Source organism: Mastigoproctus giganteus, chromosome 6 (assembly GCF_048544385.1).
Source record: "Mastigoproctus giganteus isolate SK-2022 chromosome 6, ASM4854438v1, whole genome shotgun sequence".
In the NCBI taxonomy this organism is placed as follows: Eukaryota; Metazoa; Arthropoda; class Arachnida; order Uropygi; family Thelyphonidae; genus Mastigoproctus; species Mastigoproctus giganteus.
Genome location: NC_143580.1, coordinates 18994019 through 19108231, shown reverse-complemented (window position 1 = coordinate 19108231; position 114213 = coordinate 18994019). Strand labels below are relative to the sequence as shown.

The following is a 114213-nucleotide window of genomic DNA, read 5'->3' as shown; positions in this document are numbered from 1 at the left end:
CTTCTTGAGAAGCAGTCAGGGTTGTTCTAATTAAACGCAGCTCGTGTAGAAGGTGGCCCCAGACTGACCGCCCGGAAATCCTAGGGTTCTCAGAGGAACTGGTGTCAAAACCAAGAACAACAGGAAGCTTGATAAAATTGTCTACCACCTTCTCCAACACGGCGATTCACGATCGGAACTCTTCGTTCATTGCTTTCAACTTTTTGTTGGCATTTAGAAAACTCGGTAATGATTTCCAGGATCGACCAAAGCTTCTGGACAAAATTCTATCTCGGTGAAACGGTTGGCTCCATTGTTCAGGAAAGAGACTAAGTTCTGGTGGAGTTCGGAGATGTGCCAGTTCAAGGCGGTTGGATCACAAGTGGCTTCAGGTTCGGAAAAACTACTGAGTGTACGAATTCCCAAGCCCTGGAGAAATTTGAGGATTGAGGCAATGATATGGCCAGTGCAGGTTGAATTCTCACCCGTGTAGGAGTTTTGGTTGCGGTTGAGCTGGATGACAAAGCAGAGCAATGTGGGTCGTCAGGTCTCTGGTCAGAAGCAACGAACAGTGGATGATCCTCACCTTAGACGGGATATTCGGCACGAAAGAGGGCGGATCTTGGCTCTTTGGTCTTCTTTTTGCTCTTCTTCTTCAGCTTCTTCTTCTGCACTGCAATGTAGGCACTCTTTAATGGGCTTTAGGTGGAGTACTGGATTGAGGTGGACTACTCGGGTCAGGTTCTTCTTCACTGACGGAACTGGAGTCTCGCGCGCACCCATGATAATGAATTCAATCATAGTTCAGAATAAAAAGTATGCACTGAACTATGGGTATAGAATTGGAGAGGAACAGTGATAAAATAGAGGGTAACAGAAGATTGGCCTGGTACTGGGCTGTCCAAGTGGTTTCAGTTAATAATTAAAGTATTAGTTCACAGCGCGTCCACTAGAGGATCTGCCAATTCGGTGAGGAAATCAAAGTCACAGTTAATAGCTAATTTGATACTGTAAGTAGTAAATTTTTTAAGCAGTAAATAAAACGTTTGGGTTTCTGGAGACTGTTCAGGACTAAGATATCGACGAGGAACTTTCTGAAAGTGATAAAGCCCAAGAAACATATAGGTAAAAAGAAATCCAAAGAAGAAAAAATTAGTCAAGAAACTTGACCAAGGACTTCCTAATTCATTTCACAAATATACGTGGTCCCAATTCTAATCTCAATGACGTCCATTTCCAATTGCAGTCTGCCAAACCCCATGTACTTTTTCTGACAGAATCTCAGTTATCGGTTGATTCAACTACTGCTCACCTCAGATGCCCAAATTATTCGCTGTATGATTCCTTTCGCCTCAAAGGTGGTACTTGTGCATATGTCCGTTCTGATATTCCCTGTCAGAGACTTGGCAATTTGGAATTTCCTCTTTCGATCTTCTCTGGCTTAAAATCTCTCTACCTCACTGTGTCAGATTCATCTGTTGTCTCTACCGTTCTCGAAAGTCCACTAATCACTTGGAGCTCTTTGACTTCCTCTCTTTGCAACTTGCTTTCTCCAGTCCAACTTTCCTAGCAGTGAGTTAATTTTCCTTGGTGATTTTAATGTTCACAACTCCAGCTGGCTTCCATTTTCAAGTCACACCGACCCAGCAGGTCGAGATGCTGAGGCTTTTGCAATTACTAATGACCTAGCACAGATTGTTCATTTACCTACAAGAATACTGGACAATCGTAATCATACAGCCAATACGCTTGATCTTTTTCTCACAAACAACCCTTCTAAGTACACGGTCGAAGTGAGAGGTCCTTTAGGCCCTTCAGATCACAACTTGGTGATTGTCTCTTCTCCAATGGGACCTTTATCTTATGGCTATTCCCAAACTCGTGTTGGTTGGCAATACAAGAATGCAAAATGGGATGACCTGCGAGACTTTTTTTCTTCTTTTCCTTGGTCGGATTACTGTTTCAAAACTTCTGATGTCAACGTTTGCTCAGATCGTTTCAGTGAAATTATTCTTGCAGGAATGGAATCCTTTATCCCACACTCGAATTTAAAATCACATCCTTTATCTAAACTTGGTTTTCCAATAAATGTGCTAAAGCTGTCTAAGAGAAGAATGTTGCATATCGTAATTGGCTTAATTCTAATTCTTCAGTTTCATTTTCTGCCTTCACCAAAGCTCGCAACAATTGCAAAGCAGTTATTAATCAGTCCAAACTAGAGTTTGAAAGGCTAAGAGAAGAAAACTTGCTTCTTGCCCTAATGGTAGCCGAACATTCTGGTCTCTTGCCAAAGCTATTGGCCGCAACTTTTGCCCATCTCTGCTCCCACCTCTGTCCAAACCAGATGGTTCTGTTGTCACTTCAGCCAAAGATAAAGCTGACCTGCTAGAATCCCATTTTTCTTCCAGCTCATGCATTAATGATCTTGGTAAAACACCTCCCACCATTCCCAACACGCTCCATTCAATGCCTCCTGTGGTCTTCTGTCAAAAGGATATCAGAAGGATTTTGATGAATCTTGATGCTAAGAAAGCTCCAGGTCCTGATGGTATTTCTGGACTTATTCTGAAAACCTGTGCTCCTGAACTTACTCGTATTCTTTGCCGCCTTTTTTCACTTTCTTATTCCAAAGGTGTTTTTCCTTCTGTTTGGAAATTTGCTCATATCCAACCAGTTCCTAAAAAGGGTGAAATCCCTCCCATCCAATTACGTCCCATTACTCTTACTTCTACTCTTTCTAAAGTAATGGAGAAATCAATTAACTGCCAACCCTTAAACTACGTAGAAACCTTCCGTCTGATCACCGATCGCCAGTATGGATTCCGTCAGTGTCGATCCACTGGTGATATTGTGGCTTATGTTACCCATTTATGGACTCATTCAGTGGAAAGGTTCGGTGAAACACAAGTAGTTGCTCTTGACGTCTCAAAGGCTTTTGATCGTGTTTGGCATAAAGGTCTTCTAAACACGCTTCCATCTTATCGTTTGCCAACTGTTTTTAGTAATTGATTATCCAGTTTTCTCTCTGATCGCTCACTTAGGATGATGGTAGATGGCTCTGTGTCTTCTAACTTCTCCACTAATGCCGGTGTCCCCCAAGGTTCAGTTCTTTCCCCCACTCTTTTCCTCTTGTATATCAATGACCTTCTTCCAATGACTGGAAATCCTATCCATAGTTTTGCCGATGATAGCACATTGCATTCAAGTTTCCATTTTGATAAAACTTGTCCTGCTCAATCAACTACAACTTCTCGAAAATCTGATACCATTTCCTTAAATGCCGATCTTCAAGTAATTCTCCAGTGGGGCAAAGAAAACTTAGTTGTCTTTTCCCCACTGGAGAATTACCTGAAGCTGATTGATTAGTTGATTAGTTAGTTGATTTCAACCCTTCTATAACTCAGTCTTGTGTTATATCTCGCAAAAAGGATTCTTCTGCTCCTATGCTTATCTTTAGTGACACTTCGATTTCTAGGCAAAATCTCTTTTGGGGATTACCCTGTCTTCTAATCTCTCTTGGCACAAGCACATTACAAATATTGCTTCCTCTGCATCTAAAAAACTTGGTTTTCTCTTTCGCTCTCGGCGTTACTTTTGTTCCAAACAGCTGCTCACTCTGTATAAATCGCAAATCCGCCCTGCCATGGAATATTGTTCCCACATCTGGGGTGGTGCCCCCAAAACCTCTCTCAGGCTTCTTGATTCCTTCAGAAGAGGGCAGTTAGGTTAATTAATGATTCATCTCTAACAGAGTCTGTCCACTCGCTTTCTCATAGACGTACTGTTTCTGCTGCATGCCTCTTCTACAGATACTTCCATGGGCACTGTTCTTCTGAATTGGCTTCTATAATTCCCGCTCTCTCTTTCAAAACAGTCCGAACACGTGCCGCCACCAGCCAACATCCATTTACTGTCGAACTTCAAACCCACAGAACCAACTTTTCATCTTCCTCGTTTATTCATTCAACTGCCGTTTTATGGAACAACCTTCGTTCATACGTATTTCCTGAAAATTACAATCTACAGAAGTTCAAGTCCAATGTCAACAAATATCTTCTTTCTTCTTCTCAACCTCCAACCCAAGCACGGTAGTAAGTACTATAGGTTCTAATACCTCTCGTGTTTGCGGTGTACATAAAAAAAAAAAGTCAAGAAACGCTTGTCATGATGAACCGAAGACGACAAATAAAGAGCAAGATAAAAACTGACAGGAACAAAATTGAGTATTTATACTTAATTATGCAAAGCGATTAGAAAGAGGCTCAGTGAGATCATAAGAAGGTTTAACACAAGAAAATTAGAAGTATTAAGGGAAAACAAAGGACTTAAATTAGCAGCCACGAACAGTAAACAAATGATACTGAAACTGAAGAATAGAAATGGTGTACTTATAAATAACAGAGAAAGCATAATTCAAATAGCATAATTCGAGGGAATGATGCCAGCAGTGAGGAAGAGGGATCGCAAATTAGTAACACATATGAGAAACAGGATATCCGTCCAGATGGTGTAGAACATGCGTTGAAGAATATGAAGAATCGGAAATCCTCCGGGGAAGATGAAGTTACTGTAGAGTTGATAAAATTGGGAAGAAGAGCCATGACACAGAAACTGGCCAGACTCTTCACAAAATGCATTAGAAAAGGTGTGACGCCTAAGGGGTAGAATAATGCAGTCATAGTTTTGCTGCATAAGAAAGGAAATAAGTCAGAAATTAAAAATTATAGACCAATTAGGTTGTAATTCGACATCTACAAGTTGTTCACAAGGGTCATTACTAACAGATTGGAAAGAACAATTGATGAGAATCAACCGAAAGAGCAAGCTGGCTTTAGGGCAGGATTCTCAACTATGGATCACCTTCACGTATTGTCACGGCTAATGGAGAAAGCAAATGAATATAAAACACCATTATGCCTGGAATTTGTGGATTATGAAAAGGAATTTGACTCCATACAGCATAAGGCAATGTTTCAGACACTGGAAAGACCCCACATAATATGATTTGGGAGAAAATATATGAGAACGCTACCTCTTTTATTAGACTGGACAAAGACAGTAGCAAATTTAAAATTGAAAAAGGAGTTCGACAAGGAGACGCAATATCTCCGACGTTGCTTACTGTTGCCCTTGAGGAAGCTTTCAGAGATTAGACTGGTCTCAGAATGGAGTCAATGTGAACTGAGAGTACCTAAACCATTTACGATTTGCAGATGACATTGTGGTCATAAGCCACGATCCCAAAGAATTAGAGGAAAATCTTAATCAGTTATGCACAGTTAGTAAGGATTTTGGACTAAAGATGAATATGGCTGAAACAAAAGTAACGATGAACAAGTATGCCACAGAAAGGGTAATAATCATTGAAGCAGCAATAATTGAAAAGTTGGAGTCATATACTTATCTGGGACAAGTTATTAGCTGTAATAATGATAAATGACTAGAACTCAAGAGAAGAATACATTTTGGATGGAAAGCATTCAGGAAATATAGTCACATACTGAAGAGCAATATCCCAATTTGTCTGAAACGTAAAATAATGAACCAATGTATTCTCCCCACCATGACTCATGGAAGTGAAACTTGGGCACTCACCAAAAGAATGGAAGAGAAGCTGAGAACTACACAGCGAAGAATGGAACGAATTATATTGGAAATCAGAGAGTTAGATTAGAAGAGAAACACATGGATTAGGCAGCAAACTCAAGTGAAGGACATTCTTATCAAAACTAAAGAACTAAAGTGGTCTTGGGCAGGACACATAGCTCGACGACATGATGACAGATGAACTAAGAAAATAGCAGAATGCTACCCAAGAATAGCTAAAATAAAATCTGGAAGACAACGACGGAGATGGACAGATGAAATTCATGAGTTCGTGGGTAATAAATGGATGGTCATTGCACAAAACAGAAGGAACTGGAAAGTTGCTGGAGAAGCCTTCAATCTGCAGTGGATCGAAAACAGCTGATGATGTTGATGATGATGAAGCAGTAAATAAAGTAACTGTAGGGGTTCCACCACTCGAGGTTCACCAATCTCCAAGCAATATGAATATTAATAGGGTGATTGTTAATCATATGTATTTCCATAATTGATGTAAGTACGAAAACCATTCACCAGCCATAAACGGGTACTAGAGCAGACCACATTTTGGAATTATCACGTCACTTTTGGTCTGTGAACAAATGCCTTTGTTTCCAGGAAGGAAGAAGCAATGGCCGCCTTCCAGCTTCGAAATTTATCGCTTGCACTAGTGCACGTACTACTAATTATTCTTAATAATATGCAAATAATAAGTCGGTAAGATTAATCTTCCGAGTGTTGTAAAATGCGAGTAAATAGTTAGCAATCAATAAATACTAATAATTCCAAGCAAAATAAACAAAGATCAGTTTGTCAATAAACAACAGCCAGAATAGTGTGAGAGTGGTCACGTTACGTAGAGACAAAGTGGTAGCTGACAAAGCAAAATTTTATAAATCGTTAATAACATTACTGTCCCTTAAAAGTCGGAAAAAAAAAGGAATGAACGAACTCACAAACTCAAGGGGAATCCAGGACACCAATCTATATCCCATAATGCATAAAAAATACCACAAATTAAAAGAACGTTTGCGGAGAAATAAAATATTCGACCAAACATGGACGAGTCCACTAGTAGTCGCATTTCAAAGGTAGGCATTCCCATACCGCGGTTAATTAACGGTGATCAGATCCCAGGGATGCCGAAGAAAACAGTCCTCAAACCATAACATCACTGCCTCCAGAATACCAACTCTGCATCCAGGTGTCATGGCCTCGTGTTGCTTTCTCAAAATTCGGATACGCCCATCACAGGATCGAATATAGGGTATAGAGTATTTACAGGTCTAACGGCACCAGGGATTTGCCCCATCTCCGCGTGTGTTCTTTGTATCGAGGACTACTCTGTCAAAGCCATAGATTTAAAGTGTGTGGATCATGTGTTGTGTAATATGCTGTGCCCATTGTTCTTCTGGCTTGTTGGCCGCCAGGCCCCTAATGGAACCCGACGTTACCATACTCTGCCACCGGGAGGCCAGCCAGGTGTATCCATTTATTCATTTGTTTCTCTGGCAGATGCTACCACCTACTTTCCAGAGATTTGGATGGCTAGGGCCTTAAAAAAAATGTTTACACGGTATATCGCGTTTCGGTTTTGCTTAATTAATTCGTTTTAATCACGCAAGTTGGGTTTATACGCCTACAGGATAATATTAGCGCCTGAAAAGTCGGCGGGCTAAATTTTTGATGTTTAAAAATTTTGACGTGTGGGACTGCGTGCTGTGAAAGATAAAAGGGGGAGGGGAGACTGAAGACTGGGGGTATAAATAGAAATAAGGGGTCATTAGGGAGAATGGCCCTTTGTAATCAGTGGGACAAGCCCATGCCCCACTAGAAAAAAAGAGGGGCGGCGAGAGGGAGAGGAGACAGGCAAAGCCACCTTCCCCCTGTGAAATGGATGTAAAGCTCCATTCAAGGGAGCATGGAGGATGGGGGTGGCCATGTGACTACCCCATTCATAAATATCATGATAGTTGCTCCAGATTAAGTCACGTCCAGGAAGAGAGCCATCAGGAATTCGGAAAGAGTCCAGACCAGTGTCTCGCTGTTGTGATAATATCATCCTAGGGACAGATGGAAAACTGTGGCTTAGCCTTCGCAGTTGGGGTTTTCTTCAGCGATTCAAGTGTAGATGAGGATCCAACGTCTTGGTAGTTCCAGGACACGTTCCCAGCTGCTTCGTTCAATTGTTGCCTGGTTGGGTTTCAGGGTTATCATTATCGGGTCCATCTTGGACCTGTGGAGATGCTGGTGGTGGCGGTGGCCGGGTTTTCCTCCTTCTGAACAAATCTTGGGTGAAGCTTGAGAGCAGGGTGTAGGTGTCAGTATCCTCAAGTAGGTTTTGCTCCTGCCCCTTTGGAGTGAAATACAGCTGGGTTATGTCTAGATCTTAGATCCTCGTATATCAGGCAGTCATGCGTCACCTGGTCTCAGGTCTCCAGGGCACCACAGGCACATAGTGGGCTGTCACAGATCCCAAGCAAATTCAGCTTGCTGCGGAAAGGGCCATGGTCGGTGAGGAGGTAGGCCATTAGAAGGCCTGGGAATAACCAAGGGAGCGATCTGGGGTATGTCTTAGCAATGTTTGGGATAAATATCTGGGTGATAGCTCCCTTTGTGGATTTAGACCACCTTGTCTGCCATATTTGTTCGAGATAGTTATTGAGCCTAGCTTTTTCCAGGGATTGTGCGTTGGCTGGGTCCGAGGGGAAGCCACGGAAGGTGGTAGTACGTCCTCTTCCAAGCAGATATAGAATTCCAGCTCAAGCGACCTCGAGGTCTAGGGGCAAGAACCCAGTAAGTACCTGCAGGGCATGGGTACTGGTGGTGGTGGTGCAGCACGCCCTGGAGACCATTAGAACGTTGGCCGCTGAATAATGTTCAGTTTACTGCTGCCCACCACTGTGGCAGCTCTGTGAAACCAGAGACAGGAGCCATACGTGATCGCAGGTACAAACACTGCTTTATAGTACAAAGCCAGGGTACGCTTCTTTAATCCCCACTCTTGACAAGTTACTCTAACACCATGGCCGTGTAGTTTTTTATCTTTTTCTGTAGATAATTTAGATGTGGGATGAAGGAGAGCTTTGTGTCTATGACAACCCCAAGGACCTTCAGTTTAGATACAAGTTTGATTGTTGTGCCATTAATTTTGATTTGTGGTGGCCTCCGGGGATCCAGGTGCCCCCTGATCAGGATGGACTGTGTCTTTGTGCCTGAGATTTTGAGATGATGTTTCTGTACCCAGCTTTGCAGGGTAGTGAGTGCCCTCATGCCTAATCGCTCCAGCTCTTCTCGGGAGTCAGCAGTAAAGATAAGAGAAAGGTCATCCGCGTAGGCTAAGGTCTGTACTCCGGCTAGGTCTGTGTTGAGGAATTCATCTAAGACGCAATTCCAGAGTATGGGTCCGAGGATGGAGCCCTGCGGGCAGCCCCTATAGACTTGTCGTTCGACTTTGTCTATTTGTAAGGCTATGCATCTGTACAATTTTCCTGGCAGCCTTGCCGCCCTCGGCCACCAAAGGGTGTCGAATTCCCCGGAAAAGTCGATTGAGATGACAAGGAGATATTTGCCCTTGCAGTTGTTGGCAGAATTTGTAATTACTTCCAATGCGTCAACCGTGGACATACCCAACCGGAAACCAAACTGATTTGGTGTTAATTAGGTTTGCTGTTCTATAGTGATCATCCAGAATCTGCCTGAGCAGCTGCTCCAGCACTTTATTCAGCACAGTGAGAAGAGCAATGGGTCGATAGGATGCAGAGAAATCCTGAGGCTTGGTGGGTTCTTGGGGTACTACAATTTGTATAATTGCCGTCCTTAGTGTGTTCAAAAGGGGGTGTTACTAATGCAAAGCCAACTCATGTATAATTGCAGATAAACAATTTATCTGGGAAGCCTATTTCCTTAAACTAAAATGATCTAGAAAGCGTTTATTGTAATTCGAATATCAACAATATTACGTCTGTGAGAGAAAAAAACAATATTTCAAATACTCACCTCAAATGTTTAAATTTTATATCCTATTAGTGGAATGCAGTTTTTCTAAATATATTAAACAGAACTTATGTGTAAATGATACACATTAACCATTCATATTAATAATTAATGAGATCCAAAAAAATTTTTTTGCTTTTTAATTTAAAGCTGGTAAAGTTGTTTTGGTTGCATATACACCAAGGGACTTTTTATTAGATACACGTACCATTTTCATAAAATAGAGAGCTCCTTCAATAACGGATGTTTTTGTTCCTAATAAAGTAGACGAGGAGTGTGTGTATTTTTTTTTATTTCTTAAGTTAGGGCAGTCCCAAACTAGACTATGGCAAAACCTTCAGGTGTTTATGTACGCAGTAAGGCCATTCCATGTTACGTAGACATCTATATTCTGATCCATAGCAGACTACTATAATATATGTCACCACACATTAGTTGGTTCCAGGCCCATATTCATTATACAGCTCAGGAATCAATGATTAGAATTTTATCCACCATGGTGCAGCTCATCAGCTGATTCGTTGAATGACAGACCGGTGCATAAGATTTCGCTGGATGCGACAATTGGATCCATGATAGTAGAGGGGTGGTTGTTCTAGACATCAAAAGTAGAGATCATGAATGGATGCAGGATGAGTGATTCACATCTTCTGAAGTTCCATTTGGAACCCACGCTATAGTTTTCATTGAAAGAAGTTAGTAGTAGTTCAGTAGTACTATGGATAAGTAAACTGGATGACCACGTTATTGGGTACACCTGCCGAATAAATTGTCGCTCATATACCAAATTGTCGCTCATATACCAAATTGTCGTACTCATCAAATTGACAGTCTTACCAATTGTCTTTCACCAAATTGTCTCGAACAGCGAACACTCATGCACCAAATTGTTGTGCAGCGAATTTTTTTGCAATGAGTTGACGTGGCTCGCTCAGCAAGGTGTCGAGGATGGTTGCAGATCCTTGTATAACTCCTTGTCTGTATGCAGATCTCTGGAGTTGGAGTATGGTGGTTCGAACACATGACGCTCTTAATAAAGGGGCTTTTCATTTAAAGAAAATGGTAGGCGTGCTTCATAAAATCACCACTCTGTGCACAACACACCTTCACAATTCTCACTTGGTTGTTATCAGTGGTGATGTGCATTGCATAAGAGAACCATTTGATAAATGTCATATCATGTTATGGTCTTTTCATATTTATTATTCTGCTATATGGCCTTTGTGTGTCTTTAAGATTCCCAGCTGATAAAATGCGATTTCTTTTGGCTTCTCCACCGCTTTTTCCTGGTCTTTTGCTTTGTTTTCTATCGAGTTTCTTCCGAAGAAAACCTCTTCTGGCTTCTCTACAATTTTTATCTTCCCTTTTGTTATTTTTTCTATTGGGTTTCTTCCGAAGAAAGCCAGCCTCTCAAGGTTTGCAAATGGGGCTTCTACAAGAACGTGACAAATAAATGCTACCAAGAAGCTGATGACCGCATTACCAAAGAACTCGTAAATCTGAAAGGAAACAGAAATGTAATACAAATGTCATGGATTTCAGGAATCGATCAGTATCCTAATTAATTGATTGGCGTTACAGAACTTTTAAAATAACAAAAATATACTATATACAAATTTACGTCTTAAATGTAAAGAAGAAAGAAATGCTGTTCTTTTTAAAAAGTAAAGTTGAGAGTTAATATCTTATTAGTTAATGTTAGGCTAATATTTTAAACAATTTTTTGTTAGTTAATATTGAATAACATTAATTAGTTAATGTTATTTATTTCACTGATCACTGAAATATATTTTGTTTGGATTTCAACTAAACATATTTTAAGAATATATTTTAATTAAATGCATACCACGAAAAGGCTGATTTCCATCTGTATATGATAATTTCTGAAAGTAAATATGCAGAGATTTAGAAGTGTCTTATTGTACTAAAAGCTTCCACTCCAAACAATCACTACACGTATTAGTAGTAGTACACTGACTGGTGTGCAAAACTTAAGGACAACACTATTTCTAAAGGTTACAATCACAAAATCTTTACTTAAGGTACGCTTTACTGATGAGAGTACATTCAGTCTCAGCAGCGCCTCTGGACGTCAGATAATCTGGCGTCATGGTGGTCGAGGTGTTCTGGGCTGGGGAGGAGTTATCTTGGATGGACGTACACAACTCCAGATACTGGAAGGCGGTACTGTAACCGGACAATCTTTCTTCTCTGCAGGCCTTTGTATTTGGCCCTTTATGCCCTGCGGAAGATGTATGCCAATGACAACGTAATCCAGACAAGAGATTCCACAGCCTGGTTTTCACTAGTGAAAGAAAGGCTAAATATCTTAGTTTTTTTTTGTTTATTTGCTCAATCTGTCATATTTATTTTGGACCCCGCGAACAGGTATGGCCTCATTTAATTTTTTTGTTTATCAGCAACACTAGCTTTTTTTATCCTCCATAACCAGCACCGACTAACTCGGACTCAAGTCTTTTCCACCTGGTGGAGCAAGGATGGCGATTGTACTAACTGTGCTACTCATTTTCAGGCTAATAATTTCGAATATTTATTGATCGAATTTTGTAAATTGCATTGAATTATATCCAATACCCTGTATTAAAGTATAAAATGAACTGTATAAATAACAACTGTTACTACCTACCAAATTATATTCGCTGACCACAGCCTTTTCTCTAAGAAGGCCATACCGCACCCATATAAGAGGCCCATGCACTAAATAGACGAAAAATGTAAGTCGGCTCAGCACAGCCATGATATAGCCGGACAGCATCTTTGTCACTACACCTGTCAGGAAAATGAAAGAGAAAGTACAATAAATTGCATCAAAATTCTCTTTTATTCACTTTTAAAATTAAATTAGTTTTGTTCTAAATGAGACCAAGATATATGTATTTGTTATTCCCACACAAATCCCAAACACAAAATGCTGGTCAGAACCTCAGTGACATCCTATCTGAGGTCCTATTTGTCTTCCAATCTGAGATCTTGTTCTTCTTCTTGTAGTAGGATTTGAGGAACATCAGAAAATAGGGCCATATTGCTTCGGGTATATGTTCTGTCAATTGCGTGTGTTCTGTGGTCAATTTCCCGTTTTATGTATGAAAAACCGAGTTCCGGGAGAAAAACCATGATACGCTTGCTTGAAACCAATGTCCTTCCACCCGGTGTGTGTAAGAAGGACTGCGATCCTGCCAAACTGCGTGTTCAATGAATTTTTATGGTCCTTTTACGCACCATGGCAGTGTTATGTATACAGAATATTAGGTGACTGTGAAGTCGAACATTGATGCATCTATTTCCCTAATAGATGCATCAATTTTGTAATATTATTTATGGAATGAAAATGAGCATTAGCATTAATAGAGGCATAGGATGCAAGAAAGCAAGCTTATGCAGTGTCAAAAAACCGCTCCCATTTCACCCCTCCATTCGTTCCAAATGCCTGTCCAGCTCAGGTTTATTAGCTGCCGCATTTAGGCTATTAGCTTCAACAACAAAAGATCGAAGCCTGTTCCACCAATCAACTACCCGATGGCTAAAGGCAAATTTCCGCATATCTATTCTACAACTATCTTTCCTCAATTTGAAACTGTGCCCCGTAGGATCTTAGTCTGAGCTAGAGGAATATTGCCATCAGCATTCAGCTTGCTCAACCCATTCAAGGCCTTATACACCTTAATCAGATCACTTCGTTGGTGCTTACTCTCCAGGAGCTGCAATTTGCAGAACTTAAGCCTTATTTGGTAAGAGCACCCATTGTTTCCCCACACCATTCTTGTTGCCCTTCTTTGTACTCATTCTAGCATCTCTACAACCTTCCTAAAATGAGGCCTCCAGACCTGTACACAATACTCTAGGTGTGGCCTGACCATTGCCTTGTATAACGGGATAATCACCTCCCTGTCCCTGTCCCTGCTAGCAAATTTTCTATATATCATTGGGAAAACCCCATTATTACCCCGGCAGCCCGTCTGCACTGCTCAGCGAACTTCATATTTGACTGCACAATTACCCCCAGGTCTTTTTCACTTTCCACTTCCCTGAGAGTAGTACCACAGAGTTGGTAATACGTTTCTCTTCGGCTATCGCTACCCATATGCAGTACTTTGCAGTTGTCGATGTTAAACTTCAGTTGCCACTTCTCAGCCCATTTGCCCAACTTATCTAGATCCAGTTGGAGTAGCATACTGCCTTTACTGCCGTTAACAACCCTGCCAACCTTTGTGTCATCTGCAAACTTGGACATTAAACCGGATATACCTTCATCAATATCATTGATAAATATACAAAACAATAATGGGCTCAACACCGAACCCTTGGGAACTCCACTATGAATATTTGTCCACGAAGAGCAGTGTCTATTGATTACTAGTCTCTCTCGTCTCCCACTCATCTATCCCTTTATCCATTATAGCAACTTACTCTTAGTGCCTTACGTCTCCAATTTGTATAGCAGTTTTCCATGTGCAACAGTATCAAAAGCTGTCCTGAAATCCAAGTATATGATATCAAAAATATTTTTGACATTCAGTTCCTTTGTGACCACATCATAATATCCAATCCAATTGGTTAGACAAGACCTCCCTTTAACAAACCCATGCCGTGTATTAACTATTACTGCAGTCTTGTCTAGATGATCCTGCAAAGCTTCTTTAACCAGTGACTCCATTATTTTCCCTGGAACACAAGTTAAACTAACAGGTCAATAGTTACCTGTGTCACCTTTTGAACCCCCTTGGTGAACTGGTGATACATTTGCACACCTCCATTCCATGCGGACCTCTCCTGAGTCCAAGGAAACTCTCATAATTATGGCTAAGGGTTTGCTTACTTCCTTTGCTGCCTCCTTTAATATAACTGGATCGATCCCGTCCACCCCAGGTGCTTTCCTTATGTTGAACTTCAACAGTTTCGTCCCTACTTTGTTCTCAATTATTACAAAATCACTTAGTTCCCTGTTAGCGTTTGATAAATTTCTGGCACTCCCCTCATTTAATGACTCATCATGGTGAATGTAAATGCAAACTACTCATTCAGTTTATCAGCTGCTACCTGAGCATGATCACCAATAGTCAACCCATCTATGTTAAGTGATCCAATCTGATTCATCCCATTCCTTCTAGAGTTTACATAAGTAAAGAACTCTTTGCTGTTTTTCTTTGCATCCTTTGCCAAATATTTCTCGTAATCTCCTTTCGCCTGACTACAGACTAGTTTATATCTGCCACAGGCTTCTCTTCACCTGATACTTTATATGCATCCCATACCTTCTTCTTCTCTGCCACGAGCCTCGGTAATTCATCTGACATCCATTTAGGTCTAAACCTTGAACAGAATTTCTTAGTTTGAATGAAAAGCCTAGTAGCTACCAAAATTAAGTCCCTGAGTGATTCCCATTTAGAATTGAACATTGGTAACATCATCAGTTGATCCCACTGTACAGAATTTAAAAACTACTGAGACCCCTGTAGTCACCTTTACGAAAGCAAAAGTCCTTCCCTTTAGCCTTGATGGTAGTTACATCTTTAAGTAATAGCTAAATCAGTATGTTGTGGTCACTGTCACCCAGTGGTTCTTTTTTATCTGCAAATTCTTAATGCATGTATAATCACTACTGATAATCACATCAAGAGTATTACTCACTCTAGTTGCCTCTCAAATCTGTTGCTGTAGAAAACAGTCATCCTACAAATCCACAAAAGTCTTGCTACTGTGTGAGTGACCAACCCACAAGTTCTCTGCGAAATTGCACATTATAGTCATTAGATTCATTAGGCCTATAACACACACCTACTCTCATTTCTTCTTTCCCAGTGCTTATTTCACACCAAACAGATTCAACACTGCATTGTCTGCCAATATCAATTTGATGCACTTCCTTAGATTTTATGTGTTTCTTAATAACAGCATAACTCCTCCTCCCTTCCTGTCCTGTTTGTCCTTTCTGTACACATTGAACTCCCCAAATTCCAGTTCTGCACTGCTTATATCTGTGTGACACCACGTCTCTGATATCTCGACAGTACCCACCTTTGATGTCTTGACTTTCAAGCTCATCATTTGTATTAACTACACTCCTAGCATTTTGTACATGCAAGTATACATGCACCTGTTCCTACTCTTATTTATCCTAACACAGCCCATGTATTTACTTGTTCCACTGTGACTCCTAGCAATCCTGGAAATCTCCATTGCCTTGCTTTCCAGGCCGCTGCTCATTTTAATAGAAGCAGTGCAAGAATCATTTTTGCCTCTGCCTGCGCTCAATGCTAACCTTTGAGTCTCTGTATCTCCCCAAACTAGCAGTTTTCCGATCCACCTAACACTGCCTCGATAGCATCAGCAAATATTCTTGCACCCCTTCTATTTAAGTGTAACCCATCCCTGTAGAAGCAGTCTCTCCTGTTAACAAGCATACAAGAGACTGAAAAAAAATCTATACCTAGAGCCTTGCACAATCTCTCCAGGGCCAAATTGATCGATAAGGCTCTCATCATGTACGCCCTCCTATCGTGTCTGCGCAGAATTGCAGACACTTTCACATTCAACCCTAACTCACGACATTTTTTTCAACATTGACCTGTACTTGTTAAGCAAATCTGGAGATGTCTTACTCTTAATATTATTGGTTCCAACGTGTACAACAACATCACCTTTTGTGCCTTAAAAGACGATATCTGCTTTAAAATGTCATCAACTTTTCCCCCTGGCAAACAAACCCTCGTCCTGTTCCACCTATCCTTCTTGCATAGTATATTACCCGTCTTCTGGATAATAGAGTCACCGAATAGGAAGGTTCTTCAGCAACCACATACCTGCCTGATTAGTAGAACAAAGCAACATCAGCCAAGACAGTCCTGCACACCACGCCAGTCGATGAACACTCGCATACAGTGCGTTCACTAGAGGAGGGAAAGGGTTACCTCTCACTTCTTCGTATGGCCCGTATATCACACAAAAGGCGAATGTCACAGCAAGACAGGAACCCAGAATGCGGGACACCTATGGGAGAAATAAAGAATTTTATCGGTTTTAATAAATTATATTACAGTAAAACCACAGTAATTTGGAGTAAGAGTGCGAAGAGAGAAGTCTGATGCTAGATTAGAAATGAGCACATTTATTCCCAATCCATCAACACTTGCTACTGAGTGTATATACATTGAATACGAGTATTAAGAAATACATTTTTAATTAAAGTGATAAAGGTCGTGTGATTAATCACGTTATTAACCCCTGATGTTCTTTTTTTATTCAGGTCGCCTCTGATACGCAGCCTTATCTTCATTACCCAACATTTTACATTCTCAATTACTAATGCTACATAAATAGAAAATGGAAGACAGACAGAGAATGAGATCGATCTCTTACTTCATGGAACTAAAAAACTCATTGAAAGTTCCTCAGAAGTTGTTTGTTCGTTGATCGATTTTTAAGATCATTCGACTCGGGCTATATTAGTTCTGTATATCATCATCATCGTCAGCCATTTTCAATCCACTGCAGGATGAAGGCCTCTCCAGCAACTTTCCAGTTCCTTCTGTTTTGAGCACTGGCCATTCATTTACTACCCTCAAACTCATGAATTTCATCTATCCATCTCCCCCTTTGTCTTCCAGGTTTTCTTCTAGCTCCTCTTGGATACCATTCTGTTATTTTCTTAGTCCATCTGTCATCATGTCTTCGAGCTATGTGTCCTGCCCAAGACCATTTTGTTCTTTAGTTTTGATAAGAATGTCCTTTATTTGAGTCTGCTGCCTAATCCACATGTTTCTCTTCTTATCTAACAGTCTGATTCCCAATATAATTCGTTCCATTCTTCGCCGTGTAGTTCTCAGCTTCTCTTCCATTCTTTTGGTGAGTGCCCAAGTTACACTTAAATAAGTCATGGTGGGGAGTATATATTGATTCATTATTTTACGTTTCAGACAAACTGGGATATTGCTCTTCAGTATGTGACTATATTTCCTGAATGCTATCCATCCAAAATTTATTCTTCTCTTGACTTCCAGCCATTTATCATTATTACGGCTAATAACTTGTCGCAGATAAGTATATGACTCCACCTTTTCAATTACTGCTCCTTCAATCATTATTTCCCTTTCCGTGGCATACTTGTTCATCATTACTTTTGTTTTAGTCATATTCATCTTTAGTCCAAAATCCTTACTAACTGTGCATAACTGATTAAGATTTTCCTCTAATTCTTTGGGATCGTGGCTTATGACTACAATGTCAACTGCAAATCGTAAATGGTTTAGGTACTCTCCATTCACATTCTAGTCTAATAAAGGAGGTAGTACTGTCATATATTTTCTTCAAAATCATAATATGTGGGGTATCTATGCCTTGTCTTTCCAGTGCCCGAAACATTGCCTTATGCTGTATGGAGTCAAATGCCTTTTCATAATCCACAACTGCCAGGCATAATGGTGTTTTATATTCATTTGCATATATAGTAAATCCATAAATTGCGTGTTTTTGGAGTCTGTTTGCCTCTTGTCCATATTAGTGAAATCATAATTAGATTTTTGGATGATACCATGGATTGGAGGAGCGCTGATGACTGTCTTCTGCAATTCACAAAGAAGGTTCGCAAGAATTGATGGACACATAAACATCTTGCACAGTTTGGCTTCCTGGTGAGTACGATTATGGGGTCAGTGGTGAAGTATACGATATAGTAACATATTGATAGGAATTGTATCAATAGGTTACTATCAGTATTTACCATTCCTATCAATATGTTACTATTGATAGGAATGGTATCCTTAATTGTTCACAGTATGGGTTCATGAAGTAGGGGACTTGCTTGATCAACTAGTAAATTACGAAGTATACAATTCGATGCAAGAACGACTTCGACATTATTTAACTTGACATCAGTAAAGCTTTTGATACGATTCCGCATGAAAGTGGTATATAAACTTGAGCAAATCTGGATTTGGTCAGTTGTTTCGTTGGTAATGGACTGGTTAAAAGACAGGATACGTATGGTTGTGTTAAACCGTATTGTATATTGTGTCTGAGAAGTTGCATGCATTCTGTGGTACCTTTGCCTGTTTGTTGGATGAAAACCGTACGGGTTCATGCGATTCAAACTTATCCTTTTCCAACTTGGGTGGAAGGATATTGAGTACAGCTACTGTGTTTTCCTCTTAGTTTTCTCACCATGTACTGATCGTTATTTTTGGGATCTATTTTTACAAGAGAAACTTAAATATTTAAAATGCTTACCAATTTTAATCTGATATCATTAATTTTCATGATGAAGTAGGAGAGTAACGTTCCTATATAATAAGGAGCCAGATGAAGGTAAGTTTTAAGATGCATGTCTTCAACCACTTTTTCGTAATACCTGCAAAAAACAACGAAGGGAACTCCTAAGAAAATATACTTTACTCAGAAGATTGCTGCTGAAAGTCAAAGAATCTTATGAAATATCCTACAATTGTCAATTATTGGTTTTTTCAAACAATTACATAATTCTAAAAGCATATTTCAATATTTCAAGATTTTTGTTCAAGAAAAAGGTAGATAACCTTGATATTTCTAAAGTAGAGCCGAACTATCATTGGAACACCATACGGCCACCCAAATAATCATTGCTGAATCCAGTGTTTATTAGCATTTTTCGTGATAGGCATAGGCTAGGATGTTGCAATTTCAATAACCATCAGCAGGGATTATGTTAATGGCTAATGTTGCGTTCATGTTTCTGATCTTTTTATTGCCATCAGCAGAGATTACCAGTCCGCCCTTCTGGATTTTGTTACGCAGGCACTGGTCAAAAAATATGAACTCAGGTCTTTTCCACCTGTTGTGGGTAGGACAGCAATTCGACCAATGCTACTCACGAGGGCATGTACATATGAATTGGGTATGTAAATTGTATATTTTTGTGGTCCTCGAAGTATTTTGCGGACTTTACCTTTAACAATCTTAATCTATAGTCCCATTGGCTCTGTTTAGACAAAATAGCTTTTGTAATTAATTATTTTAACATTAATTAGGTTGATGATAATGCAAGGTTACTATACATATTTAATGGCCTTTCCACGTTGTTTTGAGCTCATTTCCACTTGGCTTTTATTTTCTGGCCTTGTCAGATATCAGATTTTTGTTTTTGTTTTTTGATGGATTAAATTACAAAAAACAATAGTTTTAGGCAAATAACTTGTGTACCTAGAAATCCGTCAGATTTACGTTTGAAGTGGAGTGCTATAACACGCTGTAGAGGAAAGAACCTGAAAGATCGCAATTTCACACTTGAGGAGGTCAAAAAAGAAAAGATAAAGCCGCGTTTTTCTACGAAGCCTAAATCAAATAACTCAAGTGTGAATTGGATTCTTGAGGTCTCAAGAATGATTCGCAAGATTCTTTAATCTGTGCGCAGGGTATATCTCAGTTGGACCTCACATACAGTGAAATATTACACCATTGTTCCCAGGTGTCTTAAATGCCTGGGATAAGTCCACTCTGCAGCAGTTTGTACTCAGGAGCAGAAACCCTGTAGGCATTGTGGACTTATGGGTCATAATTTTCGTGACTACCCAAATAAAGTAAACCATCAGAATGTCCAAATTGTAAGAAGAAGAAAAGGAACTGTGCACATTCATTTAGGGATTCGAAAAGCTGTTGATATGATTAGGTCAAAGAACTCTTATGGACAGAACACCATCAACAGGTACAGCTTCAAGTTCAAATAAACCCAAACTTAAATTCTTACAACTGAATTGCCAGCGGTCAATTTCAGTTATGAGTGATCTAACTACTATTGCTCAAGAGCATTCCATTCAGGTTCTTGTTCTTCAAGAACCTAATTCAAATAAAGGTGTTGTTAAGGGTCTACCTATTCGTTATCGGATTATACAGTCCAACTCTATCCTGAAGAAATCAATACCTGTCACTTTGAATAATGTGCAACTCGACCTAGATGCTTCTTTAAAATCTGAGAAAATAGGACTTCATTCCATTTATATAGATAAATGGCAAAGAGACTGGTCAGCTTCGGAACTTGGCGCCGTGATCAGAGAGTTTTTACCACCGATGAAGGAGTTTAGAAAGAGAAAATCTTTGTGGTTTGCACCTGGCTTGCATGGTACATTTTTAGGACTATCTCCTACCCCGCTTTGTCTCTGTGGACAGGAAGAGAATGTTTACCACATTATTTTCGATTGTCAATATTATCAAGACTACAGGCGTGAATTGCAGCTTGATTCAGATACCTTCACAATGGGAAATAAACCTGTGCTTATCCGATCTCAAGCGGCATTTATAGCAATGAACACCTTTGCCTCACGTGCTTTTAAAAGAAGAGAGGAGCTTAGACTCGCTAATTTGGGATAATTTTATCAGAGGTTGATGATGATTGGACACTCATTGTAATCAAATATACCATACTGGACATTGAACGTGTTCCTGTATCTAGTGTGTGTAAATTCTTGTTCTTCTACTGAAGACGTGGAACCTGTTTATAGCGTGATTGGGATAAAAAAAATTATAATTGCTTGGAGCAATGTGTACAAGAGATTAGACATAATTATATTTCAAGAAATCTTGTTGATCGTAGTTTCTAGGATGGGATCCTTCATGGGATTATTTCCCATTGCATGTGAAGTCAGTCCATTTCTCCACCTCTGTCTCCTTTAGTCTTGCTTTATTTCTTTTACCTTGTAACTATTGGAAGGTTCCTCTGTTTGATTCTCCTCTCTTCTATTCTTTCCTACCTCTCCAGCTCCCAAAATCCTCCTTCTATAGCCTTTTCATTTCATCCTAATTTGGGCTCTCTCTCGGGTCTTTTGCCCTGGGTAAGTCTAGCAGGTGATTGTAGATCCTGGCCGCCTCCACGTGGCGGGGATGGGGGTTTGGATGTGGTGACCAGGTGTTGCTACTTCCCATCTGCTAAGAGTCAGGTACCGAACGAAAATATAACAACGCACCATATCATTACACTTACACATCCAACACACTACATAAAAATGGCCGATTTGGGCGTACGCTTCTACACAAGATGTACAACGGCGGCAGATGGGGGAAACTTTGGGATCCGCCTCAACAACACATGAACATCCCCTATCGCAAGGTATTGCGTCAAATAACGCTTCTATTGCATCAGACAGTAATTTCAAGGTATTGCATCAGCAGTTTCTATAAATACAGCGTTGGAAGGCTATACACGCTCATTAGTATCCAGTTTTGCGGAGGTGTAATTATGGCTCCATATGTTCAGTTGACACCAAGAAAAAAGTGTATCTGTTGCTCTCTCACAGGAAGGGCTTTCTACGCGTGCTATCGTTGATAAAATAGGCTACCACCAGTCAACAGTAACCCGGTTGCTGAAATTAAACCGTGAAACCGATTATGTGAAGAGAAGACCTGGATCAGGCAGTAAGAGAGTGACTACAACTTCCCAAGATCGATATTTGAAACAGCTATACCTTAGCAATCGCCATACTAGTGCTCCTGATATAAAACTGGGATTTGAGATGGTGTATAAACTCTGTCCAAAGACTGCTTTCGGAATGTGATATGCCGGCCCAAGAAGAATCCTCTGTTCACCCAACAAATGAGGAAGAAGTGACTTGCTTGGGCTAAAACCATTGTTTCATGGACAAAATAGGATACAGTCATCTTTTCTGACGAATCGAAATTCAACCTGCATGGCTCGGATGGAAGCGATATAACACAAGACGAAAATCGAAAGCATACCATCTGACTGTCACCGACTGTAAAGTTTCCCCGCCGGTCAGATGGTCTGGGGATGCATAACAAACAAAGGAGTAGGACGAATTAAGTTTATTAACGGAATGGTGAATGCAGAAACCTACACTGCTATCTTGGAGGAATGCCTGAAACCCGTCATTAGGGATCACCATAGAGACGTCGAAAACTGCTTTTTTCAAAAGGATTGAGCACCTTGCCACACAGCAAATTTGGTACGTTTTATGCTATTTAGATTTAATGATGAGTTTGTCTTCTTGTCTTACAAGGCTTATGAGTCGCATAGTGCTGATATTTACACCAATGTTTTACCTCTTTTTTCTGCCTTAAGGTGCAGAAATATAATACCTCAATAATGGCAGAAATTCTGCCATTACTGATGTATTACAAAAGTGTTGGACTGGCTCGGCAACAGTCGAGATTTGAACCCTATTGAAAACTGCTGATACATAATGTCATCTAAACTTTCTCATAAGAAGCCAACATGTAAGTTTCAACTGCTGGAGAGCATTGTAAGGGTGTGGTACCACGAAATTGGGCAACCGTACATCCAGAACTCTGTGCCAGATCGTTGCAAAACTGTAATTGCAGCTCGAGGAGGAGAAACAAAATATTAAGGACTTATATTGCTGATTTACAATACATAATACTATTAGGTTAACTTGACATTTCAGTTTGTACACGTAAATGTAATAACATGTATGTTTGGTTGTCATGATTGCCATTTGCATGATTTCTCATATTTCCATTAATTACTCATTTACCCTTTGGGAAGATATTTATGGCAGTTAGGTATATCAAGTGGAGTCTTTTTATTGGATTTCATTCACAGAGATATAATCCCATCTAAAAAATGGATTTCCAAAATTTTTACAACAACAATGCAGCGCAAAAAACGTTATTTGCAAAATTCACAAGTGATTAAGTTTTCTTGTTCGCCACTGTAGATGATGTGGCATCACTTGCACTGGAAAGTGAACTTCATTTGGCAACGTTGCCTTTCTTATCAGCGATGACTCTTCTGGCTGACTGCTATCGGTGTCAGTTGACATTCTGGTCATTCTCCCCAGTGCTTGTTTCCTTTAAAATTGAATCTTCAACAATCTGTGTATTTCATTTTTAATTTTTACTGGTAACCCGATTATGTCAAGAATTAAGAAAAGAGTATTAAAGGAAGAAAAAAAGATTATTCAATGAAGAATGGGAATTGCAGTATTATGTTGTTGCAGTGAACGAAAAAATTGTCTTTGCTCTGCGATGCCATATTGGCAACAGTGAAGAAATACAATGCATATCAGCACTATGCGACTGATAAGGACAACAAATATGCTAAACTAGAAGAACCTCGAAAGTTTGTACTGAAGAAAATTAAAGATGGAAAATAGCAGCAGCAGCAACAAGTATTCAAAATTACACCAGGACAACGGGCTGGCATCACAGGAGCGAAATATAATGTAGCATACCTGGAAGAAGAGGTAAGCCATTTAGTGATGAGGAAATCATAAAACAATGGATTGTCGAAGTTCTGGGATGCTTAGATTCAGCTAAAGTTAAGAAGTACAAACAACGACTTCTTTCGAAGAGGACCATAACTGATCGGCAACATGAATTAGCCCGTAATAGAACAGCTTCATGCGATATGCCAAAGGAAGACATTTATTATTCGATCGCCTTTGATGAATCCACTGACATTACTGACTCAGCGCAGGTGTTATTTTTTATTAGTGTTATTACTGCGGATTTTCATTGTCACGATGAGTTACTGGCTTTGGGTACCCTTACTGCCAGGAAACGTGGAATTAACGTCTTCTCCATCTTCAAAAAAAATGCCGTCAAGCGATGCTGAGTTTATGTAATTTAGTAATTGTAGGCACAGATGTCACACCTTCCATGAGAGGAAAACATGAAGAATTTTTTGTCTTACTACAGAAATAATTGCCAGATACAGATACTTTGATTTCCTTTCACTATATTCTTAATCATCAGAATGTGTGCCAAATCTACTGTTTTAAGTGACCAATTAAATGAAGTTGTAGGTATTGCAAACTAGATTCGAGCAAATTTGTCACGACATTGCAAATTTCGCAACATGCTTGTTGATGAAACATTCAACGTGGACATGCCATATCATTCTAAAGTGCGCTGGTTGTCCCAAGAACAAATACTTGTCAAACGTTTATCTTTGCAAAAACAAATCACAATCTTTTTTGAGAAACTGAATCAACAGTGTGAATTCTTGGAAATTTGGAAGATAGACATGTGAGTGTCGGAAGAAAATCGAGGGGAGTTAGGATCAAAGTTTGGGGATGTAGAAGACAATTTTGGGAAGGTTCTGATGAAAGTTTTGGAGTAGTGCCGACTGTGAAGAGGGATACAAGCCAGCGGTGGAAATAGAATAATGACCTAGAGAAGTGGAAAACGACACATTGCATGGAGTCAGTCTCATTGGGACGAGGATGATATCCGCAAGGTTCCGGATTCCTATAGAGGTGGAGGAAAGTTCATTTATTAATGATAATCATTAAAGATAGTGAAGGATTCAATCAGATGCCGAGTCTAAAAAAGATCGCAGTATGAAAACCTTCAGGAGCTGGAAAGTCCCGATAGGCAGCGGAGAAAAGGAAAAGGAGAGTAAAAGACAAATGTTGAAGGTTGGTAGAGGAGAAACCTTTAACGATATATGCGTGAAGAAATGAAAAAGGTTTAGTATTAATGAACATTGACCACAAAATTAATTTTGAAAGGACGAGTTGAAGGAAACTAAGACTGGGCTTCAGTACATGTACTCGTATACTAAGGCAGAGAATGCTGTTATCGTATATCCAGTTTTAGTATTTTTGTATGCAAATTTATGACTTATGTAAATATATAATACTGCATTAAATATGAGGTTATGAAGAGCCACTACAGGAAATAATTCTAACATATCCTGGATAAGGGAAAATAAGAATATCCTCATTACCCGAGAATCCTCTGAATAAAAGATCTTAATGTAGCCAGATGTAGTGGGACCTTGGGGAAAGTGAGAATCCAGTTGTTTATTTCTAAATATTTTAAAAACTGTCATACTGAGGTTCAAGGGTGAAAGAGTATAAAAATAAATAAATAAAAGAAATAAAATAGAAAACCTCCGCTCCAGCAACTTGAGCCTCCAGACTTTTCAGTGTCTCTTTTGGGTGTAGAGTTTTGTGTCTTTTGGGATGGTTTGGCTTTCTCCCCAGAGGAGGATCTTGCAATGTGGACATTCATGGGATGGTTAGGCTTTCTTCTCTAGAAGATTTTGCAGTGTGGATATGTGTGTATGTGTGCATTTTCGTTACCGGGTGGCTTCTAGGCTAAAAGCCCGGCTCCATCTTGTCCTTTGTTTTGGTACAGGAACTCTGTATAGCAGACCTGGAAAAGTGTAAACGTTTGAGTGTGAGACGTTAGTGTGTGTTCTGGTTTGCGTCAGGCCACTTTTCCACCAGGGAGCAGTCAACAGCTGGGCAGCTGCTGATTGGTGTCCAGCCCTGGCACTAGGATCCAGGCCTGGGTCTATTTTCACCTGTGAAGTGCGAATAAGCACTAAATCCCGCACCACGTTGCCCAAACCTGGGAGCCAGTCAAAAATAAATAAATAAAATAAAAATAGTTATAAAAAATGAATAATAAAAAATGGAGAGAGAAAAAGGGAGAAATAAGTTGAGGAGACCACTTAATTACATCCTCTGAGAGCCACGGATCTTAGTTGAAGACACTTCTTGAAAACATTTCTAGCAAAATCTTAAAGGGCTTTAAAGTTACTGGCGCAATCAACCAGAATACTGACGTGTTCTGTTCACTCCGGAACAAGACCAACTAAAGTCTGTCTAAATTGTTCATATTCCGAGAAAAATAAGAGAACATGAATCCAAGTTACCAGGTTATTATATGTACAGTATGGATCAGGTTCGAGTCCACATTCAAAGAGCTTAGCTCGTAAGGAGCCGTGCCCAGCGAGCAAATAGGAAGTGTAAATATTTGGTGTAAACCATGAGTTGATAGCAGGGGATGTTAAGTAGTCAGCCTTTTGTATATATTTCCAAGTGATGAGACCAAATTGGCTTTCATCCTATTTGCGTTGCCAAATTCCACTTAACTCCAAATTCTAGCTTTTCTTGCTATATTTACTTCTCCCAAAACTTGAAAGGCATTGTTGAAGTAGTTCTTGGAATTCTGTGTGTTGTTAGTAAGACGGATCTTTGCAAGGATATTAGCTTTGTTTTTATCTTGACTTTGGTAACATTTTGATGCCAAATTCTGGCGGCATAAGAAACTACAGGCAAAAAGATCGTCTTATAATACAATGATAATGTCTTCCTATTAAGGCCCCATTCTTTCCTAACCACCTAGAGATCCTAGCCACCGAGGCAGTAAAATTTCGAATTTTGTTCTTCAATTTTGAAACATGCGACTGAAAACTTAATCTATCATCTAATATAACTCCTAAATATTTAGTCTCAGAGACATATGGTATCTGTATGTTATTAAGAAGGATTGTAGGAGGTCTGTTATAGTTGAAACGATTGCCAAAAGTCATAAAAGTCAGTTTACTTGGTGAAATATTTTATTTGTTTGTATTCTCCCATGTTACCAAATCGTCAATAATTGGTTTCATACACTCCTGAAGCACCTTTCTGGATCTCCACTCGATGTACAACACTAAGTCATCAGCATATGCAATTTTAAGCACACCTTGATAAACTGTCAAAAGCCATTTGTCTAAAACTGCGTTCCAGAGGCGAGGCCCCAACACGGATCCTTGAGGGCATCCTCTGGATATAGTGGAACTATATGTCAGGTGCTTTTCAATTACCTTTACCATACGATCACTGAAATAAGATCTTAAGACCTTGTAGGTATATTCACAATTAGCAGCTCTTAAGGACTCGAGGGCACTCTCCCACCAAAGGGAGTCGAAAGCACCCTCAAAGTCCACATGCACAGCCAAAACATACTTTGAAGCAGAATTCCGAGCATAAGTAGTTAGAGCAGATATGGCCTCCTGCGTAGATTTCCCTGTTTTAAGCCAAATTGTAGGTTAGAACAAAGTTGTTTTTCACATAATATCTTATGGAGTCTCGGGCTAGAAATATTTAAAAGGGTTTACCGAGCTTCGCAAGCAATAAAATTGGTCTGTAAGCACGGGGATCGGATTTTGGTTTCCCTGGCTTTTGATGAATTTTCAGCAAAGCCACGTTCAATTGCCTTGGAAAAATACCCTGAAGGAGACATTTCTTCATAAGATTTAACAGAATTTTCGGAAACAGGTAAAAAAATTTAACAATAACACCATTCTCAATAAGGCCAATCCCAGGACATTTTTTACTGTTTAGTTTACTAACAGCAGCACCAAGATCTAAGAGGAGATGTCCTTCGGGCCACTATACATTTCATTACTGTGTCTTATCTCCTATTGGTCTGGTGGATCAAATTCAGTGGAGTCCAAAGGCAAAAGGTTAGAGACAATAGACCTTATTTTGAAATCCAGTGACTTGTTTCCTGCCCTTGCTCCATAACAGTATTATACACGTCTCCTGCAGTCATTTTATGTTTTGTAATGCGGCAAATTAACCCCCACGGTTCCGTTTTCCCTATTTCTTTAACTAAGTTTTGCCAACAACTGCTCGTGGAACTGGCAATCTCCCTATGGTATATTTTCCTGGGACTGCCATAAATTTCCTGGTAAGTCTGCACATTCACAGTTGACATGTGTCTGTTTCTCTGAAGGTTCCTCCTCGGTTGAAGGACTTGTGTTCGTAAGTGTGACAGTTCAGGCGTCCACCCTTCGACAAACGGATTCTTGGACTGTTTTCTTTTGCTGACGTGTTACATGGCAAGGAACAGATGAGTCTGGATAAAGTTGACATATTCGAATGCCGTCATTGAATTTAAGGCGTTTTGAATATCCCGTGTCATAGCGTTTAGGTTCTCCTTAAATTTGTTCCATTTTGTCGACTTCACAGAAAATCGTCGAAGATCTTTAGGTTGTTCATCAATGCAAGTGTGTCTAGATGAGACCCCGAAAATAGTAGCCTGGTGGTCACAATTAATAAGTCCTGGAATTACATCCCAGTCCACAATCAAACCATCCATTTTAGCAGATGTTAAGATTACGTCGATATTAGATTCTCCGTTGGATATGGAGAAGGTGGGTGGTTTGTCAGATACGTTTTCGACACAAAGTTTAAAAGATGGGATAAAGTGCTCTAAGGCCATTCCTCTAGGGTCAATAACTATGCTATGCCAAAATTGGATTTTGCGTTCATAGCAGCCACCATAATTCCAGCCATTAGTGTTTAGATTAGATGAAAATTTTGAACATATACTGTCAAGGAGATGAAGTGACAGTTGGAATTCCCCAGAAGGTGGACAATACACCGATGCTAGATAGAAGGTAGTTGATGTTGTAGAAATCATCACACAAATTACAGTGTAAGAACAATCTCCTGAAATCGTAGTAACAACTAAATCATTATTCAAGATAATAATAGCTGCCTTAGGAGGAGAATCCAATGAGTGTATTAATCTGACTGACATAGGAAAACCCATGACCTTATTAACTGCTCCACCAACCTGCCTAGAATAAAATGGTTCTTGCAAGCAGATGATATCAATTATTTTATGCTCTATTGCTGTAGCTCTGATGTCGTCCATCATAGCTCTAGAACTCTGTCCATTGATTTGCAGGATTTTGATTCCTTCAAAATTATTATTAGCTAGCAGAGGATTTGAGTAGCTCGTATTACTCATATTGGGTTACCTTGTTGACCATTTCAACATCCTTTATATATTCCGGACATTGACTCTCACGGATTGAGTGATGGAAATCTTAATTTCTCCTTTTACAATTGACGCATTTTGGATCATCATCTTTGTGCGGGCAGTCTGCATAGAAATGCCCGCCATTGGCACAATGGCCACAAGAAACTATTTTATGGGTATAATTTTGGGCCGAATACCCAAAGGTCAAACAACGAAAACAATTTCTGACCACCGTAAAATGGCGGAACCTGTGGGAAATGAAGCCCAAATAGATGTGGTCGTTTTGCAGAAGGTAATTCATCAATTTTGGGACAAATCCAATAACCCAGTTTACGGTCTTGTTACCAGAGCCAGAACTGAAACGGAAAGTAGTGCCCTGAGTTACTTCATCCCGGACAAAACCCTGATCTTGAAAATTCTTTATATATAGAACCACTAAGATGTCTTTCTTAGAATAATCCTTTGGTACACTGTATATTAGAACCGTGGGGTTTTGTAATCTCGGTTTGTCCATTGATAAACCGGCCTCAGTCAGAGTAGCTGATTTTCGAATCAATGGAATTGGTGGTATCTACCAATACACCCTTATTCCTAAGTATTGTGATGTTTTTAATCTTAATATTACGGTGTTCCTTCCTAATGTTTTCAGTAACTATATTACGAATATCTTGGCTGGAAGCGGCATTGCTCTCAGGCAATGGCTTCAATATGATTATATTATTGGGGTCGCTAACCCTTGCATTGTCCAATCTTGTATTACCAGATACAGGGATTTGCTCAGAAGGCTGGTTTTTATCTTCTTGAGGAGAAGTCTGAGCCCTGTAAGTTTTCGGAAGCTGATGCCCACGATCAGCACCAACAGTACCTCTTACAATATCTGCGAATGTGCCTCGTTTCGGCTGGGCTCGAATGTTGACGTGTATGTGTGTGTACTGTGTCGGGGTGGTTCCTAGGCATTCGCCCATCTCCACCTTATTTACCTTATTTGACAGATGAACTGTAAATATGGCCTGACAAGATAGAAATGAAATTAGACATTTCAAAACAAGAAACATTTTGACAAAAAAAAAAAAAAACATTTAAAATGATAATCATATTTTTTAATAGAAAAATATAAATAGGGGTTAAAGAAGTGTCTGTGAGCGTAGTGTGTTGTTATTGTCAGCTCACTTTGCCAGCAGGGAGCAGCTGACGCCAGGGCAGCTACCTGATGCTCGTCCCCGGCACGAGGAGCCGGACCTGTATGTACTTTAAAAAACTCTTGTGCAGAAGCACAAATCCAGCACCCACCAGAGAAAATGCAATACTGGGTGTGCTAGCAATCCTGCTTCCAGGTTGCCAATCCTGGAAGCAGGATTGAATTTTAAGGTCATTAGTGTCGAATGTGGACAGCACAACAGCGCAACACGACAAGCACAATTTACACAAACAACCCCACTCACACGCCTCACAAGGTAGAGTTGGAAGACTCGCCGTCCTCAGACACCGGATGGAAAAGACCTGAGTTCGAGTCCTTTCGATGATGTGAGGAATTTTTATGGGCATTTTTCACAACGTGGGTAAGTTAGTCGGTCTCAAGCGAAGGTGGCATGGTTTTTCTCCTGGAAACTTCGGTTTTTTTCTCCAGCAAAAGAGAAAATCGACCACGCACAACGCGCAATTTACAGACAATATACACAGAACAATATTGTCTTAGTCGTTGATGCGCCTAAAACACAACAACAACAGTCTTGTAGGATAAGAATAACTTCGATTGATGACAGAGAAAACACAAATCAGTATGTCCACTGTAATCAGGATCAATATGCTCAAAAAATTCTAATATAAAGTAACGTCCTACGAATGATTTCAAAATGTAATGGTACACTTTCTATGAACATAAGCGTTAAAATAGATAAAAAAAAAACATTAATGATGACACCTGGTGCACATTTTTAAAATATATTAGCATGAAAGTAATTCATGAATTATGAAACAAAGCATACTCACTCACGGCTAGGAATTGAAATCGTTGGGATCGATGGATATTTATTCAAGTAAGAAATTACTGCGGTGGCTACGCATCCACCCAAACTGAGGAGAATTGCAAATATAATTCCCACCAAGGGTTTCCTAAAAGGTAATTTTTGCTTATTATTATTCACTTTTACAAATTATTTGAAAAAATACACTGTTTTACAAAATTAAGCGACACACTGTAATATATTTTCCACATAAATGCAATGAACAAATCGTTATATTCAAAGGTTGGCTGTTATGTGGGACACTGGCGCAAATTAATGTGGTCACACTTTCTAATCGGGTGGAAAAGCTTGAGTTGGAATTCTGTTAATGGCGCGTGTTACTTTTATGAGCTTATTTGAAAACGTGGATGAGTTAATCGGTTTCTGGCAAGGGTCGCATGGTTCGTTCTGCCAAAAACTCCGGTTTTCTTCCAGAAAGCCAACAGAAGACCACATGCAATTATGGACATAATATACTGATTCCCCATAACCTTTTAGTTTTGGGGTACAGCAGAGACCAAGGGTTACGGCCACTGCACGTGGATAGATAAGCTACATCCTAAACCATTATGCTAGACCTTATGCTGCTGTAATAGGACAAATTTCGTCTTACAGACTGATTATACCCAATCATTTCGCTTCAGAATCGTTAACAGGAGTTCTAGAAATGACCAACATTATTTTGTAGGACGAGGGCAGAGCGGTGTTTTGATATTACCCCATAGAGCATTACACCAAAGATCGTAACGATTTTATGGTCTTATCAGGAGATGGTTTGTACTTGGGAGGTTCATCAGGGACTAAATTGTACCGTTCAACTGTCTAATCAAAATTTTTTGCAGGAGTTAAACGAGTCTCGCATAAGACTACCGTATAGTAAAGTCTTGATTCGAACCCTCTCAAGATGGAAGGAATGTTCATAAGTTGTTTTTTTTACTGCTTAGTCGAGTGGTCACACTGGTCAACAAAATACGAACCTTTGTATTCAGGCAGTCACATACAGAAGAAATGCAAATAAATGCGAATGAGGTATCAGACTTTGAAAAATGTCTTATCGAGGGTGCACATTTAGCAGGAATGAAGACTCAAGAAACGAAAAACATAACAGGTTTCTCAAAAACATATATCTCAAAGGTTTTTAATGACTGGAAAACAAGCGGTTGTTCCACAACTCAAAGTCTTATATGTGATAGAAAAACAATACTATTAATATCTTTATTGCATACATGAAGAACGAACCCGTTGTTCTCAAAGGGGTTCTGTACTAAAAATAGGACATCGATTGCGTTCAAATATCATCTGAATTCTGCTCTATTTGCATAGAGCAGAATTCAGATGATATTTTTTCTTCATGGTTTTTTTCTCACGGATGTTTCGTCTAGAAAACAACAGATCGACAATAGGACACTCGCAATTTACATAAATTATGTACTGTACGCGCAATATGGTCTTAGTTGCTGATACACCTAAATCCCTAGAGCAACAATAGCTGGTATAACGATCAAAATGCACTACTGGACTCACTGATAATGACCCCTTTGGATCTAATTTGTAAACTCGAATTGCCCGATGAATGCATTATTGTAAGGTGATAGGTCTTCCTACTCGACAGCAACTTTTTTAAACCGCGTCCAAGTGAATTTAGGATTTTTATCTAGCAGAACATATACACCAATTATGGAATGTTTCCCAATGTACAGAAACTACGGTGTGACTTCTAAAAATTACTATGTATGACCATAAAATTCATATATCCAGCAATTTCACAACCACGATCCCTACCATTCAAAAGGTGACTATTGACCAATAACAGAAACCGTTCACCCTTCCCAATACAGCCGTTTCGGTTTTTATTGATACTTCCTCAGTCATGAGCTACGTATAGACGAAAAGATATACGAATCAACTTTGACATTACCCAGAATATGAAACTGTGAAAATATTTTAGAACAGTGGTACATTAGTGCCTTTACTTATTGTTACATGAATTAAGACAAGAATTAATTAAAAATTAATTAATAAACATCTGTGTTGTGATTAATTCAAAATCAGAGAGATATTTATCTACTTCTGTACCTTACCTGTAGAGAGGGATCAGAACCACCAGGGCGAGAATGTGGAGCTGGAAATCTGCACTTAGGTACCAAGTGTGAATCATGCACTAGAATGAAAAATGAAACGAAGAATTAACGCATTAAAATGGCCTATCTGTTTTTCTTTGGATTCTTATTGAATGATATCAGTGACATGCATTAGAAAGACACAACGTGTTTCTGTCTACATTAGATAATGCAATTAAAACAACTGGTAACGTTGTTAAACCTAAAAACAGCAAATGCTGAAAAAAAAAAAATAATTTATAATGAAAAACTTTCAAAATATTCCTTCTGAGACCCTACGTACTTGTTATACCTATTTTTCAATCATTTAAATACTGTATTCTCAAAATTCATCCAAATCTCCTTGAGGACAGTGACATGCTTTTGGATGAACTGATATCGTTTTCGCTAGATTTTTATCTTCGATTACGAGCTAATCAGCCGGAGCTTAATGTAATCATTAATCTCAATGACTCCTCTTTTGGAAAGAAATCTTTGAACAATTAAAGCCAGAATAAGACTGGATAAGATTCGACTAGCTGTCGAATTCTTTGCAAAAGTCTAATTTAGAAGTGATGTAATTGTAGTTGCAAAGATTTCAATAGAGCAGACAAGACTTTCACGAAAAGAATATGTGGGTTTTGTTGGGTTACAATACACCTGCACATTCCGCGTTAATTTTTCGAACATTTATTTCGCAAAACGTAGTTAATGAGATCAACTCATTTGGTAGATGCGGCTGCCACTATCTCCTTTCCTTTCGAAAGTTAAAAATGAAGATAAAGGGACACTTTTTTCATCCACCCAAGATAACTGTAGACAACTTTCGATAATGCTTTAAACACTAACATCAGATTTGTAACAATAGTCCAGGTCCACATCAATTCATTGCAAGACAATTCGTTGTACAGGTTGGTGGATGACAATTCGCTGTATGCGACATTTCGGTGAAAGACAGCTGGTGGCACCCACGTGGGTAGCGCAGTTAGTAGAATCACCGTCCTCTCCCAAAACCGGGTAGGAAAGACCTGAGTTCGGGTCGCGTCGATGAGGGAGGAAATTTTATCGGCCCTTTTCACGACGTGGCTGAGTTAGTCGGTGTCAAGTGAAAAAAGCATGTTTGTTTTATTCCGCAAACTTGGGTTTTTCGTCCAGCAAACAGAAAAACTACCATAGAACACAAGCAATTTACAAATGTCATATCGGAGCAATATGGATTTAGTCACTAATGCACTTAAATCCCAACAACAACAACAACAACCAAATTGTCACATACAGCGAAATGTCATTCACCAAATTGTTGCATACACCAAATTGTCTTGCAAAGAACTGCCGTGATACTGTAGAGTCCCATGGGGTTATTTTGACTGATTTTCGTGAAAAATTCTTTTTTCAGGAACACTTGCTTTTTTAGAATTCTTGTGTCATTACGTTCATACAGTGAGTATCTCCTGTTGCGACAGCTGACAGAAAGAGTGTATTTGAAATTTTAACTTACGATATCGGATATCTTGAGCCAGTTGCTATAATACAGAAAGTTCGTCCACCAGTTCCTGTAACAGGCCTGCAAATCTTGGTCTACCACGGTATGCCAAAATGGCCCGCTCGACACCCACGGAACGAAGAACATCATTCCAGTTGTGAACATCAATGCTGGAGTCAGCCTGATGGATAGAAATCTATTTCAATACATTAAAAATTAAAAATTCCAAATTACAAGAATATTTATTAATATTAAGCGTCAGTGGGAGACTTCTTTCATGGATATTTGTTTCGTAATTACCGATGAGCATGGCACAGTCGTTCAATCCTGATAATTCCATATTCCTGGGTCGTAGTGATAGGAGTTGCTGCAGAGCCTAAGGTCACAGGGCCCTGGAGCAACTACACTCCAGGATTACTTTACATCAAGGGAGGAAGAGAATAGAAGGGCGAGCACAAGCGGTTGCCCGCTTGTGCAAAATGTATTTTTGTCCGATCCCCAGGAAATGAGAAAACGATGGTTATATCGATAGTTCATAACATAGCATAAAGAACAAAGAAAATGTTGAACGTTTAACGCTGTAAGGTTTTTGGTACATCATCGTGATCCTGAATAAACAAACTGAGTTTCCCGGATTAAAAAACAAGTTACAATTGTCAGTGACCGACTAATTCGGCCACATTGTGAAAAAGAACCATAAAAATTCCTCAGTTCATTAGTATCAGTAATAGTATTAGCCATATAGTGCAAGGAACCACAGGCTTTTGCTGCACTGGAAAAAAAAACTGAATCAAATAAATAAGAACACAGAAATTATATGTTTTCCTCCTCGCGCATATAAGTATCCAGTCTACCTTTGAATTTATTCAAACTGTAAGCCTCAGCTACCTGCAGGGCAACTTGTTCCAGCTATCAACGACTCGCTGGCTAAAAGGACACTTCCTACAATCTCATCTAAACCTCAAGCCCTGTAATTTTAATTTATGACCCCTAGTTCTGGAATTGTTTAGAACAGTGTTAGTTGTCTGACTCTGACGACACCAGGGTTTTCTTCCATCTCTAAAAATTGTTTATAATATTGAGAATTTCACCTTATACTCGTAAATCTCATCAGGTCATCTGTGAGGTGCCTAATAACCGAGTTCTGTATCCCACGTAATCGGATTCTTTCCTCCTACTGCCATCCTTCTGCCGATCTCACCATTCGGGTTGTCGGTCTTTGGACCCTTTCAAGAAGCTCGATGTCTTTTTCCAGATGAGGCCTCCATATTTGAACGCAGTATTTTCACGTGATTCATTTACGAAATTTGAACCTCTCTATTACTCAAATGAATTTAAAAATTAATTTAAATGTATTCTTACATCCGAAGAAAAATCGATGATCCAACATTTCAGTGGTTAAAGAGTTTCAAACGAGACCCCTCTAAACGGTAGTTAAACTCCACCGTGAAGTTATGAATTATACCAATGTGAAGGTGCAATTCATAACTCTGAAAAAATGGCCTTAGATGAGTGTAGTGCTACGTTTGTGCAACTTGTGTGTTGATGTTGTCGTTGTCTTTAGTTGTTTCTGGTCCCTTTGTTACAGGGAAGCCACGATTACCAGGAAGGCTGCTTCCCAATACCTGTGCACATCAAACCACAAGTATAGACGTACTGTTCTCACAATAATAAAACGATCCCGCCCTCTACGAGGGCAGGATCTCTTTATGATTGCGGATCTCTTTCGTACTGGGACTTTTCCTTCGTCCAAGTCAGTGTGCAGTTGTAATATAAAATTCTTCCACAATGTCGAAGTCCAGAGGATAATTATATTATGTTCAACAACGTTTTATAGCCTTTCCCCCCCTAGAATTCCTTCAATTCTGACGGTCACCCACTCTAGAGAAACAGAAGCAACCTGAGTTCATGATGGAACCACCAACATACTTGATTGTACGCACTAAACAATGTGGCACCATTTTCCTTCAGTTGATGGTCTCACATAAACTCCGCATTTGAAACTTTCAAATATAGATTCATTCTTCCACAGTACGTTTTTCTCCCCTTTTAATTGTCCAATGTTGACGGCTCCTAGCACAATCTTTCAATTTTCCGGTTTTAATAACCGTTTTCGGACTGCTACACCAACATCAAGACCTGCTTGTTTAAGACCAATTTTTTGAGTGGATGAGGAAAGTTTTACAGTGGAAGTTTCTCTATTAATATTGAACTCAGCCCGGATTTCAGGTGCAGTAAGTCCTGATCATGGTGTGTCCTTCAGTCCCCTTGAATCGTAAAATTGTAGTTTCCACTGCTTTCAATTAAACACCTAGTTTTTTTAGATTATGAATAAATTTCTTAACGCAGAATTATATTAGCACTTCTTTTATTTCCAACACTTGGTTCCTTATTTCTTGCCATGTTTATCACGAAACACTCTTTCCGAATGACGGGTCTTCGATGTAGAAGTTACAACTCTTACTCCTCCATTTATATTACAGTATTGCAAAACCCTCCAGAATAACCTACAATGTTCTAATAATATTGGCACAATACTCCAACTTGCTAGAGTAGTCTAGAATAATCTACAACGTTTTGCAACTTTCGGGGATTTTCTATACACTTAGGAGTCTTTAACACCTTTCTGGAATACCTGGTATCGATCCGATTATCGAATACGCTAGAAATTTCTTAAATATTTTCATAAAAATTGGTAAAAAAGTTGGTCTTATTTTAATAAAAAAAATTGAAAATTAAGAAAAATGAAACGTGATTCCAAACTTTTAGGCGGTAGTGTATATTATATGACTTCATTCACCCTGTTCACACCTTTTCCTTTATTCTGGAGTGTGATGGAGATGAACTCAGTGTTCATCTCCATCACACTTCAGTGTTTCAGGACTTGCATATGTGAGGGGGGGGTTTAACAAGTAGCATTATTGTGAAGGTACAAGCAGAGGATCCCGTTTCCACAGAACTACTTTCCTTCACTGAAATTCCTTCCCCATAACCCACAAGTGAGACGTAAAGATCAGTGGCATCGGCGTTTGAAACTCCCCGTCGTTCTGTGTGTGTTTTTGGAGTCGTGGAAACACTCGAGAAACTTAATTACTTTAAATGATCTCCCACAGATGTCCCACTGTGCTACTACGTGCCATGAATAATTTAAAAAAAGTTCCTACCTCAGATATCGCCTGGCAACAAACATAAAAATGTTTAGTCGACCATTCCTAAATGTCATATACTGCAGGGTGCTCCTTGTCGTCAGAAAACCACTGAAATAAAAAAAAAAATATGTTAACAGAAAGTTTAAACTGCATTGATATCACACATACACTGCCCTACAAACAGTCTGAAGCACATATGGGTACGAAAAACATGTACGAGAAGGTAACAAAAGGTTCGTACCCTTAACCAGAAATAATAGCCCTAGAAAGGTGAAACTTCACAGGAACTTTAATCCCCCTATGAACTCTCCATGTATAGTGACGCATTTCTCTCATCTATAGATCAGTTGTTTAATGCCTTGATCACAGGAGTCCGAACGTTTTGCCTGAAACTACTATTCCACTATATTGATGATTTCCTGAGACGACTTCCCTCCTCAGCATTGACAAGTCTTTAGTTTCCGGATCATACTGATACACCCAGCATTCGCCATTTGTCACCAACCGATCAAAAAGTTCTCAACATTTGCAGTACACAAATTCAACATTACATTCTACTTCTGCAAAGGCGTCAGCAATCTTGGAACCCATTGTGCGGAGACCTTAGACATGTGCAGATGGTCATGTAACTAATTCCCACTGCATTTGCAATGAAATGAAGTGTCACACGTCTGTCACTCAGCATCAGCTGCACAACCTTTGCAACCGTCTCACTATCTATGGATGTTGATGGCCTTCCTTCTCTTGGCTCGTCAAAGATACTTGTATTCCAGTGGAAATGGGATTTCCACTGGAAATCCCGTTTCCACTTTTTTTACAGTATCATAGGATGGACAATTCTGCTCATACACAGCTTTCATTTCTTCGTCAATTTCCTGAGCTTTCTTCCCCTGAAAATGGAGGACTTGATCACTGCTCGATACTATACTCCACGTTGTCAACCATAGCGTCCTTCCTCAGATTTCAGGCTCCACCTCCGGTGTATATTAAAAACGGCATCTTTCTACTGATGTTTTATCTAGATCAGGGTTCGAACCTTTTGATACCGCTCGTATTTATTAGAAGAACTTAATAGCATATCGCTCACATTTGACTCTAACCAAATGTGATCGATATGCTATAAAGTGCATCATAGAAGTCTTTCTACTATCGATATGCTATAAAGTGCATCATAGAAGTCTTTCTACTATCGATATGCTATAAAGTGCATCATAGAAGTCTTTCTACTAAACGCTGGTTGTGCTGTACTTCACGTCTCGTTTAAAGCATGTGCGTGTCCTAATAACACGGCTTGGTCTTGCTGTAATTCTGGATTTCATTTCAACCAAAGTTGTCCAATTGGGTTGAATCGACGCTTTCTGCTGCCACGTTCACAATTCCAGTTTTGTGACATAGACATTGTTGTGTTGGAAGGTGGAAAGGGCCACCTAAGGGAAAAATAAACTCAGCTATTGCATTAGGGTCAATTAGGGTCACTGAGAAAATAACTGTCGACTACCCATGAGTATTGTGTCTAAATTGTTCTGTTCTCTGCCTGCTTTGCTGGACGAAAACCCCCAGTTTTTCCGGGAGAAAAACCTTCCTATCAAAGCCTGAGACCGGCTAACTCAGCCAAGAAGCGAAACCAGCACATAAAATTTACTCTCGTCGTACCCTAGCCTTTTCCACCCGATGGGGAGGACAGGACAATACCGCTGTGCTACCCACACACAGAAAATTGCCACAATATTCGACACACAATTGTTAAAATAAATTTCTGAAAAAAGTTAACAGCACAAAATGTTTTTCATGATTATTTTATTGTGAACAATGTCACCGAAGGTGAATATTAGATGTAATAGGGATCGTGGTGTGCAAATTCCGAGTGTCCAATAGAAATCGATCCATCATTTTACGAAGTCGCCCAAGAGACAGAAACCATTACAAGCAGAGCTGACCAAGTTTGCCTGAGAGCTACGTAAACCACAACAGGCCACTATCTGGCTCTAACAGTAAGATGGAAGCCTACGATGTGTTTAATTCTTCCTTAAATTTATTCAGACTATCCACTCCCACAACACCACATTAAAGCTGATTCTAATAGTGAGTTAACCTCTACAAGAAAGGACATTTCCGCACATCTATCCATGAGCCAGCCTTCCTCAATTAAATACATGTCCCTTATGCGTATTGTCTGAAAAAGACTTGATCAGTTGAGCTAATACTCCTTATTCAAAGCCTTAAACACCTGAAAGCGATTTCCGTTCAGATGCCTAACTTCTGAACACTGCAATAACCTAAATGTTTCCTGGTAGGAATACCCTTTTCTTGCCCTTATCCATCTCGTTGCTCATCTCTTCTCCCATTCCTCTTCGATCCTGCTGGAAATATTCTTATATATCATTGACAAGGTCCCCATAAGAGAACGTTTTCGCATTAATCGAAAGAAATATGCGAATTTTACTAGATTTTCAATATTGTAAACATCTTGATCATAGGAATCCGCACTTTGATCATGGATGGACAGTCATAATGAAGAATAGGCACATAATCAAGCAATCCATGTGACTCTTCCAGGAACGAGAAGAGTAGCTTGAATTGTTTTTCACTCATTTTAAAGACATTTGCGCTCGATATGTCTCTCTAAAATAGCCAAATATAGAATTTCATCCATTGGGAGTCGCGTCATTCCATGAGGATGGTTAGATGGATTTCTATTGGTTAGATTTCTTGAAAATTGCAAACGCTCGACAATTCTTTCTGAAAGGTAGTGACGACACTATCAGAAATATCTATATTAAAGAACTGGAAAACATTGATTGATGTTAAACACAAATCTGTTTTTATAAAACCTTTACTTACGTAATAAAGAAGAATGTGTCTACGATGATGTATCCATTAAACAGGCTGTACTTGGAGATGTCATTAAACCATTTGTTCAATCTGAATGAGTTCTCTATCAAAGAAAAAAAAAATTAAAATTTACTGCTGCGTTTTCAGTTATCATTACGTATGAAATGAGGACTGAATTTTTTTAAAAAAATTCTAATTACTTAATGAAATAGTAATTCAGTAATATTATTATTATTAAAACGGCATGATGATGCAAGGAAGGAAGTGCTCATTCTGAATGTGTTAAAATAACTCCCTGACGAGTTCTCTTATCTTTCTTTAGATACAGCTTACAAAACCAAATAGTACGAAAATTCATCCAAATTGATCGACCATATGTGTAATCTTAGTACCAATTTAGAGCTGAAAGTAGTAGAAATAGAATTCAGGTTGAGATTCACAATTAACCTTAAGAACGACAGTGAGCTGCATATGGTTTTCCAAACGGCTGAAATTCTAGAGCTGATCCCTAAATCTAAAGCCAAGAGTTGTTGACAAATACAGAACTTTCAAAGGTGTGCACAATGCAAAATGGATACATAAAGGTAAAATTATGTTTCCCACAACAATGATAGGAGGGTTGTGTTTATAGGGCCTTCGATTTGTGATGTTCGCGAGTATAAAATTACTTATGGTAATTACAGTAGTGTCTCCGAAATCCTACAAACTATGAGAGAAATTTTTTCCGCTTACTTGGAATACAACACTGTGCAGGTGGAAGGAAGTCCCTACTTTTCAGAAGCGCCGATCCATAGAGGACAGGGACTAGGCTGTATATTCCATTCAGCTTTCACATTTCTTTCTCCTCTTCTGAAACCCACAGCTAAGTTCATTGGTCACCAAATGCTGTCAGAAGGTCGTAATATGCTGGATGATATTATTTCGGGAGCACCTGCGAAACAGTCATTTATAAATTGAGCTTCTGGAGTGGGACAAGCCATAAAGCAAAAAGTGCGCAGTCAGAACGTAGGTAAGTGCCGAAAATATCAGGATATTTTTAAATAATGCAGATGATGATATCAGAATTAGATTTGTGCGCCCAACTAGCTATCAATATCTGCATCGAGCGGTCTTCCTATGTCACATTCCTGCCTTTAGCATCAGTGAACACACCGGGGCCGATAGTTTTCCGTTCCGGGAACTTCAGAAAAAGATCTGGACCTGGGAAAAACTGATTTGCGACTCAAAGTACAGTTAACCCAAAGCAACGGTAAAGAACTGCAATCGAATTAGGGCATTGTCAATAACGTTTTCCACTCCCTGATTAGCCATGTCAACCTTTTCATTCAGAATAAACTCATAAACCCGAACAGTGACACCTACACCTGTAGAGCTTATTTAGAAACGCTTTTGAACTTTGACCAAAGAGCTAAAAACTCACAGCTCAGTACAGAACTGTTCGTAAAAGACAATGCTTTTGAAGTGTCACAGATGTTTTCTCAAACTGACAGTGGCATGCATCAGCATATGAAGTATTTTTCGGAAAACATGATGGTAGAGGTACTAGAACGGCTCAGACTAGATTCGTGCCACAAGGCCAAATATATTGTTAACAACCTAACACTCCATCTGAAAATGGTTCGTAGCTCTCCTGAGTTCTGCCTGTATCTCTTGGCTATACAGCAAAGATACAGATATGAGAAGCCTCCCTTTTGTGCGTAACATTAACCTTAATCCCAACATACATCTGGCCCACATGAGTGTACTTGAAAAGCATCCACTTGTTTACCCCATTAACAGAGTTAACGATACTTACTTCTTAGTTCTTAAAGCTATGTCCGATTCTACTAGAGACAATACATATCTAGGGCAGATCCCCGCCTGTCTGATTGTAGGTATTGTGTTCAGTGATAGTTTCAATGGCTCCTTTCAAAACCAGTCCATTTAATTTTGCCCACTACAACCTGTGCTATTTGCTTCTGAATACTGATGGCGTCCAGTATCTGATCATACCGCTTACACCCAATTATAAGAACAGACATTATACTAGGTAGGTCCTACCTGTCACTTTTAACAGCCCTAAAGAAGTGGAAACGACGTATCCCTCTTCGAGTATACAGAAGGCAACAAGCTTTTCACACCTTTGATTTAACACCAGATCAAAATGCAGTTGCTGAACACATCAGCTGAAAACGTCATGGAGCGTCTGTCTTGAAATGAAATTCGCGGAGCCACTTCCCAAAAACATAACAGTGATCTTGTATGCCGAATTCGAAAACATTCTTTCTGTGACTAAAGACAGAGCAGTTCTCATAGATATGAACACTGAGTAGATCCTGACAGTTTTAGAAGGCGACAGCAAATCGGGAAAACTTATGATTGGCATCTGTGCCTGAGACGAATTGCCATCAAGAATGCAGAGAAAACCAGCCTTACTCGTCATCAATACTGACTTTACGCATATGCCAGGCACGAACTGGGTGTGTATTTACCTGGGAAAAAACAAAAAAAGACAATATTTCGACAGCTTCCACACCACTGGACATTGCAGAGTTCCTTAGCAAGAAGAGCAAGAAATGGACTTATAACAAATTGTTAATTCAACATCCCAAATCTATAGCATGTGGACTCCACTGTATTTTTTCGTAACTCATAGATGTAGATGCATTTCTATGTTAAAGAATGTAAAAAAACTTGCATCACTTCTCCTCTATGGCCTCCAGCTTTTGTTCCTCATCAGAGGGAAAGTTGGGTAATGATACGGAGCGTGGTATCGACACAATGGCTTCGGTGTTGGGTGGTGTCGTAGAAGACATATGTTTTGCCGCATTGGCGTCCAGGCCCAAAATAAGACTGCAGAATCTGAAGATACATTTTAACTTTCTGGCTGCAAATCTTGCCTTTTTAAGATAGCTGACATCTGCTCATCTAAAGATAGCAGTTGTTTTTGTTTTGGTGGTGCAGTTACAAGCAGGAATTTGAGGAAAGATTTGCTCATCTTCTAATCAAACTTGTAATGAGTGGTTCGATGAGGATTGCTAACAGGGAGAACAACGCGCCTCCTTGCTGATGCATTAATTCCTGCCTTGTTTTAAAGGCCCTTGGCAGCACATGTATGTGCAGCCATTGTCTATCATCAGTATCCTGACAAAAGTCATACAGCAAATAGGAATGCGGATCACGTGTAGCGTCTTTATATCAACGAGAACACGTGACCTACCGGGGAACACTTGGGTTGCTAGATTTGTCGTAAGTCACGTGGATTTTTAAAAACAACCAAGTACTGGGAATTCAAACTCAAATTGCAGAACTGAGTGCTTTGAAAGAATAAGTTTTGTGTTAATAAATTATCATACTCAGATTTCTATGGTGCGATCCCTTTATAAATATTTCGGACACTATCTTTTGCCTGGCTAATGAGATCGTCTAAGCCGAGTAAATTGTTTACTCTTGGATCGAATTCGGGGATGATTACCACAGAGACAACACAAATGTTTTCTTCCCACTCTGTGTTGCTCCGCTGATCATAGCTGTAAACGGATGGTTCATCATTGTGTTGCGCGCGAGTCTGTACCCCATATTTATGTGTGTTCACGTGCCTGTGGAGGTGCAAGAGGGAGGGATAGCAATGATAAAAACAGAAGGTGATGTCTCCAGACAAAAAGATGTGTTGTTCCCATTTTGAAAAAAAAAAGGTTGTGAGAATTTCTCTCAGAAAAGATGTTTTGGAAGCATTGTTTTTTTGCTGACTTTTTAAAAAGAACCCTTCATAACAACGAAAGGGGTGTGTGACTTCCCCCAACTCTAAGCATGCCCATCACTTCGTGACGGGTGTGTAGAGTGGAGTGTAGAGTGTATTTAGTGTCAAGCGGCACCAGGGATTTCCCCCATCTCCGCGTTCCTTTCACTGTAGGTGTGCCAGTTCACTGGAAAGGCCAGAGATTTAAAAGTGTGTGAATATTGTATATGTATAGTGCTATGTACCGTTGTTCTTCTGGCCATTTAGCCGCTGGACCCCTGCTGAGGCCCAACGTTGTCCACACTCAGCCCCGTGGAGGCAGGCCAGGTATATCAGCATTATAATTAATTACTCTGGCAGGTCCTGCCACCTAATTTCCTGAGATTTCAGTGGCTAGGATCAAATAAAAAAAAAAAAAAAATTTTTGATCTTTCGCGTGGGGGGGGGGGGCGTTAAGAGCGCTAGGATTTGAAAGGCCGAAACTATTGGCAAACAGTAATTTGGACATGATTAAATTTGGACGTGTAGGGCAATCGCTTGTGTACAGATAGAGTAGGGGAGGGAGACTGAAGACTGGGGGGGAGAGACAGAAATATGGAGTCAATAGGGAAGGCGACTCCAATAGGTGTCAGTGGGGCATGCCCATGCTCCACCAGAAGGAAAAATGGGGGTGGCGAGGAAGGGAGGAGACAATAGGACAGGCACCTCCCCCCCTGCCAGGGAAGTGGAGTGGAAAGAAAGCCAGGAAAGAGTGCCCAGTTCGGTCGCCAGTTGGCGCACTGGCAGCAAATCTGCTGTTCAAGGTGGGGAAAAAGATATGGGTCCAACGAAGCAGTCGGAACCAGTTCCCCGATGTCATTCATTGGCTATGTGTCCATCCAGGTAAGTTGAGGTCAGTCACATTTATGGGTTATATACACGACCAGGGTAGTCTCGTGGAGTGTTTCTTTTGCATCCCGGATGGGTCTGGTCCATTGATCCTGTTTCCATCATCAGGAAGGGTGGTCTAGTGCTGCTTATAGTCCGGTGTTGTGGAAGTTTAATGTCTGCTACAAGGCATACTGTGCCCTTAGTTCCTGATCGCAGAACAGGTTCTTCTTCTGGCAAAGAGTTCCTGTGCAAATCTGGTGAGGTTCTTATATTCTTCGCTTGTGTCCAAGAGATGATGCTCCTGGCCTCGCGGCACGTAGGTCAATCTTGTTATTAGATTTCCACGTAGGTCCTCGTAGTTTGTACATTCGTGCATGAGGTGGGTCCAGCTTTCCGGTTCGCCACATGAACAGTTGGGGTCTTGGAGGAGGCCCAGAGATGTTAGTTTCTCGTTGAAGGGGCCGTGACCCGTCAATAAGTAGGTGGCATATAGGCCTGGGTGGAACCATACAGGTAGTTTTGGGAAAAACCTGTCTACATCAGGTATGAAGCGTCGTGTCACCTCTCCTTTGGTTGAGTCTGTCCACCTGTTTTGCCATTCCTGTTTTAAGTGTGCCAAGAGCCGAGCCTTTTCCATTTTTATATTGTGTGTGGGTTCAATCGTAAAGCCAGAGTAGGTCACAGAGATTCCTTTTGATATGTAGTATGCTAGTCCGCATCTGATCACTTCGAGATCCAGGGGTAAGGATCCAGTAAGAACCTGGAGCGCCTCCGTGCTCACAGTATTGCAGGCTCGGGTTGTTTTGAGCAATATTGTTCGTTGTGTTGAGTCCAGTATTCTTTTGTTGGTGGTCAGTCTGGTTCTATGGTACCATATTGGTGCACCGTATGTGATCGCTTGGAGAAAAGTAGTCTTGTAGTATAGCAACATGGTTTGTTTACTCAGTCCCCAGTCCTTGCGTGAGACTCGCGCAATCAGGCCTGAGTAGTTCCTAATCTTCGTCCTGAGTTGCCTGAGATGCGGTTGGAATGTGAGCTTGCTGTCAAAAATGATCCCGAGGTATTTCATTTGTTGGGCGAAGTTGATTGTAGCGCAATTTATTTTAATTTGCGGTGGCCTCCTTCTGTCCAATGTTCCCTTAAGCAAGATGGAAGTCGTTTTGGCAGGCGAGATCTGTAGAAAATTCTCCGTAGCCCACCGCTGTAGAGTATACAGAGCTTGATTTGCTCGAATCTCAAGTTGTGTCCTATTATCTGCCGTCACAGTGAGAATTAAATCATCCGCAAATGCTTGGGTTACCACCTCCCCAAGGCTGGTGTTCAGAAAATCATCAAATACTATATTCCACAGCAGTGGACCGAGCACGGAACCCTGGGGGCACCCCCTGTGGATGTTCCTGCTGATCTGTTGGTATGGTACTTTCACTTCTATTTTTCGGTGTGAGAGGTAGCTTTTGATATTATTATAAAGGTTGTTTGGGACCTGTGCCATTCTGAGCCTGCCCAGGACGCTCGGCCACCAAAGTGAGTCGAACGCCCCGGCAAAATCCACTGCAATAGCGAGAAAGTACTTCTGTTGGCAATCATTCACTGATATCAGTAGGTTTCTCATCGCATCGACAGTCGAGTGACCTGGCTTGAATCCGAATTGGTTTTTTGCCTCAAGGTTGGCAGTGGAGTATTAGTGTTGTATCCGTCTATGAAGGAGCCGTTCATATAGCTTAATTAAAACTGTTAGGAGCGCTATGGGTCGATATGATTCCGAGAGTGCCGGATTTTTGCTTGGGGCTTTGAGAATTAATTTGACATTTGCTGTTCTCCACTCCATAGGGAAGTAGCCAGCCTCCAGGCAGCAATTGTACAGCCTTAAGAGAAGTTGGGGTTCTAGGTCAGCAACCTTCTTTATGATTTCAGGAAAGTAAAGTGCAGCCATTATCAACCCACTGCAGGATGGAAGCCTCCTCAACAATTCATGTTGAGGGAAATGGACCATAATCTGCCACGCTGGTCCAGTGCGGGTTGGCAGATCAACCGTATTCAGCAGTCAGGGGCTTGAACCCCAGTCTACTCAAAGAGCGTGTGCTACTGCACTCCCGCTCCTGCCCACTCGGCTACGGACGGGTGGGAGGGTTCCACGATCCCCCCGTGCGCCGTCACGAACGTGATGATCGGGGGAGAGGATGCGAAGTTGCGTGCCCGGGTACCCTCGCCAACATCCGGAAAAAGGAGACGTCACCAGGGAAGCCACTGAAGTCTGCTTAGTGTCAAAAACATGGGAATTTCACTGGGATTTTCTAATGTTGATAGTTTGATGTTTAGGTGGTTAGCTTTCATTGGGTGTCTTGGAAATATCCATAACGGTAAGTGCGTGTATCGTGTCCAGCCATATGTTTGGCTAATGTAAATTCAAACATTTTTGTTACTGAGGACTCAAGTAAATGAGAAGTGCATTTGCTCTCCAGACGGAAACGATACTTCGACAGAAACATCGACATGTTCGCCTTTCGCTGCAGCTGTCATAATGTCCAGCTTCGCGTTTTTGGCATTGAGGGTCACCGTTTCATCCCTCTGGGTGCAGAAGGAGTAAGATATGGGAACCGTTGAAGCGAACTCGATAATATGATTGCCCCCTAGTTTGTCTGTGAGTTCTCCCAGCGAGTGACCGATGGTTGGACTTTTGGGTGTACACAATGCTGCCAGTATCACAATATGAAAAGGCGATGGCATAGAGAGGCCATAGCCTTGTAGAGCTTCATCCGGTCATAGGAAGCAATGAAGGAGCAAATGACTGCATTCCCCAACAGTAAGGTTGCTCTGTTCCCTCGATCAGTGTGAATGCAACTTGCATTATTTTCTACGACACTAACATGGACTCGTGTATGATTTTTAGTGTCATCCATTAAAAGCACCACAATGTTTTTGTTATTGTTACATACTTTTGTGCTCACCCGATTGGTTCTCATTGCGAGCCGTCCTCATAATGAATTCAAACAAATTTTAGTAAGGGCATACTTTGCAGGGTTCGCCTTTATTTCATGCCTGTCCATAGTGATACCTTCTTCACTTTTAAAACCGAAGACGTACCCGTCTGAGTCAAACCCCTTGTGCCATCCCGATGGCTGCTGTTTGATTTTCAAGGTGTCTATGTAGCCACCAAACATGATTTATGGCTCTCTTTGAAATGCCAAACTTCATAGATTTCATTAATTTTATAACCGCTCTCAACTGCCAGGTAAAACTCGGGCATGCACGCACCAGATCCCCAAAAAACTCCGATCCTCGTGGTTTCACGTGGGCGACATCTGCTCAGCACAAGCAACACATAGTGGGAACACTAGCTTGCCATTGGAGCTTTTTGGGAGGATGGGCAAGAATTGCTTCTCGGGCGTGGTCATCCTTGCATGGATGATACCAAAGTATGCATTGTGACTATATTCAAAGTCGCTAAAATGACTTTAGGGTGACCACGAGGAAATACGCCATATTTACAAACCCATGGTTACAACGAACATAAATCCACATAATGAAGCACCTCGTTATCCGCCACCTGGTGGTAAAGTTTAAAACAATCAACTCTACTGCCTCTGAGAGCACTACGTGGAGTAATCGATTCGCACATTGTGAAAGCTGTAACAAACTCTTTCATGGCTGGGTCATTTTTCTGTTGGCAGTCAAATTGGCATTCCCATACAGAAACCAATTCATAGCCTTGAGACTTAATGAAGGCCTTACAGTCCATGATTTCAGCATATAGGGATCTCATTGGTTTGTTTCTGTTTGTCTGTATAGTATTAGATCGAAAAAACGTCCTGCACCCTTGATAGTAGCAGCTGTAAAACTCGTAGGCAGTATTACCAAAAACCCCATGTAATATAAAAGGTTCTACCCTAAGTTCCCCACTCTGTGATCGAGGGTGTTGTTCGAGCCATGAAAGCCAAGCCAACGCATTCCTACTCAGTGTGTTATTTCCTATGTATCCGCCAGGTGGTAGGATCGCCATTGTGTTTGGTTCTAAAAGGTTTCTGGGAAAGATCCTGCTACCTGCACCAGCGATAGTAATGTCTTGACAGTATGTATCCACTTGCGACATCACTATAAAGAGAGAACGAAACTTATTGCAGGAATCTCGCAATAACCTAACGTCATCTATGGCATAAGCCAAAAGCTCCCTTCAGGTTGTAAGTCCCTCATGACTTCTCTTGGTACCATAATACGAATTCTGCTTGGGTTTCTTCACTCATGAATTCTGACTTAAAATATTTTTGATCGGTCATAAGCACCCACATAATCTAAAGTATCGATCTTGTGGAATTCGTGAGGGAAGAATTCCTTATTGACCCCAGGTATCTCTAACATTGATGGCAGTTTTCGGAGCGGAATGGCTAGAATTCAATAAGAGTCCAAGAAGACTATGTTTAACGTTGTCAAAAAATGCTCAAAATCTTCGACCCTTCATAGATAGTTTGTGGTACCATATGTTTTGAGAAAATATACGATAGCACGAAGTATCCCTCAAAACCACAAAGGTTGTGAGTGACTACGCATACATTCATATATTTTGGCTCAACGTGTCGAAGTTTTCAGCCATCCCTGCCTCGTTTCATGGTCTCTCGGACACCCAGAAGTTCATCCAAAAACTCAGCCATGCAATTTCAGCCCCAGTACATGCGTTCCAGGTTGCCAAAGGAAGCAACGTAGAGCATGGCCACGTGTCCACCATTTAGAAAGACTGTTTCTGTGTCAAAATAAACAATAGAAACATCGTCTTTGGATCATCAGGTTTTGTAAGAACTTTAAGGCAGAGGGGACAATAATAATCACTGCCAAATAGAGCTTTCAAAGATCGCACAAGATCATAATGGCCATCGTGATTTAGAAGAAATATCTGTTTATTTGCAATGGGCCCCCAATAAGCCACTTAAAATCCGCACTCAGCAGAAATGACAATTTGGAAATCGGGAATCGCTCACTGAAACAGCTCAACTTCAGCCAAACCACAACTTCCTAAAGCAACTCCTGCGATTTCATGTAAATAAGTAGCCCTGGTAATTTGCGTACTAGATGCATCCTCTCTCACCTGTCTGCACATTTTAGCATTGTCCTGTTGGCCCAAGTACCAACAGATAGCACTCTGGAAAGACACGAACTGTTGGTATTATTGATTTGAATAACAGCTCTTTTTAAAAAGTCATTCAAATTCAACATTGCCCATTTTTTTATGTTCTCAGAACGATTGCTGATATTAATAAGAATTACGTCCAGACTCAAGTCATTCGTAATCATAAATTCGCTGTTTGATTGATCGACTGCTATGAAGGCCGACATCACCCAATCAAATGTCAGGTTCGACAGTGGCACGAATGGTAAATTTATGGGTTTTTTAGACTACGAAGAGTATTCTCTAACATGGGAATACTCTTCATGATTGCTTAAACACTTATTATCTTTTGCAGCATCTGCGAAAAGTTCGAAATTAAAGATGTGTACAATTTGATTTCCGAATTAAAAGTATATTTTTTCATTTAAACTCAAAACTGAAAGGTCAACTGCTTTTGGTAACTTTGAAGTGATACTTTTCAATGCTGTGAGGATCAAAGATACTTGTTTGCTGTGATTCTAATTTTCATAATTCAAAAGGATCAAAATGAATTTAAGAAAATACTGTCTATAGTAAACGGAAATAAATTTTTTTTCTCTGTAGTATTTATTCGTAAGAAGAAAAATAACTTTCGGTACACCCCAAGTTCAACGAATTCTACGAGCACCTAACAGAAAGACCTAACCGATCTCTGTAACCTGATGCATTGTCAGATGTTGATGGTGCAGGTGCGATAGAAATGGTCCGAAGGAATATACATCCACCCAACGTGCCTGGACAGGAGAAATCACCATAGGTAGGAAGTCAAAGTGATCGGCTGTTGGAATGTGCTGTATGGGACATTCTAATTATCCCTTAGGTCTGCTAATTATCCCTTAATTAACGACAGTCTCAAGTAGGGAGCACAGAGAAACGTTTCTGAGCATGCCATTCTAGGAGTGTCTCTTAGAATGGTATGTCCATGTCCATGTACCCCATGTTGTTCGACCATTATTAACATTTCCCCGTGCAGTAGTGACATCAGCAGCATTCGTGGACATTGAACAATTGGAAAAGAGTCATCTGGTGAAAGGAATCAAGGTTTTAGCTCTATTATGACAATGGATGAGTGCATATTCAACGGTGAGCAGGTTCAAAGCTAGAGACACACTACATTGGATGAAAGCAGGCCGACGGCGGTAGTATCATGGTTTTAAGATTGTTTTTATGGACATCACTGGGTCTTCTCATCTCCATTGAACACATCCACACTACTACATCCTACCTCAGCATTGTTGGAAGGTGCTTATGCTGTTGCTCCTGTGCAAATGTAGCTTTTTCGGCTCCTCAGTGAAGTGAAAATATATCAGATATACTAACTTCTGATTTCTCCAACGACTAGACTGCTTATTGCAACTGAGTGGTATGGGATTCTTACTTGTCACTTTCATTTGACAGTACGCGTAATCTTGTGTCCTGTCCCCGCGTGGTGTGGACGGATAATAGGGAACAGCGATCACCATGATGGCTGTTTCTTAGTAGCTAAGTGGACCAAAAAAAAAAAGAAAAACAGAACAAGACATAGACTTTGCAGAAATAACACCCATATGTGGCCATTTTACAGAGTTCTGTATTCATCACAGTTTACATGGCTGAGTTGAACTAACTTCCAGTTGCCACCGTACATAAGACACAACACATGTTCATATGTTCTCGGAATTGTTTCATAACAAGTTTTACCCATCTTGGTGACCATGTGCCCAAATATCATTGATAGAATCCAGATATCTCTGGACTCTATCAACAATACAAAATCCCATGTTACAAATCCAGGAATGATTCGAGGATCATGTCTATGCTTTTCGTGCACTTTCCTGGTTGCCAAATTCCCCAGCCATCAATCCCTTGGAACATTTGTGGTATGAAGCAGAACTCAGCATTCGCCAGTCTACACCAGTGCTTAACTCCCTTGCTGTAATCGAGAATGTCCTTCTGTCCACCTGGTCCTTAATACCACACTAGTCCTTGATAATGCTGGAATACCTGAAACTATTTTGACACTCCTGAGTCATGGAGTGGCCGAATATTTTTGAGAACATTCTTTTATGGGGGAGCCTTTAATAACTCAATATACTATGGCAACTGGCCAAATAATGAAATACGAATAATGCCATGGTTCTTGCTACTTTCTTGGGACCTCAATTCCATCTGTGCGGATAATTGAAAACCAGTATTTTATTGAAATTCGAAAAAAAAATACAGTTTAATTAAAATTTGAAAAGCCTAATCTCTATCGTGAAGAGCAGAAAAAAAATTATCGTGTAAAAAATAATATTTATAAATTACTACCAAACGACTTACTTGTAGGATCTGCTCTTAAAAATACACCGGTGTGTGTATATATTATCCAGCATATGCTGATGAACCTCATTCCATGTAGGAAAGAGTATTTTTCTGAGGGCTCGCTCAATAATTTATCCACATTTTTGAAGATGGAGAAGGTTGATAAAATTAGACCAAGAGAGCCTAAAAATAAAGGAAGAAAAGATTTAGTGTAAGAAATATAATTGCGTTAAAAGAGAAGTTGATCTTCACAAGAAATGTAAAATATTGATGAGCTAAGAATTTGCAAAACATTAGAGTGCAGAATATGTATAAATTGTCTGACAGAAGATCAAGTGGTGTAGAGTAAAGTGAGTTGGAATGTGGAAAAGTATTAAGCGCCACATTATGGGAATTACTCTTTGATGAAATTCAGACGCTCTCAGCTTCACAGAGACCACTGTGTGAAACATGATTCAGATGCTTAAGAAGACAGTGAATGGTCAGAAGTGTTGTCACATCAGATTTCTCCTAAATTTGCAGCAGCACCACTCAGGAGGTTTAGCAGACAGCTTGATTATCGTGATCAGTGCAATTTTTTGAAATAGTTTTTCTCAATAGTCAGTGGTCAGACACATTTACAGCGGTGCTGTGTTTCCAGAACTTGGACATTTGAGGAATGGAAGTGCATTTTCGGGCCTGACGAGTATGGTATATCACCTCACCCTTGCCAAAAGTGATTACTTTCTGTGTGGTGGATTTTGGTTATGGAACTATCTATGATTATAATTCTGCGTATTGTAAGGCCAGATTGAGTTTCTGACAACCTTGAGTTGATGCCTAGAGAAACATTGAGCTGGGAGAATCGACAGATACTCAATTGTTTGATATCATGGCAACGCTCCCCAATTTCCAGCACGCGACTGGCGATTTCAATGCAGAATTCTCAGGTTCTACAGTATATTATCTTACTGGGTGATTGAGGACTAAGGGAAACCAAATATATTCTGAAATAAAGTCCGATGGACCAGAACCATAGCATGTCTCTTAGGTATAAAAATTGATGTGACTAACTAGCTCTCAGCTTTTATACTTTCATGACTTAAAACATAAATATATTTGTACAAATTATTTTAAAAATTATCGAATTGATCACTTGTTCCAGAAATACAAGATCATCATGGAAAAATATCGCAAGAAGGGAGAATTTCTTATGTCTGCAATTCTGTTGAGTCATGGTAGCAGGCAATGTATGAATCAGGCAATAAACCAGGGAGGACAAAAACAAACTTTTGGAGAGAAACAAAAGGCTGACTCATGAAGTCTACATTCTAGAAGGTTATATAGATAATTGGAATGAATTGCATGCCACAGTGGTAAAAGTGGGATTTCGGTAAAGTTGGACATTTTGGCAACGGATAAGGTATGAATACTGGAAAACTGGAAAACGTATACTTTTGTTTGGCAGACACTGAAAAATTCCGCTTCTTTGTATAATTTACCCATTATAATGTTAATACTCCACTGGTATGCTAAATTTAAGGACCAGTCAGGAACTCACTTGTTGTTCTCATAGAAGTGGCCTGGATATGGGAAAAGCATACCAAAGGATCCTCGTGAGGTATAAAAATGATGAAGGAAAGAACACAAACACAACACCGGAAACAAAACGGCACAGAGGGACTTTATTCAAAAATGGCAACATAGCACTGGCTGCCATGTTACAGATGCATCACTGCGAAAGATGAAACAAAGCGAAGAGGTGGTCCACAGTAGATGTTGCCACTCCTAATGTCGATTTAGGCTTTGCACCGCCTGTCCATACTTAGAACAGTGTTGTTCATAGGTTCTTTTGGAAACATCGTCCATTCCTCTGTGAGCGCCATCTTCAGCTGGTCAACATTTTCTGGTGGGTGCGTTCGTGCCGCTAGGCGTCTTCCTAGGGTGTCCCGTGTGTGTGGTCAATGGGATTTGGATCAGTGGAACGGGCGGGCCAATCCATAGGAACAATGTCCTCACTTTCCAAAAGCATATCAACAGCTGCAGTGTGATGAGGTGTGGCATTATCATCCATAAACACGAACTCGAGGCCAATGGCACCTCCGAGCAGACGCACACGGGGAAGGATTACCTCAGTACAGTAATGTGCACCGGTTACAGTACCATCTTCAAGTATCTGAGTTGTGTATTTCCATCTAAGATAACGCCTCTCCAGAAGAGAACATCTCGACCGCCATATCGATCCTTTTCAGTGATGTTTGCAGGGTGATACCGTGGGCCAAGCTTACGTCAAATTAGCTGACGTCCAGAATCGCTTCTGAGATTGAATATACTCTAATTAGTAAAGAGTACCTAAAGTAAAGATTTTGGGGTTGTAATCTATAGAAATAGTGTTGCTCCTTAAGTTCTGCACACCAGTATAATTCTTAACAGATACTCACTAATCACGCGAAACACCTATCATCTTTTTCAGAATGGTTGCTGTACATTGCTTGGCCACTTTATTGGGACCATCAGTTAATAGTGCTTTGGATCGCTACACCGACATTAACTGACATGGATTTAGCAAAGTGATGAAAAGTGGCACGAGAAGTATTAGTCAAATCACATAACAAACCTGTCCTACAAATTCTTCGAGTGACAAGGGAAGAGGAACGTGCTGACGAATACGCCTTTCCAGTCCATTCAACAGACACCCAGACGGATGAAATTCAGGGGTGAAGATACTTGAAGTCTATCTCATGTACCTCAAACAACTCTTCACGAAATTTTGGGACTCTGAATGTTTCCATCATAATCTCAAAAATACCGCTGTCCAAAGCTGCTATAAGTTTCTGATCTCAACAATATTCAATATGCTGTTTCATTCACAGCGCACACCAAATGGCATTAGAGAACGATTGAGGCAATGAAAGCTTGCTCCACACTGTTACACTTCCTTCAACAGCCTCTATTATTGGTACACAACTGGATAGTTTCGTTGCTTAATATGGTTTCTTCCAGACGTGCATTCTTACATCGACGATAAAAAGAGTAAATCGAGAGCTCCTCGGACCACATGACTTGCTTTCAGTCTTCATTCATCCCTCACCTTCCTGGCAGCAACGCAGCTGTATTTTTTGGGTGGGGTCCAAGATCAGTGGCTTCTGTAATATTGTCCTTCTCCCGTAGAATATTCCCTGTAGGATGCTTCACAGATCTGAGTTCCTCTTCCTGTATTGATGAACTGATTTGGGTGCTCTTCAGGTTGCACAACTTTATATAGCTTTTCTGCACACATCGCACATCATGTGATCCCTCTATTTATGTAATATTGACTGTTGCATAGCCCAAGACTTCAATTTCTAACGAGAACCAGGATTTTCTAGTTTATTATCATCACCAATATCCATAATAGGGTAATAAGTAATTATGGATGTTGATGATCCTACTTTTTATGCAGGACGATCCTGTAATATTTTGTAAATGAATGTGAAATAATTGTATTCCTTGAAAGGTTCAATGCAGAAATGAAGCCATGATGCGTATCAAAGGTGCTTGGCACACGCAATAATATTAGACAGATGCGTGCCATCTCAGTGTTCATAATCTAATGAAGTAACTACTTGTATTTTTCTTTAAGAATAACAATTAAAGATGGGTGGTGGTCATCAGTTTTTTATCCAAATACACAAGATGAAAGAAACAAACTCACCTTGATCTCCTGAATCCTTCTTGTTCTTACGTAGATCAACCACAGTTCCTACCATAGCCAAGGCAATGAGAATGCCTACTACAGATCTACGAAATGGAATAATCAATTACTATTATTGTTTAATTCAGATTAAACCATCTATGAAAATTCTAGGCATGCAATGGTTTCAAAACTTGAGTAAGAACTAATAAACATTTGGGCAAATACAAATGATCTAGAATAGAAGGAAACCCAAGCCTTCATATGTTGCATTTGAGGCTTAAAGATCTAAAGGTGGACCATTCTTTGAAACAAAGAATGCTATACTCATTTGCTTCATGTTTCTTGATATGACCAGAAGGAGATAATCTGGCGAACTGAGTTCAAGCGATAGCATGGAGGACAAAGTCACATACCACGATCTTGGAACTCTGAGGCATTTTAACAAGTGGGTATTTAGCTTCAAGTTTTATAGAAAGTCGGAGACTATTTTGAGGGAATGTAATCGACAGAAAGTTGTAGTTGAAATATGAGATCTTTTTCAATAAGAGCCATATATTCAACTAATTTCTAGACAGCATTCGGAACTTTCTAGATTCAAAACATGAAAGTGTCTGGTTATTGTTAATCTGGTATCACTACGCACAGACTACACAGGCGTATAAAAGTTCCAGATTATTACACTATGGAAAGATTCATGCAGCAGTCCATTTGGGAAGATATAAATCACTGTGACTTATATGACAGTATTTTACAACTTTCAAGGAAAGTTCCATGTGTCCTTCAAAGGATTTTCAGTGGTTCTCAAATTGAAAAGTGGTCAGTTTATTCTTCAAATATAGCCACACTTCAACCAAAAAAACCAATAATTTAATCGTTCGCATTCGTCCTCTGGTTCAGATTGATTGACGTTTAGTCATTCGCGAAGTAGGTAGTCAAAATTTTTATCCCTGGTTGAACAAATTATTCATTTGTTCAACCAGGGATGAAGATGTGAAATTGGCGTAAGCATTCATGGTATTGGCCATGTACACTTGACGCTTTCCATTTAAGGATTTTCTTGCGAATCAAATCATTCAATTACTGTGGTCCGCCGTCTTTGCGAGGTTTAAGGAAATTATTTAAAATGCGAAACTGAAACTTTTAGAATTGTAAAAGAAGCCAATCAGAACTGCTTTCGGAAGTTGCAGAAGCGTTGGAACTGCTGTACACAGTGTCAAGAAGACTACTTCGAAGGTGATCCATCATAATCTCCGTTAAGCTTCATCATTTTCCAAATTATAGTTCAGTCACCGTGTTTTTATGATCGCACCTAGTATTCTGGAATGAAGACAGTCGAAATTCCCCTTCTAGGTTTAGCAGAGACAATTTTTTTCATGATCTAGTTTTGAAAATTTCCAAATGACCGAAGTGTAACTTTCCATGTAAAAACAATGAAGCAAAATCATTGCCAATTTCAATGAATCTTTGTTGTTGATACATACGCTGGCCAAACAAAATACGAACCTTTATTCAGTAACAAGCGGGCAGCCTTTTTTTGAATAACAGCAAGTGAAACGCGGCATGGATTCTATCAAGTGTTAATTGTAACAATTCTTCCAACAAAATATCGCGTAACTACAACAAAATTTGAGGAAAAGGACTTCGTTCCCGAATAGCTTTGTCCAGTATATTCCACACATTCTCAATGGGATTGAGTCAGGTGAAGGTGGGGTCCAGGAAAGATGTCGGAAATCCGTGTCAAGTTATCCGAACCATTCTTGCACGATGTGCTGTTGCACTGTCATCCATAAAGTGGTCTTCGTCTTCGAGATAAAACTGAAACGTTTCAGGGTGCAGTGGATGACATAGAATTCAGGTACACCCTAGATGACAAACGACTTCCAACAAGTATCAACGGATACAGTCCGTGCCAACAAAACATTCCCATTTCTACCTACCATCAATGTATGTATGTATGTATTTAACTGTCGAAGAGTGGCACCTGGACATACATCCATCTCCACCAATTTAGAATATAATACCATGTTCTCATAATGACCCGATAGAGTAAGTGTGAGTAATGTGTTGTAAAGTGAAACAGGCTACTGTGCCACCAGGTGATAGTCCATTGGGCAATTACCACCTGGTGCCCATCCCTGGCACGAGGAGTTAAGCCTGGGTCTACCTGATGGTAGGCAGAGAGTGTGTAGAGGAGTGTCTGTCCATCAGTGGGAAGAACTCAGCGTTCGCCAGTCCACGCCAGTGCTTAACTCTCTTGCTGTAGTCCAGGATGTCCTTCTCTCCACCTGATCCTGAATGCCACACTGAGTTCAAGCTGTTATCAAGGCGAAAGGTTTTGCAACACGCCATTAGGTAGGGGATCATAATGTTTTGGCACATGAAGTTGTAACGTGTGGAGTGTCAGTCCATCAGTGCGTGGAATGTGTAGAGAGCGTGTGTGTCTTTCAGTGCAAAACACAAAACTTTCTTCCACTGTCGTATCACGACATTCTCGGCACCACTGCAAGTGGATTTTTTTGGTTTTCTCCGTTCTGTTTCCTATTCGAAAGTGGCTTTCGCAGCTTTTGCTAATACCGAATTTCTTCAATTCCCTGACCGGTTAAAAATAAGGTAGTTCTGGCCTTCGTTGAATTCAGATGTTATTTGCTGCACACTGGATGTTCTATTTTAACGTACAATTGTTAAAGTACGATGGCTTTGATGTTGTTGTATCGTTTTTCTGACACATTTATACCTTTCAAATGTGGAAGAACCCCTCTTTCCAGACATTAAACACCATCGAAATGGATGCTTTACAGAAGCCAGTTATGTATTTTGTCTCTTACAACGCTGCTCATATTAATCCTGCACCAACGATGAGTTTTATTCCAAAACGTTACACGTTTTCCCCATTCTGGCTTCAGATTGCTGCACTCCGCAGCCAGTGTAATCTTCCTTTGAAGCTATTTGCATTTATCGGCATTCATTTGCCAATAACGAAACTTTCGGTTTCTTCACATTTGAATGACTCCGTATTTCTAGCGAAATTACTTAATTCTTTGGGAAATCTACATATTGAAGAGTTCATCTTCTCTTTGGGAGTAATTGACATTTATGCCTACTCTCTGTCTCCCGTCCTTCATCCATCCAAATCCAACGATGGATCTTCCGTGTTATTTCGACCTGCTCTGATTTATACAGTAAGCTCTTATGAAGAACCTTATAAGGTGAAAGTAGTAGCAGTAAGGTTTAAAGAGAATCGGCACTAAGGCCATGTTGAACACACGCAATTTTCCGTAAATCGCGTGTGTTCTAAGGTCGATTTTCTGTTTGCTCTTCGACAAATCCGAGTTTCCAGGCGAAAAACCATGCTACCCTCGCCTGACACCAACTAACTCAGCTACGAAGTGAAAATCCCATAAATATTCCTCCCGTCATAGACAAGACTCGAACTCAGGTCATTTCCATCCTACCAACCGTGCTACCCACGAGGGATTGTTTGTTGTGTTCAACTGCTTTGTAATACCGTTAAAGAAATTAACTAAATTTGTCATGGAAAATTTTCCCTCACAAATCCATGCTTACACCTATTTAGGATGCTCTTCTTCCGAGATAGTCTTTTGTTGGGTCTTTAACCACAGACCCTCATAGTCTTGTTATCAATGAAATTGAAATTGGTGTGGCCTCGCGGATAAACGCACACCCACAAACACAACACATAAGTAACCATTGGAAGCTTCGAAGGTTTACAGTAGCCGACGTTGAAAAACCAAAGTAAAACCATGATCTGTTAATCAGGAAGGTTTAGCGATAGAATTTCCGGATTCTCGAAGACGTTGGTTACATCATCACTAAAGATGGCTCAACAAAACCTGAAGTCTATGTTCCAATGCTGGAATAGAATAGAATCTTTAAATACAATTAGCGGTCATTTGTAGTCTGGTAAAAGGGAATCACACCCTATCAACTGATTAGGCCTCTTTTGCATTGCTTTCAAGTGTTGCAACCAATTCGATTTGTATAATGCTTAGAAGATGTTTCTGACTTCAGCATATCGTCCCAAGAGCAACTTTCAGCAGGGGCAGCTGCTTTTATTTGGGCCGTTACATTTATGCTTCGGACAGGAATCTTTGATCATGATGAAAATATCCTCAGAGCCACAATGCGTATTCTGACATTTTGAATACTTCAGTTATACGTGTGCTCTGGTAATTCTGTGGAACTAAATCCTTCCTACACCAACAAGAAAAACTCATGCTTGTACTACAAGATTTGAGGATATCAAAGTTCTCAGTTAGACTCGATGTCCCAGACTCCTGATCTCAATTTAACACGTATGGACAAACTGGAATTGGGATGCCAATTAGAAGACCATACTTCGACTCCTATCGCAGCGACTACATCGGAGGGTAATGGAGTTAAATATTATTAATCTTTAAATAATAAAATTATTTTATTCCACGTGAATGTTGTCCAAATGCTTTTTTGAGGATAACATGGATTATATTGACAAAAGTAACCGAGCACCTGCATCTTTCAAGGAACCGTTCATTCATGCAATAGTGATTAACTAATTTTCCTATCGTAATTGTATTTTATACCCATTTCGGTACACTCCAAACCAATGTTTGATAAGATAAAATTTTGTCAGATTTGGGTTATCCAGAACAATTTTACCCACCCGTGTGTTAGGTCCATAAATTAAGTGCTCGCTGATCGTTTCTTTATTTTGCTGGACGAGAAACTCCAATTAGAGGAGAAACCTTGCCATAATGAACCGACTACTAAAATCCCAGGAGTAAAAATAAAAAATTATACAAAAATTCCTCTCGTCATTGAAAAGAATCGAACTCGCGTATTTTATATCCAGTGTGGCGAAGATGGTGGATGTATCCGCTTAGACACTGTTAACAGAGTGTTTTGGATCAAATGTTCCTCTTCCAGTACTCCATTTAAATTCAGCTGCTAATTGCTGGCTCATTACCCTCTCCAAAGCCGACATTTCACTTCATCCGAAAGGTGTTCATTGAGTTAAGGTCCGTGATTTGGGCAGACTCGTGAACCATTTGCACACGCATGTCTTCAAACAGATCACTAAAGTTAGTGCTTCCAGTTTTTTTTTTTTTTTTTGGATCATCATGCGTATGGCTCTGGGTGGAATCGGCATCCTCCCGGCAATGTCTGGATGAGTTTGAATCTTCTCAATGACGCGGGATGTTTTTATTGGCATGTTTCACAACGTGGCTGAGTTAATCAGTCTCAGGCCAGGAAGCGGTTTTTCCTCCCGGACACTCGGGGTTTTCGTCCAGCAAACAGCAAATTGACCACAGAACACACGAAATTTACAAACACATTATATACGGCTCATTAATGCCTAAGTATCTGATGCGCGTAAAACGACACAATAATCAATCAATGAATCAATCAGTCATCTTTTGGATTTCGCTGATCTGCTTATTTCTGGCATGAAGGGCACGAATCCGTGGATGGCAGATATAGGTCATATGTCCCAAATCCGAGGTTTGTCCAGATACTTTTGAGAATATAATGTATATCAGAAACTATTAACAGAGAGTGAGCTTCACTTACAGGAAGATGATATGTACAATTTCTACTTTGACTGGTTCATCTACGAGGCAGTGAGGTACCGTTACATTCAAGGATTCATTGAGGAGCTTGATGGCTGTTCAGAAATGAAAATTATTATTAAGACTGACAATAAAGGAACACAGAGAGTATTAAAGTCAATACATAAATTCACTTTAAAAATCAATTGTGTTTTTATAATATACATTGAGGCAATTGAGGATATAAGGAGTCATATTTTGTAAATTTTGTGCAACCAACGGTCTATTCATTGGCTTAACGGGGTTAAAAACTAGTGTCTGAAAGGAAAACGAATCATTTCTCCTCAAAGACACTTTGTATCCTTCTGAAGAATTCAAATCAAATTCTTGTGTATCTCTTCGACTTTCAGTCGACCTGTTTAATTAATTTGTGCGTGTCAGCAATTCTTCAGGAATGGATATATTACCAAGAAACGACTTACCTCTGTTTCCTATTTTCTGAACATCCATCTGTGAACAGGGAGAAGGGAGACATAATCCTATTCGATGTTTACGCCCATACAATATATTTATTGTACGTTTCACCAATTCCAGCACCTGCAAATAGAAAACAAACAAAAATCCAGGGTGTTGCTAAGATTTACAAAATGGACAATAGTACACTACCCAGCCGTTTAATTAGGACTATGAACTAACAGCACTAATCACAAAAAGGGGTTGAAAAGTAGAAGGAGACGATCTCTCTGTTATATACACAAGGCACACGCCTTGTGTATATAACAGAGATATAACACAACACCCATGTTTACGTATGGAAATATGTATACTTTAGCGTCTTGCCAAGTAATACTATTTTCTAGGGAGAAGTCCTTTTATAGTAAAAGACAGTAATCTGAGCACCCGCAGTAAGGTTGGCATACTGGAGTGATGGAGAGATCCTCAGGAGCAGGTTTTCATGTCCTGTGACGTGGGTCAGAAAAGGAAGTCGATGGAGATAACTTGAACCGGTTTGAGGTGGCCTGAGGGACTCGGATGTCCGTATGGCTTAGGACTGGGATGTCCGTAAGGCTTGGTACTGGGAGGGATCATCCATCCGCAGTTAGCCCAGAAGTCTAGTTCTGAAATAATGCCAACTATCATTTTGAGAGCAACGACGAGTTTTCTGTCCTGAATTATGGCAGTGACATGTCTGATGTTAAGAGCTATCGCATCTGGGTGGTCCTTGTTGCAGGGAGAAGCCGAAATTTTCCCTTTTCACTCCCCTCAACAGCCAGAATCCACCCTGCGGAAAATGCCTATCTGATGCGTCGTAGCAGTCGAAATCTAGACTTTAGCATCACGGAAAATTACCGGATATACAAAGGTCTAAATGCATCTGCAACCAACATCTTGGTGATGGACATGTGATAATTGTTGCTTAAGCATCCATCGAAGTCAGCAGAACTTTATTTGCAGGTGGTCTATATGTGGTAGAATTGGGAGCTTTTGGTTAAAAAGAATTCTCCGATTTTTATGTTGTTGTAGGAGAGCAGAAATCACAAATCCTCTTAAGGTGTCCCCTTACGATGAACTATGTGGTTGCAGATCCAGCTAACAATTTCGTCGTTTAAAAATTACGCTTCATTAGCAATGGACCATCAAATCTTTTAAGTCCAAGAACGTGACTGAGTTACTCAATCTCAGCCGATGGTAGTATTATATTAATGGCCATAAGCTGCTTCAACTAATTTTTTATATGTTTCGCATTTCTCGAATTATCCAAATATTTCACTTTGGATGCCAGTCTGCCTGCCGATGAGGCAAAAATAATTCCCGAAACATGTCTTTAAATGTTTTTCTCCTGATTACAGAAGCGGTTGGAAGGATTTCGTTTTCACTTTGCCCCTTCATTTTTCGATCTTTCGAGCACATCTCCTTTGATAAACTTTCCTAGGTTCAAAGGTGTGCTGTCGACCGTAGTGAGAAATCGTGTATATATCATTCATACTTAAACTACTTTGAACCTTCGTCAAAGTCCACAGGATGCTGCATTGTTTGCAAACTGCTCCTTGAGATTGTCACAACCATCCTCTCATATATGCCAGACGAGCTGTACTTGCAACCTGGGAGTCTAAATCGCTGAGGGAACTGATATTCGGGTGACATTCAAGTTACGTGGACCCAATTTCGACGACGTCCGGACGGTCTGTAACAGCCAAATGTTCTGCTTGCACCGTCACGATGGTAGGATTGTTATTATTATTATTATTATTATGTCTAAGGTGACACCTAGACTTCCGTCTATCTCCATTTGATAAGCTGACTTTGTGCAGGATCTCTGCAAAAAAGACCTGTATGGTAGGAGCGTTATAATCCTCAGCATAACCTTCATGCACAAGCACTGTGGGTGAACACTCTGGTGTGAACCAACGTGAGCAGGGGTCGAGGTTTGGCGCCCACACCACATGGAGGAATGGCTCCCCTCTGTGTTACCAGGCAATAATAGTTGGTAGACACCTCACATCAACCAATGCAATACCACCACTTTGCTTATTTTAGGCTTGAAGTGGTGGAACCCAAGTTTAGTCTTCAGAGCTAAGTGCTCTGAAGACTAAACATTGTCAACCCTTCCCTATCTCTTCCATCATGCAGTATGATTGATGACTTTTGAGGTTATGATGAACATCGTGGCGAGATCCAATCTTCCTTACATTTCGAGGGTACAGCTCTAAAACGGTGTTCGCAGGCCGGCCGCTAGTTAGTACACTGGACCGAATCTATTGGTAACTCTCTAGGAGGCTTCCGAATCAGCTAGTGTATAATCTTGCTACCTCTACTCTGCCAGACAGTGACTGGAGGGAGTCCGAGTAGTGTGTATGCGTGGAGCATTGTCGAGGCCACGTTATGTCAAGGATCTGGGTATATTCTCACCATATGTACGCCATATTCAAAAATTTCATTACTTCCTACAGCATGTCCCACCAACTTTTTCTTACTATTGAATACACCATGAATTGTCAAACTAATAGAGCAAACTTATCTGCGAAAAGATCTAAACCTCCCAAGCACTTCCTAATTCATTTCACAAATATACGTGGTCTCAATTCTAACCTCAACGATGTCCATTTCCACTTGCAGTCTCCCAAACCCCATGTACGTTTTCTGACAGAATCTCAGTTATCAGTTGGTTCAGCTACTGCTCATCCGAGATGCCCAAATTATTCTCTGTATGATTCCTTTCGCCTCAAAGGTGGTACTTGTGCATATGTTCGTTCTGATATTCCCTGTCAGAGACCTGGCAATTTGGAATCTCCTGTCTCTGATCTTCTCTGGCTTACAATCTCTCTACCTCATTGTGTCAAATTCACCTGTTGCCTCTACCGTTCTCCCAACTCTAATAATCACTTGGAGCTCTTTGACTTCCTCTCGTTGCAACTTGACTTTCTCCAGTGGAATTTCCTAAGAGTGAAGTAATTTTCCTTGGTGATTTTAATGTCCACAATTCTAGCTGGCTTCCGTTTTCTAGACACATTGACCCAGCTGGTCGAGATGCTGAGCCTTTTGCAATTACTAGTGACCTTGCGCAGATTGTTCATTTACAGACAAGAATAGCCATTCAGACTACACGTCTGTATGGCTATCGTCTGTATCTTAACCATACAGACAATACGCTTGATCGTTTTCTCACAAACAACCCTTCCAAAGTACACGGTCGAAGTGAGAGGTCCTTTAGGCACTTCAGATCAAAACTTGGTGATTGTCTTTTCTCCAAAGGAACCTTTATGTCATGACTATTCCCAACCTCGTCTTGTTTGGCATTACAAGAATGCAAAATGGGATGACCTGAGACTTCTTTTCTTCTTTTCCTTGGTCGGATTACTGTTTCAAAACTTCTGATGTCAACGTTTCCTCAGATCGTGTCAGTGAAATTATTCTTGCAGGAATTGAATCCTTTATCCCACACTCCACTTTAAAATCTCGTCCTTTATCTAAACCTTTGTTTTCCAATAAATGCGCTAAGCCTGTCCAAAAGAAGAATTGCATATCGTAATTGGCTTAATTCTAATTCTTCAGTTTCATTTTCTGCCTACACCAAAGCTCGCAACAATTGTAAAGCAGTTATTAATCAGTCCAAACTAGAGTTTGAACAGACTAAGAGTAGAAAACTTGCTTCCTGCCCTAATGGTAGGCGAGCATTCTGGTCTCTTGCCAAAGCTATTGGCCGCAACTTTTGCCCATCTCTGCTTCCACCTCTGTCCAAACCAGATGGTTCTTTTGTCACTTCAGCCAAGGATAAAATTGACCTGCTAGCATCCCATTTTTCTTCCAAGTCATGTATTAATGATCTTGGTAAAAAATCTCCCACCATTCCCAACACGCTCCATTCAATTCCTCCTGTGGTCTTCCGTCAAAAGGATGTCAGAAGGATTTTGACGAATCTTGATGCTAAGAAAGCTCCAGATCTTGATGGTAATTCTCCACTTGTTCTCAAAACCTGTGCTCCCGAACTTACTCCGTTTCTTTGCCGCCTTTTTTCATTTTCATATTCCAAAGGTGTTTTTCCTTCTGCTTGGAGATTTACTCATATCCAGCCACTTCCTAAAAAGGGTGGCAAATCTCTCACTTCAATTATCGTCCCATTGCAATTACTTCTACTCTTTCTAAAGTAATGGAGAAATCAATTAACCGCCAAATTTTAAACTAACTAGAAACCTCCCGTCTGATCAACGATCGCCAGTATTTATTCTGTCAGTGTCGATCCACTGGTGATATTCTTGCTTATGTTACCCATTTATGGAATAATTCAATGGAAAGGTTCGGTGAAATACAACTACATGTGTTTCACAAGCTTCCATCTCATGGTTTGCCAACTGTTTTTAGTAATTGGTTATCCAGTTTTCTCTCTGATCGATCACTGAGGGTGATGGTAGGTGGTTCTCTGTCTCCTAATTTCTCCACTAATACCGGTGTCCCCCAAGGTTCAGTTCTTTCCCCCACTCTTTTCCTCTTGTATATTAATGACTTTCTACCATTGACTGGAAATCCTATCCATAGTTGTGCCGATGATAGCACATTGCATTCAACTTTCCATTTTGAGAAACCTTGTCCTGCTCAATCAGCTTCAACTTCTCGAAAATCTGCTACCAATTCCTTAAATGCCGATCTTCAGGTAATTCTCCAATGGGGCAAAGACAACTTAGTTGATTTCAACCCTTCTAAAACTCAGACTTGTCTTATATCTCTCAAAAAGGATTTTTCTGCTCCTGTGATTATCTTTGGTGACACTCCGATTTCTAGGCAAAATGATATATCTCCTTTGGGGATTACCCTGACTTCTAATCTCTCTTGGCACAAGCACATTACAAATATTGCTTCCTCTGCATCTGAAAAACTTGGTTTTCTCTTTCGCTCTCGGCGTTACTTTTCTTCCAAACATCTGCTCACTCTGTACAAATCGCAAATCAGCCCTACCATGGAATGTTATTCCCACATCTGGGGTGGTGCCCCCCAAACCTCTCTCAGCTTCTTGATTCCATTCAGAAGAGGTCAAGTAGGTTAATTAATGAATCCTCTTTAACAAAGTCTCTCCACTCGCTGTGTCATAGATGTACTGTTTCTGCTTCATGCCTCTTCTACAGATACTTCCATGGGCACTGTTCTTCTGAATTGGCTTCTATAATTCCCGCTCTCTCTTTCAAAACAGTCCGAACACGTGCCAGCCCCAGCAAACATCCATTTATTGTCCAACTTCAAACTCACAGAACCAACTTTTCATCTTCCTCGTTTATTCATTCAACTGCCGTTTATCTGGTACAACCTTCCTTCACACATATTTCCTGAAACTTACAGTCTACGTAAGTCCAATGTCAACAAATATCTTCTTTCGTCTTCCCAACCTCGATCTCAAGGACGGTACTAAGTACTATATGTTCTAATAGCTGTCGTCTTTGGGGTTTTCATAAAAAAAAAAAAAAAAACTTCTAAACCTATTCCCGGTTTTCATACCTCTTTTGCATTAGTCAGTGTAATGGGTGGTGTGTTGGGAAAGTTTGATAGGGTAACATGAGTTTAAATAGTAGGAGAAGGGGGTGGGTTCAAAAAAAGATTTGTATTCGCCCAGAAGTAGTTGCGACAGAAGATTGTAACAAACTTCATGTATTACACTTTTTTAACAGTCATTACGCAAAATAGCGCATATTTGCCAAATCTCAATACACTTCCGCAGCCAGCTTTGTCCTCTAATTGCCCTTCAAACCACTACTCGGCAACGGCAATCACTTCATCATCTGTAAAGCGGTTTCCAAAGGAAGGACTTCAGGGCAATAAAACGAAAGAATTCCGAAGGTGCAAGGTCAATGGAATAAACAGGATGCGGAAATATTTCAAATCCGCATTCGTTGGCACCCCTCACGGCAACATACAAGAATCGTGCAGGGACATTATCGTGGAGCAAATGTCCTCCTTTTGACAAGCTTTTCCTGTCTTTTTTCTTTTATAGCAGGCAATCGCTTTGTGAAGAGGTTGGAATAATACTTTTCCATCACCGTACAGCTCGTTTGAAGGTAATCTTTTAGTAATACTATGCTAATCCAAAAATACTGATACAGCTATCACCTTCGTAGCACCTTTGCTTTTTTTGAGGGTGGTGACTCTGCATGATTCCATTGTTTTAATATTTGTTCAGTTTAGGGATCATAGTAAGGGATTCAAGGTCATCCGTGGTGACTAACCGTGAAGATAACTCTTCCTACTTTTCCTGGAACATTGACAACTTTTCATGAGCACATTCTGTCCTTTCCACCTTCTGGGAGGGATCAGAACACATCTACAGATACTACCCATACGCATCTGTTGCTGGATGATGTGCTCCACATACCCCATCCTAATTTGGAGCTCTGCAGCCAGTTCTTTTACGCTAATACACCGATGTTACAGGATTAATACTTCCATTTTTACAAGACTTCTCTAACAGCATTTGCTGGGCTTCCTAAGATTTCTTCATCTTGTACTGCGGTTCTTTAACATTTGAATTGTATATATCAATACATAATAATACTATAACCCGGGAAGTCTTCTCTATAAGGAGCAACCATTTTTTCATAGATAGTTTTGGGTGTTTTCCCTCTGGGTGAGTACCCGAACCGCTGATCTGTATTGCACTTTATTCATTGTGAATCCACTTCATTCAGCGCCGCAAATCAAAATTTAATTCTCAGATGGAAACCAAAATTTGTTTGGTTGTTATCCAGATTTTAAGGAATCAAAAAAATCATCTTTATGTGAATACAGAAAGATGAAATCATACAATTCATATAAAGAAAAAAATTCATATAAAGGCCATACAAGAATAAATTCATCTGCGAATGTGCAATATATCCATAAATCGCATAAGTTTATATGTTCAACCAATTTCTGTACAGCTGTGAGATCTTACCGGTTCATTGGGGTGGTTGGTAATGAGTGGGCCAACACTGATATTGGGGGTAAAAGGCAGAAGTGGGAAGTTAATAACCACGGTACAGTATTGACCACGGAAGTCTTCTTCGCCATTTCGCTTTGGAACTCTGATTTCGACACACTCGTCATACGATCCAAATTCGGTGATGTCTCCATACAGTACTCCGCTTGGAATCTTTCCTGTAGCATCCAGCACTGTAAAAGAATCAAAGTATACCTTATCTTTTCGCATTAGAGATTCATTGAAAAACTATGGCTTACATATATACTCTAAGAAGAATTATTAAGAACAGCACTAATCGTTAAATCCAAATTATTATCAAGTATCTGTAATAAAAAATGTGTGTACAACGAGTTACTACTATATTAAGAGGTCCCCATGTTAAGCAGATCCCCGCTCATCTCTCAAAGCAGCCTGGATCCAACGTGACAATGACTCAAAGAGATGTTCAAAGCGTATCGCAGTTCATTGAATTCCGACCTTGTGACAAAGGCATAATCCTAGTGACAGTACCCATTCACAAATATACACATTGCAATTATGAAGGGATATGCCCAATCGGGAACAATGTCCACTTAATCTGTGGCATCCAAATGTCACTTTATTGGTATTAATAGGAAAAATATGTACTACCAAAGCACTCCCCACACAATTACAGCGCCACCACCAGCTCTGCATTTTTGACACCTGGTGGGATGGTTTCATGGGCTTATGCTACCTTTTCCATTTTTCTAGTCCTTCGATCATTTCGAAAAAGATGGAACCGAGAATTAACAGATCAAGTGATGCTTTTCCAAACTTTCATTCAGAAGTGTTGGTGACCCTCAGCCAACTGGGACCGTATTTCTTTTCGTTTTGTCGTAGGTTCTGAAATGCCAAAAAACATTTCAATCAGTCATTTGGTATATGACTGATTGAGACCTTTCTATTACCTTTTTTACAACAGCCAAGTTGTGAAAAAGGCACATAAAAATCCGTGACGGGACTCGAACTCAGGTCTTTTCCACCCGGTGTGGGGAGGACGGGGATTCTATTAGCTGTGCTACCCACGAGGTCACTTATGATCTATTATGTAGCTTGCAAACATCCTTCGTGATAACTTTTGAAATCCGATTTGCAGATCTGTATCTTTAATTCTATAAAGTTCGCACATTCAGCTCCACACCGGTTGGAAAAATCCAGAGTTCGAATCCCGAGGAATTCTTGCGAGTCTTTTTCACAACGTGGCTGAGTTAGTCGGTCTGAAGGAGGTAGTATGGTTTTTGCCACCAGAAAAACCGGGGTTTTTCAATTCCACCACAGAGCACACTTAAATTTCAGACAAATTGAATACGTCGTAATATGGTCTAAGTTCCTAATGAGCCCAATAAAAACGCTTCAAAAACAACGATAACTTCTATGCGCATCTAGTTTAGACTTAAGGGAACACGTGATAGTTTGTGGCGTTTCAGCACTCTAAAAGTATAACTATATATCGTACTAAGGCCACTTGGAATATGATTCATTAGGTTCGTGCTTTGCGCTTGTTTTCTGGTTGATTTGCTTGTTTTGCTGGACGAAAATCCCAGTTTTAACGGAGGGTGACTTTGGTATGTAAGCCCGAGACCGATTAACTCAGCAAAGGACGATAAAAAGCCCATAAACGTTTCTCGCGATATTCCAGGGTTCCAAATCCGATCTTTTCCACAGTCCTTTTCAAAGACCCGAGACGATGCCACTGTGCGTCTCGCACAGACTAAAATTGCTAAAATACGTAATAAATGGTGTGAACAGTGCAGAAAATAGCGAGCAAACAATTTTTAAAATGATATTATCTTCCCCCGTCGATGAACTTCACACCAAAGAAATAGGCAATGGGCAGTATTTATTTTTAAATTCCCGGAAAAACACAATATAAAGCAATCAAATGTCATCTCTGACTTGATTCCGTCAGTTCCAATTGATCTATTCGATTCAACTACTGTTTATCTAATTTAACCGAATATTTCGCTGCATAATTCCTTTCTCTTCAAATGTGGTATTTATCATTTATATGGAAGGTTGTTCCATATATGTCGGTTCCGGTATTGCCTTTCAGAGATTTAATAATTTGCAATCTCCTCTTTTGGATCATTTCTGTCTTAAAAATCTCTCTGCAACGGCATGCCAAATTAATTTATTGTCTCTATCGTTCTTCCAACTCTACTAATCACTTGGATCTCTTCGAATTTCTAATTTTTAGATTTGTTTTTCTCAAGTCCAACTTTCCTAACGGCGAGGAAATTTTCCATGGTGATTTTAATGTTCACAACTCCCGTTGGCTTCCGTTTTCTAGTTACGCCGACATAGCAGGTCTTGATGTGAGGCTTCTGGAATTATAAACATCCTAATCGCGCAGACAACATGCTTGGTCTTTTTCTCACAAGCAATCCTTCTAAGCACACCTTCGAGATAAATAGTCTTCTAATCACCTCATCTCACAATTGGCGTTGGTCTCTTCTCCAATGGACCCTGTCTCTCTTGGCCATTTTCAAAATCCTATTAGACATTACAGGAATGCAAAACGGGATAATCTACTACATTTCTCTTCTGCTATTGGTGGAATTAATGTTTTAAATCTTCTGTTGACAACGTTTGCTCAGATCGTGTCAGCGAAATTATTCTTGTAGGGATTCCTGTATTACACCCTGCACCTTAAAATCTCGTCCTTTATCTTAACCTTGGCTTTCATAAATGTGCTAAGGCTGTTCATGAGAAGAACGTTGTATATCGCAATTGGCTTGTATCCAAACGTCCATGTTAATTTTTTTTCTTACACCAAAGTTGCAAGAATTGTAAAGCAATTATTAACCAGTCCAAACTAGATTTCGAACAGGCTAAGCATAAGCAGAAAACTTGTTTCTTGTCGAAATGGTGGCCGAACATTTTGGTCTCTTTCCAGAGCTGTTGGCCACAACGTTTGCCCATCTCTGTCAAAATCAAATGGTAATACATCAGAATGAACAAATCACATGCTTTGGGTAGGTCGGCCTACAAAGGCCAAAAACAGACTTCAAAATAGAAGTTAGAATTTTTTTCAAATAAAAACGTTTTTATGTATTTATTTTTTTTATTTTTAACAATAGGTTATTTTATATAAAAATATGAAAGATTCTATCCTGCTATCAATTATACATGGCCGCAAACTGGATTACTTATACACTGGATTAAACTCAGGCTCAGGGTATTAGAATAGGCACATGATGCAAGAAAGCAAGCTTATACAGCATCAGCCAAAAAAAAAAATTCCCATTTCACTGATCCATTCATTCCAATGTTTGTCTAGTTCTGCCTTGAATTTATTTAAGCTGTCAACTTCTACAACGACAGAGGGAAGTTTGTTCGAGCAAACAACCACCCGCTGGCTAAAGGCAAACCTATGCACATCTATTCTACAACTCTCTTTCCTCAGTTTGAAACTGTGTCCCTTCAGGTTTGTAACATGAGCAAGAGGACGAATCCCATCAGTATTGAGCTTTGATCCCTTTGAATCCCTTTGATCCCCCTTTGTGAATTGAAGATACATTTGCACATCTCCAGTCGATGGGGACTTCACCTGAGTCTAAGTATGCTCTCATAATTATGGCTAAGGGTTTGCTTACTTTCTTTTGCAGCCTCCTTTAATATAATGGGATAGATCTACTCCAATCCAATTGCGTTTCTTATGTTTAATTTCAAAAATGCCTCCTCCATTTTGCGCTCAGTTATTACAAAATCATTTAACTCCCTGTTAGAGTTTGATAAGCAAATGGACCTCTCCTCTTTGAGTAACTTCTGATGTGTGAAAGTAGATGAAAATACTCACTTAATTTGGCAGCTATCTGAGAATGATCGTATACAGTTAAACCACTGATATCAAGTGAACTAATGTGATTCATCCCCTTCCTTTTAAAGTTTATATAAGTAAAGAAGTTTTTGCTGCTTTTCTTTGAATCCTTTGCCAAAGATTTTTCATAATCTTCCTTCGCCGCCCTAACCTCTTTTGTGACTTGATTACAGACTAGCTTGTTTGTACCATAGGCTTCTGTGTCGTCTGACAATTTATATGCATCCCATGCATTTTTCTTCTCTGCCACGAGTCTCATTAGTTCATTTGACATCCATTTGGGACTGAACTTAGAGCAGTATTTCTTAGTTGGAACAAAAAGCCTAGTAGCTTCCAAGATTACTTTCTTGAATGCTTCCCATTTAGAATTTGCTTTGGTAACATCATCAGTTGGTCCGACTGTATAGAACCTAAAAAGTCTCAGAGACCACGGTAGTCGCCTTTACGAAAGCAAAAACCCTTCACTTTACCCCTGATAGTAGTTTCATCTTTAAGTAAATCTCACATCAGTACACTGTGATCACTGCCACCTAGTGGTTCCTTTACCTCTAAATTCTTAATGAATGAATAATCACTGCTAATAACCAGATCAAGTGTGTTACTCCCTCTTTTTGCCTCTCGAACATTCTGCTGCAGAAAACAATGACCCAGTAAATCCACAAAAGCTTTGCTATTGTGCAAGTGACCAACCCACAAGTTCCGGTCTATATCTGGAAAGTGAAAATCCCCTCATTACAAGACATTCTGGTTTACTGATCCACTCTATTTCTCTGTATAATCGTTCATTGATTTGCTTATGTCACAACAAACTGACTCAACATTGCACTGTCCATCTATGTAAACTGGATGCACTGCCTTAGATTTTGTGTTTCTCAACTAACAGCATAACCCCTCCTCCCTTCCTATCCTGTCCATCATTTCCGTACACATTTCAGTACACATTTCTTCATATCTTCCCCTTTCTGTACACATTTCTTCCTATCCTTTCGGTACTCCCCAAATTCCAATTCTTCATTCCTTATATCTGAGGGGCATCACGTCTCTGATATCCAATAATATCCAACATGGATGTCTTAACCCGCACTTTAACCCTAATTCGCGACTTTTTTTTCAGCATTGATCAGTACTTGTTAAGTAAATCCGCAGATCTCCTACAATTAATGTCATTAGTGCCAACTTCTACAATGATATCACCTTTTGTGCCCTTCAAAGATGATATCTGCTCTATAACGTCATCAACTTTTGCCCCTGGTAGACTACTCTTTTTGCACAATACATTTCTCGGTTCCCTGACAATTGAGTCACCGACAGTAACTAACCCCTGTGGGACCAGCGCATTCTTCCCTAAAAGTTGCCGCTGTGTTGCCTAGTCCATAAGAGTGTGCTCTGGCGTTGCGTTAGGCAGTTGAGAACTTGATGGGCCTCCCATTTTAATTCCTTTCAGGCCATCCACCAGACTCTTCAAGCTCTCATAGACACCCATCAGAACGCTAAGTTGGCGCCTAATTTCTTCATATTCTCTGCACCACGCAAACAGACAAAGACATCCACCCTGGATACATCATGTCTTATTCGAGAGTCCGCAAACAAGTTGCATTTTGCCTATTTTTTTAGACTGTGATGCATTGAAGAATGGGCCGCTACGGATCTCTCGCGATCCACAGCACTTTCATTACTTGCGCTGTGGGGGGGGAGGAAATTTAGGGAGTCTTTTATATATATGTTTTTTACTCTTCTTTAATTTTATTTGAATATTAATAATAATAATATTATTAAATATTCCTTATTTTGTTTTGTTCCCTTATAGCTATACAGACCTCTTAATCTTACACCCTCACGTACACATCTGATTTTGCTTCACAGGAGAATTCCAGATTCAAGGGAACTTCTCAATTATGTATAATTCCCTTGGGAAAGGCTGAGTGTTCAAGAAAAGCAAACTCACTAATTAATAAATAACAATGTTTATTTACATATAAATATACAACATGAGATACAATTGAACTAGATAGTATGCAATATGACATACAAAGTTAAATCAGAGATACCTTGCATATATTATTCTTATTCCTGTTTCCCTTCACTAGCTAATCTGAGTTAACCACTATTAGAAAACACTTGATTCATTCTTCTTGCCCTAACTAACTCCTAACACTTATAAATTCACTATATCTATTCCACTTACTCCTGGATACAATTCTGTTTCATATATTAACAATAAAATATGCTACATTCATCATTCAGCTCTGTGTTCTCACCACACTGTTACAATATACTTGTAGACCAATCATAACTTTCCTAAAGTCTCTATTTGTTATTAGACTTTCAGATAAACCAACAAATCTTCATCAATTAAACACTATATTCAGAGTTGCTCATATAACTCAATTATCTATCATTAAAACATATTCAGAATTCCTCTTTATAAACTTTACTACCCTTCTAACACATTATAGCTATTTGTACATCAATTTAATCTATTACTCATTCCTTCGTTTCCCTTGCATTACACATTAACTCTTTTTAACATAATAAACTCTGTTAGTATATCTACCTTAGAGATAATTGATCTTTCATTTTACTTTCTAGTGCTCTCCCCTTTTCAATTAATTACTATACTATTTCACTAACAGTCCTTCTTGTTAACTTAGTATACTTAATATATCGCTCACCTACTTCTATCTTGTTCCTTTCTTTTCCAGGGAGGTTTCAAGTTTCCATCTTAGGCTCTCCAGACTGTCTTCTGAGAATCTCCATCATCTTCTTTTTCCTGAATCTGCTTCAGATAATTTTCCGGAACTCTTGGCTGCATGGGTCTGGCGTCCTTTCTCCACCTGATCGGACTACTCATTTTTCGGCTTTGCTCCTTCTAATAGGGCTGGCACTTTGCCCTCACCACCAGTTAGTTTCGATACGGGGGCTGCTTCCTACCGTCTGGGACATCGGGAGTCGATGTCTTCATCAAAAGGGGCTTTTTCTTTTTCCATGTTTTTTATGAAGATTATGAAATGAGAAGATTGGTCTTAACCAATCTTCTCATTTTATCAAACTTTCACTCTATCCTATTCGCCCATTTTATCTTTTCTCAAGCTGTCTCTTCAGTGCTCTATCCAACTCCTCATTTTAATAAATTTGTAATTTTCCCAGGCAGTCCATCACTTTGAAGTCAGCTGTTCCTGGTTATACTTAGCAGGTTTATTTCACAAGATTTACAAGACTTGCCATCACCGACATCTAGACACCAGTCTTAATTCTAATTCGAGCATTTGTCCCGTATTTACTTCCTGTCTCTTCTGCAGATGTCACCAATCAACGAAATGTCCCGACAGTACGGTCACTGCGCCTTTGTTTTCCTGAGTTAACACCTATTACCAACAGCCGTTGCTACCTGTTTCCATTCTTTTGGTTTATTCCTGTGTGCTGGGAACTGAAGTGCACCCCTATTGCCACTAGCCTTTCAGCTTACCGCTCCCTTTCTATAAACCTTGTCTAATTTAATTCCTAGCGAGTGGCCCATTATCTAAATAATATTCGTGACTTGTAAGGTTTTGCTGCCCCATATTGCTATATCAGAAGCTTTACTTTTAATAAATCTCCCTTTTGTATAAAATATTTTATATCTTACAGCGCAAGTTGCTTTGCTGGTCTAATCTGGGCGTGATACTATACAATAAAAATTAAATGGATTTATAAATTTAATTGATTAATTGCCAATACTATACAATGCTTATCTTGTGCTCATCAAGTTTGCAGTGTTTCCATGTGTTTATTATGCGAGTTACACCAACGTTTCTGTACAGTGACCTGACTGGTTATACTGTGGACCTGTGGTGGAAGATTGCGTCCCTAAACCTTTAGGTAATAACGATTTTTTCACGATCTGTTTCTTACATATACTGCGTTCATATTTACCGTCTTTGTTTGTCTCAAGGCCCGAATTTTTACTTTAGAATTTACTGGCCTTCAGTGCTCGCCAACACCTCACCGCCTCCGAGCTATATCAGAAGGTCAAATAGTTCCAACACGTTGTGAGTTTGGCCTCAGTTAATCACTTGAAATGTGCAAATTTTACAATTCTGACCTAATTTTCGCACCAGTCTGTCTTGCGAGACCGGCATGCGCATCATGCTGCTAACCTGACTAATTGCTTCAAGACTTAGTCCCTGCCTCTTCTCTTCCCCGGATACTGCCTTTCACGACGTGAAAAAGAAGAAAAAATAATAAAATAAAATAACTCGTTTGTGTCACTAACCGAGTGTTTCAGAAAATAAGCAGTCGATATTCTGGAAAATTTTCGGAGTTTTTAGACAAGGTACAGCCAAGGACTAGACTTATAGAATTATTATTGATTCGGTTTGATTTATATTTATTGTACAAATAATGACGTCTAATGACAGCTCCTCTTCATCCGGTGAGGATGAATTTGATAATTTTCCCCCAATTCCGCCTAATGAGCCACGGAGGACTCCCCATCTAAACTCCTTTTGTCTCGGTGGGAGACTGCTGCTTCTGCAGATGAACAAGTTAAGCTAAAGCCTTTAGAGGCAGTCGAAAGTCCTTCTGGACGTTTGCTTCTGGACTCATTTCTTTCTCCAGGTTGGGGATTCCTTCCGATTCCAGAAATACAGAAAATAAGCGTCACTAGATCATCTCTAAGCTGCATAAAGAACTGAGATATCTTTTATTAATTGCAATGGAAACGGACTCACAGAAACAGCAGCGAACGTCATCCATGACTTGTGGTCAAACCTGGAGATAATTGCCACGGAGCAGCCAATCGACAACGAGAAACTGCGGGCCGTCAACGATGAGCTAGGATCCAGAGCGATCATCCTCGAAAAAGTCTTAGACACTTTCACTATAAACCCACATACATTTTCATATATCCCAGATCACACTCCATCATTTGTAGAAGTTTTGATGGAGGGCATCTCCCCACCTTCTTCTGGTACCAACAAACCGTCCACAACCTCGGCTTCAAACAGCCTTCAAATTGGCCGCAAAACCAAACCACCACAGAATGTTCTTCTACTGAGAGCCAATGACACCAGCGATCAGAAAACTAGCTATGAGGTGAAGGAGTTTGTATCCAAAAGGCTCAAAAGTGACCTCAAGATGGTTAAAGTAAAATCGCTCAGAGCGATAAGAAATGGCGGAGTCATCGTGGAAACCGTGTCCAAGGAAGATCTCAATACCATCTCCTCCTCTGCGTCACTCTCTGCTGCTGCTGCTGGCGTCGCCACATCTTCTCGCAAAAGATCAGATCAAATCAGATCCTGCAATTATATTCTAGGCATTCCCAAAACTTAGGGAAATGAAGACTAATTAGAGAACCTTTACTTTAAGAACCTCATTGATTTAGGGTTCTTATACGAGGAAATAAAGGTGGCCACTACGTTCCGGTTCAAGACCAAGTCAAACTCATCCTCGACTAATCATATCGTGGTTGGTCAGCTTTACACCAACGATCTATAAAGAAGTACAATCCCGTGAACGGGTGTTCCTTGGCTATGGCTCCCACAAGTTTAAAGCATTTACGATAGTAACCAAATGCTCTCCAATCTGTAGTCACTGTGGCCGTATTGGGCACGTCATTGCAGAGTGCGCCCACACAAAGACGAACAGCCTGTCTGCATTGACTGTAAGAGGCGCAAGAGGGCTTCACAGCACTCGGTGAGAGATACAACCTGCCCTGAATACCAACGTGCCCTGGAAATGACACGACTCAGAACTGCTGATGGAGAGTAATCCAAACAACTCTGCATTTCAGGTGAATCTGAATAAAACGTCTTCTGGTGATGTTCACTCTCATTTTTCTCCTGCATTCTACAAACCCTTAAAATTCTTCAAATCAATGAACATAGGTCGCGAATCGTCGCGGATGAGATTCGGTTGGCTGGAGAGCAAAACGCTGTGAACGTGATCTCTATCCAGGAGCCCTACTCCTCGAAGAGTCAGTTTGGGCATATCTCCAAGATTACGGGCTATTCCATTTATACACTTGTGGTACGTGTGCCTCAAGACCGTAAAACATGCATCATAATTTTAAACAGAGATTTAGAAGTTGATGTTGTTCATGGTGATTTGCCCACAACTGTCGACTTGTGGGCAAATCACCTTCTCATCTCTCTACTTCCAGCTTCTGTCAATCTACTGTTCCCCTTCTGCAGACTTCAACGTCTCATTAAACTTCTTGGAGTTCGCGCTTAAATTCCTTTGCTGTAGGAATATCCTGATTACCTCGGATGTCAATGCATCCGAGGTAATCAGGATATTCATTTCTGGTTCAGTGCTGTTTCTGAAGCCCGAAGTCTTCTTTTTGAGGACTTTATTTTAAGTCACAATCTTGCAGTCCATATTCGATCGGGCCAGCTCTCCACCTATTGCAGCTCAACTGGTGAGTCGAAAATTGACGTTACACTCGCCACCAGTGACTTAAATACACGCATCAGTGACTGGGTTACAATCCCAGATTGGACACTTAGCTATCACAGAGCCATTGTGTTCCACGTTTCTGTCGATGCACTTAACAACTGCAACTCACCTAGAACACCAGACTTCGTCCGGTTCTGCACAAAAACTGTTGACTTGGACTCTTTTGATTCCTCCATCACTAATGACTTTCCATCAAACCTTCCAGACAGCTTCAGCTTAACTTCTGTAGAAAATCTGGCCGAACGTATTGAACAATCCTTATAAAAGCCTCCTATAAATGAGCAAAGAAGAAGACCATCCGCTCTAAACTCCCGTCCTGGTGGCTCGCGGAACTTACCATTCTTCGAAAATCAGTTCACCGCGCTCGACGGTTCTATCAGCGACACCTGGCCTAATGCTATTATATAATGACTACATTGCCAAAAAGAATGCGTTTAGTAAAGCAATTGCAATGAGAAAAAGAGAAACCTGGACCGTTTTTGTAAAAAAATCCAACAGCAAAAACCTATGGGGCCTCATGTACAAGATAGCGCGGGAGAGAACATTTACCTCTTATGTCCTCGGCACTGTTACCACTGAGTCTCATGAAACCTCTGGATGGACAGTCGCTATCAACCAACTTCTTGACAACTTATTTCCTAAGGTTAATCCTTTTGAAGATTCTTCAGATCATATAGCAATTCGGGTGGCAAATAACAAGTACACCACTGAGGAACGTACCGAGCCATTTACTTTACAGGAACTTACCTCGGTGGGCAAGAAGATCAACGTGAAGAAGTGCCCATGAATGGATATGATTGAATATGTGTTCATTATCCGGCTATTAAAATTAAGACTTCTCTACGTGCTCTTTCTCTTCAATAAATGCCTCATGGAAGGCATCTTTCTCTCTGTTTGGAAGGTTTCTTTGCCCCGTCTTATCAAAAAGCTAGATAAGCCTGCTTCAAATCCACGTGCCTACAGACCAATTGGGCTGCTTGCTAATCTAGGGAAGATTTTGAAGCGGCTTATGGCTCTTCGACTAACAGCCATGTTTCAACAACAAAATCTCTTTTCTGCCTGTCAATATGACTTCACCCCAGGTCATTCTTGCGAGCAGGTCTTGTCTGACTTTGTCTGGCACACTGTAAGTTCTAAATCCAAATTAGAACTAGCTATTATGGTCGACTTCGAGGGCGCCTTCGACACTGTCTGGTGGGAGAGCACCCTTGAACGTCTCCGGTCTGCTAGATGCTCCTTTGATATGAACAAATTATTTGAAAGCTATTTCTCTGACCGCTCAATAATTGACAAGTCAAAATTCCTTCAAATCTCTAGGAAAAGTTTTCGAGGGTGCCCCCAAGGTTCAGTCCTGGGCCCCTTATCTGGAACATTGTGTTCAAGACTGGCTGGGCCGCTTTCTCCAGAATTGCAAAAATTTTACTTTCGCCGATGACCTGGCAATTGTGGTCTCAGGCAGTTGGAGGTGAATTCAAACCGGATTTTAACTGTCCTTTCCACCTGGTCATTGGCTAACAAACTTAAAATTAATCCAGTGAAAACAAAAATGATGCTTTTTAAATCCAAGTTGGATCTCAGGCGGCCTCCCCAAGTCAAACGTTTTGGCAAGCTGCTGCCTATAATCACTGAGGCAAAACTCCTTGGGATCTTTATTGACCATAAGCTTTCCTTCAATCCACATTTGATTCACATAAGTACTAAAATCAAAAAAATTCACAGGGTGAATTATTAGAATTTCCAGTGGGGAGTGGAATCTCTCAAGGAAGTCACTCTTTCTCTACTATAATGCTGTTTTCCTGCCTATGTTCACCTATGCAGCAGGGCTTGGTGTCATCGCGCCATCAATTCCAAAATGAGGTTAAAACTGAATTTCATCCAGCGGAGCATGCTCTTCTCTATTCTCAGAGTCTGTAGAACAGTTTCCACCGCTGCAGCGCAAGTTATTGCGGGGTCCCTTCCGTTGGATCTAATTTTCATCTATCGTGGCCTCTGCTTTCGACTCAAAAAACAAATACCTTAAGAATTACTTGGTATCCAGCTAAATTTAAATGAAGATCCTAAAAAAGAGAAATCCAGATGCTTTAACGGGCTAATTAGCATCTTGCAGATCAGATGGGATACGACCGCACTTGGATCGGCGACAAGAAAATTCCTGCCTGATGTGACCTTCTTACTCTCTAAATCGGTTAAAACCTGGTGCTCCTTAATTATGGAAACTTCCTTTCTGGTAATTGGACATGGCTCTCTCAATAAAAAACTCTTTCAGTTTCGCTTGCATCACACCGATCTCTGCAGCTGCGGGAATGCAGAAGATTGGAGTCACCTGCTCTTTAACTGTGCAATCTACGAGTATCTTAGGGTCAAGCTCCGAAATGACGTTCCAGATCTCTCTCCAGGGCGGGAGGAAATGCTTCTGCAGAATAAGAACCATCTCTCAGCTCTTCTGTACTTTGCCTCCGAGGTGTTTTCTCGCAGAAAGAGAATCAACGCCGCAGTACTGAACCAAAACATTCCACCAAATAACCTGTGTAAGCGGGACAATAGTTTGCTTCTCTGCTATCCTGGATGATAAAACAGGTACTTCAGGAAACATTCAGAAATTTCTGCGCATGCTGGGCTGCTCATGAATTCAGCATAATTGCATCAAAATTCGATTTATTTTCTTCTTTGGTTGATGTACTCAAGAATTGTCACCGCACTGATCCTAAAGGTCACCAGTTCCACATATAAATTATCCTGGATACAAGAGTCCTTATTGAAGACTATTTTTTTTTCCACTAATGTTTTTTATTTTATTTTATTTTATTTTATTTCAACCAGCACCACGGGTTGTGTTTATTTATTATTTTTTTGTTTAATATATTTTTTTCTTTCTCTCGCTCCTCACTTTTCCTCTGGAATGGGCCCCCCGAGGAATGTGGCCCACCTTTTGGCAACATAAGGTGGGTCAGAGTCTCTTTTGAGACATTACGTGCTCTATTGGAACTAGCCCACATTCCCATGGTGTGGAGGAGTACCCAGAATCATTTGTCCGGGTGACTGATGCTTCTAGGTTGCCAAGTGGACAGAACATAACAGAATACATACAAACCTACATCACACACATAAAAATTCCTTGCGTCATTGATGGGTTTCAGACTCAGGTCCTTTCCACCCAGTGTGAGGAGAAGGATGATCATACCAACTGTGCTGCCCACGAGGACAATTTAGGGATTTTTAAAATACAAAATCTAGCAGCAAGCTGCCGATTTCAGGTTCAACAAAAATATATGCTTTGATTTTTTCAGTGTAATCGAAATAAGAAAGACGTTTTAATCAAACATACTTTAAGTAATTTCGTTCCTTATCAGAGACTTAACGAACTGCTACTTTAAACGTAGCTTTATGTGCACAGGAGATATCAGTACCTTTTGTTCTTTATAGTGGCTTGTCTTTAATGTTGTTTACGTGATAGACCACCTCCATGTCCACACTTACGTTTCCCAATTTTCAGATCTTGCTCGACTTCCTCAATCGCACAGAAAGAAAGGCATTTTTGTGTAACTAAGTTGCTGGTTCAGAGACCAATAACTTTAAAACCTCGACACATTTTAACCAACTACTCTTTAGAGGAACAGTGTGTGGTTATAGAATGGAGACTGGGCCAAAAACATTCTCAGCGACCAAATGTTTCCTTATCGACTAATGGCCGAACATCCAAAGGATAATACAAGAATACTTTATGAAACAAATAAACAAAAACCAGCTTACTACTTGTTCGATTTTAATGAAATTCAGAGGCCCTCGACAGATCTGCCCAACATGTTAAAGATAATGAAAAAACGACTTACTCTGCACAGCCCACGTCTTCAACTGTCGTAATGAGGTGCTGAATTTCACCATGGACTGCACACACGACGAAGATACTTCTTCTTCTAGAAAAATTCTCATCAGTTTAGGAAATAACATTTTCCCGATACTGTCCGACAGTTGTTGGAGGATCCCCGTCATTATGTGGGCTGCGAGGTACCTGTCGGGAGCCTTCGAAATTGAGAGAACCTCGAAAGTTCCATTTTGTGTTTCTAAATCCACTGGAGAGTTGATGGAAATGTTTGTGGTGGCATGGTCATCGCTACAAACTAGAACAATAAACCAAAGACACGGAACGCATAAAATCCAACTGTACGCCATCGCGGTATTTGACTGAATGAAGTGTTTGGGGGTCTTAGTAAAAGTAAAAAGACTTTTCCTTTAATCGTGTTGTTTTCTGGAAATACGTGTCTGAATCACAGTGAATTTGCTAAATAATCCACTCACGCTTAGTGAACTCGTGTGCGGCTGGAGAGACCTTGAGAAAGCAGAACTTCTTTAATAAAATATCGAAGAAACAGGTTTACGATGAAATATTATGGACATAAATAATATTAAAAAGTGATACTGAAAAGCAAAAAAGCTCTTTCTCTCTCTCTTTCCCCGCCCTTCCTACTATGAAAACAGTAAACAACCTTGTTTTCAAAATCTCTTCAAAATAATTGAAATTTCTTTCAAGATTTTATCCCTGAAAAGGGTGAATTCTTGACAACTTTGGACAGCTAAATTCGTTAAAGAGCAACAAATTCATCTTAACAATTAACTTAATTTCAAATTATAATTAATGATATTAATAAATAATTAAAATAGATTTTAATATTTTATTATTATTATTAAAATCAGTTTATTTTCCAAGAAACCTTGGGTTACCCTGAGACGGCTCTGTGCCAAAAGGGTGTGAATATTTACAGACTAAGGTGTGAGGAACACAATGTCCAATAAAGAAGAGTACATGCTTGCTCGACCCGAGACTTTTACAGGATTAAATACATAATAATGTACAAAATATACAGTAATATACAAAATATATGATTGCATGAAGACAAAAAGTCTTTGTCATATACAAATAGGCAAGTTGAAAAAAAAAAAAAAAACAGTCTGTCCAGGAGCAGTTGAGTATTATAAGTTCATAATCTGGTAGCAGTTCTTGAGGATTTCCTTCCTGTAGGGCTTGTCTTCACAGAACCTATCAGGGTGGATCCTAAATTTATTGAAGATCCGAAGACAATTGGCTGGAGACATGTTTCTCAGGGAATCAATGTTTGACAGCGTAAGACCTAGATGGAGACAGGAGTCGGGGTGCTCCCCTCTTGCCCTCTTAGGGCCAGACATGAATGTGGATACCGATGGAGCATCAATTCGCCTCGTTATAAGCCGTGCAAGCGTGAGGACATTTTTTGTCATGATGATATGTCTTCAGGGAGTGGTGCCCAGATTTGTTTGTAGGATAGATCTGGAGATAGTTAGGGGGTGGCCTACCACCCTTTTCATCCATCTAAGCAACCAGTACTCTAAACTGAGATACTTCTGAAGGTATGAGGCAGGGGCAGATGACCAAATTTCTGAACCATAGAGAGGAATCGGCATAATACACCTCAGGATGTGCCGAACAAGCAGCGCTGTTTGATGCACACCAACGAGCCCTTGACGCACTGCCCAAAGAGCAGCGTACGTCTTCTGCCTCATCCTGGCAAAGTGAGACTGAAATTTTAGCCCAACGTCCCAATTGAGGCCAAGATCAGTATGAGAGGTCACCTTTTGCACCGGTTCCTCACTAACAAAGATTTGGATATCATTTTTGTCTTTCTTCTTGGTTATCGTCAGTTGTGCTGATTTGGAAGGGCTCAGATGCAGCCCCATTGTGGAAAGATAACTTTCCAATATCAATATCTGCCTAGAAGCTTGTTGGTTGATATCTTGAATCTGATGATTATGATCTAAGCTCACGTAGAACTTCAGATCGTCGGCATAAGAGACAAAGTTCCGATTCTGAGCAAGGAAAGGCTCCAAAACTGCTGCAAACAGGATAGCTGACAGTACGCTTCCTTGCGGGACGCCTCTTGAGACGTCAATAGTTACTTGAAAGTCATTTTGGGTCACAGACAGATGTCTAGGGAATAAAATAGACTTCAAAATTTGAAGTAAGGTATCCGCCAGGCCGAAGTAGTGTTTCAGAATGGTAAAAAGAGCTGGGAGGTATATTCTGTCATAAGCCGATTTTATGTCGAGGAATATGATATCAATCTGTGATTTGTTGTTAAGGGTGCGCTGAATTCTGAAGAGGGTATCAAGAAGATTGGTAATTGTCGACCTCCTTTGTAGAACGGTATGCACGTACTCGGGCCTGTGTGAAAAGCAATACTGCGCAATTTTTGGCTGAATTACTTTTTCGAAAATTTTGAGTAAAGAACAACTGATGGATATTGGTCAGAGGTCTTTAGGAGATTTGGATTTCTTGATCTTTGGAATGGGCTTAACATGGTAAGTTCTCCTAACTGAAGGAATTAAACTATTCCAGATAGCAGGACTTGTCTGAAAAGTGAAGGAGAAGATCGACTATATATGGGCTGCAAATTTTGATAATAAAGAGTGGGAAACCATCCGGACCTACAGTGGCTTTTTTGGGTAGTTTATTGATGACATCAATTAGGGCCTCTCTAGTTATTTCTATTTCAGACAAGTGTGCCCTAGGTAACCAGTCCTCCTGCAAGAGAAAGGAATCAGAGTCAGGAAAATCTGCCTGCTCTAAGCTGAACTGTGATCATTCCTGGACAAGCTTTTTGTAAATGGCTAGATGATGATGATGATGTGAAAGGATCCTTCTACCAGTCTTCAGCCTATTGAGAACAGCTTGGTTAAGGACCAGCCTTTTCTTTTTCAAGGAGCAAGCTCTTTCTTTCTTAAAGATGGAATGGTCTGAGGGAAGTTGAGTTTTCTGCCATTTCCGGTAGGCCTTCTGCTTCTTGATGAAAGCCATCTTAGTTTCCTTATTGAAACCCCGATTCGATCTGTTATCAATCCTGGTGATTCTGGCTGCACCAATGTAGTGCAATTAACTTCAGTTGTTCCAACAAGAGCATAACGGCATCCTCCAACGGCTCAGAATAGAGATCACCCCAGTCAAACCTAATCAAACATTGGAGAATAATCTCTGGCTTCAGATATTTGGTAGAGAAGGCTATCCTAGGCAATTCAGCAGAGTACTCGTCAGATAACCCAAGGGAAGTGCTCTGTAAGGATAGTTTACATGAAATTGGCAAGTGATCAGATTGGAATCTCAAGTTGCTAGGAAGGAGTTTGATATCTTGTAAGTTGTGGAAGATTAGGTCCAGCGCTTGACACGCTCTAGTTGGTTGCGTCACTAACCGTGTAAGGTTAAAGGCCCGAAGAGTGGCCTCAAGGCCCTCAAGGGCATTCCCATGCCTGGACAGTGGAAAGTTAAAATCACCTGCTACAACAGTTGGAATTTTAGGCACTAAGTTCGTTGCTAACCACGTGAGCAGCTCCGCTCTAGAGTCTTCATTGTGGTCCGGAGGAAGGTAAACCAGGCAGCATTGGATTTGAAGAAGAGGACTGCTCAGCGTCAGGGAGCCTGCCCCAAAGTTGTTAGACTAGCTCTCTCGTGTCCTTATTGGCTGGAAACGATCGTTGAACAGGATTTCGACACGTCCGCCTCGCCCGTTAATCCTGTGATTCCCAATGTGTTTGTAAGGGGTGTTAAAATGGTAAGATCAAGCTGTCTATCCGCCGCTAACCATGTTTCTGTAAGGCAGATGACATCAAACTCATTAAGCAATAGCAGACTCTGGAGACCATGAAGCTTGTTTTTTAGGCTGCGTACATTCTGCATAAACCAAAGAATCTCTCCTCCGTGTGAACCTTGTAGCAAGTCATCCTTTTGTATGTTTAAAAAGGCGAGATAAACAGTCATCCTATGGCTGTTTATCTCGCTTGGATCCGTTGTAAGCGATAGATCTACTCCTCTCTTGGAATGGCTTTATAAGGGTGCCTACCGGCCAGCAGCTAGAATCCAAGACGATATGCTTTGCATTCGCAGGGCAGGAGATGATAAAGGAAGAATAGGCCGGGTGTCTAGTTTTGATAGCTTTTGCGTCTAAGTTGATCCCATGTTCTTGGGCAAAGAGTGCCCTGACACTTTCCGCTTTTGTTGCTGGGCCCAGTCTGGAAACAAAAATTCTCTCTCGGGTCTGGACATCTGAAATATTATATCTCCTCAAGTCTCCGCGACAGAGGGACCGAGGCAGGTTCAGTAGGAACCGACATATTAGGCTCCTCGCATGGAATTCTGTTACCTTGTGTTTTCACAGTCAAAACACTTTGATCGCAAGCCATTTGTGGGTTATGCCTGGGAAATTGTGCAAGGTAGTTAAATTGATCACAGAGACAGAAGGCATCCGCTTGAGCATAGATCCGCTCCTCCCTGTTTTGGCGTGTGGTTTCTCTCATCTCCATCCTCTTGTACCAGTGATGAGCCTGGCTCAGAACCTGGCCACCAGGCTTCTCCTGACGTCTTTTGCAAGGTTGGTGCAGATTAGATACACCAGGAATCATACACGTGTCCTGGATAAAAGGGCTGTCAGCCTCGAAGGTCGGATGGCACTGATGGAGAGCCGTGTGAGGGGGATGAGTACCCAAAGGGTTCAACATCACGGCCGGGACTACGATCTGTGTAGTTGTTCTGTCTGCAAAAAGGGACGAACTGTGCAGATTTTTGAGATCTCTTTTTCCTCGCTGGACGCGCTCAGTTTGAGTTGGAGGTCTTTGCAGTGCATCATCTGCTTCCTGTGAATGCTCCTGAGGTTCAAGATGGTTCATCACTGACGTCTGAGTAGAGGGAAACAGTATTCACTTATAAAGATTTTGAGATCTCTGAGTTGTTCATTCATTGCGAGCACTTGGTCGAGAATTTCCGTATTTTGGGCTCTGAGTTTTCTATTTTCGTCATTGAGGCAGGCAAGAGAGTCAATTATTGTGGACAGAATCTCCCTGAAAGTGATCTTAAATCTTTCAGGTAGTGCATTGAATATGGACGTGTTGTCCCTTAGAGCGCATTTAATTGACAAACTATCAAAGGGGCTATTAACCTGTAAGTCCTTTGAGGAGGCGGCAGGAGTAGTATGAAACTCCCTATCCGAAGAAGCAACATCTATCCCAAAGCATAAGCTTAAATCTTCAGGTGTTCTCAACGCAGACGACACAATACTACCTTCAATCGAACTGCGCACATCAAGAAGGCCAGATGGGTTTTTTTCTGCAAGAGTGATAGTGGATATCTCTTCCTTCGAGATGTCCGCGCTTTTTTGGTTACTTGCGCAAAGGTGGCAGGTCTATTTTCTTCTCTGTTGTTTGATCAACCTTTTAACTTTAGGTGGCTGGCAATCACGACAGAAGAATCTACAACACGTAACACAAATATACTGTATCATTTAAATGTACGTAATATACTGTAGTATTTAAATATAGCAATGGGTATATTGATACAATGTCTACCGACTAACTCAACAACTTTGTCAAAAATCCCTTTAAAACATTCCTTGCGTCATTGACTGATTCGATCTCAGACCGGTAGAATAGAAAATGTACGTTCAAGTACAAATGTACAATTTTTACCTTAATCAGTATCATTCGTGAATATATAAATCAACAATGGGCCCAATGCAGATCCCTAGGGGACTTCACTAATCACATCAGCCCACGACTGATAAATATTATCATTAAGTAAAAGTAAATGAAGGTGACAATAATTAGGAAATATTATTCAACTATTAAGAGATAATTAAATAGAATCCTCATTAAATTTTAAACTGCTATAACTCCTTAACTAATTATCCAATTTTAATGTAATGTGACTTTCAATAAGAAAATGTCAGAATAAAAAGACTATTTTTTATAATCAAAATTAAATACATGTTCAGTATTATTTTGTAACTCATGGTAAATTAATTTTAAATCAGCTTTTAAATTAAAATTTTTAACATCGATATCAGATAAGGTTTGACTTAAATTTCTGCCATGTAAATTTATAATAAATTTCTTTCTTCATTGAATTACCAAATAAATCCTTGAGTTAATCTTTGAAACTGAAATAAATTCCCAATTTTACTTATCTGCAGGTTCCCTAGTAAACTCTCCAGATCTAGCTTGATGTTTAGATATTAGATTCCAAACAATCGTTTCATGAAATTCTTCTATAAATCTTTCTGAGAATTTTTGTTCTTAAGAAATAATAATCCAATTGAGATAATCCTTAAATTGTCTAGCCAACTGTAATGTCTGGACAGTTCATCCCATTTTACAGTATTAGGTTTAAAGGCAGAGTCTTCAAGAATTTTCTTTTAATTAACAACTCTTTTTAAATTAAATACGACTGTCTTTTTACCCAATAATTGTAATTTTCCTTTCTTTTCTAGATAAAAGTATATTCAATAATCTACCCAACTGTGAAGTCTTTGGATAGATCTGTAGTACCATTATACCTATTCAAATCTAAAATATTTGAGGTATTAGGATACGAAAACATATTCAAGGAATCTCTTTATAATAAGTGGGAGGTACCGAGGTACCCCCTGTAGTCTTATTATTTATAGTAAGTTGTATCCTTGAAATTTCATTTTCATTAACTGTAGTGTTATCAGAGTTTGGTTGTTGAAGTGTCCTCCACGAAGGAAAAAATACTTATTAAACCTTGCATAAGTATACTATATTTTGAAAGTTAGTTAATATTTGCATTTCTTTCTCGATAAATGATTATACGCCTAGTGTTTAGTTGATATATCTATAAGAGGTTGTTTGAGTAAATTTCACATAGGATGTTCTACTTCCATTTAACAGTAAATTAATTGTAAAGAACTTTTAAACTTCCTCCACATGATTTTTCAAGCTTTGCTTTGCTTTAATCACATTTGCTTTTATCTTAGCCTTCTGAACGATGTTCCACCAGTAAGCCCTCCCAAAAGTCAAACTTCTGCAACTTCTTATTCTCATGATCTTTAAGTCCTCTTCTACGGCATCCATCCATCTTTTCAGTGATCTTCCTCTTGCCCTGATATGAATAGGTTTCCATTCCATTATCCTCTTAGTTCTGCTGTCATCCATTCTCATAACATGTCCCAACCGGGTAAGTCTCTGGTTCTTCAAAAATCTCACGATGTCCGCACCCTGAATAAGGTTGTCAAGCTCATGGTTCATTCTGATCCTCCAGGATCCATCAACATCTTCTACGGGCCCAAAGACTTTTCGCAAAATTCTGCGCTCCAACACCCTCCACGACTGCTCATCTCAACAATCGTAAGTCCTTTCTTACCAAGCATTATCAATCCTTCAATTGTAACAAATATAATACCACTTCCAGAAATATATAATAGATTCACAATGAAACATCAATTAATGAAATGATGTTTCATTGAGAGGAAAATAATGGTGGGTTAGGTTTTTGAATTATCAGAGTAAATGGGTAGCTTGTAGGTTTCAAGTTATATATTATATCAGATTGAATGCCATTATCATTAGCATCTTTTTACAACTGAACAATCAACTACTATTTTATCAACTCCAAAAGTAATATTAGGTGTATACTTGCCGTTATGCCTTCCAAAGTTAATTACTTAAAATTCGTTTTGTAAAACAACACCGGTATGCCTCTACATTATAACAGCTATTATCAGTTCACCTACAAAAGATCTGTTATCTTTAATCAGTTTTTCAATATTCAACCGCAAAATTTGCTTTAGACCCAAAAATACAGATATTAACCAGCAGATTCTTAAACAGGAGTTACCCCTTGCTACAATAAACCGAATTAGGGTACAAGCTAAGGATAGGATACAAAAAAACTACACTAAACAACAATAGTAATATCAAAAAATACTTTTAATTCTGTTCCATACATTCAACAGTGGCACAAGATTAACAAATTATTTAAAGATGCCGAATTTAAGATTGTGGCAAGACCAATACGAAAATTACCTCTTTCCTCTGTCGCGACACAAAACAATGGCTTGGCAGTGATCACAGTGTACTGATGTGGGATTTAGTTAAAGATATAATTGCCATCAGGGGTAAAGGAAACGGTGTTTGCTTCCGTAAAGGTGAGTACAGTGGTCTCATATTTTTAAAATTTTTACATTGGGACCAACTGATCTTGTTACCAACAACAAATTTTAAATTGAAGCATTCGAGGAATTAATCGTGGATGCTACTAAACGTTTCATACCTATTAAGAAATATTGTTCAAGGTTTAGGATTAAATGGTTGTCAAATGAACTATTGAGACTCGTAATAGAGAAGAAAAATGCATGGGATGCATATAAATTATCAAGCGACTCAGAAGCCTATGGCAGATATAAGCTAGTCTGTAATCAGGTCACGAAGGAGGTTAGGCAGGCGAATGCAGATTACGAGAAATCCTTGGCAAAAGATGCTAAGAAAAACAGCAAGGATTTCTTTACTTATATAAACTCTAAAAAAAAGGGGATGAATCTGATTGGTCCACTTGACATCGATGGTTCGACTGTTGATGATCCTGCTCAGATAGCAAACAAACTGAATGAGTATTTTGCATCTACATTAACATGCGAAGAGTAATTAAGGTTTGAAAATGGCAGAAGGTTACCAAATTGTTATTGTAGCAGGGTGCTAAATGATTTTGTAATAACTGAGAGCAAAGTGGAGGAGAAATTGTTGAAGTTAAACATAAGAAAGGCACCTGGGGTGGATGAGATCTATCCAATGATATTAAAGGAAGCGGCAAAGCAACTACGCAAACCCTCAGCCATAATTATGAGAGCATCCTTGGACTCAGGGGAGGTTCCCACGTACTGGAGATGTGCAAATGTATCCTCAATTCACAAAGGGGGATCGAAGGGTGACACGAGTAATTACAGACCAGTTAGTTTAAGTTCTGTTCCGGGTAAAATAATGGAGTCACTGGTTAAAGATGCATTGCAGGATTATCTAGACAAGACTGCAGCAATAATTCAAACACAGCATGGGTTTGTTAAGGGAAAGTTTTGTCTGACAAATTTGATCGGTTATTACAATGTGGTTACAAAGGAACTGGATGCAAAAAATAATTTCGATATCATATATTTGGATTTCAGGAACGCTTTTGACACTGTTGCGCATGGAAGACTATTGTACAAATTAGAGCAGAATGGTACTAAGGGTAAGTTGCTACAACGGATAAAAGGATGGTTGAGTGGGAGAAGACAGAGGGTAGTAATCAATGGGTGCTTTTTTTCATGGACTAATGTTATTAGTGGAGTCCCAGAGGCTTCGGTGTTGGGTCCTCTGTTGTTTTGTATATTTATCAATGATATTGATGGAGGTATATCAGGCTAAATGTCGAGGTTTGCAGATGATACAAAGTTGGCGGGGTTGTTAATGACAGCAATGGCAGTGTGTTACTGCAACAGGATCCGAAAATTTGGACATATTGGCTGAAAAGTGTCAACTGAAGTATAACCTTGACAAATGTAAAATACTGCATATGGGTAGAAGTAACCCCAGAGAAACGTACCAACTGTGTGGTACTACAGTTAAGGTGGTAGAATATCAAAAAGATCTGGGAGTAATTGTGCAGTCAGATATGAAGTTTACTGAATAATGCAGACAGGCTTCCAGGGCAGATCATGGGGTTTTGTCAATGATATATAGGAATTTTGCTAGCAGGAAGAAGGAGGTGATTGTCCCTCTGTATAAGGCAATGGTCAAGCCATGCCTTGAGTACTGTGTACAGGTCTAGAGGCCTCATTTTAGGAAGGATGTAGATTTGCTTGAGCGTGTACAGAGAAGGGCAACAAGATTGGTGATGGGAATGAAGGGATCCTCTTACCAAGAGAGGCTTAAATTCTGCAAATTGCAGTGACTTGAGACTAGGCACCTGCTCGGTGATCTGATTGAGGTGTATAAGGCCTTGAACGGGTTGAGCACGCTGAATTCTGATGGGATCCTTCCACTTGTTCAGATTACGAACTTAAGGGGGCATAAATTCAAATTAAGAAAAGACAAATGTAGAATAGATGTGTGGAAATTTGCCTTTAGCCAGCGGGTAGTTAATTGCTGGAACAAACTTCCATCTGTCCTTGTGGAAGTTAATAGGTTGAATAAATTTAAGGAGGAACTGGACAGGCATTTGGAGGGAATGGTGTGATTTTTTTTGTGTAATGCTGCATAAGTTCATACACTTGCTTTTTTGCATCGCATGCCCCTTCTACTACTACTACTACTATTTCTTGCAGTTATTTCGACTTGTCTTACCAAGGTTTTACGAGGTTCCGCTGAATATTCGAGTAAAACAGAATGCGTTCTCAGTTCGTGCTTCTCATTAAGCAGCGCCAGAATTAGCCTTTGATGCCGTTAACGAAAAGCATGCATTTTTAATTAATTAGGCCAAAAGTACTTAGTGTCCAACGTAATTATTCTAGACTATTAATTGGAGAAACCATCAAATTAAATTATATTCTGTAGTTTATCACTCAACATCTGTACTTTTTTATTAATATCAGTATCTGGTGAATGTAATTTTTATTCTGTTTGATTCAATATAACTTTCAAGATTTTATTGCACCTTGTTGATTAATTTTGTAAGGGATTCTTTATTACTTTATATGTCATTGTTTAAAATTTTTAATATCTCACTATCTTTGATATGCAAATCAATCATCCACTTTACAGAAACCTTTCTGAAATCTTCAAATATATCAGCTAATCACAACACATCAGTTTTAAATACAAATCAGCATATTCACCCAGGTTTTTATGTTTAAATGTTATCTTAAACATTTTCCTTTTTCGGGTAATTTAGTTTTTCAATTTCTAATGAATCCAGAGACTATGTATGGGTATCTCCTTTTCTTATTACTAATTCTAACTTATCTTCTCAAAAGTACTTTATGTTTTTTAAATGAACTTTTAAAGATTACTAGCAAGCTAATCTATATTAGTTCCCATAAATGTGATTGAAACTATAAATCTCAAATTACGTTTTGATAGTTGTCCTTGCTTAGGGTTTTCTTCATCATCTATGAAATATTCACCTTGAAATTTAGTTTCCTTATCGAAACCAATATATTTTTCTCCATTTTTTGCATTAATTTTAATATTTTCATCATTAAATCCTAAGTCCTTAATAAATCCTTCGTGATAATAAGTCCTAACTCCTTCGAGTTGATTCTCTCGCTGGCGAGATAATCATCTCAAATATTTGAGCTGGTTTGACAATGCATCAATCGGTCTTTTACCTTACTAGTACTAATGCTCGTTGGTATTCTCGGAAGGAGATGTCCCGGACAGAATGGTTATGTCCCGTCACGCCTTTTGCAGTTTATGAAACTAAGCTCTTCATCTCAATGGGGACACTTAGGTTGACATGCCCATTGCCAGCACAATGTCTGCATGAAGGGGACTGTGGGAACAATTCTAGGAGGTGTGCCCATAACCCAAGCAAAGCAGAAGAAACATTTTATGACCACAGTGAAGGGGTGAAATCTCTATTCATTACAGCAATGGAACATTCCGCTAGATGACAAGATACACTTGTAAATGTTTGGAGAAACAATAACAACACGGTGTTCTTTTGAACTGGATTCAGCTTTATTGGAGAATCTAAGAGTGGTTTCAGCTTTCACTTCCTCCCAAGAGAAAAGGTTTTCAAGGAGGTCCTCGTTGTACAGTTCATTGGAGTTCTCTTAAGCAGTAACGAAGAATTCGATTTCCTGGGTGGTGGGATGACTACACTTGCAGTAGACAAGAAGTTGCAGAGAGATCCTAGACAGGTCCTCTTGAGTGGCTGTTTCCAGCACACCCCAGTTTTTGAAAGCCCTCAGTGATCTTCCTTTGATACTTTTATAATGTCCTGAGTGTGTTGGTGACCAATTCTTTAATGTAATCGCTCGTTTTGTGCTCTGAAGCCTCATTGGCCACCAAAAGAGCAGCAAGTAATGGGTTTCCTGAGGGCAGCTGGAGTATTGCAACATTTTGCCTTCGTCTTCGGAAGCAGGCAGGGTTGTCCTAATTAAACGGAGCTCGCGTAGAAGGTAGCCCCAGACTGAAAGCCTAGGGTTCTCAGAGGAACTGGGGTCAAAACCATCAGCAACAAGCAGCTTGATAAAAGTGTCTACCACTTCTCCAGCACGGCGGTTCACGATCGGAACTCTTCGTTCACCGCTTTCAACTTTGCGTTGGCATTTAACAACTCAATGGTATAGATTTGCAGGCTCGACTAAAGCTTCTGGACAAAATTCTGTCTTGATGAAACGGTTGGCGCCATAGTTCAGGAACGAGACTAAGTTCTGTTGGAGTTCGAAGATGTCCCGGTTCAAGGCGGTTGGATCAGAAGTGGCTAGAATTTTGCCAAAACTCGAGCCACTTTTGTATGAATTCTGTATGAGTGTATGAATTCCCAACCCCTGGAGAAATTTGAGGATTGAGGCGATGATATGGGCTAGTGCAGTTTCAGGTCTCACCTCTAGGAGTTTTGTTTGCAGTAGAACTGGATGACAAGGCAGAGCAAGGTGGGTCGTCAGGTCTCTGGTCAGAAGATGCGGACTGTGGTTGGCCCTTACCATAGGACGGATATTCGGCACAGAAGAGGGCGGCTCTTGGCTTTTTGGTCCTCTTTTTGCTCTTCTACTTCTTCTTCTTCACTGCAATGTACGCACTCTTTAATGGAGCATAAGCATTAGTATTAGTATTAGTAATGGCCGCATGGTGCAAGAAAGCCTATGGCCTAGGCTGCACCAACCAAAAAAAAAAAAAAAAGAATAAAATAATGATAAAAAATAATAAAAATAATTAATAACAATTAATAAATAAATGGAAGTTAAACCTATCATCCTATGCGCTTCCCTGAACCGCAGGTACTATCCAGACGATCTTTAAATTTCCCTAAACTGTCAGCCTCTACCACACATGTAGGCAACTTAATCCAGTAATTTATAACTCGCTGGCTAAAATAAAACTTCCTGCAGTCCAATCTAAACATTTCCCCCCGTAACTTGAATTTATGTCCCCTAGTTCTAGCATCATTTCTAATCTTGAAAAGTTCGTCCTCATTCATTTTACTGATGCCTCTCAGAGCCTTAAACACCTCAATCAAATCTCCTCTAAGTTGTATAGTTTCCAAACTCTGCAACCCACATATATGAAGTCTTTCTTCATAAGGACGCCCTTTTGCCGATCTCACCAGGCAAGTTACCCGTCTTTACACCCTTTCAAGAAGCTCGATGTCTTTCTTTAGGTGCGGTCTCATATTTCTCCATACTTGAACACAGTATTCCAAGTGTGGTCTAACAAAAGCCTTATATAATGGGATTATCACGTCCCTATCTCTACATGTATTTGCAAAAGTTCGATAGATCATCGATAGGACACCATGGGCCTTCTATGCAACCTGTTTACAATGCTCAGAGAATTTCATTTCTGACCGTATCGTAACACCCAAGTCCCTTTCCTCCAGTACTGGCTTTAGTTGAACTCCACCAAGTTATTTTGGGATTACTGTTTCCCAGGTGTAATACCTTACACTTTGTTGGATTAAAGCACAGCTGCCATTTTTCTGACCATTCCTGAAGTCTATCTAGGTCTCTCTGAAGAAGCTCAGCTTGACAGTGATCATTAACTACTCTACCAATTTTAACATCATATGCAAATTTAGACATCACGCCCTCTATCCCTTCATCGATGTCGTTTATGAAAATTAAAAACAACAGTGGTCCTAGTACTGATCCTTGGGGAACCCCACTTCTTACATCAACCCAATCTGAGGAATAGCCATTTATCACAACCCTCTGCCTCCTGCCCTGAAGCCATCCTACTATCCATCTAAGGATTTTCCCAATGATTCCAACCTATTCCAGCTTATAAAGCAACCGCTCATGTGGGACTGAGTCAAAAGCTTTGCTGAAATCTAAATAAACAATGTCGAAATTATTCCTTAAATCCAGCTCGTGAGTAACCCTTTCGAAATAGCGAACTAGATTTGTTAAACATAATTTTCCCTTTACAAAACCATGCTGAGTATCCTTGGGAATTTCAATTCTATCCAAATGATCCCGAATTCCACCCTTGATCATTGTCTCCATGATTTTTCCTACAACTCAAGTCAGACTGACAGGTCGATAATTTCCCACTTCACTCTTAGAGCCACCCTTATGTATGGGAGATACATTGGCACTCGTCCAAACCAACGGAATCTCCCCAGAGTCTAGTGATGCTTGCATGATTAGCTTCAATGGTTCAGTTCACTCCCTTGTCGCCTCCCTTAAGATTATAGGGTATATTCCATCAACTCCAGGAGCCTTACTGGCCTGTAGGCTCGAAAGTTTTTTCATTAAATAATCTTGCGAAATTTCAATATCATTAATTACATATTTTTCAAGTTCGGTCCCACAATTTCCCATTGCCACAAAAAAGAATTTTCTTCTATAAATCGATGCAAAATAACGGTTGAGTTCATCTGCAACGGCAGCTGGTGTATTTATTACTGTCCCCCTTTCCCTTGCGCAAAGGTCCGATCTACTTTGGCCTACTCTTCTTGGAATTTATATATTAGGTAGAGAATTGGGTTGAGGTGGACTAATCGGGTCAGATTCTTTTTCATTGGCGGAATTAGAGCTCTCTCGCGCACCCATGATAGTTAGTTCAATCCATAGTTCAGGATAAAAGTATACACTGAAGCATGGGTGTAGGGATGGAGCTCAACAGAAATAAAAAGGTGGGTAACCTGATATTGTGCTGTCCAAGTGGTTTCCGTTAATAATTAAAGTATTAGTTCACAGCGCGTCCAATAGGGGAGCTGCCAATTCGGTGAGGAAACCAAAGTCGGAGTTAATAGCTAATTAGATACTATAAGCAGTAAATAAAGAGTTTGAGCTTCTGCAGACTGTTCAGGACCAAGATATCGACGAGGAATACTGTTACTTTCATAAAGAAAATTAGTCAAGAAACACTTGTCATGATGAATCGAACAATACAAGTGAAGAGCAAGATAAACACTGACAATGAGAAAATTGAGTATACTGAGTTATGCAAAGCCAGTAGAAAGAGACTCAGAGAGAGGACTAAGCAGATTTAACACAAGAAAAGTAGAACAGGCATTAAGGGAAAACAAAGGACTTAAACCAGCAGCTATGAGCAGTAATAAAGAAAGACAAATGATACTGAAACTGAAGAATAGCGATGGTGTACTTATAAACAGCAGAGAAGGCATAATTCAAATAGCAGAAGACCACTATAGAGAATTATACAAAGATCAAGAAAATGATGCCAGCAGTGGGGAAGATGGATCACAAATTACTATCCTCATCAGGAAGGATACACATACCGGATATCCTTCCTGATGAGGTAGAATATTCGTTGAAGAAAATGATGAAGGGAAGATGAATGGGGAAGTTGAAGTTACAGTAGAGTTGTTAAAATTGAGAAGAAACTGGCAAGACTTCACAAAATGCATTAGAAATGGCGTGACGTCTAAGGAGTGGAATAATGCAATCATAATTTTTCTGCATAAGAAAGGAGATGGCGGAAATTGGAAATTATAGACCAAATAGCTTGTTGTCCCTCATCTACAAGTTATTCACAAGGGTCATTACTAACAGATTAGAAAGAATACTTGATGGGAATCAACCGAAAGAGCAAGCTGGCTTTAGGACAGGATTCTCAACTATGGATCACCTTCACGTAATATCACAGCTAATAGAAAAGGCAAATGAATATAAAACACCATTATGCCTGGCATTTGTAGATTATGAAAAGGCATTCGACTCCATACAGCATAAGGCAATGTATCGGGCACTGGAAAGACAAGGCATAGATACCCCACATATCATGATTTTGGAGAAAATATATGAGAACGTACCTCTTTTATTGACTAGACAAAGACAGTATCAAATTTAAAATTGAGAAAGGAGTTCGACAAGGAGACACAATATCTCCGAAGCTGTTTACTGCTGCCCTTGAGGAAGCTTTCAGAAGATTAGACTGGTCGCAGAAAGGAGTCAATGTGAACGGAGAGTACCTAAACCATTTACGATTTGCAGATGACATTGTGGTCATAAGCCACGAACCCAAAAATCAGAGGAAAATCTTAATCAGTTATGCACAGTTAGTAAGGATTTTGGACTAAAGATGAATATGTCTAAAACAAAAGTAATGATGAACAAGTATGCCACGGAAAGGGAAATAATTATTGAAGGAGCAGTAATTGAAAAGGTGGAGTCATATACTTATCTGGGACAAGTTATTAGCTGTAATAATGATAAATGGCTGGAAGTCAAGAGAATAATAAATTTTGGATGGATAGCATTCAGGAAATATAGTCACCTACTGAAGAGCAATATCCCAGTTTGTCTGAAACGTAAAATAATGAACCAATGTATACTCCCACCATGACTTATGGAAGTGAAACGTGGGCACTCACCAAAAGAATGGAAGAGAAGCTGAGAACTACACAGCGAAGAATGGAACGAATTATATTGGGAATCAGACTGTTAGATAAGAAGAAACACACATGGATGAGGCAGCAAACTCAAGTAAAGGACATTCTTATCAAAACTAAAGAACTAAAATGGTCTTGGGCAGGACATATAGCTCGAAGACATGATGTCAGATGGATTAAGAAAATAACAGAATGGTAGCTAGAAGAAAACCTGGAAGACAACGACGGAGATGGACAGATGAAATTCACGAGTTTGTGGGTAGTAAATAGGTGGCCCTTGCACAAAACAGAAGGAACTGGAAAGGTGCTGGAGAGGCCTTCATCCTGCAGTGGATTGAAAACGGCTGATTATGATGATGATGATGAAGCAGTAAATAAAGTGACTGTAGTGGTTCCACCATTCAAGGTTCACCAATCTCCAAGCAATATGGATATTAATAGGGTGATTGTTAATCGTATTTATTTTCATAATTGATGTAAGTACGAAAACAATTCACCAGCCGTAAACGGGTACTAGGACAGACCAGGTGGTGGAATTTTCACGTCAATTTTGGTCTGCGAACAAATGCCTTTGTTTCCAGAAAGAAAGAAGCAATGGCCGCCTTCCGGTTTCGAAATTTATCGCTAGCTCTAGTACATCTACTACTTAATGAAAACCGATAACTCCTACTGAGGACCACCTCGGGCAGTCGACTGCTATGTGAGTGCACGGGTTGTGTTGATTAGTGCCCTTCAAAGTGTGTTTTTTTAAAGAGGTGCCAATTTATCATTTTGGATTAAATTCAAGTCGAAGTGGATCTGTTTGGTTCGGTGAGTCGACTGATGTTTATTTTATGCCTAACTTCTAAGGTGTTCTCCAGTTATGGACGATTTTAAATCTTCACCCTTATCGTTCATTCACGGCTCGTTCATTATGGCTACGCCCTATAGTTCAGGCCGTTGTTTTTAACTGTCATTCTATGCCATAGTTTTAGACCACTTATCTTTAGATTTCTCAATCATTTAGAGAGTTATGGATACCCTAATTAATTTCATGTCAGTTGATACTGATTTTTAGTGCAATTGTATTGATTATTGTGATTTTGAGAAACATATTGTTTTGGGGCGAATAATTCGTCCTTTCTTCTTCGGCCATTTTGCTTGAAATAACAAGTCACCTGACCTCCAGGGCGATTGGCCATTGGTTCTCCAGAAGCCAGGAACTTAAATTAGAATTTTTAATTAGGAACATATATTTATTAATTATGATGTCAGTAGTAATTAATACTGATTGTCTATTGAATTAATTAATATGTGGTTATTCATTTTGGAACATACTATTTACATAGCAGGTTGTAAGGGAACTTTCTTTTATTGTGCATTGATATATCTGGCTACTGATCCTCGGGTGACGTCAGCAATCCTCTTTCGCCCAAGAATACAATATGCAAAATTTTCCCATCTCTTTCAGCACCCTCTACCGACAAGCGTTGGAAACTTCTTTTCTGTTAATTATTTAAATTCTTCACTAGCCATTTCTGGAGATTTGACTAAAATTCAGTAGAACCAATCACCCCCTGAACTTAAATATTTCATCCCGGCACAGTAAGATGGTTGAAAATAATGAAAATTCTGAAAGTTCACAGGATGAGGTTAGCACGCCTGAGAGAGACGAATCGGAGACTTCTAATTCTCTGCCTCTTAGAGTACCTGGCAAATCCTATTCAAAGAGAAAGAAGTCCAAGCGAAGGTCCAGAGATCGTCCTTTGCGCTCCTCTTGCTCTCCTCTTCCTGCACAGACGAATAATATTTGTATATCATCTTCCATAAACCATAATTACTCAGCTTCCACCTTGGACCAAAGAATCTCTACACCAATAGCTGCCTCCATCCTCGAATCGATAGCAAACTCCACCTCAACTGCAGTCTTACCTGCAGCTCCAAACACTTCTGTTGCTGATGCTCCTGAGATGCGAGTATCCTAAGGTGCTCATCAAACTCCATCAGCTCTGCCACTTCAAACTACACCAGCAGACTTCTTGGCTACACAACTACCGTCTGCTCTGGACCAAGTGGTCTCATCTGGGATCCCACCATGCAGTATGCTTACCATTCCTGCACCACCTGTTCTGGCTTGCCCATTTAATAAAGGAATCACCACCTCCTTCCATCAGATCATCTCAGTCTTGCACAGGAACTTGGTGGCACTCCTCAACCAAGACTCCATAAGATTCACCAAAGCCACTGGAAACTATGTCCAGGAGCTTTGGACAACCTACAAACAATCATAACAGCTCTTCTAATCGAGAATAAGAAGCTAAAAGCTGTCAACGAAGAAATCAAGACAAGGTCTACAATACTGGAAAAGGCTTTAGACATCTGCGCTAAGCTTCCCCAGTGTTCACCCAAGCGGGAACTGGGCTTAACCACAGAACCTGAATCATCTACAGTGCCCTCTTATGCCGGTGCTGTACTTAAGAACCTTCCAACCTCTAAACTGGGTGCCTCCATCCAAGGGCATCCACCAAAGACCAGTCGACAAAACCCCCAACATATAAGAAAGAGAACCCTGATAAAACAGCAGAATCTGGTGGTTATCAGACCCATTAACTCCAATGAATCACATACAAGTTAACAAATCAAGATCAAAATAATGACAGAGTTGAAAGATGATCTCAAAACTACGAAAATAGAAGCAATAAGAAAAACTAGAAATACAGGCATAGTGATCGAAAAGGAAACTAAAAAAGAAGCTAACAAAATTATGACCAATGCAAAAATAACGACAATGGGTTTAAAGGCAGAGGCGCCAAAAAAGTTGGGGCCCTCTATCATCATTTTGACCTCAGTGACACAGAAGTACTTCCCAGACTTAGAGGCAGATGCCTTAATCACACCTAAATACTCAAAAAAGTCAAAGGAGGAGGAGGAGGCAAAAACTGAATTGTTCAACTCAACCCAATCGCCTGGAAGGTCCTAAACAATCAAGCAAGAATATACATAAACTGGGGCAGCCACCGCTTTCGCGAACACGTGACTGTGCCTAAATGCTTCAAGTGTTGCCGGTTCGGCTACACCTCACACACTTGTATCCGGACAGTGCCAACGTGCGGCCATTGTGCTAAAAAAGGCCACGAATTTAACAGCTGTCATAACAAAACAAAGATCCTATATGTGTGAACTGTAAAAGTTTCAAAATGGACTCAGCACATTCCATCAGAGACATAATATGTTCAACATATATAAAAGCCAAGGGTCAGCACCAACAACGGATCGATTGCGGGGAGACATCTTAAAAATTTAACTTCGAAGAGGTAAAAATAATGCAAATTAACGCGCAACGGCCCGGGCTGTGGTCACCCAAATCATGATTCGGGCAGACGAGGACAACACGAATGTAATTATCCTGCAAGAGCCGTACACCCATAAGAACCAGGTCAGAGGCTATCCCTTGACCTACAAAGTCATCCAGGTGGAAGGGGAAACCCCCCTGGGCAGCAATAGCTGTAAGAAACCCTGACATCACAGTCGCAAAGAAAACCCAACTTTGCACAGCCTGGGCCGTATGTGCCTACATTATTACAGCGCTTGGAAACTTTTACGTCATGGCACTATATTGCCGTCCAGGCGAAGATGTAAACTGCAGATCTCCCGCGTGATACAGCACAACACCAGGCTATCGAGGAGCAACAAACGGCCAAAGACTGGAGGACTACCTGGGTAACTCCCCTTTCGGAATCCTCAATCAGCCAAACAACCTCCCCACTTTCAACAGCACCCTTTGGGAAGCCACTATTGACATTTCTCTTGCTACAAGAAACTTAGCCAGCTATATCCGCGACTGGACGGTCCAAGATGACTGCACGACCTCGGTCCACCGAGCCATTACATTCAGGATCACAAAAAACCGTAATAGACAACCCATTTCCAGAGTAATACAACATAGATATGCAATAGATAAAACAAACTGGGACACGTTCAGGGATGCCCTGCTGGAAATGGTAGGAAAACAGCAGCAGAAACTCAGGCAAACTCAAAATACAAACTTTCTTCAAAAAGAGGTTACCACCATGTTAACACAAGTCTGCAATGCCACAATTAAAAGGAAAAAAACCTTCTCCGGGAGCGGTGCCCTTGTGGAACGAGGAGCTTCGAAGGATGAGAAAGGAGGTACAAGCCAAACGGAAAGCGTTCCAAAGGGCGAGAAGATCTTGGCCTGATGTGGAGGTCGAAGAACATAAACAAGTATATCGAACAGCGAGAAACGCGTACACGGAAATAATAAAGAAATCAAAGCAGCAATCCTGGGAGTGACTTGTCTCTTACACTGGAAATTCTGACCCCTGGGGGGTGGTGTACAAAATCACCACAAACAAACTCCCCAGGGGGGAAGTGAACACCGCTACGGAAACTCCATAGGGAAACCTAACCACCACCTGGAGGGACTCAGTCTCAAAAATCTTAAACAACGTTTTTCATCCAATCATTGATCCAACAACAACAGAGCAGCATGAGATCTGCAGAGAAAATGAAACTTAGTAGTCTGGAAAAGTTGAACCGCAGTTCACACAGGAAGAACTCCTAGCCGCAACAGCTCTTATCAAAGGGAAAAAAATGTCCGGGGCCTGACTTGTTCGAGCCTGAGATTGTGAAGAAGGTTGTGGAGCGAGCTTGCCCCGGAGCTCTTGCTGCACCTATTCAATCTCTGCCTGCACACTAGCACCTTCCCGGATGACTGGAAGGTCGCAAATATGAAACTGATCCTTAAAAATCCGACAAAACCATCACATCTACCAAGTTCATACAGGCCCACAGCTCTATTATCTGTACGCAGCAAGTTCCTAGAGCGTCTTCTCCATGTACGGATCCAAAGCCACTATGAGAAAGCAAACCTAGTATCACCAAACCAATATGGTTTCAGACGGGGCGTTCCACAGTTGATGCTCTACAGGCACTGCTCACTGAGGCCCGCCAAGTAGACAGGAAATACTTCCTGATGATTACAAATGATTTCACGGGAGCGTTCGACACCCTTTGGTGGCCGAGCGTCCTCCGCAGACTCAGGCAAGCAAATGTACCGGACAATTTGTTCAATATGTATCATGAAAAGCTACCCCTCAAATAGGATGATCACAGTAAATGCACCTTATCAGAAACTCACAAGACGGATACACCGTGGCTGCCCCCAAGGCTCTGGGGCCAACCTTATGGAACATGGTGATGGACGAATTTCTATGCCTTGATCTCGGGGAGGTTCGTTCTCAAGCCTTTGCTGATGACCTCATCCTCATGGTGGCTGTCAATTCCAGGGCCCAGCTTGAGACCTTGGCAAACCATGAACTCCAAATCCTCCAGGACTGGGCAAAAACACACTGCTTGACCATATCACCATCAAAAACAAACTCTCTGCTTCTTAAAGGAACTCTCTGTATTACAAGACCACCACAGATCAAAATTGGAAACAAGACCATAAAGTTGTCAGAGCAATTGAAATATCTTGGCATAGTACTGGATAGAAAACTCTCCTTCCAAGCTCATCTCAAATCCATCAGAACCAAAGTAAGAAATTATACTGCCATGGTTGCTAGGATATACCGTCGAGACTGGGGTCTCAGCAAGCGAACCCTCTCGTTGTATTACAAGGCTATCTTCATCACTGTGATCACGTATGCAGCCAGAATTTGGTTTGGCAAGGCTACGACTGCAGTAAACAGATGAATCCTGTTTTCCACTCAAAGCACGCTTCTGCTCTTCATCTCTCGTGCCTGCTGCACTGTGAGTACTCACACCCTCCAGGTCCTTGTGGGGGCCCTTCCCCTCTACCTGGAGGTGGTGAGAACTGGAATTTGTATCATCTTTCTAAGGGCGTGTCTCAGAACTGCTTGGGATTCGAGCTGAATCTTACCAACAACCAAATATTTGAGAAGAGGAGACTTCAAGCACACATCCAGCGGGTGTAGCAGGACCGCTGGACAAATTCAACCAAGGGGGAAATCACCAGGAGATTCATCACAGATGTTAGCAGAATCTATCCAAAATTCCCAATATGGTGTTCTCCAGGCCTGTATGCCAGGTATTTGCTTACTGGTGATGGTTCAATAAAGGCAAAACTAAGAACCTTTGGCCTAGAATAGGACCCAACATGCTCCTGTGGAGGAAATGAGGACTAGGATCACCTCATGCACGAGTGCCCCCCTCTACGATGACCTCCGCTGCCAGCTTATCATAAAGCTGATTTATATACCAAAAGGCAATGAAAACCACCTACTGGATACTAAGGAAGAGTATCAAGCTCTCACCAACTACGCACAGCAGCTTTTCTTGAGGAGAAGACAACTAATTGCAGCAACGTGATAACCCTCTACTAAATGAACCCAGGGATCCTGATGGTACTGGAACAAGGCAGCTAAACTTGACCAGCATTACCATCATTGGTGTGAACTACTATACATTCTCCAAAATGTCACCCACCAAAGATAACTACCAAGTAACTACCTTTGAATAGAGACAACCCACAAATTAAGACAATCTAAAAAAGACAAAAGGTTCTTATACTTCTGGACTTGACTCTCACGGATGTGACCAATAAGACAATCTCCTAGACAAAGACTGACAACGCCACCGGCGTGCCATTAGATGTCAATTGTTTTTCTTGGCCAACTAGCATTCTGAACTGGGTACCCTAAACTGGTTCAATTTAATCCCCCCCTCCCCTGGTAGGGAGAGGGAGGGGACGGGTTTCTGTCTCCTCACCCTCCCTGCCACACCCTTTTTTCTCCTGGTGGGGCCACTTCCCACTGACATTTCTGGGGTTGCCTTCCCTATCATCCCCACATTTCTATCTGTCCCCCCCTTCCTCAGTCTTCACCCCTACTCTAACTAAATATGCATTTTATATTTTTTTAAATATTTTTATTTATTTTATTTTATTTAATTTACTTTATTATTATTATTTTTAATTTTTATTTTTATTTATTTTATTTTATTTATTATTTATTTTTTATTAAAATTTTTAATTTTTATTTTTATTTATTTTTAATTTTTTTATTTTATTTATTTATTTTTTTATTATTATTTTTAATTTTTATTTTTATTTATTTTTTTATTTTTTTTTATTATTATTTTGAATTTTAATATTTATTTATTTTTTATTTACTTTTTTATTTTATTTATTTTACTTTATTATTATTATTTTTAATATTTATTTTATTTATTTATTTTTTTTTTATTAAAATTTTTAATTTTTATTTTTATTTATTTTTAATTTTTTTATTTTATTTATTTATTTTTTTATTATTATTTTTAATATTTATTTTTATTTATTTTTTTATTTTTTTTTATTATTATTTTGAATTTTAATATTTATTTATTTTTTATTTACTTTTTTATTTTATTTATTTTACTTTATTATTATTATTTTTAATTTTTATTTTTATTTATTTTATTTTATTTATTTATTTATTTATTTTTTATTAAAATTTTTAATTTTTATTTTTATTTATTTTTAATTTTTTTATTTTATTTATTTATTTTTTTATTATTATTTTTAATTTTTATTTTTATTTATTTTTTTATTTTTTTTTATTATTATTTTGAATTTTAATATTTATTTATTTTTTATTTACTTTTTTATTTTTTTTATTTTACTTTATTATTATTATTTTTAATTTTTATTTTTATTTATTTTATTTTATTTATTTATTTTTTTTTAATTAAAATTTTTAATTTTTATTTTTATTTATTTTTAATTTTTTTTATTTTATTTATTTATTTTTTTTATTATTATTTTTAATTTTTATTTTTATTTATTTTTTTATTTTTTTTTATTATTATTTTGAATTTTAATATTTATTTATTTTTTATTTACTTTTTTATTTTATTTATTTTTTAATATTATTATTATTTTCTTATTATTTTTTTTTAGGCCCTTGCCACTGAAATCTTAGGAAATTAGGTGGCAGGACCTGCCAGAGTACTACTTCTAATGTGATCCCTCTATGCCTGACCTGCCTCCTCGGGGATAAGTGTGGGCAACGGGGGGAGTCCAGCTAGGGGCCCAATGGCTAAAAGGTCAGAGGAACAGCACAACATGACACTACACAACATAAACATGTACCTTACATTTTTAAAATCTCTGGCCTACTCAGTGTTCTGTGTTTCACAAACAGAGTACACAACACGGAGATGGGGGAACCCCGGGGCCGTTAGACAATGAACACTTTACTACCTAAAACCCCCGTAATTATTCTTAATAACATGCAAATAATAAGACGGTAAGATTGATCTTCCGAGTATTGAAAAATGCAAGTAAAAAGCTAGCAATCAACAAATACTAATAATTCCAAGCAAAATAAACAAAGATCAGTTCCTCAATAAACAACAGCCAGACTAGTATGGGAGTAGTGATGTTACTTAGAGACAAAGTGGTATCTGACAAAGCAAAATTTTATAAATCGTTAATAACATTACTTTCCCTTAAAAGTCGGCAATAACAAAAGAATGAACGAACGCACCAACTTGTAAGACACAAAGTCTTACAAGTTAAATTTAAATATAATTTAAGAAAGAACGCTAGATAGTGATATTGTAAACCACAAAAGAAAACACTTAAAGTCACTAATATTGTTTAAGATAATGGGTCTCGCGCTAATGGAATTAATTTAAGAGAAGGTTAAATTTAATGTACAAGCAAATATACCTTGAAGAAAAACATTAGAAACAGATATACGATCAGTGCCCACACCGGAAACAGCAAGCGAAGATAGCAAGACGGAACAGTGGGGGGTCAACTGATAGTATGGCAAGGGACGGTTTGGTCCAGAGATGACAATAGGGGTACCAGCGGGGGCGCTCTTGTTTACTGCAAACAGAGCAGGTGTGGTCATTTTATAATAAGGCGAGACAAATCAAGAAAATGGATGCAGATGTTTTCCGGATGGAGTCTGAGCTCCGAAATTCTGGTCTTTTCCAGAATATTCGAGAATTCTATAGAAACGGAAGTTCTCTCTACACCGGAAGGGGACGATGATGGTCAGATAGAAGTGATTGGTTGAGGAAAGGAGGGGCGTTACTAAATTTTGGGAAATAAAAGGGGAAGAGCGCGTGCAAAACGGTGTGTGGAAAGTGTGGAAAATGTGATAAGATGTTTTAGATATGTGATGAAGTTTTTCGGAGATGATTTTTCGAGGGGTGATAACGTTTTTCGGAGATGAAAAAGTTTTTCGGTGTGTGATAAAGTTTTTTTTGATGTGTGATAAAGTTTTTAAAAGAGGTGATAAGATGTTTTAGATATGTGATGAAGTTTTTCGGAGATGATTTTTCGAGAAGTGATAAAGTTTTTTTGGAGATAATAAAGTTTTTCGGAAGATGATAAAGTTTTCTTCGAGAGTGATTTTTTGGAAAGATAGGCCCAGGAAACAGTCCCCGGAAGCGATCCACCAGTAGAACCAGTTATGGTGAGTTCACTAAATTCTGATAGTTTTAATGAAGTATAGATGAGTTACAGAAAGGGGAACTTTCTCGAGATGAAACATAGAAGTCCGAAAGCGTCCACCGAGAGATATATTTGAAAGGAGGACAGCGAAAAGAACACCGTACCGTCCTGTGGAAATAAAGCGATGGGAAGCGACCCCTACTGAATGATCCGGCACAGCAAAGAAGGATACGAGACCAGGATGATCGGCAAAGCGAAAAGTGTCCCTGGCAGAGTTGAGCATTCCAGATGAACGTTCCCAAACCAATGGAGGACCCGATGCAGAGCAGAAAGTCACAGGCCAAACATTGTATCAGCGGTAAGATCCAAATCCCCAGAAGTAAGTGGTTAAACAACGAATTTACCTCTATGTAATTGCAAAGGACTGCAGGGAAGATAGATAAATATTAAGTGAGATTTAGGGAAGCATACAGTTAAGAGTTAAGTTAAGGTATAGATAAGTAAGGAAATATCATAGAAATAGTTAATGAAGGATGGTTTACGGTTATGATTTATTTACTGATTAATCAATGGAGTAAAAGTAATAATTTTGGACGGGTTAGCCTATAGAGCAGGTACAGTTGTATGTTATTTATATAATGTTACTGAAGTAGAGAAATTAGTCGCTATATGCTGAAGTTTACCTGAGGGAATGAAGAAATAAATAATCCCATGTATATTTCATTAACATGTAATTTTAAAGTGCTGGGGAGAGAATAGAATAGAATAGAACAGAATAGAATAGTTTGTAAAGTGGACATTAAATTCCAGAAGAAGAATTGTATCAACCATGAAGAAGAATGTAGGATTGTGCTAGATAGGTATGAAAAAGAAAGATATAAATAGATAAATAATAAATGTCAAATTGTAATTAAGAAAGAGTTAAATTAAACTGATTGTACGAGATGTTAGTGGGCCTATAGTAAGAAGAAGATGATGGATGGGAGAGCCTAATGACCAGGAACGTGATCCATGCCATGTACCTATATATGAAGTGAATAATGTGTAATGATTTGTCTTATCTTTTATTTGTAAGTATGTATAATAAACTGATTGTATTTTACTTAAAGCAAATAGTGTTTGGTCATTTCTGAACACACAGCAAAGCCCAAAGAAGGAGTGCTCTAATATAGAAACTCCCTCAGAACCGGAATTCTTCTGTGAGATAACAAGTCAGATGCAAAGTGGGGATTTTAAGAATATAATTAATAATAAATATAAATAACAAATAATAACAAAAAAAAAAGGTGATATATATATATATAAGAAAAAACCCCACCCCCACAATTGGCGACCCAGCCAGGGATAAATAGAGATAGATTTTTTCAATCAGTCAACCCACCCCCACAATTGGCGAGCCAGCCAGGATAACTCCTCAATGGAAGGCTGTGTTTAGGAATGACAAAACAAAGATTCATTATAATCAGTTGCTGAAACTGTAAAATTCAGCTGGCGAGCCAGAAAGTGTAAGTTACAATTATTTATGTACTATTGAGTTGATTATTGTAGAATGGATTATAGATTGAACAGGTAAATAACTGTGGATTTGAATAGGCAAGTATTGATTTAGCATTGAATTGGAAATTATTATTTATGTACCATTGGATTAATTATTGAGATTGATCAGGTAAACTTCAAGGATAGATAGTTGTGGAGGTAAAGAGATAATTATTGATTTTTTTAATTATTAAAATTAAAAAAAAAAATTTTAATTCTTATAATTATTGGTTGTTGAATTTTTAGCAAATTGATTATTGATCAAGCAGGTAAACGTTAATGGTAGATCGAATTGGATTATCTAATATAGTTAAGGAATTGTATAACGATTAAGCGGCAGACTTATTGATTAGTTAAAGTTGATAGCTAGAGAGTAATAAATATAAAAATGCCAAAAAAGGGTAGGAGACGTGGTGAGGATTGTGAAAATATTGGGGGCCACAGTGAATATGAAGGCCAAGAAGATCCAGAGGTGAGAATGGTAAGCATGGTAGCAAAGGGGTCAGGGCAAATCAAATACAGTGATTATTTGAAACCATTTAAGGGGGAATCGGGCGAAAGAGTGGAAAAATTCATTAATAAATTAAATCTAATTAAGGATAAAGAAGGGTTAAGTGATCTAGATATCATAACTATAGGGGAATTTAAATTAGAAGGACAGGCATTAGAAAAATACAGGCAGGCCACAGTGGCAGAAGAAGTAGAAACGCTCCACAGATTCACTGAAACATTAAGAAAATTATTTGGGAGAAAGAATGACTTGTTAACCAGCGTAGGAAAATTGGGAGGATACACACAGACCACTCGCGAAACAGTAAGCGAATTCCATCAGCGCCTTCTAAATTTAAAACTAAACACAGAAACACCAGAATCGGAGAAACAGGCGTTCGAGAAGATACTAACAGGGCAATTCATCACGGGGCTCAGGCACAATTTTAAAAAGGAAGTACTAAGGAAAAAACCCGAAACATTAACAGACGCTTACAACCTCTCATTAGAGGAGGAAATGCTTGAAAACTTTAGTAGAAATACGGGGGCAAAGGAGATAAACGCGATAACCGACAAAAAACTGCCAGAAACAGGGAAAGAATCAAGGGAGTGGGGAAGTGAAATCGAAGGGTTATCTAAACATTTAAATAGCATCGAAAGGAAGATGGAATGGATGATGGAAAGGCTCTCATTAAGCAATGATGCTAGGGAAGATCAGCAACAAGCTGAAGTGAAACAAAGATTGGGTAGAGAATTAAATTCACGAACAAACGAGGGGAGAGACAAGGATGGGGGTCGTAAATGGTGTTATAGGTGCCAGAACACCGACCATTGGACCCGCGACTGCAAAGTAAGATGGGGCGCTAGCAATAACTGGGAAAGGGGAGAGTATTGGGAACGAGACAGGTACCCACACTTTAAAAACCCCAGAAACATGGACCAGCACAGGGAGGAAAGGCATTGCACTAAACATGGTGAGTACAGGAATGAACGAGAGCGCATTAACAAGGCCGTAGTTAAGAGACATAGATCTTTTAGACATGCCCGCTGGGAGAAGCAAGCATTACACTTAAACACAGCCAAAGGAAAAAAGATATCTGTAGGTGCTGTAAATGATAATGGCAGGAGAAACGACCTGTTATATGTAAAGGGCAGCTTAGGTGGGATACCAGGTAAATTTCTTGTGGACACAGGAGCCTCAAGGTCTATTTTAATGTGGGATTACCTCATCAGATATTGCAAAGGGTCAAATAAGGGAGATGTAAGATGTTGCCGCGAATTTCTTGTAGAGGGGGTAGGTGCTGAAGAAATTCACACCGATTATATAGTTAGAGACAAGATAAAACTACAGGGATGTGAAAACATGGTGCCCCATTCATATTTAGTGGCAAACAGAGTGAACAGTCGTCGACATGACGCGATACTAGGCACGGACTTACTAAAGAAATTAGGAGCCAAGATAGATCTGGGAAGGTGCAGCATTACCTTCGGTAGTGATACCGCTGTGAGTCCTAAAGTAGATAGAAGGCAAAATGCAGGCGGCAGAGCCAAGTATGAGACAAAAAGAGGGAAATCTTCAAAGGGAAGGAGTGTGAAGGAATCAAAAAGGCGTAAGGCAAACGCTATTGATAAGGTTCTGATTGCTCAAGGAGAATTAAGGGAATTAAAGAAGAGGAACAAAACTAATAGGACTAATGAGAGAAAGTGCCAAGAAAGTGGAAGGATGTTACACGTGGGAGTCTTGGAAATGAGAGAAAGGGTTAATGTAAATTCTGGAAGGAAAACGTCTCGAAGGGAAGAGAGACATGAAGATAGCAAACCTTCAAATAAAGTGGAAGAAAGTGGCAATGAAGAGAATCGCAATCAATTAAAGGAAACAACAGAGCTCAAAGGAATCGAAGGATTGTGGAAACACAGAACAGAAAATTCCACTAGGGAAAGGGTCCACAAGTTGGAGGAAATAAACAGGATGCAGCAGATGTATTTAGGAGGTTTATTCGATGAAAACATGGGATGGGAGTAGATTTAGTGAGGCCTAATATATTTAGAATGTGTATATGTATATATTTTTTTATAGAGAATGCTAAGGGGGTCACATACAGCTATGGGAGGTAAACAGGTAGACATTGGATTAGTATAGTTCCGAAATTTAGCAGTGGGTTAAGCAATTGGTTTTCTAATGAATATAGATAATCTTTGAGGTAAACTAGAAATACCGATTATGGGAGGCATCACCAAGGTGATTTTGGCGTCAGAGGATAGTGAAGCATAAGTAGCTGTATATAAAGGGGATCTGTAAATAGATGTACAGTGGACCAAAATTGCAGGAAAGGGTGTATTAGAATAGAAAAATTTACACATGCATAAATTTTTCTGGCAAGGGTTGACGATACTAGTATGGGAGTAGTGATGTTACTTAGAGACAAAGTGGTATCTGACAAAGCAAAATTTTATAAATCGTTAATAACATTACTTTCCCTTAAAAGTCGGCAATAACAAAAGAATGAACGAACGCACCAACTCAAGGGGAATCCAGGACACTCTATATCCTATAATGCACAAAAAATACCACAGATTAAAAGAACGTTTGCGGAGCACTAAAATATTCGACCAATACAAACATGGACGAGTCCACCAGTAGTCGCCATTCAAAGGTAGGCTTTCTCATCCAGCCGTCGATTAATGGTGAAAAGATTTCTCAGGGCATGCAGAAGAAAACAGTCCTCAAACCATAACACCACTGCCTCCAGCCTGAAGAATACCAACTCTTCATCCAGGTGTCATGGCCTCGTGTTGTTTCTCCAAATTTGGGTACACCCATCACAGGAGTTGAAAGCGAGATTCATTACACCAGGCGACAGATATTCAGCTGTTGGTGGTCCAGTGTTGGTGCTGAAGTCTCCACG

The 114213-nt window shown here is 39.7% G+C and overlaps 1 protein-coding gene across 1 annotated transcript; it reads right to left on the bottom strand.

Moving 5' to 3' along the window:
- Positions 1 to 9737: 9737 nt before the first annotated feature.
- Positions 9738 to 83751, bottom strand: LOC150084031 (O-acyltransferase like protein-like). The gene is made up of 15 exons (XM_090375866.1): positions 83396 to 83751; positions 69263 to 69480; positions 62331 to 62445; positions 61871 to 61964; positions 56321 to 56406; positions 52666 to 52830; positions 40649 to 40742; positions 37823 to 37915; positions 34674 to 34839; positions 33158 to 33237; positions 31063 to 31185; positions 18805 to 18925; positions 16383 to 16569; positions 12209 to 12351; positions 9738 to 11060 (listed from the first exon to the last, which is right to left on the bottom strand). The coding sequence occupies exons 1-15, from the start codon at positions 83733 to 83735 to the stop codon at positions 10764 to 10766; spliced, it is 2322 nt and encodes a 773-aa protein (XP_090231992.1). The 5' UTR covers positions 83736 to 83751; the 3' UTR covers positions 9738 to 10763.
- Positions 83752 to 114213: the final 30462 nt, after the last annotated feature.

What these genes read in the sequence shown, in the direction of transcription:
- LOC150084031 (XM_090375866.1), bottom strand. Translation starts at nt 83,735, where the DNA reads ATGGCGTACAGTTGGATTTTATGCGTTCCGTGTCTTTGGTTTATTGTT. An exon ending in CCAACCACCCCAATGAACCG is followed by an intron (nt 62,446 to 69,262) that starts GTAAGATCTCAC and finishes TTCTATTTGCAG; the next exon opens with GTGCTGGAATTGGTGAAACG. An exon ending in GTTGCCAGGCGATATCTGAG is followed by an intron (nt 34,840 to 37,822) that starts GTAGGAACTTTT and finishes TCTATCCATCAG; the next exon opens with GCTGACTCCAGCATTGATGT.